The sequence below is a fragment of the Leucopleurus acutus genome, assembly GCF_964270905.1.
Source record: "Leucopleurus acutus genome assembly, chromosome: 5".
In the NCBI taxonomy this organism is placed as follows: domain Eukaryota; kingdom Metazoa; phylum Chordata; class Mammalia; order Artiodactyla; family Delphinidae; genus Leucopleurus; species Leucopleurus acutus.
In genome coordinates, this window is record NC_139147.1 from 121,116,228 (window position 1) to 121,223,090 (window position 106,863).

General features: G+C 41.2%; 1 protein-coding gene across 1 annotated transcript; it reads left to right on the forward strand.

Annotated features, from left to right (window-relative positions):
• The first annotated feature begins 18,189 nt into the window (after positions 1-18,189).
• PCOLCE2 (procollagen C-endopeptidase enhancer 2) lies at positions 18,190-89,556 on the forward strand. Its single transcript, XM_082839328.1, has 9 exons — positions 18,190-18,537; positions 19,472-19,580; positions 63,629-63,884; positions 70,524-70,648; positions 73,439-73,575; positions 78,747-78,901; positions 83,805-83,888; positions 86,638-86,805; positions 89,019-89,556. Exons 1-9 carry the CDS (start codon positions 18,455-18,457, stop codon positions 89,147-89,149), a joined length of 1,248 nt encoding a protein of 415 aa, XP_082695454.1. The 5' UTR covers positions 18,190-18,454; the 3' UTR covers positions 89,150-89,556.
• Positions 89,557-106,863: the final 17,307 nt, after the last annotated feature.

The following is a 106,863-nucleotide window of genomic DNA, read 5'->3' on the forward strand; positions in this document are numbered from 1 at the left end:
AGAAACAGCCAGTAATAGTTCCTCCTTTGGCCAGATTCCCAGGAATGTCACTGTGTCTTTTCCCCAAATAATCCATTAGAATGCTGGTTCCTCATCTTTTAAAGATGTGCAGTCCATCCTTGTTTGATGTGAAAGATTTCTCTTTCGGTCTAGCTCCCTTTCTTCTTTCTGACCACCTGTCCTCCATCAAAAAGTGCTTCAGGAAACACTTCTAAAAATAAAAGTGAAATTAAAATAGCTGTGTTTCGAGAATTTTTTCCCCCACAAAATTCTAGGTCAGGCTTAGAGAATCAATTTCGGTCAAGATAATTTTATAACCCTTAGTGAATCCTTTTAGATTCACTAGCATCTAAAATTTTTATAACTGATTTACTATTTATCCCTGTTCACTTAATGAGAAATTTAGAAGTTGGTCAAAATAATTTTTTTTAAATACAGAATTTTAGCGAGGCACTCAATGTCCCGTGTTTAGCCACGCAGCAGCTGGGTTTTATTCTCAGTTCCAAGCCCCAGGGTAGTGGGTGGAGTACATCCCATCACGCAACTGGGTGAGGCCAAGGCAGGGATGAAAATCTGAGGGTGACCTGGAGTGGGTGCAACGTGGCTTACTTTAGCTGTGTCATATCATGTAGAACATGCCACTGCAGTGCCGGCCAAAGGCAGACCAGGATTCAAACCCCAAAGAACCACTCTGTGACCTTGGGAAATTCCTTAACCAACACGAACCCCTGTTTTCTCATTCATAAAATGGAAAAGCTGCTATATCCATCACGGTCCAGTCAGGAGACAAGAAACCGTACCAGTTATCTGAACAGTGAGAATTTAATATATACACACATATAAAAAAGCTGTTAAGTAGGTATAATGTTGTTAACTAGGAGACTGAAAAGGTAGAAAGAAGACACTAAGAAATCACAGCAGAAGCAACTATGGGAAACATCCACCTCCCCTAGAGGTGGGGAAGAGAGGAGGAGGGTGCAGGTGGGACCTAGGACCTCTGAGGATAGTGCACGAGGATGGGGCTGGTGTCTCCAAGGGGGTGTGATGAGGCTGCTTCTGCAAGTAAGGGGGGAAGTGCAACCTGGATTCAGACTGCCTCTGGAAGGGATGAATAAGCATTGCTGATGTGAGCCGCACAGGAACAAGAAGTAGATCCCAGCCCCCAGGAGAGGAGCACGTTCCTTCTCCCTCCTGCAGCCTTGTAGTCTCCCTCTGGTTTCCCCATGGGCGGAGCCCAACAAGGAATAGCGGGTAAACAGAACTGTGGTTTGCAGAGTCCCAGACCCTCAAAGCAGAGCAGACAGCGGTAGGTTTAGAACTGAGAGACAAAAGCCAAGTAACTGGCACAAATATCATGTATGCAGCACACACTTCTTGCCACGCACAATGCCAAGTGCTTTACACGCATTACCTTAGTTATCTCAACAACTTAGTGAAGTATCCCCATTTTACAGATGGGATGTTAGGAAGCTGGGTTTATCTGACTTCGTAACTCCTCTGCTGTACACAACAAGGTATTGTGTGGATCGTATCTCAGTAAGCAGACGTCCCTCCCACGTTACCCTCCCTCCCTGTCCTAATATATTCAGTTTTCTCAGAGCTTGCTGGTTCCTGGGGAGAGGCAAGGGGTATGGACAGTCAGAACTTACAGAGGAGCCAGGGGGAGGAAGTGGACCCATTTCCATTTCGTGCTTCAGGTGTGCATAATGTGGCCCTGACAATAGGCAGATGGAAAAAGGAAGAGCAAGAGACTCCAAGGAAATTCACCTGGCAGGAAGGAGCAGACCGAACTCATGGGGAACAGTGGTGCTAGTAAGGGATGCCTTGGCGGCTGGTCTGACCCAAGAGGGTTGCCAGGGTGGAGGGTTCATAGGAAGGTCTGTGAAGCTGGGGTGGAGCTCCTGAGAGAATCTCCAAGGGTAGAAGCTTTCTTCCTTGTGTCTTGAGCTATCACTGTGGCCTGGGGCACTGAGACAAGAGAGCCATCTCTGGGCTCATCAGGGCTGAACAAAGAGTTCCAGCTTCAGTGAGAGCAGCTGTGATGAGAGGTGGCATCTTCCTGAACTGTGACAGTTTCAGGGAGGAAGGCAGAGGCTTTTGCAGCGCCCATGGCCATGTCACCTCAAACAGCTCTAGAAAAAGAGCCAGTCTCTAGAGAGGATTGTTGAGGTGAGAGCCACAAGGCTGAGCGAAGGACACATTCCATCCGCCTTGGATCAAGCTGCCTGGAGAAAAACTCAGAGATTTGCATGCAGGTGGTTCACTGAGGGGTGTAGTCGACAATAACAGCCATAAAGAAGTGAGGAAAGCGAGCAATTATACTCCAATAAAGGTGTTTAAAAAAAAAAAAAGAAGTGAGGAAAGCGAGACTGGGTAGAGAGAGAGACTGAACTGCAATGGAGATGCAGCAGAGGCCTAACTGATTCCATCTGCAGTGGGGCCTGGGACGGCCCTTCAAATCGGGACTGATCTTTTAACTCCCACATAGACCAGCCACTGGGTGCCATCCTTGGGGGAGGGACTGTAAATCTTGTCCTGTGGGAAATTCCTAGACATGTGCCAATTGGAAGGTGTTAGCAGCTGACAGCCAGCAACTGGGGGAATGAACGCCTTGGTCCTAAATGAGAGATCAAGGAGGCCCACCACAGCATCCCCTGCATATCCATCAATTTTAAAAGTATTTGTTGAATAACTCCTCTAAGTCAGGCACTGTGCTGAGCACCAGAAACACAACAGTGACCAAGACAGACAGATATCCAGTTCAAGGTATAGGTACATCTACTAAAGCTTTCTTTGCCTTGATGCCCTCATCTATAAACTGTGGATTATAATAGTTCCTAACTCAGGGGATTGTTGTTACGAGCGAGGAAGGTAGCACACACAGAGCCCTGCCTGGTACATAGCAAGCTCTCAATTAGTATTAGATGTTGTTATCATTATGTATAATGCCCACTCTACAGTGTTTGAGGACTGCCGGGAGGACCAGCAGGGCCATCAACTCCACTGCTACCATCCTTTGCAGGCATGGATTTGCATGAAGAAAAGGACATACCTTAAGGGAGAAAGAGTTGGAACCCTGGGATTGGTCCAAGTGCAATAGTAAGCAACTCCTGCAGAAAAAGTATGGTTCTCAGTAATCTACCCTGTCGACTGATGGCCAGCCCAGCCCCCAGGGACTCACAGTGGGAGAGGACTGCAGGGAAGAGTAAGTGATAACCTACAGGGTGGTTTGACTAATCTCTGTGGCCGAATAAGCACAGTCTAGCCCAGCCAGCAGCTCTGGGAGAGGGGATACTCCTCAGGCAATCAACTCAAGCTCAAGTCCATTTCTCCACGTCGGTGCTCCTCAGCTATCTGCCCACCTGTGTCCCTGGACTTGGGCTCTGAACTGGGACTTGAACAGGGCACTGCATCCAGGAATTTCCCTGGGCTCCATTCCCTTGGCTTTATAACCACAAATAGTTGTGTTCCAGCTCCATCCTCTGGCTTACCTGTTGGCTGGGCACGCACCACCTGAGCCCTGTCTGCCAGGTAAGAGGGGCTGAATGGCAAAAATGGGAGTGAAGGGTATTGTCTTCACATGGCGTCCCTGTTGGAGAAGTGAGAAGAGGCACCAGTTTTTAAAGGGTTTGATCCTTTCAGCAACATGCGCACCATTTCTGCTGCCCCTGGAGGGCATTGTGCACTGTAGAAGCGACACCGTGCTTTGCATACCTTGGCCTTGGCAGCCACAGAAAACATCACAAGAGGCCACAGCAAAGGGGGAAGAGGTTACAGGTCCTGAGCAATACCCAGAAAAACTCTTTCACAAGTGTACATGGGACTCCTTGCTAAAGTCTCCAGGGACTCCCTAAATAATAGGGGAGGAAGCTGAGGGTCTGGAGTTCTCACAGAGCAGGTGGGGATAAAACCAGAGAAATTCTAGTTTGTATGCTCTTGTGACCCCCTTTGTCCCTCCCATCTGTCTCAAGCTGCTATCACCACTCTTGTGTGGCCTGAGGTCTTAAGAGTTACGTATGGGTAATTGACATCTGTTGTCTCGTCACTTAACCTCCGTGCTCCCTACTGGTAACCACAGCACAATTTCCCTTGGGGGATCACCAACTCTTCCTCTCTCAGTTCATGAAATAAGGGTGGGGTTGATTGTAGCCTTGGCTCAAGGTATGGGCATGTGACTCAGCCTCACCAATCAGAAAAAATATGATATTTCTTTAGGTCACAATGATCGGTTTGGGGATGGGCACATGATCCAAACAGTCACTAAAACTCAATGACATTTTTACTGGGACTCTTAAGGAAAGGATAATTACTCCTTTCCAACAGACTTGAATGAGGTCTGCTGCTACTGGAAGCATCTTGTGACCACAAGGGACAGTAATATTTGGAAACTGAGCCAACACTGAGGAGAACAGAGGTGAGAGAGATTGGTTGGGTTCCAGTGATGCCATTGGAGCCCAGATCTCTCTGGGGATCTTTCAGTTATGAGTGTCAGTGTCTCTTGTTTTCGCTTAAGGCTGTTTGGCTTGTTTTTCTCTGTCGCTTGTCACCAAGAAAATCAAGACAGATGCAGTCTGTAATACGTGCAGTATAGGATAGGGAACTTCAAAGGCGTCCAATCTCACTTCAGTTTCCCTTTCTCCCTTCGTTTAATCCTCATTTCAACTATGAGAGGTAGGTAGGGGTGATGGTTTTATTGTCCCACTGAAAAGGTGATAAAATTATACCCTTGATATGCTGAATGACTGGCCCAAGGTTTTCTAGCTAGTAGATTACAGAGCTTGGGGTTGGTGACCTTCTGATTCGGGAAACAGGAAATGTCAACAAGATCAGTACACCAAACGAGTGGTGATCGGACCTACTTACTGATAGTAATGTCTTGAGGATACGTTTGGTGCTTTAAATGATGCTTCAAACATTTTCTGTTTACATTCACTAATGTCATTTTTTTATTTTGCCATTGGTCATATTTGCACCTCCAAGTGGCTTCTCATATTAATGGGGACAAAAGAAGTTCCTATAGTAAACGAATTCAATGGAGCAATAAGAACTTATTAAATGCTTCAAAACTGTTCTATCACCTTCCACCTCATTCCCTCAGCTTTTGTGCCCTTGGTTCTCCAGAGCTGCTCACCAAGAGGCCCACCTGAGAGAGAGAGAGCAGAGTTGGGCAAGGATTGTCACAAAAATCAGTGCTGGGCATAGGTGACATTTAAACAGCCCTGAATTTCCTATTCCCAAGCATGAGTCACTGCCGTAGCCTGGGAACCCCAGTTGTGAGTGATGCCTAAGGAGATTCAGATAGATAGACAGACTGACTGAATGACTGACCAATGGACAGATTGGTTCCTTCCATTGTGTATCCCAAATTCTCCATGGCCTTACTCTGTCCACCTGCTGAGACGTGAATATCACTTATAGGAAAACTTGGGTGCAGACCCTTGTGCTATTCACTCATTCATTCATTCACGTAACAAATGCTAGTTATGTACCTACTATGTGTCCAACACTGGGCTAGACTCTGAGGATACAAAGCCCACAAATAGACAGTTCCTGCCCTCGACAGCTTTACAGCCTCATCGAGAGAGAGCCACAATGGTAAGAATAAGTGTTCTAAGGCAATTTAGGTGCGATGATACAAATGTGTACAGTGTACAGTGGAGGAAAATAAAGGAAGGGTCAGTTCCCCCTGAGGCAGGAGAGCCAGAAGAGGCTCACAGATGATTGGTGTATAAACTGAGTCTTGAAAGAGAAGGAGATAGCTGCCAGTCGATGGGGGTGGGTGGAGGTATTCCTGGCAGGGGAAGCAGCAGGAGTTTGCCATTCCAGTTGCATGAGACAGAAAACCTGAGCCCATCTGGTTTAAAGAAGGAGGGCATTTACTAGGGAACTGAGTGAGCAAACAAAAAGGCCAAGGATGGACTCCTCAGGCATGGCCGGATTCTGGGCCCAACCACTGCCTCCAGGACTTGTTCTCTATTTGTAGCTCATCTGATTTGCTCGGAGCTGGCTCCGGAAGTATCAAGATGGTGACAGCAGATCCGACCCTACATCCTCTCGGGTTTCAGCCTCAAAGCAAAAAGACTGCACATCCCACGCTTCTCAGAAATGTCTCCTTCTCCAAAAATGTTTCATGGCAACCCATGGGCTCTGGGGAGGAAGCGATCCTAGGCCCATCCCTGAAGTGAGCGCTGCGGCCAGGGGAGCGTGAAGCTCTGATTTACTGCGGTCTGAGTCACTGCCTTCCCCAGAGAGTCAGGGTGGAGCCGTCCTCATCAGGACAACTTGGACTAAGAGTGGGGAAGGGGCTTCCCTGGTGGCGCAGTGGTTGAGAGTCCGCCTGCAGATGCAGGGGACACGGGTTCGTGCCCCGGTCCGGGAAGATCCCACATGCCGCAAAGCAGCTGGGCCCGTGAGCCATGGCCGCTGAGCCTGCGTGTCCGTGCTCTGCAACGGGAGAGGCTACAGCAGCGAGAGGCCCGTGTACCTCAAAAAAATAAATAAATAAAAAGAAAGAAAGAAGAGTGGGGAAGGACAATCCAGGCACTATGATCACAGGAATGGGGAGCTGACCACGAGCGTCCGTTTCAGCTCTAGTCCTGCCGACCTCCACGGCTCCATTCATTCTGACCAGGAACCTGGAACCAAGCAATTCAACACCACAGAGTCCCAGGTGACTAGCACCAAGTCAGAGTCTCCAAAAGGACCAATTTCTGGTCACCTCTTTTGTAAGCATTGTCTTCTCTGGAGCCCACACTTTGGGAAAGGTTTTTATTTCCTTCCCACCAGAGACCCCCAGCCCCTGGGGGGAGCCAGAGAGCAGCCGCAGTCTGGAGAGGCCCCTGGAGTGTCAGGGGAGCCCTGGCTGCCCGCCAGGACCTACCAAGTCCAGGCCACAGGTGGTGCTATGTCAGTTTTCTACTTTATTTTTTTTTTAGTTTTAAAAAAACTAAAGTGAATGAATGTTTTTACTCATGTAAAGATTACTCTATTCAAAGTTAGTGTCTGATTTGATGGGCAAGATTTTATTTGATAGGCAAGACTTTTACTAGTTGACACTAGTAAAATAAATAAATAAACTTAAATAGCCGTATGTGGCTAGTGGCTGTCTCACTGAACAGCACAGATCTAGATACTTAGCTAAATTATACCGTGTTTTCATTTACTGTTTCTTAGAATAACATTAAAGACATCATAGTTATGTTTCAAAATTAGCTAATGTAAGGAGCTAGTATCTTGGATAAGTGGAGATCCAACCACAAAAATGTCGAGGAGCAGCAATAATTAGAGACGATGTCCCAATCACCTTCTCATTGTGTCTAATGTTCTCATATTTCCTTTTTTGGAAGCCAAGAAACAAGTCTCTCCTGTTTCTCTAGTGCTTTTTGCAGAGATTAAAAAAAAAAAAAAAGTCCAACCACCAGATATTCATCTGAAATACTACCCATCTGGACACTTACTATTCGGCTGTTCGTTTTTGCCCTGAAGAGTCCAGATGACTGCTGATTTTGGTATTTCAAATTTTCCTTGGTGCTAATCTTTTTGAAGGCGGAGAGTTGTTGGCCTGGTATGTTGTTGGTTAAAATCCTTTGGGCTGCCTAAGTTTTCAGACCCACTAGAGCTATCTGATGAGAGGGCAAGCTGGAGGAGGGTTCAACTGAAATGTAGTTGGGTATAATTATTCTGGATATAGTCATGTCATTTTGTAGCTTTTCTTTCTTTCTTTCTTTCTTTCTTTTTTTTTTTTTTTTTGCGGTACGCAGGCCTCTCACTGCTGCGGCCTCTCCCGTTGCGGAGCACAGGCTCCGGACGCGCAGGCTCAGCGGCCATGGCTCACGAGCCCAGCCGCTCCGCGGCATGTGGGATCTTCCTGGACCAGGGCACGAACCCGCGTCCCCTGCATCGGCAGGCGGACTCTCAACCACTGCGCCACCAGGGAAGCCCTGTAGCTTTTCTTTTTTCATCGATTTTTCTTGTTTGGTCTTTCTTTTCCTCAGTTACAAGTGTTTTGGTGGTGGTGATGGTATGGGATGGTGTGGTTTGGGCATTAAGGCAATCCAAGATGTCCTAGATTTGTAGGTGACACAAGCAATCTAGAAGAGATAGGTGTTACAGGATGCCTTCCGTGTATCTAATTCTGCACCTTACTGCTGGTAGGTGTCTGTTGTGGGACAAGAGTGAAATACAGGATTTGGAGCCCTAGGCATCTGAAGAAATGCACCTTTACAAAATAGCCCTATATGTATTTTCAATGGAGTTGGACCATATAATGACCTCTCTGCTAAAACTGGGAAGGACACAGGTATGTCCTTGTTTGGGTGTCACAAAGTTAAATTCTTTCTTTTTTTCACACAAAACTATTTTTATTAAATTTCACCTTTTAAATTTTGTACCATCATTGCCAATTCATAATCTGAACTTTTAATTCATATTATTTCTTCTTTTTAAAAAAATTTTATTGAAGTATAGTTGATTTACAATGTGTTAATTTCTACTGTACAGTAAAGTGACTCAGTTATACATATATAGATTCTTTTTCATATTCTTTTCCATTGTGGTTTATCACAGGATATTGAATATAGGTCCCTGTGCTATACAGTAGGACCTTGTTGCTAGAAAGTTAAATTCTTGATATCACAATCTTTACATGGAGGCAGCAGTGAAATGTTTCTTCTGCTCTCACTCCCACCTCTTCCAAGAACTTGAAAATAAAGTTGCCTCTGCATATAAAACCTTAAAATGCACCCATGTGGTAGCCATGGAGTACACCATATAGATGTCCCTTCAGGAGAGAACCTGGCGTAAGGACTGTCATTAGTTGTCAGCCTCCAGCTCCTGTACTTTAGAGATCTACTACAGGATACCTGCCAAGGCCACCCAGGCTGTTCCCAGCCAATGGCAGAAGTACTAGAGCCAACACAGGTCTCCTCTAACAGGCTCCTTGCTAGAGGTCCTTGTTGCCCTGGCCCAGCTTTTACTCAGGGCTGCACTGTCACCTAAAGTTCTTCCAACCCAATCCCACTTCTTTCCCTAACTCCTTTCACAGGTGCCAGACCTGCATTGCAGTCTGACGTTCCCTACCTACTCATGCCTCCTTATCCCTTTATCCTCCACAGGTGTTTCCCTCAATATATCTGTGGACATCTAAGTCTGTACTAGTGACTGTCTCTCAGAGGACCTGAACCAACACAATACAAAATGAATGAGATTAATTAATTAATTAATAACTAAACTTGAAGGACATTCTCAACGGTGAGGATACAAACTGGGTCGTTCTATTCAACACTATATCTGCAGGGCCTAGTGAAGCAGTTGGCATAAAGCATAAAGTAACCTCTCAAAAACTTATGAAAGGAAGAGAGGGAGAGAAGAAGGGAAGATTTTGGATGAGCTGAGATTAAAAATCTAACTAAGCTTTAGTGAATGTTAAAAAAAAAAAACCCGCAGCATTAGAAGGAAAAGCATGTAGACAGGAGAGGATGGTCAGTTTTGAATTTAGAAAAGGGAACGTCAAAGAGTAAAAATTTGTTATTACTTCCTCAGCACTGTCTGGAGAAGATACACACACACACAGATGCATACACACATTCCAACCTGCATCCATATCTATATATGCATGAATAATAATGTTTAGGAAATAATGGATATATTATACATCTATTCATATACCTATTACCTTGCTCAGAATTCTCAATATATACCAAGAATATACCACAAGGGTCAAAGGAAAATGGAACAAACAAAAAAATCTCCTCGAGATACTGCCAATGGAAATATTACCAATTGAGAAAACGGACGATCGCCAGCTGCAGGCACAGTCACAGCACTTCTGTTGCTACAACTTCCCATTTGTGCAATTAGTTCTACACAGCAGGCCAGAGTGCTCCTGTCATTAGCGTCTGGCAAACATCGCTCAGTTAAGATGTGGAAATAGCAGTGTCCCTGAGAAAAGGCTCTGGACTCCATCAAGAGCTGTAATCCTATTAAATTCCATCAAACAAGTCTCAGGCTAATTTTTAAAATTAATAACCGTTTAATGTCCACAATAAATATATGTTGATGTTCAAGCATTTTGGCTTTATTTAAATTTACCGAAAGTGATGTTTTCCCACATATATCTTCTTTTGCAATTATCTTAGTGGAAAAATGTGTATGCAGAGTTTGACTTGTTTCTTAGGAAAAATGAAGTTTTTGTTTGGATTATTCAAAAGTGTTTACAAGACAATAAAGTGTTTTTAGAACTCTGAGGGCAAAGGACTCAGGACACATACTTGAAACAGTTTTATTAATATCATGGATTTAGGACTGTGTTCATAGCCATAATTTCATGTTTATTTATATATAAACATATATTCATATACTACAGTATATATAAATCCTTGACATATAATTTTTTATATTTATAAATTCTTATATATAAAGCTTTTAGAGAAATTCTTAAATTTTAATTTCATTTAATTTTAGTTAATTCTTAAATTGCAAATTCTCTACAGAAACACTTAAAAGAAAACCAACTGCAAAATTCACAGAACTCTGAAGAATCTCGTAATGATTCAGTCTCATAGTTTTAATGTCTTTGTTCGCATATAATATTTATTTGGATAATGCCTTTTAGGTAGTTATCTTACCTTTTCAAAAGCAATAACCTTTAGCAATCTTGAAACTCATAACAAACCAGACTCAAATTGGAAATACAAATTCTTTTATTCCAGATGTTTAATGAGCAATGAATGTGAATCTTTTCCTTGAGGAACAAATAAAAGGCAATTGAATTGAGGTAGATTTGTTGGTTCTGCCTGTGTTTAGAATCGGTTTCTCCAGACCGTAGTTTAGAAGACCAATGAGTGCAGGAAGTGACTTGTGAATGGAGAACATAGAAAAAGATCCACTACCATTCCTCTCAGGAAATCATGTTCGGTCTGTCACTGCAGTAATGTTGGCACTATAAGATCATTATCATTGATTTTCTTTATTGGTAACTTTCCCAAAATCGAAGAAGGACTTGGAATGAAAACAAACTCTTTAAATCCCTAGATATAATTTCATAGTAGAAGAGGCACATCAGAAAGGACGGGAAACTAAAGGGACACTAGTGTCATCTTTGGTGGCAAAGTTAATGGTGATTTTCTTCTTTCTCTTTTTAAATATTTTCCAGAGTTTATACAATGAGCATGTATTTCCTTTCTACTCAGGGAAATTTTTTCTTAAAAAATAAAAAGAACAAGAGATGGTGACCAAAGATGGAAACCCACGCAGCTCAAGAGAGAGCTTCAGTTTTCATTCCTTGGTGTTGGTTAGGGTTGGGTGTTGACACCAAATGCTTGCCTCGAGCTTTGAGAATCAGTGAGGAGGACACAGGAAACGCAGGGTCGTCTGGGGCAAAGGGATCTGGGCTAATATGCTCTGGTGCTCTGGCATTTCTTGTTCCAGACTCCTGGTTCCTTGTTAGTGGGCAGTCATGGTGGCATTCCTCTCACCGTTGGGGTCCCAGCACTTTCCTCCAAGTAACCCCATCTTCCTTGAAGACAACTACCATCTTGGCATGACTCGTGATTATGAGTAATATTGAGTCTTGGTGAGAGAACCAGATGGGTTAATTGCAAACATATCTGGATCAATTTATTGAGGTTATTTAATTATGGGAAGTATACCTAACAAACAAAATTAAGATATTTCTTACCTACAGTTAATACTAATCTATCTTATAGACAAAGACTTAGCCCCCAAAGTCAACATAATAAAGTAATTCCAAGGCGTTTCGGTTTGATTTGGTGGTGTTAATTATACTCTTCACTTCATGGCCCCCATTATCATCAATGGTCCACACACTGAGGATATTTTAGGATCAAGTTCGTTTTTTTGTTAACACTGGTACTTACATCTTTTCTCATGGCCAGGTCTCCATATTATGTGGTAGAATCCTGTGTTCTCAACAGAATCTTTTTCGAATTCTCGGAGGGCCATCTTCATGTGGAAGTTGGGTGTCCAGTTGTTCTGAATCATTCACCTCAGGCTCGCTCTTCCTTTCCCGTAATGTTTGCTTACACGCTGCTTCCAGAGGAAGAAACAGGGTAGCAGAACCTTTTCCTCAATACCAACGATAGAGAAGTCCTGGGAGAGCTCTCTGATTGGACAGTCCTAGGTCACATGCCCCACAGGGCAGGGGAGGCGGGGGCCGGTAGGAGCAGTGAATGGAATCGGTGATCCTTGGTGCACACACAGCGTAAATCCGTCCACTCCAGGCACCATCTCCATCTACACTGAACTCATGGGTCCCAAATGAGGCTCTGCTGGATTGGCGTGCAGTATTGATGAAGAGCTTGGGTATTCCAGTCAACCAGGGTTCAAATCCCAGCATTTCATTTACGTATGGCAGGTTTGGGATTAGCGGTTAACCTCTATAAATCTCAGAATCTTCACCTGTAAAATAGTGATTATCACTCTTACCTTATAGGGTTTTTGGCAGCGTTAAATGAAATATTATTGTAAAGCATTTATATCACAGTTCCTGGTGTATAATAAGTGCTCAGTAAAAGTTAGGGATGATGATGAGGAGGAGGATGATGATTTATCGCAAAGTGCTTCCATTGGACAAAGTTTCATCCCAAACCAGCAAAGGGCTGCCGACTTTTGTCCCGCGTTGGCAGATGAGTGGAGTTGGTTTCATTCAACACACATTACGTTGCCTTGGGACCCTTATACATAAAGACTACCTTGGAGCCGTTTTCCTCAACAGAGACAGGCTAATTGAACTTTGTATATCCCTGTCATGGACATTAATCATACTTGTGCCTGCCATTATTTTTTGAGTAACTCTTTAATATTTGGGGAAATTTCTACAGCATGCAGACCTTATTCCCCACAAAGAGTTGTGTTCCTAGCCTCTCTTGCAGCTGAGATGCCGGCATGTGACACAGACATTACCATATGCACTTGCATGAGACTGATTCAAGAGATCCATCTGAGCAAAGAGGGTCAATGATGAGCTTTCATTCTGTAGGTGGCAGCAGAGCTGTCTGGCCTTTGGGGTACTGGTATTGAGAGATTGAATTTCTCGGGGCAGAAATGCATCTGCTGTGCTCACAGGTGTCACAGTGTCGGCAAGTTGAAGTACCTGTGTTTAGTACTTAGCCTTGGTGGCAGTAGTGGCAACAAATTTCTCACGGGGACATTTCTGAAGCAAGGTTTTGGCCACTATTCTGGGAAAAATAGCCTTGGAATAAGTTTCTCCAGTTCTTGTAACGGTAATGTGAACTACCTTGTTTTAAAATACATCCCTCATACTGCTTGAATCAGCCAGTGTGGACTCAATTGCTTGTAGCTAAGAAGCCTAACCAGTACAATTCCCCTCCAATGTTCTATTCTCAGGAGGAATAGTATGCTTCCAAACATCAAAAAAATTGAACTAGGGCTTCCCTGGTGGCACAGTGGTTAAGAATCTGCCTGCCAATGCAGGGGACATGGGTTCGAGCCCTGGTCCAGGAAGATCCCACATGCCACAGGGCAACTAAGCCCGTGCGCCACAACTACTGAGCCTGCGCTCTAGAGTCAGTGAGCCACAACTACTGAGTCCACGTGCCACAACTACTGAAGCCCGCATGCCTAGAGCCCGTGCTTCACAGCAAGAGAAGCCACCGCAATGAGAAGCCCGTGCACCGCAACGAACAGTAGCCCCAGCCCGCCGCAAATAGAGAAAGGCCGCGCGCAGCAACGAAGACCCAACTCAGCCAAAAATAAATAAATAAAATAAATAAAGTTATAAAAAAAATTGAACTTTTTTTTTTCGAACTAACTTCTATTTCTAAAAATCCTTGTTCACAAGAGTATCTACTGATAGACCTGTGCACAAGAATTCAAAGATTACAGAGTTCCTAAAAGTTGATAGTATCTGAAAAGCTGAATTCAGAAAAGACACTTCATCAGTAAAGTATTAATATCATAACTCTACACTATTATATTTTCCTAGGTAAAAGAATATGGGGATATTCCAGTTTGATAGTTTTGCAGAATGACAGATGTTATGGAAATGTCACGAACAGTATTGTCACTAAGTTGGGCTGCATAAAAGAATTTCCACACTATTTGCTTTCCAGATACTTTTCATTCCTTTTATACATTTGGAGCACTTATAAATCTAGAGACACATGTGGTGCAGCTGGAGCAGTGTCACGTTCAAGGAAGCACAGACCACACCTGAGTTCCAGATATGGCTCATGCCTCTAAAAGAACAATGGGAGGGATCCAGGGGTAGAGCCCAGCCCACCATTATGTCCTCTCCCGGCCTCTCCCCCTCAACCTGATGCAGTCCCCTGGATTGTTGCTCAGGTACTTTTCAAGATAGTTGGAAAAATTATCTGAGATTTTGAATGAATCCATACCTGAGATTTACTGTACTGGAAAAGGCCACTTACTTAAAACAGGTTCCAAAGTTTCATAGCAGATATTAAAAAAGTGTTTAGGGTTTTACCTTCAAAAATGAAGCTGAAATTTTTTAAGTTAAATTTATTTTGTAGTTAACAAAATTTCATCTATATTTGCAGCTATGTGCCAATTCTCATAATAAACAAAGAATGAATCAAATCTGGAATTTTTAGCACAATTTTCCCTACGAAATTACAGTCGAGCAAAATATAAGCATTCTTCCCTTCACCTTTGATTTTCACAACATCATAAAGTAGAATGTTACTTTTGAAAAAGTAGCATAGGGAATCAATTGTTCGCATGGGCATGTCTTTAATATTTTTGGCATTAAAAATCATTCTTTTTTGGTCAGCGACCTTTAGTTTTTTTCCTTCAGTTGTTCACTGGAGTAATTCATCCAGGTGTTCATTTGTCAAAGAAGTCCATCATTCCTCCACTTCTTTCAATATCACTTGCATCCATCTTACGAGATTCTGCATCTTTTACAAGATCAGTACTGCACCATGGATTAAATGTGCATTGTATTTCTGTTGCACTTTCAGATGTTTACAAGGTTGATGAATTGACCAGTGACTAACCAACAAAGATGTTGACATACTGGGTCCAGCTAGGTGCTAATATTATGCAACAAAGTACTATGAGCGGGGTCTAATTTTATAAGTGGTCAGTTCATTGGTGAGTATTCTCGTATTCCCATGATTTTGAGTCTCTGTGCAACTTGGTTAACTGCAGAGACTGGGTAATATATACTTTGGACAACAAGGATCACTTCACCAACCACTCTGCACCCGCAGGGGTTTGGTTCTCTCCACCTCTCTCCTTTCCTAGTGCCTGGAGTTTTAGCGGCTCCCTACCATTATACCAACGCTGCATCTCTGAAGTCCAGAAATCGGTCTCACAGAAATGGACCTTACACAAACCTTCAGAGTCCACTTGGGTGTGTCTCAATTTTGACACATTAAGCTTCTCAGGACATTTAAGCTTTATAATTTTGGTCAAAACTGTACCAAAATGTTCAATGCAGCTCTATTTACAATAGTCAGGACATGGAAGCAACCTAAGTGTCCATCAACAGATGAATGGATAAAGAAGATGTGGCACATATATACAATGGAATATTACTCAGCCAGAAAAAGAAACGAAATTGAGTTATTCGTAGTGAGGTGGATGGACCTGGAGTCTGTCATACACAGTGAAGTAAGTCAGAAATAGAAAGACAAATACCGTATGCTAACACATATATATGGAATCTAAGAAAAAAAAATGTCATGAAGAGCCTAGGGGTAGGATGGGAATAAAGACACAGACCTACTAGAGCATGGACTTGAGGATATGGGGAGGGGGAAGGGTAAGCTGTGACGAAGTGAGAGAGTGGCATGAACATATATACACTACCAAACGTAAGGTAGATAGCTAGTGGGAAGCAGCCGCATAGCACAGGGAGATCAGCTCCGTGCTTTGTGACCACCTAGAGGGGTGGGATAGGGAGGGTGGGAGGGAGGGAGACGCAAGAGGGAAGAGATATGGGAACATATGTATATGTATAACTGATTCACTTTGTTGTAAAGCAGAAACTAACACACCATTGTAAAGCAATTATACTCTAATAAAGATGTTAAAAAAAAAGAACTGTAGTTCCAAGTTAAATATGCGTTTCTAAGAGCAAATAATAATGTCTTAGTAAATTTTTAAAATCACATGGTAACATCAGTGTCTTTCTACATGTCTCAACAACAGAACTATCAGTGTTGGAACCCTAACTTTTTAGTGAGGATATAAACGCAGTTATCAGTCTGTAAATTAAGAAAAGAGTTGTTGCATATTTATGTCCAAATAGTTTTCTATCCATTTAGTCATATTTCACACTTTGTTTTTTAATTTTAAATTTTGAAAACTTAGTTTTGAAGAATGAAGTATTTTCTGGCTATGATCACTTCAAATCATTACCAGAAAGTGAATTAAGCAATATTTTCACTTCATAATTTAAAACTATGACTTTTTAATAAAATATCATCTAAAATACGTATGCTGTTGGACAGCATATTCTTGAAATGTGTGCAAAATAAACAATCATTTATTTTCCTATTTGCTCTTTTAAAACAATTTTATTGGGTTGAGGGTGTAGGTTTCAGCACATAATGTAGTTTGCCAAGTTCTGTAATCCTTTTTTTTTTTTTTTAAGTCATACAGGGTGTGGTGCCTTCAGAAAATTTTTAACAAGTTGTAATTCTTGGTGTTTTTTTCCTTTGCATTTTCAAAAATAGTAAGAAAATCTAAACCCCACAGGGAAATTCTGGTTCCTACTATTGACTCCTGGATTCCCCTCCTCTAAAAAGTGAGATTATTCTCTGCCGCCATTCTCTGTTGCTTATTTCCTTGCCTGGAGTATTTATGTTCTTAACACTGTAGGCTCATTATTAGAAATGAAATCTTAGGACTTCTCTGGTGGCACAGCGGTTAAGAATCTGCCGGCCAATGCAGGGGACACGGTTTCGAGCCCTGGCCCAAGAAGATACTACATGCCGTGGAGTAACTAAGCCTGTGTGCCACAACTACTGAAGCCCACGTGCCTAGAGCCCGTGCTCCGCAACAAGAGAAGGCACCGCAATGAGAAGCCCCCGCTCCCCAACGAAGAGTAGCCCCCGCTGGCCGCAACTAGAGAAAGTCTGCATGCGCCCAGCAATGAAGACCCAATGCAGCCAAGAATAAAAGAATTAATTAATTAATTTAAAAAAAGAAAAAAATGAAGTCTTGATAAGGATTATTTTAAGGCTTAATTTTTTTGCTTAGAATGGTGAAAATACTTTAGGAGGAACAACACCAATGAGGCATCTGAATTCAGCTATATCCCCTTGTGGTGATGTGGTCATTGAAAAATCCAATGACTCCATTCCATTCTTGTTTTTCTTTTATTAATCCCTGGTTATTGGGAAGCACTTAGCAAAATAAATATTTTAAATTATTTTTAATTAAAATTAATTAAAAGTAATAAAGAAAGCCTTGATTCCATAAGACTGCAATTGTTCTTAGAAAAACAAATTCTCTGTACATCTCAACTAATCAATACTACAGAAAAAGGCATCGTTGGAAAAGATCTTTGAAGAAGAAAGAGGCGCCAGCAAAGAAGCGCTATTCTCAGGACGTAACATGGGGTGGTGAGAGCTGAAGATCCGGAGTTTGTCTCCGTTATTTGTCACGGTAATGACAAGTCACTCACTAATCACACGGCTGAAAACTCACTTCTACACCGCCCCCCGCCTCCCGGACAGAACCTATCTCCCTGTTCTCACACACCAGTAAAAGCAAAAAGAATCTACTGAGATTCTGTGTGTGTAAAGTAAGAGAATTAGAGGAGGAGTTTAAAATATAGTAGAATCTCTCTTCTATTTTCTCTTTTCTTTCTTTGGATCTAGATGTCGGAAGGAGGAACCCTCTTTTGCAGCAATCAGCAAGCGCGAATACTTTTTATTTGAAAGCAACTAGAGAAAAACACTCCCCAAAGCAAACCAAACCAAGGCTACCCCCCTCCAACACCCCTCCCACCCCATCATCTGTGGATCAGGGCGCCAGGTCCCATTTGGGTACCACGCGGCAGGGGATTCCCTTTCATCCTTCTCTCCACAGCCCCTGCCCGAGGGATGTGAGCGGGGTGCGGGTCCCGGGGTGCCAGCGAGGAGCCGCCCGCCACCCCGCCCGCCCCTAGAGAGGAGGCGGCTCCCGCCTGGGAGCCGCCCCCTCTCGCCGCCAGAGAACAAACGGGATATTCAGCAGTGGCCTGTGGCTGCCAGAGCAACTCCTCAGGGGAAATTAAGCGGCGAGGCAGACTGCACCGTAATCGCCTCTAGAAAAGCGCCCGGCCCCGCCTGCCGTGCACGCCCGGCTACCTGGGCTGCCCCGCGGCGGCGCGTGCGAGAGAGCGGGAGAGGGCTCGCCGTGTTGCGGGGCGCGCCGGGGCGAGAGTCCGGGCCGGTGCAGAGCGCGCGGTGCTCCGGGGTGCGCGCCGGGGTGGGGCGAGCCCCGAGCGTCTCCACCGGCCATGAGGGGCGCGGGCGCCTGGGCCCCGCTCTGCCTGCTGCTGGCCGCCGCCGCCCAGCACTCGCGGCCGCAGCCCCCGGAGAGGTAACGCGACCCCCGCCCGCGCTCCCTCCCTTCCGCCCTCTCTTTCCCTCGCCCACGGCTTGGCTTTACCCACTCCGCTTCGGGGCGCCGGGGGACCCACACGCCACCAGGACCCCGGGATGGCGCCCGTCCTCGGGGCTCCTTCCGGCGCCCCCCAGCTCCGCCCGCCCCACGGCCCCGCAGCTGGCCGGCCACCACCTCTCCTCTCCCCGAAAGTTCAGGCGGGCGCTGGGAAGCACTGGGACCCAAATGTGTGGACTTTGCTTTACTCCTGTTTTCTTCCCCGGAGAGGCTTTGCCCAGAGACAGAAGCCTAGGGAAAAACGCGAGTTGCCCGGCGCCCGGGGAGCGGCTCTTGGCAAGTTTAACTCTTCAACCTCTGAGCTGCCAGATGGCTCCAGGACCTGGGCCGGGAGACCCGCCCTATGGCCAACTTTGCCTTCTCCTTTTCAATGGAAGGTTCTGCCAATGGCCAACGATTTTCAAACAAAGAGAGAATTAGGCATCTCTCCAAATCCAGGAAATTAAAACTTTTTTAAATATTAACCAATTACTTGTCTAGCTTTAAAACCATGCACTTCACGGAGCCTAGCTCTAACTCTCTCTCCCCCCCACCCCCCCCACCCCCGCAGTTAAAATTTCCATTTACCGTTTTCCTGTAAGATCTTACCACTTGCGTGGAGGACTTGACTGCATACGGATGGATGGATAGATTGATCTTGTTACTATGGTGGAGACAGATGGCAGCTGGACTGAATGTTTTAGCAGGCTAGAATTTATTCTAAGAGCTAACAAGTATTTCAAATCCCGTCTATGATGCAGGCAGTCAATTGTCAGTATTCACTTGATCCATATTAATAGACTGCATCTTTCTGAAATTGACATTAAATTGTTAGACAGTGTTTCAAATTTCTTGTCTTCTTTTATTTTCCCAGACCTGTTTTCACATGTGGCGGCATTCTTACTGGAGAGTCTGGCTTTATTGGCAGCGAAGGTTTTCCTGGAGTGTACCCTCCAAATAGCAAATGTACCTGGAAAATCACAGTAAGCATTTTTTAAGAGGGTATTCTCCAAAAGTGAATACCGGAAACAGTGGAAGAGCTGCTGCTTTTTTCCTCTGCTGTCAGAATTTCGGTTGGGGGCAAATGTCTATAATAGTGAAATGTTGGATTTATCTCTACTATCTGGGAGATTTTTAACAGAACTAGTGGTGCCCTGCATTAACAGTTAGAAAGGCTCGAGATAATGCTTGCAGGGATAAATTCTTAAAGCAGATGTGTGTCTGAAAACCCAGTCTGACTCAGCTGAGTTTCATGGATTCAAAATTAAGGCTATCTTCAGGCAAAGGCCCATCATAGAGACTTCTAGAAGCTATTTGGTGCCTGTGCCTTTCATAAATGTCTCCCAGTGGCGGATAGAAGATCAAAGGTAGTACTCACCTCTGACTACTTTATAACCATTAGGGGGAAAAAAAGGGGAAAGAAAAAAAACAATCCCACTTAATGTCTCTGACTTAAAACCACCACTAAAGGCAATCTAAGAATAGATAATAACAATAACTTAGGGGAGAAAAAGCCTAAAAACAAAAACTAACAAAATGCCCAGGTTGGTTACTAATGGCATAGATTATGCTGAGTCAAGGTAAGAAATCAGATTTAGAGACAGCCAGCCTTAAAAAAAAAAGTCTGGATTTAGTCAGCTAGAGTGAGTCATCTTTCCAAGTGAGCATAGTAGTGACCATTATCTTCTTCATTTTTTTCAATTTTGGGAAGTTGTTTGGTACTTGAACACATTAGTTCACTGAAAGCTTCATTCAGTCAGATTGTACCACCCATGAATTAATGATTTTTAAAAGTAGGTACCTCTTATTGAGCACTTACTGGGTGCCAGGCACTGTGCCAAGTAGGTAACAAGCATAATCTCACTGAATCTTTGAAATCACTGTGAGGAAGTATTATTATCCCCATTTTATAGATGAGGAAGCTGAGGTCTAGAACAATCATATAAACTGACTTGATCAAGCATTGGGTAAGTCCAACTTTCTATGAAGTAAAGCCTATTTTGCAGTGAGGCCTTCCCACCAAGAAGGTCATTTGACAGGCAGATATGAGGGGGTCTCCTTCCTTAAATAAAAGTCAGTTCCTATATGCATTGATGCTCTCCTGTAAAATATCGGCTATCTAATGAATTGGTACAGATTTCATTATGTTATTGCAACACATGGGGCCAGGAGAGGATGGTCATGAAAACTAGCTCTGCAATATTGATATTAGCATAAATGTGAAATAAGGCTCCGAAACAAACATGTAACTTGGTTTTTATGTTATAGTTGTGTTTCAGTTATGATTAAATGGCTGTAAGTTAAAAATGACCCAAGGAAATTAGTGACTGAGAGGCACCATGTGCCTAGCAAGTAGACTCCATGGTTAGCCCAGTGTTTTGGGTCTTCGGGGCAATGTTAGTTCTGGAGGTGGGGAAGGGTGTCCAGTGAAAGCTGTCCTTGGTAAAGGAGGGGTGTGCCCTCGCAGAGGCCTGACTACCTTATTTTTATGTGTGGGAAAGAGGAAGTATAACGGATGCTCCTTATGGGTACAATGTCAAGGTGAGGCATGCTGGCTCTCATGCCATCACTCAGAAGCCGTGTTATGGACTGTTGTGAAGATAACATGAGATGGTATGTATAAAGCTTTTTGGCTGAGTGTCTGCGTTACAAGAAGTGCTCACTAAACGTTAGCTACCACCGTTACCGTTGTTGCTAGTATTGACTCATCCTTTCTTCTGACTGGTAGGCAATATGGCAGATCACTGCCACCCCCTTAGTATATTGGCTAAGCTGGGCTTGGCATCAGCTTTAAAGCAGCTCAGACTTTGATGGAACAATAGACTTTGTTATGTGTATCCAGGAAGCACTTATTTCTGTGCTTGGGTTCTCCTGTAATCTTACAGGAAAGATTCTGTGTGCGTGAGGACTAGGTTGGCTCCTAGTAACAGAGATGCAAAGTAACAGTCGCTCAACCAGAAGCTTGGTTCTCTCCCATGTAAAGGAATCTGGAGGAAGGCAATCCAAGATGGGTGTGGCAGCCTCAAATCATTAGGCACTCAGTATCTGCTTAGATGTGTGCTCAAGTTCCAGCCATCAGGTTCATGGTTTAGCCAACAAAAAGGAAGAGAGGAAGGGCACAGATCCTCCCTTTAAGGACATTGTGCAGAATTACCTGCACCTTGCTGTTTACATTGCACTGGTTAGTTATTAGTTACATGGCCACTTCTAGCTGCAGGGAAGCCCTGAAATGAAGTCTTCATGTCAGGAATCCATGTGCTCCGCTAAAATTCAAGAGTCTTCTTTTGAATAAAAGTCTTCTATCAACTGTGGAAAGAAGGGAAAACAAGCAAACAACAAGCAGTCTCTGTGACATATTTATTTGTGGTTTGCCCAGGCTGCCTGAGCTAATGCTCAAAAGTTGAGTAAAAAAGTTGAGCAAATGCCAGCCTTTTTGAAAAATATATATTTTTAGAAAGGATAGGTAATGCACAAGAAAGGACTGCACAATTTGCTTTTCTAGTGAAAAGCTTTATAGTTTTCACTCTTAGCCATTTGATTCTGTTTCAAGGGACTGCCTCTTTTATGTTTGCATATGAGTAGCACGAAGAACTTCCAGAGGAGCCCAGTACATTCTCCTGGTTATAATTACAGCCTCAGCAGAATGTTCCCAAAGGCCTTGGATGCTCTCAAGATCTCAGTTTCAAAATATCTTCATTTCTTTGTATTTCACAAGGAAAAGCACTGAATCGTTGGAAAAAATATTCCCGGTTCTTCTTCATGATCCTCTGGTGTGTCAGAGTAGAAGAAGGGAGCTCCCTAGCTTCTGTATATCCTTGGGTTGATAAAAGAAGGAGGACTGTGGTAGCACTAAAGCTTGTAGAAGCTGGTAGCCCTAAGGTCTGTCATTCATTCAGCAAATGTGTGTTGGGTCTTGGGTACTACTGGAGTTTTGGTGGACAAGGCAGCCAAGCTCCTTGCCCTCATGCAGCTAGCATCTTAGTTTGGAGAGACAGGCAGTTAATATTTAAACAAACAAGTAAACAAGAAAATATTACATAGTGATAACTGAATTATAAAAATAAAATAGATACCACTTCATATCCATCAGAATGGCTGCTATTGAAGAAACAGAAAATAATAAGTGTTGGCAAAGATGTGAAGACACTGGAACCCTTGTGCATTGCTGGTAGGAGTGTAATATGGTGCAGCTGCTGTGGAAAACAATAGGATACTTTCTCAAGGAATTAAACTTAGAATTACCATATTACCCAGAAATCCCACTTCGGGGTATATACCCCAAAGAAGTTAAAGCTGGGATTTGAACAGATATTTATACGTCCATATTCATGGCAGCATTATTCACAATAGCCAAAAGGTGGAAGCAACCCAAGTATCTATCCATAGATGAATGGACAAACACAATATGGTATACAAAAGAACATTACTCAGCCTTAAAAAGTAAGGAAATTCTGACACATGCCACAACATGGGTGGACCTTGAAGACATTATGCTAAGTGAAATAAGCCAGTGACAAAAGAACAACTATTGTGTGCTTCTGCTTACATGAGGCACCTACAGTAATCAAAATCATAGAGACAGGAAGTAGAATGGTAGTTTCCACGGGCTGGGGGAGTAGAGGAATGAGAGTTAGTATTTAATGGATACAGAGTTTCAGTTGGGAAAGATGAGAAGGTTCTGGAGATGGGTGATGGTGATCGTTGCACAACTTAATGCCACTGACCCATACACTTCAAAATGGTGAAAATGGTACATTTTATGTTATGTATATTTTACCACAATAAAAAATTTTTTAAAATAAAATAAAACAGAGCAGTGGAATATTAGATAATAACCATATTCCAATTCCCAAAGGGCAAATCTGTAGAGACAGAGAGTAGATTAGTGGTTGCCTGGGGCAGGCGATAGGTATGGAGATGAACAGTTAATGGTCATGAGGGATCTCAAAGGTGGAAATGACCTATGGTGATGGTTGTACGACTTGGTATAGTTACTAAAAGTTATTTAATTGTGCCGTTAAAATGGGTGAGTTTTATAATATGTTAAATATACCTCAAGAAATATGTAGAAAAAACCAACAAACATAACATAGTGGTGGGATAGAAGTAACTATGGATGAGGTGGTTGGGAATGACCACTCTGAGGAAGTGACATTTGAGCTGAGGCCTGAGTGATAAGGATCCAGCCATGTGAAAGTCTGGGGAAGAGCATTTTAGGCAGAGGGACCGGTGGGTGCAAAGGCCCTGAGGTACAGACAAGCTTGATTTGTCTGAGGAACAGCCAGGAGGTCACTGTGGCTGGAACAGAATGAGTTAGCGGGACGATGGGAGAAGTAAAAAAGGTGAGCAGGGGCCTGTAGGCCATGGTGAAGAAGAGTAGGAAGCCACTGGAGAATCTTAAGCAAAGGAGTGAGATGTTCTGATTTTAAAAGATCATTCTGGCTGCTGTGTGGAAGATGAATTGTAGGGCATTAAGAGTGGAAACAGGGAGACCGATTAGGAAGCTGTGTGGCCTCCAGGAGAGAGAAGGTGGTAGAATGGACAAGAGGGATAACCAAGGAGATGAAGAAATGTGGACTCTTCTCCCTAAAGCAGTTGTCTTAGTAGTTCTGAATGCAGCTAGGGTGGAGTGGCACCAGCCAAGAGGCCCAACGCACCAGGCTCTGGACCCTTGCTTGACATCTGCTCCAGACAGGGCTGTGCTCTGGTGTGGCCTCATCCAAGGCAGTCCATTAGAGGCTTTCTGGAAACCAGTGGATCCAGTCCATTTTCCAGCTCCTGCAGTCAGTAAACCAAGAGTAGAATTCCCACTGGCTATTCAACATCATAGAGACCCCTCAAGACGGAAGAGTCTCAGAGTAGCCCCCAAACTCAAGTTCCTGTAGCCAGAAAGATCCTGCTTCTCACCGCTCATCTGCTTTGCAGTCCATTCTTCCAGACTGGAGATGTGCCCCAGCAAGGTGGCTTTCACCACCAAATCCTCTTCATCAAACTCTATCTTATCAGTGGGGGCGTGGAGGTGGGAAAAGCCTACTGTTAACGTCTGTATACTTTGAGAAAGGTGAAGGCTAGTGGCCACAAGCAAACTTTCTAGCCATTTGTATTGGACTTTCTGAGATGGAAGTACAGCTTGCAGGTTGGAAATTTAGATTTGCCCTTAAATTATAGGACTTTAAAATTTTCCTTGCTATTTCTTGGACGGCTGCACTGTCTAAATACACTATCAACATTGGCTATTTAAATTTAAACTAATTAAAATTAAGTTAAAAATTAAAACTCCAGTTCCTCTGTCACCCTGGCCATATTTCAGATGCTCAATGGCCACATGTAGATGGCAGCCACCATATTGGACAGTATATAATATGAATATTTCCATCATCACAAAAAGTTCCTTTGGACAGTGCTGTTCTGGAAAAATTTCGAGGTTTATTTTACTCATGTGAAGATATGTTGAGGAGGCACGTGCTCCGTGCTGCTTAGTTGTACTTCTGCTTTGCAAACGAGGAAGCTGATGCTTGTTCTGTGTCGTGCCAAAGCTGTGACTGGAACTCAAGCCTCTTGACTCAACTATATCTTTCTGGCCACCAACTCTTGGTGACCTCAACTACGCTTAGGTTTTACTAATTAATTTTGCTGAGTGTGTTCTAAAAAACGTATGGCTAGAGCTCAAATCAGAGAATTTGAGGGTTAAGAAATTGTTAAATATTTTGTTACTAACGATGGAGTTGAGGGTTTCTTAGTTTCTCATAAGAGTTGAGGTTCAGGACTGTAACCTAAGGGGCATCTGCATAAAATACCAAGTCTGCATACATGGGGGGTGGGTAGGACTTAAGTATGATTTGACAGCTAAGGGAAGTATAATTTTTGGAAAATGGTGGCTGGTCTTCTAAGCAGGCTTGGAAGGACAACATGACTGGGTTGAGGCAAAAGTCACCCAAAGTGATTGAACAATGAGAACTGCGCCTGTACCAAGCCTGGCAACAAGAAATGAAACTCCAAGTATTGACATACCACCACCTGGACCGCTCTATCACAGTGGTCCCCCTGCTGGGTACATGTGCCCAAAGGGGCAAGACTGTGCAGGAGACAGTAAGAGACCTCTGAGATCCCTAAAACAAGTCAGGGAGAGTTGACCAGTGTCAAAAAGAGCACAGCCAGTGGGATGTGGGACTGCTACACTGGCAAGGCACGTTTACCAAGAACCCACGAAGCACGGCTGTAGGTGCTGGAGACACACAGATGAACACCTGGGAGATACGAGCATGGGAGGCTGCCTGGGATGACGCATTCCCCAGGCTCTGGGTGGGAAGGGAAATAAAACCCAACAGGCACCTTGCTTTCTTGGGTCCACCAGCACAAAGATCACCATTCTATTAACGGTTTCCTTATAAATTCATTGCAAACTTGGCATGTCACCCAATCCTTCGGTTCCTTGATCTTTTCATCGATAACTTGTTCATTTTATAATCCCAGTAGAATTGGAGATTCATATTGATAATTTGACACAATTTAAAAAAGAAAAAGAAAAGAGGCTTTAGTAGCAAAATAATACCTTGTGAAAGCAACTCTATTCCGAGTTTGACTTGGGCTGCATATGGTATGGCCAACTAAGTGGAACCAGCTGAGACTTGGTTTATAGCAACTATGCAAATTAGAGGAAACTTGAAGCCTAGAACATTCTGGGAACTCTCCTCGAATAGGTATGTAGGAATTGTTATTTTAAATTGGTTCCCAAAGTTAACAACTAAATATTGCATCTGAATTGCTGTTGTTATCTACCAGAAGCAGCAGTTGGTATGCAGATGTCAGTGAAAATGGTTTTGTTCTTAGATTTAAAGGTGGGCATAATTTACAAAACAGTTTTTAAAAATGAGATTATTCATGTATGTGGTCTTATTGTTATAAAACATTATCAGAATTACAAGGTATTTGTTTATGATTTATATCTCTTTTTTATTTCCAAAAAAAAGTTTGAAGGTACTGAAATTAGAGAGCAGATTATTGAAGGTTTCAGTTATTATTTTGAGCAGACATCTGGCTTGGGAAAAAACCAGCAAACATTTGAGCAGTTTAAAATTTGGTGGTTCCTTTAACTCTGAAGTAAATAATGTGGGCTGATCAGAAAGTCACAGACTTATGCCAGAAATGGAAGGAGAATTATAGCAATGAATAGAGTCAGTCCTATTTAAGCCAAAAGTATGTGGCAAAGTTTTCCTTATTTAGCTAATTCATGCAGAGGAAAAAGGCATAAATTGTCATATGTAGAACATCTTCAGATTCCCCAGGTAATACACGTACTGTCATTTTGCTAACTACCTTATTTTTTCTATGCAACTGGAATTAAATATACTCGTTATTATACAGGTCGCAGATCTAAAATAATAACAAATGGTTACTTCATCTGCATCCAATTCTGTGATGTCAGTGGATACATGTTAGTATGTCCATTTCACAAATGGCAAAAGTGAGGTCTAAAGAACTTGTATCTTGCCTCATATCCCTGCAAATGGTTTGAAAAGCCTAGCACATTTTCTGACTCGGTGACACAAATGCACTGTTATGCACTTATTTAACAAATAAACATTCGCTCAATGCTTATTGTGCATCCGCTATGTACTGAGCATTGGGCTGGGCCCCAGGGCTAAAAGGTCAAGGCATAGTTTCTATGCTTACGGAGTTTATAATCTGGTAGGGAGTAGTTAGATAAGAAAATCAGTAGCAATTACGTTGTGTAAATAATTATGCTACTCACTGTAAGTAGTTTTAAGTATTGATAATGTGGAATAAGGCTGATTGACATTTTAAAAATTTTTGAAGTTCTTAGATTATTTAAATGAAAACAATTATTACCTCATGCAAAGAATAAAAGATGTTATGACCCACTTTACATCTGTGCTGCTCTAAGATTTGAGAAATGGTTATATGTCCTTTGTTTGACAGCACAGGGCTGTTTTACAACACATGCCTTGGTATTTCCAAATACACCTAATAAACAGTTGCGTAAAGGCATTCCTTACCATGGGGTGATTTTGTTACTTATGTGTGTTAAAGTCATCATACTGAATCCATCCTCCAAAAGCCTGATTAAGTTTAAATGGCATTCACATTTACTTTAGAGAAATGATAGATTGAAAATGTGATTGGGGTTTACATCTTCCCACTAACCTTCATATGGCTTCATGAAAAGCAAGTCAGCAGTGGTGGGGCATGGCATTGCATGCAAATTGAAACATATAGTGATGTTCTATTTAGATTGGGGCTAGGTATATAATTTGAGAAAACAAATAGTGAATTTAGACAGGAACTCAACATTTAAGTCGCTTAATCATACCTAAGGATATGGCAAGGGGTTCTAAAATTACTGTAACTGTTATTTGCCTGGTATAACCACAGCAGGACAGATAGCGGAATGGAATTTTGGCCTTAAACACATATTTCCTGGCTTTAAAATACATGTAGGATTTAGAATTATATAGAGATTTAAATTCCAGTCAACTATGGGGTTTGTTTTAATGTACCTATACATTTGTTAGACTAGGCTTCGTTACTTCAGCTGCCTGAATAGTAATTTAACGCAGTGCTTGACTTAATATCATTCATATCTAATTCCTTAGTAAAGATGAGTGCAATTAACAGAGAATGTCTGCATACCCAAACTTGAGCACTCTATGAATGGGAAAAGAACACGATAGCTACATGCTGTCTGTTTTTTAATTAGGAGAGAATAATTCAGAAACTTTGCGATTCTTATGACACTTAAACTGTCCCAGGTAGGTTTCAATTGATAAAATACTGGAAGCATTAAAACATTTTCCATGCTGCCTTCAGTCCTTCTGAGAAGCAGGGGGAATATAAATCCTAAATAAATAAGCAAGTAGGTGACGATTTCCCACTGGGGCCTCAGCCCAATTTTTCTAAATTTGTTTAGTTTCCTGCTTGCTTTTAAAGGCTTCTGTTGCTTGTTTTGTTTTGTTTTTCTTTGCTGTCTCACATGGAAATCAAATATGTTTTTATTGATTGAAAACATGATGTTTTATTAATGTGCTTATTTGTACTGCTTGTATTTTTAGGGCTGGTTGAAGGTAGATGCCTTAGAAAGGGCTTAATGAGTAGAGAAGAAAATGAGAGACCATGAAAATGGAGTCCTCTTTGGGTATTTCTTTTTTCTGAAAGAGATTCTCTTTACTAATATATTAATGACAAAAAGTAATTTTTACTGAAACATCACTATAGTAATAGAGCACAAAGATAACACATTTAAAACCCCTCTATTAAAGAGCTGTATAATGAGAAAGCATTTAACAGAGGTAAAACACCCAGAAATGGTTTTAAAGATTGTATTATTAAAAAGACTGATGGAATTAGTTTCACACTCCTATCCCAGAGTTCAATTTATGATATGAAATTATAGGCAAATTTGAATTGTTCCATAAAATTTGCAGATTCCTTGCAATCTATCAGGTATTGACGGAAAAAAAAGAAAAAGAGAGTGGTTCCATTGCTTGGTTGCTCTATGCTGGAGACCAGAGAAGCACTTACAGGGCTCCTAATTCTAAGGCTTTCTCTCTCTTTTTTTTTTTTTCACATTGTCCTGCTTTTAGAGTTTGGAAAGTGTTCCGGTGGTTAGCTGCTGCACAGTCCAGTTTTATCTGCATGGATCATTATTCCTTGAGCCTATGAAAAACGTAATCACTAAAACACCCCTGCACCTTATAATTTAGCAGCCTTATTGAGAGTGGCAGTGGCGCTTTGGGGGTACTCTTGAATTTCTTACTCTAGGGACTTGGGAGAATAGAAGTGTTTTCTTCAGATATAAGAGTCAAGGTGGCAAGTCTCTGTAAAACCAATATAAATATCTAAAAATAAATGGAACCACCACAGAGACGTGGGGAGTTGCAATTAAAGCTGCACAAGCCCTGCCACTAAATATCACCTCTCTTTCACCACCCCAGCCCCAAGACACTCCTGGACATGAAATATAATAAAATAGTGTTTCCCAAAGTGCAGAGGGAGGGAGAGACCTTTTCGTCACAGATGGGCTGTTCTGTGGACCAGGCTGATGAGAAGCACAGGGAAGCCAGTGGGGATTGGATTGCTGCTCACCGCTCCTAGAAGTGAATTGATAGTGTTACGGACTAGGGTTCTTGACCTTCCTTAATCGATAGAAATTGATAAGAGGCCAGACAAGAAATTCAGGCCGTGCTTTATCGGGGCCCCTGCTGTAGCAGGGGGGGAGCGAAAACAAGGAACGGGTTCCCTTGCTCATTTCTGGGGAAGGGCAGCAAGCTGGTTCCTTATATGGGGTGAGGTTAAGGGTGTGTCCAGGGGTCGGGCTGGAGGTGTGGCTTAGGTGGCTTGCCTACCCTTTTGGTGGAGTTGAGTGCAGGTGACGTGTACATTACCCCTGTTTTTGCTCCGGGCTCTTCAGAAGTGGCAGTTGGGTTTTTGATCTCTTTGTATCTTGTTGTCCATAATTTGCCCCAACTGGGCATGCACGCAGTTATTTTTAGTCCCTTATAGTTTCTTTATATTTTGTTGATTGAGGAGACATTTTCCCAGGTGCAAGCACTGCAGCAGAGGGTCCCTGGTCCCAGCCTGTCTCAGTAAGGGTCTAATAGAGGTCTGATATAGACTTTCTAAAAGCCCTGGGCTATGATTGACCTTCTGGGAAGAAATCATAATTCATTACAACTATTTTTAAAGGACCTTTCAGAGATCAGATGCTGGGTTGGGCAGGGAGACTGTAATGTTTGGAAAACCATGTCCCAGAATAGGGCTTGGTGTGGCAAGGAGGCTTTCACTAGTCTGGGAGATGTCCCGGAAAAGATCACAGTAGCACAGGGTAACAAGGTTCACGGTGGAGTGTTGTAAGTATGGCATCACTCAGTGACTAGTAGAAAGGGCACTGGCGAGTCATACTGAAATATCTTTCAGCTATTTACTAGGAATGTGATGCACTTTCTAGAACTTTCCAAAGTTGGCTCTCATGGCCAGACCTGCGTTGTAAAGGTAGCGTGAGGATTGAAGGAGGTGGTAGATGAGAGGCCCTCGGCACGGCGCCTGATGCAAGAAAGTAGTCAATAAATTTTTTTTTTCAACCTCTCTTCCAGGACTGTAATAAGCCATAAAAGGGTGGTGTTTGTGTAGAACTTGTCTGCAAGCCAACGCATTTCAAGCTGAATGGTAATCCCTTTGGGGCATGGCTAGCTCCCATGGGTATTGGAAATACCCATTCCTACTCACTGTGTCCTTTCTTCACTTAAAATATGGTCTTTCATAAGACTTTGTCCACAGAAGTGCTTCCAAACCTTCCCTGATTCTCCTCGAGCTAACCACCTCTCACCCAGCACCAACTGAGAATGCCCCGTAACTTTTAAGACTAGGGTGTTTAGGGGCAGAGAAAGGATTGTCAGTTAAGAATTGCAAATAATTTTCTGTCTTTAGAGATGGGGATTTTAATTTGCTTTTGGAGGCTCAAATCATCAGAATAGTCCCCACTAGTTAGACAAATTAAGTAATGAATTTATTCATTAATTCCTAATAGAGATACCCCATGATATATTATTGATAGTTAAGAGTGCAGTTTCTGGAGCCAGACTGCCTGGGTTCAAATACCAGCTCTTCTATTACGGTGGTGAATCCCCAAAGATGACCCCTAAATAACCTCACCTCCTGGTATTCACGCCTTTTTCTAGTACCCCCAAACATTGAATCTTGGATGGCCCTATGAAAAAATAGAATGAGACAGAAGTGATACTACATGACTTCTGGGGTTGGGGCATGAGAAATCTTAAAGCTTTTGCCTTAGTCTCTTAAAACATGAACTCTGGGGGAATCTAGCTGCCATAAAAGGACTGCCATGCTATGAGGAAGCCCAAGCTAGCCTTGTACCGAGGCTTCATGGAGAGAGAGAGAAAGATGCTCAGACAGCCCCCAGCTGTTCCAGTATTCCCAGCTGCGGTGCCAGACATATGAGTGAGAAAGTCATCTTGGAGGACCAGCCCCAGTTAAGCCTTCAGACAACTTAAGCCCTAGCTGAGAACTGATAGTAATTGCATGAGATAATTCAAGCAAGAATCACCCAGCTGAGACCAGTCAAGTCACAAAACCATAAGAAATAAGAGTACATTGTTGTTTTAAGCCACCAAATTTTGGGGTTGTTTGTTATGCAGCAGTAGATTACCAAAACAGTTACTTACTAGCTGTATGACCTTGACCTTGAGTTACATACTAGCTGTATGACCTTGAGATGAGTTTCCTCATCTATAAAATATGGCTAATAATACTCTCTACCTCATAGGATCATTTTGGGCATTAAATTAGTTATTGCATGTACAGTATTAAAAACCATGCTTAGCACATGGTAAGTACTCGAAGAAAAAGTATTATTCATCCATGAAATATTTATTGAATACTTAATATGTGTCAGGCCTTTTTTATATTCTGGAGATATAATAGTGAAGGTTCTCGTACTGATGGTGTTTACTCTCTATGGGGGGAAGAGAGACAATAAAATAGATCACAAATAGTAGGGTAGGAATAAGTACCATGAAGACAATAAAACAAGGTGATGTAATAGAGACTGAGGCTGACGATGTGACATTTGAACTGAAACCTGGATGATGCAAAGCATCTCCCCACTGATGGTTCCTGAAGAAATTGTGAGGTCATCACTGCTCTGAATGCAGATGACTAGGTATGTGGCATTAAGCAACTTCTGACATTTCTTGTCCATTACGAGTACAAAATGTCTTCTGGATGATTACGAGTGAAAAGGCCTTGCTCGTGAATTAAGGTTAACTCCTGTGGACAGGGTAGTGGATTTGGTTTGCTTCTTTGCTTCTTTATATTTGGTTTGTTTGGCTTTTACTTTTGAAAGGTGCTTTGGGATGTGGACAGGGGAAGAGCTGAAGGGTCAGTTTTTGTGCGTAATGTTGTCTTGGGTCCCAGGTGACACGGAGTGATGCAGAGTTGGGAGGAAGGTGTTGTCCTCATCCTGGCTCACAAGTCTCTGCAACTTGGGAGGGTGCAGAATCTTAGGAGCATCAGAAGATAACACCCTTGAAACAGATAGATGCTTCCTCTTCATCGGCCCGTTCAGGGGACTTGGTGGGCACATCCGTCACCAGGAACATTCTATTTATCCATTCATCTGTGAATGGACACTTGGGTTATTTCCACTTCTGGGCAATTTTAATAACGCTGCTGTGAACACTGGTGTTCATGTGTCTGTCTGAGTCCCTGCTTTCAATCCCGTTGGGCATACACCTAGGAGTGGAATTGCTGGATCATGTGGTAATTCTCTGCTTTATGAGGAGCCACCAAACTGCTTTCCAGCAGTAAGAGAGGAAAGACACGTGAACGCTATCACTAGGGAGCCAGACAGCTTTGTGGGCCTGTGTAGACATCCCTTGGAGATACTCCAAAACAACTGAGATTTTAGGGGGGATTCTGGCACAGTCATCAAGCTGATAGGAACTTGCACCATTGTTCTTTAGGGATTAAAACTAGGCATTTATTGTGTGGGGGATACATATATGTGGTAGAAAAAAAATTTTTTTTACTGCAAGGCAATTATCAAGAGCCATACATGTACCCTAGGAATTGCCCAATATACTTGTTTTAATTATTATAATTGTGATTTATAATTTTAATGAACTTGCTTTATTATTCTCCATAAGTCTTATATATATTTATCCCTATAAATCTGAGCAATGCATATATTGTTTTATTACTCTCTATAAATCTTAGCTATTTATATATCTGAAAATAATGAAACTATATTTCTTAGTAGAGAAATAAATCATAGAATTATTAAGTCAGAAAGGAATTACCAGAAAGCATTCCTGGCTGTCTATCCCCCAGCGCAGGCTGGAATCTACTTCCTCTGTGTTCCCATAGCATCCAGGGAGTATCTTTATTGCAACACTGATCACTGATCATCTGTTTACTAATCTGTCTCCTCTACTAAATTGAAAAGCTCTTGAGGACAAGGCCCTTATTTTAGTTTTCTGTTCCCCTAGTAGCTAACATAGTGCTTGACACAGGCAATAGTAGCTGATGAAAGAATGAATGTATAAATGAATGAATGTTCAAATGAATGAGTGAATGAATGAATAGATCAATGACTACACCTCCTTTTAGGCAGAACAGCACAGAAGCTATAGATCTCTGCAGAAGAGTATCAATTTATTGCCAAAGATCTCTAGGGAAGGAGACTTATTCTGAAAATGTTTGTAATCTGCAGAATGCTACCGTTAAAAGAGATGTTCCCTTCCTGCATCCTCCTTGCTTCTAGTTGTGTGCCATATGTGTGCTGTTTGCACCTCCCCCTGCGTTTGTGCATTACCAGTCACCTTATGGTTGTACTGGGTGACCACCAGTCAGTCAGCATAACATCAGTGACATGAACAGAACAACACACCCTGTGGATTTAATGTCAATTTCTGCATATTTACTTTCCAATATGGATGAACATTCTTAGATGCATCATTGTGTGAAGTTCTTCTTCTGTGCCTTCTGTTCCACTGCACAGTGTCACTATAAATACGCATTACACTTCTCATATACGCAAAAGTACAGTGCTGCAATATTAATGTTGACTTTGTAAGCTGTTAGTTTTATGTATAAAACCATTCGGGGTTGGAATTTGTAAATAGTTAAGTAGAGAAATAGGTAAAACGGTTAATATGAATTAAAAGTGTGTTCTTTTCTTTTTTTTTTGAATTTTATTTTATTAAAAACATTTTTTTATACAGCAGGTTCTTACTAGTTATCCATTTTATACATATTAGTGTATATATGTCAATCCCAATCTCCCAGTTCATCCCACCACCACCACCACCACCAAGAGTGTGTTCTGTTAGCTACTTCACTTTGGTAAAAACGTTACATTCTTTTAAAGCCAACACATCCTTATAAAAATGTAAGTGATAGAAGGCTGAATGAAAGAGATTAGATTATAACATAATTCTCACATTTGTAGAATTGCTTGGTTGAATGAGCATTTATAACATTGAATAATATCACCTTAAGTATTATATTTAAGTTTAGGTATTTCATTCCATTTAGCCAATAAATCTTTTGGAAAAAGAAAGTCATTTGGGGGCAATTCTTCACATCTTGTGAGGATGAATTAACAGTAAAATTGTCATCCTGTTGATGAGGACACTTCCCTCTGGCTGAGTAGTGATTTTCACACTTCTCCAAGATATGTATTCAGTGATCCTGGGAGCTTTTATGAGGGAAACAGACATGGTAGCTTCTGTTGCAAAGCCAGGCAACAAGAGGCAAGATTTTTCTTCCCACTTAGTGTTATTCTGTGAGCTGTGACGAAGACACAAGATGGAGCACGTATGAGGGATGCAACAAGAAAGGATGTTGGTATGGGAATCAATGAAATTATTTTATTTGATTTAGGCAAAAAGTATTTACTGAGCACCTAGCATGTTCTAGGCAGTGTTTGGGCACCAGGGATATGTCAATGAACTGGGCAGACAGAGATTCTTGCCCTCAAGGAGCTTTGCATGCCTTGCATGTGCTGGGAGCAGCGAAGAAGCCTGTGGAGTGAACAAAGGGGAAGGGAGCAGACGCTGAGGTCAGACAGGGAAGGGTGGGGTAGATCCTATAAGGCCTGGAGACCAGTGTGCGTGAGATAGAGAGCCTATCAGTCAGGGTCTCCATGGAAAACAGCATGCTTGAAACAGCATGTTGGGGATGGGGTGTTGTTTACAGAGAAGCTGTTTAAAAAGGGTAGGGAAGCCTAGAGGAGAGAGATATTACTAGAACCCAGGAGTCAACCCAAGGGGACCTCACAGAGAAGGAGCCAGGGAAGTTAATATCCTGACCTAATTCTCTTCCGTGTTTTCCGTTTCCTGTTGGGGCTTCCCACGGCCACAGCACCCGAAGACAGTGGTTGATGCATTGATCCAGGTTAACCACCCAGTAAGGGGAGTAGGATGGAGATGGGAGGAGAATGGATCCAGAGGGACAAATGGAAGACATTGGGCACAGGAAGCCTGTATCAGCAGTCTCCAGAGAAACAGGACCAGTAAGACATGGATATACATATACACACATGCATATATACATACAAACATATACACATGTGCATATAATGTACATATATGTATACATATAAACACACATATACATATGTATATAAAACATACACACATATATATACATACATATATAAAGAGATTTGTTTCAAGGAATTGGCTTATGCAATTATGGAGGCTGGCCAGTCGGAAATCTGTAGGTCAGGTCAATTGGCTGGATTCTGTCAGTCGGGAGCTGAGATGCTACAGTCTTGAGGCAGAATCCCTTCTTCCTCAGGGAAAGGTTTTGCTCTTAAGGCCATTCAGCTGATTGGATGACGCCTACCCACATTATCAAGACAGCCTTCTTAGTGAGCTGATTGTAGATGTGAACACATCTATGAAGTACCTTCATGGCCACACCTAGGTTAGTGGTCGATTGAATCATGAGGTGCTACAGCCCAGCCAAGTTGACACGTGAAACTCACCATCCAGCACCACATCAGGGTTCTGGGCCAGGAGTGACATCATGTGACTTGTGCTTGTAAAGGATCACCTGGATGCTGTGTTGAGAATAGAGCATAGGCTGCTGGGGTGGAAGAGGGGAGCCTAGGTAGGAGGGTCTTTCTGTAATTTAGGTGAGAGGAGATGATGGCTTGGACCAGCCATGGAGGAGGTGAGGGCTGGTCAGTGTCTGGAGATACTTTAAAGTAGAGCCAATAAGAATTGTCGATGGACAAAATGTGGGGTGGAAGAGAAACAGAGGAGCCAAGGATGGCTTCAGAATTCTTGGCCTGAGCAAACTGGAAGGAGGAGATCAAGGTGGCACAGAAGCTGGGGTGGAGTGGATTTGCCGGGGTAAGCAGGGGTTCCGTTATGACATGTTAAGCTGGGGTGTACATCAGACCCCACAGCAAAATGTCCTTCCAGATACCGCTTAACCAGCAGAGAGGACAGGCGGCAGGTAACAGATTGCTTCCTATTCTTGATCCAGTGCCTCGGAAAAAGTAATGAAAATGTTACAAACTTGATCAAATGGCAGCAGTGAGCCCCGTCTTTAAAGCGTGAGGTTCAAGGAGCTGCTGCAGTATAGGACTGTGCTTAGGTGTGCCGGCGGCTGAAGATAAAGGTGCTCATGAAGCTTTTGAAATGAAGAAGGTATATAGTAAAAAACAAAAAAATCACTTCACTTCACTGTTAATGTCTAGAAAGACATTTCTTCTGCTTCAAATGACCTGGTATATTATAGCAATAAATCCTATTTCTTGCCTACCCTAAACCTATTATTCAGAGCCATAACGTCACTGTTTTACATTGAAAATTAGGAATTGGAATCTTTTGAGTTTGAACTGGGGTACAAAGTGTTTGGTTGCTGAGACTTTGGCATATTCCCAACACCGGATGTTTTCCTTCACCTTTCAGAGAAATAAATCAATAACTTAACATTGGGCATATTTTCAAGCTACACCCAAATGCTGCAGCAGAAAGTGAAAAAATACTTTCTAGAGCTAAGTATTATCAAGACAGAATCAGGAACCCATTCATTGCTCTTGCCCAAATTGAAACAGTCAGCTTTCTAGGCCTTGAGTGTGATAAATCCATCAGTCTTAACATTTTACAGAATGCTGCCATGTGTAATGAGAAATCACTGTTATTCCGGGTCCTAATTTGATTTGACTCTCCACAACTTTCTGACAAAGCCAGCAAACACTTGCTGCCATTCTTGACATCCTATGATGCTTAGGATTTTCTAACTTTTAGAGACAAGAATAAAAAATAAAACTGACTGCCTCTGGTACTATTACCAAATGTATTGGCACACTCTAGAATCATCCCTCTTGTTATTGTGAAAATACTATTAATTGCAAGATAGTAAATGAATTTAATTTTAGACTTTTAAAAACAGGCCTAGAGTTGACAGACTGTGTACATTGCCTGTATCTGTTAAATGGTCCTTGGAGGCCAAAAGTTTGAGAAACACTATTCAAGACAGTGCTCTCCTTAAGAGCAGAAGCCACAGTTATGTTTGTCCTTTCCTTAGAGCCCAGCAGGTGACCTGACACATAGTAGGTCCTTGATAAATATTTGATTAATTTATTGAAAAAAATTGGATAGCCTTCCTAGAAGAAACAAAAGAATTATCATTGTTCCCTTGTGTTTTTTGTCCTGCCTAAAAGGAGCTTGCATTCGTTTGGGAAGAGTTTACAGCCATCGCATTCCTGTGTTTTACTGATGAGTTATCGTCAACACATTCTGCTGCACTTTCCTCACACGTTTCAGTTACTTTTCTGAGCAGAGACAAAGAACCACAAGTCACAACCCTCTACAACAATTCAGCTTTAGCTCCCTTGGGAAACTGTCAAATTAACCACTAATATTTTCTGTTTTTACTCACTTATGAAATGGCTGTTACTTCAGATTAAGAATACAGTTGATATTAATGCTACTGAACTGAACTTGGGTCCACTTGCCTGCCCACTGTGCAGCAAAGCCAATCTGATGACACTGGTTTGTAGTGAAGGAAAGTACAGTGTTTATTTGTGGGGCACCAAGCAAGGAGAATGGGCAGCTCATGTTCAAAAGACCCAAACTCCCTGATGGCTTTCAGGGAAGGGTTTTTAAAGGCAACATTTGGGATGAGGGTTGCAGATCATGGACTTTCTTCTGATTGGTTGGTGGTGTGGTAACAGGGTGATGTTTTTGGAATCTTAACCATCAACCTTGTGGTTCCAGCCATTCTGGGGTCTACAAGCTTGTGGTCAGCATGTAGTCACTATTTTCCCCTTTAGTGTGGGTTTTAGTTTCTGCAGAACAACTGGAAGATATGCATCACAATGTTATGTCTATCCCTTGAGGAGGAACTAGGACTCTGTTTTATCACTGAACTATTGTTTAGGCTATCGCTACTTTTCTTGCTTAACTGCTTTTCCTTTGTTTCTGAATTCCACCACTTCTCTAATTAGTAACTGGCTGAGTCTGTGCTTTGGAACTAAAGGAAGACCCAAGAGACTAAAGCCTTTCTCTGCACACAAGAAACAGGGGACACGGAGGGGGGTGGCTTTTGTACCTCTGTGGGCTCCACGGGGTCCTGATCGTTTTCACTCCCCCCATTTCTTTGATACTCTTCAATCCTGAGGGGATCAGGGGCGGAACAAGAACGGAAGTAAAGTTTTGGATAGAGAGGTTAATCGTAAACTTGGCAGGGTAACTCAGTTTTAGGAAGACTGGGTTTCATTAACAGGACAGCATAAATTAGATATGGCTTGTAGTAGGTTGTGAGATTTTTATACTGGATCACGGGGCAATGGACTATGACTAGACTTTATAGCAATTTGTTGTTCAGGTTCATATCAATTTCAAAATTCCTCAGTAGCAGGTTTCAAGTTTGCACAGTGTTGTGGATGGCACTTAACTAGTGGCTGTGTTATGATACATAATACTCGTAATTTTAGCCAACATTTACTGAGCCTTAAGTGAGCAGCAAGCACTGTTCTAAACTCAGTAGATTGAAAGATATATGTTCATACCATCTGCATGACATTGTGTATTTCTGCTTATTTTAGTTTTGGAGGGTTTTTTTTTTTAGGTATACTTTACATAGAGTGAAAGGCACAAATTTAATATTTATAATATTTATAATTCAATGTATTTGACAAATGCATCCACCTGTGTAACTGACACCTCCTCCATTTCCAGTACTCAGAACCTTCGCTGTCACTCCTTCCCAGACAATTCAACATCCCTCCACGGTACAAGCACCATAGATTAGTTTTTCTTGTCCTAGAACTTCATAAAAATGGAATAATTTGGAAAGCACTCTTTTTTCTTCTTCAGAATTTACTCGGCATAATGTTCTTGGATTTATCAATACTGTTGTGTCAGTAGTTTGTTTCTTTTATTGCTAAATATTATTCCATTGTATGAGTACACCACGGTTTGTTTACCCATTCTCCTGCTGATGGACATTTGGGCTATTATGAATAAAGCTGCTGTGAACTTTTTGTGAAGGGCTTTTCAATGCATATGTGTTTTCTTTTCTCTCGTGTAGCTACCTAGCAGTAGAATTCATGAGTCATGGGATAGGTACACATGTAACTTCATAGGAAACTGCCAGATCAGTTTCCAAAGTGGTGACCCTTTTACACTCCCACCAGCAATGGCAGAAAGTTCTGTGTGCGTCACATTCTAGCATTTGATATCATCATCAATCTTTCATTTTATTTATTTATTATTTTTTTTAAACAACTTTATTGGAGTATAATTGCTTTAAAATGGTGTGTTAGTTTCTGCTGTATAACAAAGTGAATCAGCTATACATAAACATATATTCCCATATCTCCTCCCTCTTGCATCTCCCTCCCACCCTCCCTATCCCACCCCTCTAGGTGGACACAAAGCACTGAGCTGATCTCCCTGTGCCATGCAGCTGCTTTGCACTAGCTATCTGTTTTACATTTGGTAGTGTATATATGTCCATACCACTCTGTCACTTTGTCCCAGCTTACCCTTCCCCTTCCCCATGTCCTCAAGTCCATTCTCTACGTCTGCATCTTTATTCCTGTCCTGCCCCTATGTTCATCAGAACCTTTTTTTTTTTTTTAGATTCCACATATATGTGTTAGCATGCAGTATTTGTTTTTCTCTTTCTGACTTACTTCACTCTGTATGACGGACTCTAGGTCCATCCACCTCACTACAAATAACTCAATTTCGTTTCTTTTTATGGCTGACTAATATTCTGTATATATGTGCCACAACTTCTTTATCCATTCATCTGTTGGTGGACACATAGGTTGCTTCCATGTCTTGGCTATTATAAATAGAACTGCAATGAACACTGTGAAACATAACTCTTTTTGAATTATGGTTTTCTCAGGGTATATGCCCAGTAGTGGGATTGCTGGGTCGTATGGTAGTTCTATTTTTAGTTTTTTAAGGAACCTCCATACTGTTCTCCATAGTGGCTGTAACAATTAACATTCCCACCAACAGTGCAAGAGGGTTCCCTTTTCTCCACACCCTCTCCAGCATTTATTGTTTGTAGATTTTTTGATGATGGCCATTCTGACTGGTGTGAGGTGATACCTCATTGTAGTTTTGATTTGCATTATTCTAATGATTAGTGATGTTGAGCATCCTTTCATGTGCTTGTTGGCAATCTGTATATCTTCTTTGGAGAAATGTCTATTTAGGTCTTCTGCCCATTTTTGGATTGGGTTGTTTATTTTTTGATATTAAGCTACATGAGCTGCTATATATTTTGGAGATTAATCCTCTGTCAGCTGCTTCATTTGAAAATAATTTCTCCCATTCTGAGGGTTGTCTTTTTGACTTGTTTATAGTTTCCTTTGCTGTGAAAAAGCTTTTAAGTTTCATTAGATCCCATTTGTTTATTTTTGTTTCCATTTCCATTTCTCTGGGAGGTGGGTCAAAAAGAATCTTGCTGTGATTTATGTAACAGAGTGTTCTGCCTGTGTTTTCCTCTAAGAGTTTTATAGTGTCTGGCCTTACAATTAGGTCTTTAATCCATTTTGAGTTTCTTTTTATGTATGGTGTTAGGGAGTGTTCTAATTTCATTCTTTTACATGTAGCTGTCCAGTTTCCCCAGCACCACTAATTGAAGAGACTGTCTTTTCTCCATTGTATATTCTTGCCTCCTTTATCAAAAATAAGGTGACCATATGTGTGTGGGTTTATCTATGGGCTTTCTATCCTGTTCCATTGATCTATATTTCTGTTTTTGTGCCAGTATCATACTGTCTTGATTACTGTAGCTTTGTAGTATAGTCTGAAGTCAGGGAGCCTGATTCTTCCAGCTCTGTTTTTCTTTCTCAAGATTGCTTTGGCTATTCGGGGTCTTTTGTGTTTCCATACAAATTGTGAAAATTTTTGTTCTAGTTCTGTGAAATATGCCATTGGTAGTTTGATAGGGATTGCATTGAATCTGTAGATTGCTTTGGGTAGTATGGTCATTTTCACAATGTTGATTCTTCCAATCCAAGAACATGGTATATCTCTGCATCTTTTTGTATATCCTCTTTGATTTCTTTCATCAGTGTCTTATAGTTTTCTGCGTACAGGTCTTTAATCTCCTTAGGTAAGTTTATTCCTAGGTATTTTATTCTTTTTGTTGCAATGGTAAGTGGAAGTTTCCTTAATTTCTCTTTCAGATTTTTCATCATTAGTGTATAGGAATGCAAGAGATTTCTGTGCATTAACTTTGTATCCTGCAACTTTACCAAATTCATTGATTAGCTCTAGTAGTTTTCTGGTGGCATCTTTAGGATTCTCTCTGTATAGTATCATGTCATCTGCAAACAGTGACAATTTTACTTCTTCTTTTCCAATTTGTATTTCTTTTATTTCTTTTTCTTCTCTGATTGCTGTGGCTAGGACTTCTAAAACTATTTTGAATAATAGTGGTGAGAGTGGACATCCTTGTCTTTTTCCTGATCTTAGAGGAAATGCTTTCAGTTTTTCACCATTGAGAATGATGTTTGCTGTGGGTTTGTCTTATATGGCCTTTATTATGTTGAGGTAGGTTCCCTCTATGCCCACTTTTGGGAGAGTTTTTATCATAAATGGCTGTTGAATATTGTCAAAAGCTTTTCTGCATGTATTGTGATGATCATATGGTTTTTATTCTTCAATTTGTTAATGTGGTGTATCACATTGATTGATTTGCGTATATTGAAGAATCCTTGCATCCCTGGGATAAACCCCACTTGATCATGGTTTATGATCCTTTTAATGTGTTGTTGGATTCTGTTTGCTAGTATTTTGTTGAGGATTTTTGCATCTATATTCATCAGTGATATTGGTGTGTAATTTTCTTTTTTTGTAGTATCTTTGTGTGGCTTGGGTATCTGGGTGATGGTAGCCTCGTAGAATGAGTGTGGGAGTGTTCCTCCCTCTGCTATATTTTGGAAGAGTTTGAGAAGGATAGGTGTTAGCTCTTCTCTAAGTGTTTGCTAGAATTCGCCTGTGAATCCATCTGGTCCTGGGCTTTTGTTTGTTGGAAGATTTTTAATCACATTTTCAATTTCAGTGCTTGAGATTGGTCTGTTTATGTTTTCTATTTCTTCCTGGTTCAGTCTTGGGAGGTTGTGGTTTTCTAAGAATTTGTCCATTTCTTCCAGGTTGTCAATTTTACTGGCAAATAGTTGTTTGTAGTGATCTCTCATGATACTTTGTATTTCTACAGTGTCAGTTGTTACTTCTCCTTTTTCATTTCTAATTCTATTGATTTGAGTCTTCTCCTTTTTTTTCTTGATGAGTCTGGCTAATGGTTTATCAATTTTGTTTATCTTCTCAAAGAACCAGCTTTTAGTTTTATTGGTCTTAGCTATCATTTCCTTCATTTCTTTTTCATTTATTTCTGATCTGATCTTTATGATTTCTTTCCTTCTGCTAACCTTGGGGTTTTTTTCTTCTTCTTTCTCTAATTGCTTTAGGTGTAAGGTTAGGTTGTTTATTTGAGATGTTTCTTGAGGTAGGATTGTATTGCTATAGACTTCCCCCTTAGCACTGCTTTTGCTGCATCCCATAGGTTTTGGGTCGTCCTGTTTTCATTGTCATTTGTTTCTATGTATTTTTTTATTTCCTCTTTGATTTCTTCAGTGATCTCTTGGTTATTTAGTAGGGTATTGTTTAGCCTCCATGTGTTTGTAATTTTTACATATTTTCTCCTGTAATTGTTATCTAGTCTCATAGCATTGTGGTCAGAAAAGATACTTGATACAACTTCAATTTTCTTAAATTTACCAAGGCTTGATTTGTGACCCAAGATATGATCTATCCTGCAGAATGTTCCATGAGCATTGGAGAAGAAAGTGTATTCTTTTGCTTTTGGATGGAATGTCCTATAAATATCAATTAAGGCCATCTTGTTTAATGTGTGATTTAAAGCATCTGTTTCCTTATTTATTTTCATTTTGGATGATCTGTCCATTGGTTAAAGTGAGGCATTAAAGTCCCCTACTATGATTTTCTTACTGTCTATTTCCCCTTTTATGGCTCTTAGCATTTGCCTTAAGTATTGGGGTGCTCCTATATTGAGTGCATACATATTTACAATTGTTATATCTTCTTCTTGGATTGATCCTTTGATCGTTATGTAGTGTCCTTCTTTGTCTCTTGTAATAGTCTTTATTTTAAAGTCTATTTTGTCTGATATGAGAATTGCTACTTCAGCTTTCTTTTGATTTCCATTTGCATGGAATATCTTTTTCCATCCCCTCACTTTCAGTCTGTATGTGTCCCTAGGTGTGAAGTGGGTCTCTTGTAGACAGCATATATATGGGTCTTGTTTTTGTATCCATTCAGCCAGTCTGTCTCTTTTGGTAGGCACATTTAATCCATTTACATTTAAGGTAGTTATCGATATGTGTGTTCCTTTTACCACTTTCTTAATTGTTTTAGGTTTGTTATTGTAGGTCTTTTCCTTCTCTTGTGTTTCCTGCCCAGAGAAGTTCCTTTAGCATTTGTTGTAAAGCTGGTTTGGTGGTGCTGAATTCTCTTATCGTTTGTTTATCTGTAAAGGTTTTAATTTCTTCATCAAATCTGAATGAGATCCTCCCTGGGTAGAGTAATCTTGGTTGTAGGTTTTCTCTTTCATCACTTTAAATATGTCCTGCCACTCCCTTCTGGCTTGCAGAGTTTCTGCTAAAAGATCAGCTGTTAACCTTATGGGGATTCCCTTGTGTGTGATTTGTTACTCTTCCCTTGCTGCTTTTAATATTTTTTCTTTGTATTTAATTTTTGATAGTTTGATTAATATGTGTCTTGGCATGTTTCTCCTTGGATTTATCCTGTATGGGACTCTCTGCGCTTCCTGGACTTGATTGACTGTTTCCTTTCCCATATTAGGGAAGTTTTCAACTATAATCTCTTCAAATATTTTCTCCCCTTTCTTTTTCTCTTCTTCTTCTGGGACACCTATAAATTGAATGTTGGTGTGTTTAATGTTGTCCCAGAGGTCTCTAAGACTGTCCTCAGTTCTTTTCATTCTTTTTTCCTTATTCTGCTCTGCGGTAGTTATTTCCTCTATTTTATCTTCCACGTCACTTATGCGTTCTTCTGCCTCAGTTATTGTGCTATTGATTCCTTCTAGAGAAATTTTAATTTCGTTTATTGTGTTGTTCATCATTGTTTTTTGCTCTTTAGTTCTCTTCGTCCTTGTTAAATGTTTGTTGTATTTTTTCCATTCCATTTCCAAGATTTTGGATCATCTTCACCATCATTACTCTGAATTCTTTTTCAGGTAGACTGCCTATTTCTTCTTCATTTGTTTGGTCTGGTGGGTTTTTACCTTGCTCCTTCCTCTGCTGTGTATTTCTCTGTCTTCTCATTTTGCTTAACTCACTGTGTTTGAGGTCTCCTTTTCACAGGGTGCAGGTTCGTAGTTCCTGTTGTTTTTGGTGTCTGCCCCCAGTGGGTAAGGTTGGCTCAGCAGGTTGTGTAGGCTTCCCAGTGGAGGGAACTCGTGCCTGTGTTCTGATGGATGAGGCTGGATCTTGTCTTTCTGGTGGCAGGACTGCGTCTGGTGGTGTGTTTTGGGGTGTCTGTGAACTTATTATGATTTTAGGCAGCCTCTCTGCTAATGGGTGGGGTTGTGTTCCTGTCTTGCTTGTTGTTTGACATAGGGTGTCCAGAACTGTAGCTTGCTCGTCATTGTGTGGAACTGGGTCTTAGCATTGAGATGGAGATCTCTGACAGGGCTTTCACCGCTTTATATTACATGAGGCCAGGAGGTCTCTGGTGGACCCATTTCCTGAACTCGACTCTCCCACCTCAGAGGCTGAGGCCTGACACCTGGCTGGAGCACCAAGACTCTGTCAGCCACACAGCATTGGAACCCGTATTGAATCTCTAGTCCAGGATCTTTTGGAGTGAAAACGTGATGAGCTCTGGAGCAGCACCAACACACCACTGAGGTGCACACCATAGATAAACCTTAGATGATCATCAATCTTTCTAATCTTAGTTATTCTGGAGGATGTATAGTAATGTCTCATTGTGATTTTACTTTGCATTTCCCTGATGACTAATGAGGTTGAAAGCTTTTCATGTGCATATTGGTCTTTCTTTATGAAATGCCTGTTCAAGTCTTGTGCCCATGTTTCTTATTGGATTATTTGTATTTTATCATTAAGTTATAGGAGTTCTCTGTTTATTCTGAATATAAGTTATTTGTTAGATATACGTATTGCAAGTATTTTCTTACCATCTGTGGTTTATCTACTCATTTTATGAGTTTCTTTGGATGCCCAGAAATTTAAAATTTTTTGAAGTCCATTTATCAGTTTTTACTCTTGTAGTTAGTGCTTTCTTGCTACCCAGGGTTGTAAAGATACTCTTCTATATTTTCTTCTAGAAGTTTGTAGGTTTAGCTTTTGCACTTATGTCTATGATCCATCTCAAATTAATTTGTGTATGGTGTGAGGTGGGAGTCAAGCTTCATATTTTTCTGTGTGGGTTTCCAGTTTTCCCAACATGTTTTGTAGAAGTTGTTGCGGTTTGAGAAATTAAGGTGAGAAACGAGTGTTCTTAACAATGCATTCTTTGAAGGATACTGTTGTCAACTCACAGTTCTTTTGTGGAGAGTAACTTCATCAAACAAACTTGTTAGGGGTGCCTTGCCCCTCCCTCTTGGCACGAAATGGATGTGTGAAACCAGATTTTGCGGTGTGACTCAGATGCTCATCTTTATTACAAGTTAAGTTTTGATGCTTTTCTTTCTATTTGTAATTTGAAATTAGGGTTGACAATTCAAAAAAAAATGGGCAAAAGATCTGAATGGACATTTCACCAGAGAAGATATATGAATAGCCAATAAGCACATGAAGAGATGTTCAGCATCATTAGTCATTAGGGAAATGCAGCCCCAAACCACAATGAGATACCACTTCACCTCCACTAGGATGACTATCATCAAAAAACAGAATAATAAGTGTTGTTGAAGATGTGGAGAAATTGTAACTTTTGTACAATGATGGTAAGAATGTAAAATAGTGCAGCCACTTTAGAAAACAGATTCTATTGAAGTTAGACATTTACTATATGATCCAGCAATTGCACTCTCAGGTGCAAGAAAAATGAAAACACACATCCACATAAAATTTTGCACAAATATGTTCATAAAAACATTGTTAACAATAGCCAAAAAGTAAGTACATCTCAAATATCCATCAACCAATGAGTGGATAAATAATATGTGTTATGTCATACAATGGAATATTACTTACCCATAAAAAGGAATGAAGTACTAATTTATGCTACAACATGGATGAACTTCAAAGACGCTATGCTAAGTGAGAGAAGCCAGATGCAGAAGACCACAAGTTATATAATTCCATTGATATGAAATATCTGGAAAAAAGCAAATCTGTAGAGATTAGTGGTTGTCTGAGGCTGGGCATGAGAATGAGGAATGACTGAATGGGCTTGAGGAGTGATGGAAGTGTTCAAAAATCGGATTGTGAGGGAGTTTCCTGGTGGTCCAGTTGTTAGGATTTGGTGCTTTCACTGCTGTGGCCCGGGTTCAATCCCTGGTCTGGGAACTGAGATCCCACAAGCCATGTGGCACGGCCAAAAAATTTTTTTAAATTAAAAATGAAATTAAATTAAAAAGTAAAATAAGATTTATATATAAAAAAATTGGATTGTGATGACAGCTGCCCAACTGTAAAAATTTACTAAAAATCATTGAAATGTACACTTAAAATGAATGAGTTGTATGGTTTGTAATTTTGACCTCAGTGAATTTTTTTTTTTTTTTAAGTGTTTTAGGATTGGAACATTTTGGCCTGAATGGGGTCTGAGATATTAAGGAAACACCAAGACCCTACCTGACACTTGTGGCCAAGTGGGGAATGATACAAGCAGAACTGCCGTGTCTGGCATTATAGGACTTTGGTTTTAAGAATCACTTTCTTGGACTTCCCTGGCAGTCCAGTGGCTAGGAGTCCACGCTTCCACTGCAGGGGGCGCAGGTTTGATCCCTGGTCAGGGAACTAAGATCCAGCATGCCACACGGCCAAAAAAAAGAATCATTTTCTTGAATTGGAAACCCACAAGATAACACCTCCCCTCAACATCAGCCCACACTCTAGGGCAGCCTAGAGGAAAGGGTGCTTGGTGAAACTTGGGTCTTCTCATTTTATGAATAAGCCTAAGGTTTGCAGTTGAAGAAACAAGAACAGACAGGCGACAGTATGGAGGTGGAGGAGAATACCATGCCAGGCCACGTTTGAACGTAATGACCCCTGCCCTGCTGTGACTTTTCAAGCCATCTGTGCCAGTTACAAGCAGTCTGATCTAGTGCGTTTGTTCTGAGCCTCTCTCCAATGTTGTTCTTCCCATCCACGAGTGTCTTCTTTTTATGATTTTTCCTAAATGTGTTGTCACAGAACATTTAATTTAAATGTCACACCATGTGAGCAGAAGGGTTCAGTGTCTTTTCTCCTGCTGACTAAACTCTCCTTTGGGAATCCTGAGGTTTTTCTTAAATAGCACGTTAGTTTATCCATTTTTCTTTTGTTTTTAATTTCATTTACGTTTTTTGAAAAGTTTCCTTGTGGGGTGGGGATCTGAGGGGAGGAGAATTTATAAGCAGAGTTAGCTAGGTTGTTGGTCTTGGGAAGACAGTTGTGGAAATAATGGAGGTGCCGCCTTTGTTTACACTGCTCACCACCGTCCCCAGGATGTGCCCTTTGGGTTGTGGCTTCTGGCATCTCTGAGCCCCCCACACACCCTCTTTCTCTCTTACCCTCTCCTTATGGCTCCGCATTTGGGAGGCATCTGGCTACAGTAAGAGTCATCTCTGGCCTCAGATTGTGTTTTCTCTTGTAAAAGTTTTCCACGTCCTCTTTCCTGACAGAACTATACCTTTTTTTTTTTTAATTGGAGTATAGTTACTTTACACTGCTGTGTCAGTTTCTGCTGTACAGCAAAGTGAATCAGCCGTACATATACATATAACCCCTCTTTTTTGGACTTCCTTCCCATGTGGGTCACTACAGAGCACTGAGTAGAGTTCCCTGTGCTATACAGTAGTTTCTCATTAGTTATCTATTTTACACATAGTATCCATCGTGTGTATATGTCATCTCAATCTCCCAGTTCATCCCATCCCCTTTCCCCCTTGTACCCATACATTTGTTCTCTATGTCTAGAACTACACCTTTTAAACTCGTTCCCCTCCCTCCAGCCATCGTTCCAGCTGCCTTTTGATACTGAAACATATACCTCTAATATCTTAAACTTGCCAAAAGCAAGCTTATTACACCCTCTGTCCCTCCACCCTGCTTTCCTCTAAAACAAAACAACACAAAACCTTTCTCTCCTTCTCACGGTCCTTCTAATGTGGATGGTGCCTGCGGGGATTGAAGCCTCGAGGTCATCTTTAGGGAAGCTTCTCCTCCCTGCCATCCCCCCTCTCGTCCCCACCACCTTAAGTGAACCCAGCTTTCCGCTGCAGATGCTCACTGTGAAATTAAAACAACAACAAAATGTCATTTTTTTGCCTACCAGATTGACATGTCTTGACAGCATCTGTGTAGTTGAGGGTGTGAAACGTGGGACTGTGAATTAATTCAGCGTTTCCTGGGTCTAGTCTGTAATCATCTAAAATGCCCATACTCCTTGACTTAGCAAATCCATTTCTAGGAATTCATCCTACAGAAATATTCCCTTCGCACAAGAAGCCTTATATTATTGTGATTATAATAGCATTATTTACAGTAATGAAAAATTAGAAACATACTGAAAGCAGAAAAATATGTAATTGTTTCTGTAAATTATGGTACAGGCATACATTAGAATAAAGCCATTAAAAAATGGTAACGTAGCTGTCTTTTAGTTCTTTTGAGTCCTCCATAGCAAGGGTCCCCAAACCCTGGGCCATGGACAGGTACCGGTCCGCGGCCTGTTAGGACCCGGGCCGCACAGCAGGAGGTGAGCTGCGGGCGAGCGAGTGAAGCTCCATCTGCCGCTCCCCATCGCTCGCGTCACCGCCTGAACCATCCCCCACCTCCTCCCCTCCCCGGTCCGTGGAAGAACTGTCTTCCATGAAACCGGTCCCTGGTGCCAAAAAGATTGGGAACCACTACTCCGTAGCATCTAGCATAATTCTTGGTATTTGATAAGTGCTTAATAGAATCTGGCTTTTCTTTTTTAAATGTACTCTTGTACATAATTTTATAATGTTATACCTAACATACTCTTACAAGTAACCTAAGACTATAGTGTCGTATCATTCTTATTACTTCTTAATAAAAATCACCTTAGTGACCTCTGGTTAAGCATGGTAGATTAAACACATGTGCTTATATCTGCCCCCTCTCAAGATCCCACCAAAATGACAGTAAGGAAATTTAAAAATTTAAACCCACAAAGACAAAGGGAACTGGAATGGTACTAACAGTACGTGAGAGATACCAACAAAATTTTGGAGGATAAGAAAGCAGATGGCCAACGGTAACTGAATTAGCAAAGGAGAGAGAATGAAATCGTGACTTTCAGAGGGGAGGGGGCGCTGCCACCGAGGAGCAAGCTGATTTGTGCCACGGAATCCCTGCCACGGAACTGGAGGCACCAGGTTTCCTGGAAGGCAGTGGAGCAGGGGAGGTTAAATTGGAGTTATGTTTGAAAGCCTTTTAAGAGCAGTTAACCTCTCAGGTTCCCTCCCCGACTCCCAGCAGCAGGGCGGCTGCCTCCCTTCCCTGTTGCCCTCCATCATGGCAGGGCTTCTTCTCTGGGAACCAGAGAGGTTCTGGACTTGGGAACTGCAGGTCCAGCAGAAGGGGCCAGGCTGTTGGGGAGGTCCTCCCCATCCCCTTTCCTTCTGCTTCTCTCATGAAAGCTGCAGCAAAGCCTTTACCCCTCGGACAAGACATTGAAGGATCTCAGCGAAAATGAACAGCCCCAAGGGAAGGACCTCCAGACACTGACTTTTGGGAGACCCCGGGAAAAAGCCAGTCTGTCCCCAGTCACGCTGTGGTGACTAGCCCTGCCACAGAGCTTCCCATCTGCCTCACCTCAGTGGAGGGTTCCTAGACATTTGAGGAAAGGCTCTTACCTGAAAGAGTGGAGCCCAAACAGACAGAAACCAAAAAACTCCAAGGAAACAGAGACAATGCAGAGAGCAGAAGAAAATTTCAAAATGAATATTGTTCTCCTCAGAGAGATCAAAAAGGATATTGTTCACGTAAAATAAAAGCAGGATGCTTAAAAAAAAAAAAAGAAAAAATAAGTTAAACACTCTCAGAAATTAATAATTCAGTAGAAATGAAAAATTAATTTCAATTAATTTTTAAATTGATAGAGGGCTGGAAGATAAACTTGAAGAAGACACTCAGAAAGCAAAATATTAGAGAGAAAAGGTAAGAAAATTAGAGGATCCAGGAAGCCCCGTCTGACTATGGAGAGTTCTAGAAAAATAGAACAGAGAATACGAAAGGGAGGGAATTATCAAAGAAATAATACTCAGCACAATGAATTAAAAAGATAAACACCAAGGCACATCTTTATTAAACTTAGATGAGAAAATCCTGCAAGCTTCTGGAGGGGGCGGAAATCACGTAGAAAGGGAAAGGAACATTAGTTTATTGGAAGCTAGAAGTCAGTGGAACAATGCCTTTAAAATTCTAATGAAAATTGTTTTTAGGCTATAATGCTATACCCTGCCAAACTGTCAGACAAATGTGAGCACAGAATTAAGGCGTTATTTTTTTTGTTTCTTTGTTTATTTTGTTTTGTTTTGTTTTTTCGGCCACACCATGCGGCTTGTGGAATTTTAGTTCCTTGACCAGGGATCAAACCCAGGCCCTCGGCAGTGAGAGCGCTGAGCCCTAACCACTGGACCGCCAGGGAATTCCCAACACGTTTTTAGAAATGGAAGATCTGAAACTCTTTATCTCTGTATACCCTTTGTAAGAAAACTACAAGAGGATGAGCTCCAGAAAAATGAAGGAATAAAGCAAGCAAGAAAGAAGACATAGGAGCCCCGTGGGGATTTCCTGAGTTAATGGCTAAGCAAAATCCCAGCCTAACAGCTGTGCAGCAGGACTTGAGAGTAACCAGACCAGACCAGAGAGATAGAGGGCTGGAGGGTGGAAGGCTCCAGAATCAATATTTCAAAGAGGAAAATGGAACTGATAAAACACCTGTGGCTGACAATTACTGAGAGGGGTTTGAGTGACAAGCACGTGGAAAACAAAGGAAGCTTAAAGAACAAGGCAATAAATTAGCCCTAAGAAAAACAAAAAAATTGTGCAAGAAATGTAACAACTTAGTTCAACAGTGAATAATATTTATGTGGTCGTAGTACTGGAAATCCTAAATATTGATTTAACCAGAATTTTCATGAGGGAAGAGGGAAAATAGTAGTAAGTTAAGAGATAGAGATTTAAAAGCATAAATCAAGAAATAAGCAATTATACCCCAGTAAAGATGTTAAAAAAAAAAAGAAAAAAGAAATAGAAGCACAAGCATTTTATTAAGAAGCAAGGAGGTAAATGCCAGATAAAACAGTCGAAAGAGTTAAATTGGTTATCCCTGAGGAATCAGGGATGGGAAGAGGGGCAGGGCTGTTATTTTCCGTGAAAGCCTTGTAGTGCTATTTTAAGTTATAAACTATGATTTTTTTGGATAAACGAATTAGGTTTAAAACAATTTGAGTTCCTTCTTGTAACAACCTAATGCGGCCACACGAACCCTGTTTCTTACTCCTTCAAGAGAACATTGGATGCTCACATTCGCATCTGTTCTGCTTGGAATGTGTTTATTACCTTCCTGTGACTTCTCTTATCCCAGAAGGGAAAGGCTTTCTCTTTCATTCCTAGTAAAATAGTAGAATTTTGTGTTCCAGGGCCATTACAGATTTTTCAGATGATATTACAGATTACAAAAGGATTTTCTTGAAAATATCATTTCAGATTTTTTTCTTAAGTCATCACATAGAAATCAGTGCTATCCTATAAAAGCTTTCAAAAAAAATTACACCCACGTGTCATTAAGGAGAAAACACGGGTTCTGTATGACCCAAAGGCCCCTGGCTAGCAAAAGACCTGGCTTCTATGTCTGTTACCCTGAAGCCTAGCTGTCAGACGACACAGACCAGTGGCTTAGGGTAGGGATGCTTTTTCTCTATGAATCTCCACCAATCATGTTTATCCCATTCTGGATTAACTCATGCTGACAGCTTCTGGGGAATTGAAAATATATCCTAAAATGACTTAAGTACTTTGTTCTATTTTTTGAAGGTGTGAAGAAATTGGCTAGATTTAATTCTATGACCTATCTGCAGTCTTTTATCATGAAACACAGCTAAGAAGAAGCAATGACTATCCTTTCTTTAAAAAAGTTATAATCCATCATATGCAGATTGAGAGATTATAGCAAACCAGACTGCTTGGGATGGGTGGTGTTTTTACAGTCTTCTTCTCTCACATGTCTTAATGGAGCCCTAACTTGATCCAGGGAGGCACTGCCAGGTTCTGTGTCACGGGGACCCTGGGAGTTTATGTTTTCCCCACCTGGATATGTGTCACTGTGCCAGCTGCTATTATTTATGGCATAGATGGCATATGGCATAGATGGCATATGGCATGATAAATGGCATAGAAAGTCCCCAAACTGTTCGCAGATCTGAGACTAAAGTGAAGATAGGAAACTCTTCCCCAACTCCATCCTCACCTTCCCTGCATTTTTTTGATGCCTGGACTCCAGCTGCCTGTGGGTTCAGACTCAGATGAATCAGAATGGAGCAGTCCTGCCCCTGAAAGGTTCACAGCCCACCTGGAGACAGAGCACACACCCCAGACCCTGTGGGCCCCTGTGGGCCCCGTAGATGCTCAGGGATCTACCGAAAGAGAGGGGAGAACGGTAGAACAGTGGGCTCTGGGAGCGGAAAGAGGGAAGATAACACCCCCCTGAGTGTGGACATTGGTCAAGCAGTGGGAGGCTGGTTGTTTCCTAGAGAAGGTGCATTTGGCCCAGACTTTGAAATCGGGGTGGCAGTCGACAGACTGAGATGGGGAGAGAAGATTCCAGGCAGGCATGTGATCTCATAGAGGTGGGAATGGAAAGGGGCTGACTGTTTTCGAGGATGGGGAGATTCGAACCCAAGATACAAAGGGCTGGGTAAAGCTGAGACCAGAATGTCAGAGGGGTGGGCCTCACACAGCATTACTGTAAGGAGTTTGGACTTCATTCTGCAGGTTACAGGAAGCTATTCTTTCATTCTTTTATCCATTCAGCAGCTCTTCATTTACTCAACCTATGGTTTTTACTGGGGCAGCTTCTAATTTTAGAGGAGGGACCCAGATGCCCTGCGGCCAGGATAGCCAGGCATCCTCATTTGTCCTGGACAGTTCCGATGTGTACCTGTCATTCAGGGCATGTCATGTGATTTAACATTTGTCATGGATTTTTTATTATTTTAAAAGAAATATTACTCCTGAGAGTTGCTTTAAAATAATGCAAGATGGGTTTGGTAGAGCTTCCCATTGTGCTTCCATCTTCTGCCGTGGTCTTGTCTAGAAGGGCATCGTACAGTAGGCAGAGTTCTCTCTTCAGCATGTGGTTAAATGTGAAAGACAACCAGTGCAAACTTGTCTCTTTTTTCCCAACACAGCTAAGACCTTTCAAGGACAGCATTCAAGACACCCACTAATCACGTGAAATAGCTTGGGCTTTAGCCACTAGGTTCAGCCACTCCTTCCACTCTTGGGTGGTAGAGGGATGAGTGTTTGATGCTTCTGGTCCCAGAAGCCAGGTGGCACCAGTGCTGGTTGGTGCTGTGACCAGTGAGACACACAAAGCCACCAGGCTACCAGTTGGCTGGTTCAATGGACAACATGGGAAGTATAGGTTCATTGTACGTGAAATATATGGTGGGGAAACGAGGCTGAGCTGTCCTGCTGTAAAACAGTCTGAGTGTTCTTGCTAGAGTGGTTTTGTTATTTATGGCTTGGTATAAATCTACAGCTCTTTATTTTATAAATCAATATTTTATTGTATGGTAGTGCTTTTTTATTTTATTGTTGGGTAATGCCTTTTTATTTTGCAGTAAACCCTTTCAAGAACAAATAGCTAAAAAGACAGCTCACATGTAGTGAAAAATTAAGTAGTGAATTTCCAGTTCTCAGGAAAAGTGATGACGAATGCATAACTCGCCCAGAAGATTTGTCATCACTAACATCTACAGTAGGGTCCTAGTGATACCATGAGCCACAGGAAAAGCAGAAGAGGCACATCTGTGAAAAGATGTGAGCAGTATGGAGGTTCCTTAAAAAACTGAAAATAGAGCTACCATATGATCCTGCAATCCCATTCCTGGGCGTATATCCGGAGAAAACCATAATTTGAAAAGATGCATGCACCCCAATGTTCATTGCAGCACTGTTGACAATAGCCAAGCCATGGAAGCCACCTAAGTGTCTGTCCACAGAGGAGTGGATAAAGAAGATGTGGTACATACATACAATGGGATAATACTCGGCCATAAAAAAGGATGATGTATATAGCCATTTTCAGCAACATGGATGGGCCTAGAGATTATCCTAAGTGAAGTAAGTCAGACAGAGAAAGGCAAATACCACATGATATCACTTATATGTAGAATCTTAAAAAAAAAAGATACAAATGAACTTATAAACAAAACAGAAATAGATCCACAGACACAGAAAACAAACTAATGGTTACCAAAGGGGAAGGGGGCGAGGGATAAATTAGGGGTTTGGGATTAACATACACACACTACTATATATAAAATAGGTAAACAACAAGAACCTACTGTATAGCACAGGGAACTATAGTCAATATTTTGTAATAACTTATAATGGAAAAGAATCTGAAAAAGAATGGATATATGTATATGTATAACTGAATCACTTTGCTGTACACCTGAAACTAACACAACATTGTAAATCAGTTATACTTCAATAAAAAGTAAAAATAAAATTACTTCATTCAGAGTTAAAAAAAAAGGAATACTCTACATTTTAAAAAATTTCTATATATGTTATTTATATATATATATTTTTAACATCTTTATTGGAGTATAATTGCTTTACAATGGTGTGTTAGTTTCTGCTTTGTAACAAAGTGAATCAGCTCTACAGAATGCTCTACATTTAAACCTGACTTTTTCTCCTCCCCCAGGCAAAACCTAAATGAGTAGCTTTTTGCCCAACTGCCTGTCTCCCCATCCTGGCTGGACTTTCCTCAGAGTTCCTGTTGCCCTGGGTGCTGCTTTGTTGTGCCTTCACATTTTTCCCATCTGCATTTTCCCGTGGCAGACTTGAGTGGCCCTGCGGGAGCCACCTTCTCCTCTCTGGTTTTGCCATCTTCACCCTCAGGCTTAGGATGCATGACCAGCTTCTTGTTCATTTCACAGCCAGGTCTTCCATCAGAAGACCCATTTCTTTTCCCATCTCGAGCAGTACCCATGGCTGCTGACTGTCTTCTCACCTTCGCTGCCCAGCCACAGATAAAGGCGTCAGGGGTCATGACGGTGGTGCCGGAAGAGCCAGTTAGACTTTGCAGGAGCCAATGAATTTACAGCACGTACCTCGGTGATGCCTCTGAATTCACTCTTTTCTGACTGCTTCAAATCGTCTGTCACCTCCCCTCCTATTCACACAGCCTGAGACCGTGTCCGCTTCTTGGTGGCCATATTTCAATGCTGATTCATATGGAACTGATAAGCACCAAAAAACAACAAAGATATCTCCACAGTTGCCTGTCACCGAGCTGCTGGGTCAGGACAACTGGCACGTGTCATTATCCATGTGTCAATCAGGATAATTAACCCAAAGTGTAAAGCTGTACCACACAACCCCCCAAATCTCAATGGCCTGACACAACAAACAGTTATTTCTTTTATAAATTTATTCATTTTATTTATTTTTGGCTGCATTGGGCCTTCGTTGCTGCACACGGGCTTTCTCTAGTTGCGGCGAGCGGGGTCGACTCTTCATTGCAGTGTATGGGCTTCTCATTGCGGTGGCTTCTCTCGTTGCGGAGCACGGGCTCTAGGTGCGTGGGCTTCAGTAGTTGTGACACGTGGGCTCAGTAGTTGTAGTTCTTGAGCTCTAGAGCCCAGGCTCAGTAGTTACGGCACACAGGCTTAGTTGCTCTGCGGCATGTAGGATCTTCCCAGACCAGGGCTCGAACCCGTGTCCTCTGCATTTGCTGGCGGATTCTTAACCACTGCGTCACCAGGGAAGCCCCAAACGGTTCTTTCTTTCTTTTTTTTTTTCTTTATTTTATTCAGGTGTAGTTGATTTACAATGTTGTGTTAATTTCTGCCGTATAGCAAAGTGATTCAGTTATACATATATATATACGTTCTCTTTCGTATTCTTTTCCAGTATGGTTTATCACAGGCTATTGAATGTAGTTCCCTGTGCTATACAGTCCATCGTTCCCCCACCCCACCTCCCCCTTGGCAACCACAAGTCTGTTCTCTATGTTTGTGAGTCTGAACGAAGGGTAATTTCTTGCTAATGTCACAGTCCAGTGCAGCTGGATGGCTGTCCCGGGCAACTCTCCTTTGAGCATTAGCTCCTGTGTGCCTGTGCCTTCTCCTAGAACCTTCCTGTTTCCTCCCTCGAGTCCCCTCCTTAGAGCAAACAGAGAACTCTGAAAGGATTGCACAGAGGACTTTTATGGCTCGGCCTGGACATGGGTACCTCACTTCACCTGCATCCCACTGACCAGGACCCAGGCACCTGGCCCCAACCTAAGTGCAGTGCAGGCTGGAGCATGTCAACTTCCTGTGTGCCTGGGGAAAGGAACCGAGATCAGTGAGCATCTCCTCAGCTTCTGCCACGGTCAGGCCATGGGAAACACAGTCGGGTAGAAGTCAGGGCACCTGGGCTCTGCCGCTGACTTGCTGGGTGGCTGTAAGTCATCATAACCACTCTGAGCTGTTTCTTCCTTTTCAGAAGGGTGCCACTACTGCTTGCCTCATACCTGTTAGTTAGTTTACATTGTTACATAAACTTATGTGCTAGTAATAGGAGTTGTGGTCTGCACTGTTTTTTTAAAATTAAGATTATAAGGATTCCAGTCATTTGTTCAATAACTACCTTTTGAACTCCTGTAATAGCTAAGCATTGAACTAGCTGTGGGCAACCTCTGGTCTCTGGATGGTACATTCTGGTGAAGAGACAGATGATACATAATCTGTAAAGAAATAACACGGTTATATGGTCAACATGATCTAAAGCAACTGAAGGGCTCGGGAGAGACCCCTCTGGAAAGGTGACACTTGAGCTGACAGTTAAATAATGAGGTAGGTAGAGGCAGACTTGGGAATATCAGGGAGGAGAGTGTGCCGAGCAGAGGGGCCAGACTGTGCAAAGGCCCTGAGGTGGAGAACCAGCTTGGAGACTTCCTTGAACAGCCAGATCGTTGCGTGACAAGGAAAGATGAGGTCAGAGAGATAGTCAGGGGCCATATCATACAGGACCTTAAACCTCTCATTGCTTCAGTTTCCTTACCTGTAAATTGCAAAACTGGGCTAATATCAACTTCATAGGGTTGCTGTAATTAAGTGGAATAATATATGTCAAGGGCTTAGAAAAATACCGACACCTTTTATACACTACTTAAGTGTGTGATTATAGGTACAGTGAGGATTTTGTTCCTGCCATGCTGGGAAAGCCTTGGACAGTTTTCAGCAGAGGAGTGTAACCTCATCTCCACTGGTTCTCATGGGCTGGGCTTGAGGTAGTTGGGGGTTTCCACACTCCTTCCAGACATAAGGGTGTAACAGGTTTTTTTTTGGTAAAAACCCTAACCAAAAAAAATATATATATTTTTTCAAAACATCACGTTATTTCCATGAATCAAAATGTATGTCTTATTTTCCTAATGTTTATAAGATTCCATCTTTAAAAAGAGGAGTATTTAAATAGACACAGATGATGGGAATTCCCTGGTGGTCCAGTGGTTAGGATGCCTCACTTCCATTGCAGGGGCCACAGGTTCAATCCCTAGTTGGGGAACTAAGATCCAAGCAACATGGCACTGCCAAGAAAAATAAAATAAATAAATAGAAGAGACACATGAATACGATCTTGAAGCTTCTGATTTATCCCCCTCTTGAAGCCTAGCCAAATATTTGTGTGTAATTTGTACATACATTTCTCTGGATTACATTTGGAGATGTAAGTGAGTTGACACAGAGCTGCTGTGCCTCTTGAACTTGCTGTAAATAAAATGTGGCCTGCATTTTAGAACATGCTTTCTGAAAGGTCTGTTTGTGGAAGAAAATCCAAGAACATTAAAACGAGGGCTTTTTAAAAAAAATCAGACAGGCTGCAGAAACATCTTTTTGCTCAAATTAGTAAATGCTGTGTTGGGGGAAGAAAAGATACAGACACACAGGAGCGTTCCCTCTTCTACCGAAATCTATCCTCCACACAAAAGCAGCTGGCTTCTATTTGCATTTTTTTTTTTTGCAACTGATAGAAATAGATTTACTTTAATAATTTCAAGTTGAATATACACATTGATAGCCAATAACACAATTTTAAGTCCTCTGTCATCCGCTCGGTTATTTATTTATTTTTACATTAATTTAATTTATTTATTTATTTTGGGCTACGGTGGGTCTTCACTGCTGCGTGCAGGCTTTCTGCAGCTGTGGCAAGCGGGGGCTACTTTTTAGTTGTGGTGCACGGGCTCCTCACTGCTGTGGCTTCTCTTTCTTGCATTTGCTCATAGTATCCTGAAAATGCAAATGACCAGCTCAGAATGCAACTCCCCATTCATTCTCTGGCAGCAACCCTGGCATTGGCATCCAGCGACTTGGCATACTTGCCTGTGACCATAAGGACACCCTGCGGGCTGTGGGGTGAGCTGAGGTCACTGTTGCAGTGCTGGGCTTTGGCCTACACAGGACTCGACTACTGACAGGGAAAATCACAAGCCAAGAATGATTTTTCTACAGGCAGATAATGAATCCCTTGGTCAACAGAATCTCAACAACTTGGTAGCCTTGTCTAATTTGCTACCCCCAAAAAGTACCTTACTTGAGTTTCTGCATTGTTAGCATTTCCGGGAGATTTGAGATATAAAGTTTCCCCAAAGATATGTCTTCTATTTTTGGTAAAGAATGACGTAGAAAGGAGAGGGGCCTTCTGGAGTTTTGCTGCTTGGTGGGATATGAAATTAAAACCCAAGAGGCAGAGCCACCCAGAAGGTGCCTCATCCAGGATTTGTGCAAAGAAGCCGGTGGCCATTTAGCTCTTGATGAATTCATTCATTTAATAAATCTTTATTATGCACCTCTACTTGGGGCCATGTGCTGTCCAGAAGATGGGGATGCAACAGTGAACAAGGCAGGGGGGGGATCCTTACCTTCTAGAGCTCCAGCTTTCAGGGAAAACGGACGCAAAAACATAACTATGTATTTTGCATGGATACATATATATAAAAGTATTTTGCATGGCACAGAAGAAAACTCACTCAATTTGTGACAGTGGTTGCTTCTGAGAAAGGAGGGAGAATGAGGCTATGAATGAGGACAAAGGAAAACTCATTTTATCTGAAATTATGTATTTACTTTTTAAAGGAGACGTTAAAAAATGTGTTGACAGAACGTTAACAATAATCGATTCTGGCTGGTGGTACCCAGGTGTGTATTATATTACTCTCTGTTTCGTTCTATATTTTCTTACATCCCTAACAAAGAAAAATCAAGGGTACAGACCATAGGTTCTTCAAGTGGAAGGTCATCTTCAGAGAATATGCTTTCCAAAGTCCTTTAGAATCATAATCCAGGAACTCTTAGCAAAGTTCACCTCACAGAGCATCAGACAGTCTTGGTTCCTTATACAAATATGAAGAACAGCTGTTGTGTTACAGCGAAAGGGTTTGATGCAGTGTGCATCTCACTTGCAGTAGAATTTCTCTTTGGCCTTCAGTGTGAGATGGCATTTGTCTGTGGTTCCAACAGACCCACAATGGGTACAGATCTCCCCTGAAACCTTCCTTCCAAAGAGTTTTTGTCCGGGTTGTTGGGTTTTGTGTTGAAAGTTATACAAGGTAACCCATTTTCTGCTTCTGATATATTTGTGTCTCATTCTCAGAGAAATTTCAACTTTTCATTGCATCGAGACCAAATAAAGAATGTTGGAGAAGGAAAGATTTATCCCATTGGGAATGAGTATCCAAGGCTTGGATTCCATTTCAACAGCCTGACCACAGTCACCCAGTTTTCTCAGTGTCACAGAACTATGATGAATGAAATGAAACAAGGCTATGATGCCCCATGTCCCTCCTTGTTGCAGTCGTCCAAAGACTCTAGGACAGCCTCCCTCCTTTCTTGTGAATTTTAGCCCCTGGCTCATGGTCACTGTCTTCAGCACCTTCCTTGTCATCATTCGCAGTAATTTCAATATCTACGCGGATGATCCCCTTGGGTCCTTAGCTTCGTCTCCTCCATCGCTCCTCAGCCACCCACTTCCACTGTCATTGTCCTTGCCTCTACCATGATCTAGGTTGTTACTGCCCTCACCCTACTGAGTCCTGATTTCTATCCTTATAACCCAACTTGGATTCCACGGTCCACCGTTATGGTCATTCTCCTGCCTACGTCCTCTCCCCCACCATAGTCCTCACTTGACAAACACCCCTCCACCTCGCAACCTCCCCACCCAGCACTGCTTAAATCCAGCTCCAGCCGCTCTGCACCTCCACCCAGGGAGCTGAACGTGGCTGGGGAGAAAAAGAACGCAACCATGCAGAGAGGACTCACTTTTTCTTTCCTTTTTAATGAAGTATAGTTGATGTACAAGATTATATAAGTTACAGGAGTACAACATAGTGATTCACAATTTTTAAAGGTTACACTCCATTTATAGTTATTATAAATTATTAGCTACATTCTCTGTGTTGTACACTCTATCCTGTGGCTTGTTTATTTTGCACATAATAGTTTGTACCTCTTACTCCCCTACCCCTATCTTGCCCTTCCTCCCTGCCCTCTCCCCACTGTGGTTTACTCTCTATATCTGTGAGCCTGTTTCATTTTGTTCACTACTTTGTTGTACTTTTTAGATTCCACATATAAGTGATATCATACAGTATCTGTCTTTCTCTGTCTGACTTACTTCACTTAGCCTATTACCCTCCACGTCCATCCATGTTGTTGCAAATAGCAACATTTCATTCTTTTTTTATGGCTGAGTAGTATTCCACTGTATTTATATATACCACATCTTCTTTATCCATTCATCTGTTGATGGACACTTAGGTTGCTTCCATATCTTGGCAATTGTAGATAATGCTGTTAAGAGCATTGGGGTGCATGTATCTTTGAATTAGTGTTTAGTTTTTTCAGATATACACCCAGGAGTGGAATTGCTGGGTCATACAGTAGAAAGGACTCACTTTTTTTTTTTTTTTTTGCGGTACGCGGGCCTCTCACTGTTGTGGCCTCTCCCGTTGCGGAGCACAGGCTCCGGACGTGCAGGCTCAGCGGCCATGGCTCACGGGCCCAGCCGCTCGGCATGTGGGATCTTCCCGGACCGGGGCACGAACCCGCGTCCCCTGCGTCGGCAGGCGGACTCTCAACCACTGCGCCACCAGGGAAGCCCATGGCATCACATTTTGATCATTTTCTGATCATGGGATAAATAGAGATTGTATGCAACAAAGCAGAACAAAAAACCAAGGCATTCTACAACAGCTATCTCCGTGAACATGCTTAAAAATTTAATTGCATTTTTTGCTATCAGCTTCTTAGACTGTGGCTTTAGAGCGTCTGATATTCACACTTAAAATAAGCTTCCAGCAATTAGAATGCAACCATGTCAAAGCCAAAATATCCCTCTTCTTGTGACTACTCTGTTACAGCTTCTACATTGGGTGTGTATGTGGCAAAAAAGGCAAATAACACTGAAACACTTCTTCTTATTATAAGAAAAAAATTCATGGCATTTACCAGCATGGGGAAGCCATATTTATAAGAAAGCATCTGTTGATCTTTGAGTCTAAGATAGTCTAAGCTGAAGCAGTCAGTGTTGCTTGTGTTTTTTTTTTTTCTTTAATCACTGACCTTTGTCATCTGTAAGCTTTTATGGAATGAAATTCTTATTCTATTGAGTATGAAACAAAGCTGATCAAGACTTTAAACAGCTTGGATGAAGAAATAAAAATAGTGTGAACTGGGAAAGAAATGGGGCTTTTGTAAGAATCCTGCCAAATGCTTTTGTAGCCATTTTCTCTACCTATTCAGGGAACAAGGAGGGAGGAGGAGATTATGGTGAGGAAAGTCTTATGAGAAAGTGAAAACACATCTTTTTCATCAGTGTATTGTGTTTCAAGGCTGCCTGTTATACAAAGTTTTCACCTGGAAAACAAATAAAAACTCAGCGACTTTGAAAAGAGATGATTCACCAATTACTCAATTAATATAATCATTGTAGATATTTGATCTGGATTCTTCAGGACCCAAAGTGGATTATCTGTAAATTAACTGCACAATTGCCAAGTCACCCCTTCAGTTTGAACTTCATAGAAACATTCTGTATATTGAGATCGTCCTATTGTATTATTTGTGAAAAATGACATTTCAAATGTTGCTTTGCCAAGCACTGTCTCTGAGTGCCATGGTGCTTTGAAATATGCAGATGTGCGCTAAGGTCCAATCAGGACTGGTATTCTTTGTCAGCAATGACTTATCAATTAATAAGACTGATGCAGTATTTTGCAGCTTTGTTGAGACAGACTCCCTAGGAATAAGCTCCTGTACCCCAGAGAATTGTGGAATTTGTCAAAAGAGAACAAATGCTTATCTTTCACTAGGAATGCATTATGGTAGAAAATCTTTTCTGGCCTAGTTCAGAGTTGAGGGAAGAAAAAGCACCATTTTGGGTATTAAACTTTTATCTGCTTATTTTAGTAATTGGCTAGATGTGAAAATTTCAGATGTTTTCATGACACGGCTTTCCACTTGGCCCTTTTCTTGGCAGGTCCCCGAGGGAAAAGTAGTAGTTCTTAATTTCCGATTCATAGACCTGGAGAGTGACAACCTGTGTCGCTATGACTTTGTGGACGTGTACAACGGCCACTCCAACGGCCAACGCATTGGGCGCTTCTGCGGCACGTTCCGGCCCGGAGCTCTTGTGTCCAGTGGCAACAAGATGATGGTGCAGATGATTTCCGATGCCAACACAGCTGGGAATGGCTTCATGGCCATGTTCTCTGCCGCTGAACCAAATGAAAGAGGTATCGTTTCCACATAACAGCAATAATAAGGGCTCACAGTTGTTGAATGCCTCCTGTGTGTCAGGCACTGTTCTAGGCACTTTATATGGATTTACTCATTTAATCTAAAGTTTAAGAGCAATTCTTCTCAAACAGAGAGCTAATAAATACCACCAAATTATCAAGAGACCATTAAAAAATCAGTCTTGGGTCTTCCTTGGTGGTCTCCTGGTTAAGACTTCGCCTTCCAATGCAGGCAGTGCAGGTTCAATCCCTGGTTGGGGAGCTAAGATCCCACATGCATTGCGGCCAAGAAACCAAAACATAAAACAGATGCAGTGTGGTAACAAATTTAATAAAGACTTTAAAAATGGTCCACATCAAAAAAAAAAATCAGTCTTGCCAAGGGGGAGGGAGGGTGGGGGAGGGATGGACTGGGAGTTTGGGGTTAGTAGTTGCAAACTATTACATATAGAATGGATAAACAACAAGGTCCTACTGTATAGCACAGGGAACTATATTCAATATTCTGAGATAAACCATAAAAAAAATCAGTCTTTTTTAAAGCCATATATATTCTTATAGAAATTCAAATGTAGACATTCATGGAGTAAAAATGTGAAGCCTGCATACAGATATACACATACAGCTATAGAAACATTTCACCCCATTGTAGTCCCCTCTTAGAAATAGCCGTGGCTGGTAGTTCCCATACCGTCTATATGCACTTACTTATATGCATGTACTTTTGCAATAGTTTTTAAAATATATAAGTAGTGTCACACATTCATATTGTTTCACAACTTTTTCTTTACACTTCATACTACGAGTTGGGATCGTTCCGTGTCAGTACATGTGCGCTCCCAAGGGTAGAAACCTCTACCCTTGGAAGACAACCACAGTGGTCAACATCTGTTAAACTTGCAGCCTTCCGCCTGCAGGCACTCCTAATCTTTTCTTGATTTGGGCTACAGTGCAACATCGCTGGTTTGAGAGAGCAGCCAGAACCTTTGGGAGGAAATCCCAAAGAAGAATTGAGGCACAAAAAATATAGGTGTAATCCAGCTAAATCTTTGGCTAATGGCTAAACTCTGCATATATGAGGGAGAACTCAATTGGCCTGGTACAAAAGCATCATCTGGAGGTTGAAAAAAACAGAGATTACAACTGCTGCCCACTACCAGGGCAACAGACTTTGAGCTTGGGTCTAGCCAAGTTGAATGCCTGCTAGAACAAAAGTCACTTTTTATAGGAACACAACAGAATCTAGAGACTTTATAATGTATCACTCATAATGTCCAGTATCCAATCATGTGATGAAACCAGGAAAGTGTGTCCATATTCAAGAAAAAAAGCAGTCCATAAAAACTGACCCCAAAATAACCCAGAAGTTACAGTTAGCGGACAAGCACTTTAAAGCAGCTATTATAAATGTTTAAGGATTTAAAGGGAAATATATGTGTAAAAAATAAACAGATTGAGAATCTCAGAAAAGAAACTATATAAAAAAAGAAAATGGTAATACTAGAGCTGAAAGATACAGAACATGTAATTTTTTTTTTTTTTTTGCGGTACGCGGGCCTCTCACTGTTGTGGCCTCTCGTGTTGCGGAGCACAGGCTCCGGACGCGCAGGCTCAGCGGCCATGGCTCACGGGCCCAGCCGCTCCGTGGCATGTGGGATCTTCCCGGACTGGGGTACAAACCTGTGTCCCCTGCATCGGCAGGTGGACTCTCAACCACTGCGCCACCAGGGAAGCCCCGAACATGTAATTTTTTAATTTACCTGACGGGCTTACAAGCAGATTGGAGGTGATAGAAGAAAAAGGCAGTGGATTTGAATAGAAATGATCCAAGCTGAAGAACCAGGAGGAAAAAGATGAAAGAAAGAGCCTCGGAGACCAGTGAGACAATGTCAAGTGGTCTGACACATGTGTAATTTGTGTCCCAAAAGAAAAAGAGAGTGATAATAATGCAGAAAAAATATCTCAAGAAATGATGGCTTGAGGCCACCCAAATTTCGTGAAGAACATCAATTTATAGAGCCAAGAAGATCAGCAAATCCCAAATAAGATAAATAAAAATGAAGCCACACCTAGGCACATCATAATTAAATTACAGAAGTTGAAAGATAAAGAGAAAATCTTAAAATCAATTAGATAAAACCCAAATTACATACAGAAGAACAATGGTATGAAGGATGGCTTTCTTTTAATCAGAAACAATGGAGGCCAGAAGGCAGTGGAACAGCATTTTTAAAGTGCTGGAATAAAAGTATCAACCCAGCATTCTACAGCTAGTCTTCAAAAATGAAAGTAAGTCAGAAAGAGGAAAACAAATACCGTATGCTAACACATATATATGGAATCTAAAAAAAAAAAAAAGGTTCTGAAGAACCTAGGGTCAGGACAGGAATAAAGACGCAGATGTAGAGAATGGACTTGAGGACACAGGGATGGGGAAGGGTGAGCTGGGACGAAGTGAGAGAGTGGCATGGACATGTATACATTACCAAATGTAAAATAGGTAGCTAGTGGGAAGCAGCTGCATAGCACAGGCAGATCAGCTCGGTGCTCTGTGACAACCTAGAGGGGTGGGGTAGGGAGGGAGGGAGGGAGGGAGATGCAAGAGGGAGGAGATATGGGGATGTATGTATATGTATAGCTGATTCACTTTGTTATACAGCAGAAACTAATGCACCACTGTAATTATACTCCAATAAAGATGTTTAAAAAAACAGAATAATAGTAATGGTAAAAAAAATGAAAATGAAATAAAGACATTTTCAGATAAACACCTGCATCACAAGAAGTATTTAAGGAAGTTTCTCAAGTTGAAGGGAAGTGGCCCCACAGGGTAACTCAAAGGTAATGGAAGGATTGAAGGCCACTGGAAATGGTAAATATAGAAGGCTATATTTTATTTTCTTCTCTAATTTCTTTACATGTGTCTGTTCAAAACAAAGCAAACAAAAAACTTTACCACTCTATTGTGGCAAGCGTAATGTATGACATAATATATATGACAACAATTGAACAAAGGATGGAGGAGCAAATGGAAATATACAGTACGTGAAGAAATACACTGTTAACTCTAAATACGCTGTCCTTGGAGAACCCATTAAAACTTCAGTCCTTGGAGAACCCATTAAAAATGCACATATTTTAGCTAAAAGCCAGAAGATTAAAATAGAATACCAGAATTATTGAACAGCCCAAAGAAGGCAGGAAAGGAAGAGCAGATGGAACAAGAGAAAGGTGTGACAAATAGAACAAAATAGTAATTGGCACACTGTCTAAACATGTCAATAAATACATTAAAGGTAGAGGATTAAATACTCTAATTAGAAGACAGTAATTATTAGAATGGGTTCAAAAGCAGAGCCCAACCATAATTGTCTAAAAGAAAGCACTAGAAATACAAAGACAAAATAGGTTCAACATAAAAGGATGGAAAAATACGTACCATGCAAACTTCATTAAAATCAAAACTAATGCTTATAAAAGGCAATGTTACAAAGATGAATAGGCAACCTACAGAACAGGAGCAAATATTTGCAAAACTACCTCATAAAGGATTTGTATTCAAAATATATAAAGAACTCAACAGTACAAAGATAAAGATCCCCGTGAATATAAAAATGGGCAAATACTTGAACAGATACTTTCCAGAAGAAGATATATGAATGACTCATAAGTGCATGAACAACTGTTCAGTGTCATTAGTTAACAGGGAAATGCAAATTAAAACCACAATGAGATACCACTGTGGTTTTACATACCAACCGGGTTGGCTAAAATAACTGACCGCACTAAATGGTGGCAAGGATGTGATGCAACCAAAGTGCTCATCCCTTGAGATGTAAAAAATGCTACAACCGCTTGGGGAAAAAATTTTGGTAGTTTCTTATGAAGTTAAACATCTACATCTACTCTTGGCCCAGCAATTGCATTCCTGGATATTTATGCAAGAGAAATGAAAATACATGTCCCCAAAGAGATTTATACAAAAATGTTCATAGCAGCGTTATTCGCAGAAGCCCAGACTGGAAGCAAGCCAAATGAATATCAGCAGGAGAATACGTGAATAAACTCTGGTTTCCACACCCCAGAATACTACTTAGCAACGTCAGGGAACAAACTACTAATCCACACAGCAACATGAATGTATCTCGGAAATTGTACTAAGAGAAGTCAGACGCAGAAGAGGACACACCGTATAATTCCATGTATATGAAGCTCTAGAATAAAACTAATATAAGGTGAAATTTTTTAGAAAAATGGCGCGAAGAGCCAGCAGACTGACTGACAAGGGATACAGGAATTTTGTGGGAAATGATTCTATTATAATCATAGGAGTGTGGCTCACACGGGCAGATTCATTTTTCAAATTTTAACAGCTAAGGCTTGTGCATTTCAGAGTATTGAATTTACCTCCCCCAAACCTGTAAAATGATAATAATAATAATAATAATGCAGGTGGTGAGCATTGGGTAGTGATGTTGATAGAATAGTAAAATGATTATAATTGTTGAAATTGGATGATGCATACATAGAGATTCATTACATTGTTCTGTTTACTTTGTATATGCTTGAAATTTTCCATGAATTAAAAGTTACAGATGGACTTCCCTGGTGGCGCAGTGGTTAAGAATCCACCTGCCAATGCAGGGGACATGGGTTCGAGCCCTGGTCCGGGAAGATCCCACATGCTGCGGAGCAACTAAGCCCGTGCACCACAACTACTGAGCCTGAGCTCTAGAGCCCGTGCGCCACAACTACTGAGCCCTTGTACCACAACTACTGAAGCCCTCATGCCTAGAGCCTGTGCTCCGCAACAAGAGTAGTGCAATGAGAAGCCTGCGCACCACAACGAAGAGTAGCCCCCATTCGCCACAACTAGAGAAAGCCCCTGTGCACCAACGAGGACCCAACACAGCCAAAAATAAATAAATAAATATATATTTTTAAAAAGTTACAGAAATTACTCCAGGCTCAATTTTTATAACACATTGTCTTAAATTTAGAGACTTCTTTTAATAATGATTAGCTTCTGTGTCACAGAAATATTTTTAGTAAAGTATATTAATTCCTTTCAGTGTTTCTTTGTTCGTTAAGTCCCAGTAAAATTAAATGTAAAACTTGTATTAAAATGTCTTTCTAAAATTATTTCTGTGAACCTTTTTGTATTCGGTTGACCAAAAAGTTCATTTGGTTTTTTCCGTAAGATGCTACAGGAAAAACCCAAACGAACTTTTTGGCCAACCCAATACATATGCATAGAGATTGGTCTGAAATGATGTTTGTCACATGTTCATTGTGGTTAGTGGGATTTGAGGTAATCTTACCCCGAATTTAATTTTAATTTTTTTCCCCCCACCAGTGAAGAAACAGCTTTACTAGGAGTCTAGGCGTATTTGGGAAACCCAGTTCAGTCCCAGAGAAGTGAGGCTAATATCGGCACAGAGCAGGAATCTAACACTGCAGAATTTTCTCTTGAAGACCAAGTGTGAAACTAAACCTCCATCTTCATATCCTAACAATCAGAAGTGCTGCTGAGTTTAGCTGTGGGGAAACTTCTGGAAGCTCCTAGTGAACTAATGAGACTTGTGCATAAAGGGAGAACCTCCAGCACTGCTGAGTCTGAGCTCTGCATGAGGTTATGGGTCTGGGGTGGGAGGAATAGAGGAAAAGGCAAGGGGATGGTCTCATCCCCACACAAGGCCATCTCAGTGTGCAGGTAAGGGAGGAACCAGGGGTCTGGGGACAGAGGGCAGCAGAGGGACACTGGCTGACGAAGCACAGTCCCTGCCATAATGCACAGGGCCTGTGCTGTCTGGTGTAAGGGCACCTCCAGCAGGTCCCGGCAACACCCGGTGGCACCCCTTCCTGAGGCCCCTGGGAGAGAGCCTTCCTGGTTCTGTTCTGAGTTCATTCAGAGCAGAACTGCTCATGCCTGGCGGCAAGTCCAGGGTCATGGTTAGCTGCGCGGGATGGAGTGGCCCCCCTGTGACACCTATACCTGTTAGTCCGGGAGACTTTTCTGGAGCAGTCACTTTCTCAGACCAAGAGGGAGCTCGCCCAACACAGGCCCAATCTAGAGATCACTCCCACCTTCTTTAATGCTTTTCTGTATTGCTGAAAATTTATAAACATGTATTGTTTTTACAAACAAAATTATTCTTAAAAATTGTGAGATGTATAGTATAAAAAGTTTTCTAGGAATGAGAGTTGTCTATAACAGCTAATTCAGATTTTGTCCGTGGACATGGACAAAAATATTATTAGTAAATAATACCCCTGCCTTGAGAGTTCTAATGAGCCTGCATGATTTCTGAATAAGTGCATGCCCAAATGTTTCGTCTCGTCCAAAAAAATGGGAAAAAGGAAGGAAGCTATGGCCCTGATTTCACTCCTTCTCTCTCTTGTGCTGATATGATATGTCATGTAACCTAGAGATCATTGTGTGTGTGTGTGTGTGTGTGTGTGTGTGTGTGTTAGGGAGGGGGGTGGGTTTAGAGGAGACTAACCATTTTTTTAAGAGAAAATTCAAAAGCATCTGTCATTGTCTTTATTATAGTATCAATATTCCAAATTCCTAATTTCCCCATGGTTGCATTGCCATAAACTTGGATTTTCTTTTTTCATTTTTAATAACTTCAGGGGATCAGTATTGTGGAGGACTCCTTGAAAGACCTTCCGGCTCTTTTAAAACCCCCAACTGGCCAGACCGTGATTACCCTGCAGGAGTTACTTGTGTGTGGCACATTGTAGCCCCAAAGAATCAGGTAAGATTCCCTGAAAACATGAAGAAAGTATGCATGTGTGAATTAGTGTGAACTGTTAAAGATACAGGGTGAGGAAGACCCCCTGGACACAGTATTTCTTCATGCAAAGGCCCAGGTTAAAATTGCCTTTGTGCCATTTGACTTGCAAAGTCACAGATTTAATTTCCTATTATAGAATTGTAATTTTCAAAACAGGTTTTGAAATACAGATGGTCTGCAAATTCCACATGAGATTGTTTAACCCTATGGAAGATGTTGTAAGCATGGGGTTATAAGCAGCAGTGACTAACCATGGGAGCATAACAAATCCCCAAGTACATGTGCACTTCAGGTTACCATTTGCTCACAGAGCATTATGTCCTGATAATGGCCCTCTTAGAGACCAAATCAGAAACAGCCTGAATGCTTCACTTCAACAAAGCCAATGCAAGCATACCACATCATCTTTTCTAAGAACATCTTTTCTAAGAATGGTCTGATGAGAAAACTGGTGGTGTTTTTTTTTTTTTTTTTGGTTGCTGTTTAAAATAAAATCTGTGTAGGTTCCCCACAAATAACTTTATTCATTGCTCTAAAACAATCAACAGAGAAGTTTTCCATTGTTTATTAGTATGTGGTTATATGAATTTTTACCCTTTTTGGGGACCACTTTCAGATATTAATCGCAGGGTTGAACTTAGCATGAGAATAGACCAAGCTTACATTGTGGAAGTCTGAAAATAACTTTAAAAAAAATTGTTATTATTACAAAACATTATAGACTTAAATCAAAACACTGTATGGTGAGCATTATAATACTGTTAAAAAAACTTTTCTAAATTGATCTTTTGTATTGCTTACACAAATATTATTTGACATATATTCATTTCTTTAGTGGAAAATTATTCAGGTAAATATACCCTGCAAGTTAGTGATTTGAGTACACACACACATACACACACACACACACACACACACACACACACACACACTTCACACACTTTGATCATAATCCTAAAATTCAGTTTTATTTTTAAGATGAAAAATATGTTCATTTATTTGATAATGAAAGATTCTATAGATCTATTAAACATTTTATAGTTTAAAATAAATTTAAAAATTAAATTTCTCAAACGTTTAAGCCATTATGTAATTCTTGAGATAGTATTGATCATTTTTCTCTCTGTGTCATTTGTAAATATGTTAGATTAAATAATTTGAATTTAATTATACTCACAGATTAGAATTTAGCATCTTTTTCCCATTGTTTTTCTCTTGGATTATTTAAATTTAAATTTGGGTTTTATCTTTTTATACGACTTTTGGCTTCAGCCAGCTGAGTTTTTAATCATGGTGTAGTGTCTGAAATCACTGGAAACTGTCCAAATGAGAAAAATAATATGAGAAAGTTAAGTCCTAAGTAATTTCTACGTAAATCTATGGGCATTTTCTTCTATTAAAGACTTACTTTTTTAAAAATTATCACTTTCTCCTTTACCCTCCTATTTATTTACTTATTTTTATTTTCTCTTCAAAAGTTCTGTGACTATCTTCTAAGTAGAAAAAGTTCAGCCAATTTTTTAATAACCTAGAACACATTTTATTACTAACCGCTAAGGAGTTACAGGACCCAAAGAGGAAATATTTTAATATAATTTAAAGCAGTGTTGAGTATGAATAAGCAATTATTCACCCATCACTGGTGCTGACTTTTTAAAAGTGGATAAATATGTAGATAAGTGGCAATGATGTTCAAAGCCACATTTTACCTCTGTGTCTCTCTGTGGTACCATTGCTGTTATCACCTTCACCCACATTACTGTGTCTAAGTCTTTGCTAGCTAACAACTAGTAACAGTGTGCCTGTCCTAACAGGAGTTAATGCCTATTATATTCCATAAGCAGCAAGGAGGGTTGCCTGCCCACCTGCCATCCAGCAAGAGTGGGGACCAGCTCTCTGGGTGCCATGGGTATTTATGAACCCAGTGAGACTTCCTCTAACTCACAGGTTGGAGGGAGTCTTGAAAAATCTGCTTATGAGGGGAATGATTGCTCTTACATCAAAACTTCTTATTGATTTGAATAATTTAGGACACTATTACTGGTACCAGTGCAAAAAAAAATTAAGAAATACTTCAGAAATCTAACACTGACTTTGTGTATCCATGCTTCTATGCAACCTCTTCAAAAATCAACCAGATCACCAAGTAGACTGTGTCTGGCAGGCACAGTTTTCAAACATACTTCCAGAAGACATCATAGTCAGAACCTCTGGTCCTAAAGAATCTGACTTCTTTACATGTGGTGGGAATGTGAGTCTCCTTTTCTTGAAAGGGGAACTGTTGTGTCTACCCATCTCACACACCCCAACACACACTACTGTAGGGGACATTGTAGATAATATTTTCATTTCTATTAGTTTTCCTCTAGAGAAGAATGAAGCTGGTGTATAGCCCCGCTTCCCACTCCAACACAAGCCCAATTTAAGTCTTAACATAGGTTTCTGGGGTTATATAGTGTTTTTATACTTTCTTAGCTGTACGTGAACAGAGTTCCCACGTTTAAGATCCTAATTAGGATTGATTTGGGCTTGAGATGGTCTTTTGGAATGATTAAAAATGAAAGCAAAAGAATACCACAATTTTGATAACTAATAAGTATGTAAACACTGAGAAAAAATTCAAACACGGTGAATACATTTTTTGAAGAAGGAAAATCGTGGTACCCTACAAATCTGGGGAGAGGAAGAATTCTGTTTGAGGTTGTTCTGCACTGCTCCTCTGACACTTCTAACGTTGTGCTTTCACTAAAGCTTATAGAATTAAAGTTTGAGAAGTTTGATGTTGAGCGTGATAACTACTGCCGGTACGATTATGTGGCCGTGTTTAACGGCGGAGAGATCAATGACGCTGAAAGAATTGGGAAGTATTGTGGCGACAGCCCCCCTGCGTGAGTAGCACCTGTTTTATTTCATTAATATTTTAGGAGCTCTAAACTCGTTTCTTATTAAATTGCCCAATTATATTGTATTTGCTGGAAGATTTTGTGGTGGTGTTTTGTTCTCAAATTCTTGGGTTCCATGGCAGTGGAGTCCCGTACCTCATCAACACAAAGAGTAGCCAACCCAGAGAGCGAGGCAACATTAGCAAGAGTGTAGAGAGGGCTCGGCAGCCAAACAGATAAACCGAAGTAGAGCTGGTGATGCCCCTGGGGCAGATGCTGAGCCAGAGACCTGACCTGGATACCTCACTGCCCTGCAAGCGGGGAGCTGAAGCACCAGAGTGGAATGAGGAAAATTCTGAGCAAAAACTAGGGAGCTGATTATCGGGAATCCAGACGAGGAAACCTGGAAGCTTATGACAGATCCAGGTGATTTTACCTGTCCTGGACTTTGGGGGCTTTATGCCGCCTCGCATTGTTGCTCAAATTCTTGCTGAGTGAGCCTGCAAGGTACTGTGTATTTATCACCAAATGTTTATGGAGCTAAGAGCTCTGCCACTTACTAGATGCATGACACTGGGCAAGTTACTTAACTCCTCTGTGCTGTATTTTGGTGCAACACATGACTGTTTTGGTGCAAGATATTTCACACCGTCACATACAGTACTAGGAAAAGTGGCAATGACATTACTATAGCTTGCCGGCCAAGTCACCACTGTGCCAATTTAAATAGCCTTTCTTGTTCTGTTGCTTCAACATAATTAGAATATCTGCATCACTTGATCTTACACGCATGTCTATGATTTCCCATAGACACATCTGAGTTAAAGCAAGGTACTTTCCGGTTTAAATTCATTTATATTTATTATGTTTGATAATAGGAAGCATTTTTGATGTGGATTTTACAGTCCAGCTGTAAAATGTACATGGCATTGCTAGGGGAGGGGACAAAACTAAGACAGTTTTGAAGGAAAAGGAACCGGCAGGAGGATTTGACCAACCATGGTGGAGCCAGGTCAGAAAGCTGTTGTAATTAAGACAGTGTGGTTTTAACAGAGAGGTAGAAAAATTGACTAATGAAAACACCAAAGAGAGGCCAGAAACATACCCACATGTCTCTGCAGATGAGACATATCCCAGAGACGCACAGATCAGCAGGTAAAGGATGACCCTATTGAAGAACGAGGCAGGGACAACTTCTGCTTCTATGGTAAAAATGAATTGTATTCATATCTAACAGCACACAAACGTCAATTACAGATGGACTGGGAACTGAAATGAGAATTTCTGCTCATCAAAATACACCTTAAAGAGAGGGAAAAGGGAAGGCACAAAACGGAAACAGATATTTGTAAAATACTTGATATATTTGACAAAGACCTAGGTCTAGGTTCCAAAACATATCAAGAAATCCTTAAAAATTATTAAGGAAAAGATAACAACTCAGAAAAAATGGACAAAAGACATGAAAAGGCGTTCCCCAAAGAAGAAAGTTGCACAGTGAATAAATCTTTGACAAGAATGTAAATTGGTACAATCACTTTGGAAATCAGTTTGGCAGTATCTAATAAAATTGAAAATAAGGACTTCCCTAGTAGCACAGTGGTTAAGAATCCACCTGCCAATGCAGGGGACACGGGTTTGATCCCTGGTCCGGGAAGATTCCACATGCCGCGAGCAACTAAGCCCATGAGCCACAACTACTGAGCCGGTGAGCCACAACTACTGAAGGCCGCGTGCCTAGTGCCCGTGCTCCGCAACAAGAGAAGCCGCCAGAGTGAGAAGCCCGCGCACCGCAACAAAGAGTAGCCCCCACTGGACACAACTAGAGAAAGCCTGTGTACAGCAACAAAGACCCAACACAGCCAAAAATAAATAAACAATTTTTTTTTAAATTTTTATTTATTTTATTTTTGGCTGCGTTGGGTCTTCATTTCTGTGCGAGGGCTTTTCTCTAGTTGGGGCAAGCGGGGGCCACTCTTCATTGCAGAGCGCGGGCCTCTCACTATCGCAGCCTCTCTTGTTGTGGAGCACAGGCTCCTGACGCGCAGGCTCAGTAGCTGTGGTTCACGGGCCTAGTTGCTCCGCGGCATGTGGGATCTTCCCAGACCAGGGCTTGAACCCGTGTCCCCTGCATTGGCAGGCAGATGCTCAACCGCTGTACCACCAGGGAAGCCCAATAAACAATTTTTTAAAAAAATTTGAAAATGAGCTTGTATCCTCTGACCTGCTATAGAGCATATACCCTACTCTTCTCGTGGACAGTTTTGTCCCTGTGCATCACAAGACATATACAAGAATGTTCTCATTAATATTATTTGTACTGGGGGGAGAGTAAACAGCACAATGTTTATCAACAAGAGAATAGTTCGATTCTGTTATAGTTCACACTATACAGCCCTGAGCACAGTGGATGAATCTCACAGTTATAATGTTGAGGGTGAAAAAAATAACAGAAAAAGACACACTATACTCTTTCATTTATATCAAGTTTAAAAAAAATGCAAACCTATAGAATATATGGTTTCACGATGCACATGTATGAGTAAATCTGTGGACAAAAGGAAAGGAGAAGCACAAAACTCAGGGCGGGTGGGGGCAATGGGGATATCACTTCAGCATCCCTGTGCCTGGTTCAAATCAGTATCGATACCACTGGATTCAGTTCAGAAACATTTACTATATATACCCCAGCCGTGTGGCAGACACGATGCTAGGGACCTCGAAAACAAAGATAAAATAAAAGATACAGAGGTAAGTAGTGGGAAGGACCAAAACAAGGCAGATAGGCAAATTGGCAACGGAATGTCCTGGTGGATTTCTGACAAGGAGTCCTTTGGTCCAGTCGGGACAAGTGGTGGGAGGTCAGGGGAGGTTTGGGAAAAGAGATTATGCCTGTTGAAGCTGAGTCTTGACGCAAGAGTGAGAGTTAGAGGCAGAACTTAGGACAGACTCATTCCAAGCAGAGGGGACTCCGTTATTGAAGATCCACAGGGGAGATACATGCTATTCTGGAGCCTGAACCTTGAGTGGGCGCCCAGAGAGCAAGGAGGCGGAGAGTGGAGCTGGGTTCCACGTCCTGCAGACATGGGGACTCTCGAAGTGCAGTTAGGGGAAGTGACAGGACCGGTGCTTCTAGAACGCCCGCCGTAGACAAGAGGAGCAGGGAGCTGGCAAGGAGGCTGTAGCAGTGGTCCCGGTAAAGCTGAGGTGATAGGGAAGGGTGGTAGAGATGAAGAGGAGGTGGATCAAGGAATATTTACAAGGCAAAATTGGCAGGACTTGGTGGTTGGTTGGCTGTAGTGATTGATGAAGAGGTAGGCTGTGGGTGACAAAGCAGAGACAGCTCCCATAGCCGGCTCTATAAGACACCGGTCAGCATCCTCAGTCCATCCTGGGATTTGCCAGTGGGAAGTGGGTCCAAGTGAGATGCCCCCTTGCCTTCCTAGCGATTTGTAACGTTAATGTGCAGATGCAGCACTCTGCCCTCAGTACATTTATGGCACTGTGACTCTGTCGCAGTCACACTAACGCTCAGTAGCAGCGTAACTCAGTAGTGGCGTATCTTTGTTACTAAAATACTCGTCCTTGAGAAAATTCAGCTTCCAATATCGTGCTTCCAAGATGAGTTCATAGAAAAGGCAGTGAATGATCACTATGATTGTAACATCATGCCTAGAAGGCTGACCTGGTTGGATCTTAAGGTTTTCTTTGCTGCTTATGTAATTCTATCATCTAAACAAGATTAACGTGTCTTATTTGTACTTGTAGTTGAGAACTGTGTTTCCTGCACACTGTATTTATTCAATGGAATGTGTTTTCAAAAGCAAGATAAAATATTTCCGTTCCAGGCTTGATTCTTAGAAGCATTATTTAAATGACCTTGGTCACTTTTGTGACTGGAACTCTAAATGTGGGTCACAGAGCTTGCTCTTAGGTTTGTCTCGTCCCTTGGCTAAGAAGGCAATAACCTTCAGGACAGAAAAGAACCCTGCAGTTTTTCTAACTGGTTGGGTCAAGTCCAGATCTACCTTCCCCTCCACCCACTCCACTCAAAATAGCTGACACGTTGCCTCATTACTTACTATCCGTGAGGGCTAAGAAGTGATTCAGCTGAGAAGACGACTCAAAAAAAGGAGTTTAGTCAAACCACCAATTAACTCAATTAAATAAATTTTCCACTTCTGAATTAAATAGTTTTAAAATAGAATTAGCCAAACAGCATTTTTAAACCATTGTTTAAATAACAATAGCAAAATTAAATGAAACTACCGTCTTGTATAATATAGTTATCCCCTAAGATTTAACAGAGCTTCTGAGCCTCAGTTATTATCGCCACTAAAACTTTAGTACCAGCAGGCCCCTAAAATTGCTTTAAAATTAGAATTCTTAATGATGTCTTTCATGACCACCAAAACAAAGTAATCACTTTCTCTTTCTCCTTCACAGCATTTTGCTACCCAGATTATAAACAGAAAGGTTTCCATTTCAGGCACGCATAAGAACTCTCATTAACAATGAAATGAAAGTCCCATTAAACCCTGCATGGCTTTCTTATCCCTAGGTGACCAACCCACTGAGGTGATCCCTTTGGTGGTGTCTTCACAGGGTGTGGGAATTTGTTCACCGAAGTTCTCCATCTGATTCCCCAGGGCCAGCATCCCTAGCTCCCCAGGCCAGCTGGAACCCAGAGTCTTAGTTCAAAGAAGCTGTGTGGTTGCCAAGTCAGGCCAAACCCTGCGGTGCTTGTGAGGAACCAGCTGCAGCTTCAGTGTTTACCTTGGTCCCAACGTCTACCAGCGTCTCTAAAGGCACCTGGTCCTTTCAAATGCTGACTCTCCCACATACTAACCGAGGGCCTTGGGCAAATCACTTGAACTCTCCGATCTTCACTTGCCTATTCCATGAAGAGGGGATAATAACAGGGTTGTTGTGAAGACAGAATTCAACAGTTTTCATAAAGCACGTGCCTAACTGAGCAAACGTTCAGTAAATGTTAGCTATTCGCGTTAATACTGAGCAGATTAAGACCATCATCTTTTCAAGTATTTCAGCTTTTCAGTTTAAACAAAGAATAACCTATCGTCAGAAATTGATGGAAAGTTAGAAAATTCTACATTTCAGAGAGGTGTCACCTAAATTTGTAAATATATATATAATTACATCTTTTTTTCTTTTAGGCCAATTGTATCTGAGAGAAATGAACTTCTCATTCAGTTTTTATCAGACTTAAGTTTAACTGCAGATGGATTTATCGGTCACTACAAATTCAGGCCAAAGAAATTGCCGGCAACTACAGCACCACCTGTTACCACCACCTTTCCTGTGACTACAAGTAAGTTTTTCTCGTTTGAAGTTTGTACACAAACTTGAGGAGTATAAGAAAAATTCTTCTGAAATAGAAAAAAAAAAATTAAATAAGAGGAAAATACTTGAGACTAAAATAAGTTAAATAAGATGAAAACTTATGGAAGAGAATAATATGATTCCATGAATTAAAGAAAAGTGTAAGGTGTAAGAATGCTTCTAAGCTAATAATTTTAAAATGTTACCTAAGAAAATTATGGTCACTTAAAAATGCTAGGAATCCTGTTTTGGCACAGATCACATGACAAGCCTACTTTTTATTTCTTGGCACTTATAAAATTATGTGTTTTTTTTTTTTATTACATAGAACTGTAGTGTTTTAGGTTAAAGTTTCAGGGCCCTGATACCTGCCTGTTTTCACATCTGCCAGTATTTGGACTTTTTTGGGATGGGGTATGCTCCAAAATGTGTCATACAAAATGTATTATTTTTTTCAAATTGGAGTAAATCAAACAAAAATATTTGAGGTATTAGAGAAGCCAGTCGGGAAACTCTGGTATTATCTAAGAAATGGAGGGGCAAGTGTGGGTCCCTGTATCTTGTCTCTGTACCCTGTCAGCTCCACCCACCAGGATTTCAGGCCTGAGATTTCAAAATCTAAATACAGGGAGGAGAAAAAAGGGGGGTAGGAAGGATCTAAGGTTAATATATGAAATAGGCTGAGATAAACCCAGCTTTACTGCCCACGATTTTCTGCAGGTACCCTGAGCAGGGCTGTCCTGAGTACAGGCACTTCTACAAGGGCTGATTTTTCTGAGCACTCCACAGTGTGCCACCTTGTGGCCTGCAGGTGTATTGCCGCACGTTACAGCAATATTTCTCCAGCCCATCTCAGTGGACCCTGGTGTCCTATTCTTTCCAGTGAATTATCTGTCTGCATTCATGTGGTTCCCCAGCTTTTATCTTGTGGTTCCCCAGCTTTTATCTCCAGTCCTAAACTTTCTCTGAAATTGCAAACATGAATTTGTAATTTTCTCCTAGAGTTTTGCAACTGCTAGACATTTAAATTAAAACATATCAAATGTAACTCATTTCTATCACATTATTTTCTGTCTCAATTCTGCTTCTCCACCTGTTTTCCCAAGCATGGTCCACAGAAACTGTAGCCACACTCTTAGGGTCCCCTTCCTCTGTCTTAATTCCCCACTGAATGCCCCATACACACACACACACACACACACACACAGAGCAGACTGTGTCCTTCTCCCACTTAAATTGTCTACACCTGTGCCATCCAATACAGTGGCCACTGTTGAACACTTGACATGTGACAAGTGCTACTAAAGATCTGAATTTTAATTTAATTACAATTTAAAAGCCTCCGTGGCCAGTGGCTACCATATTGGACGGACAAGGGCCAAACCCCTTCGCACTTTGTACCTAGCCTCTCTTGCCAGGTTCATCTTTAGGCCCTACCACCTCACTCCTGATGCTCTGAGTAGTTGGGGTTTTATCCTAAGTGCAGGGGAAGCTGTTGGTGGATTTAAGGAAAGTTCAGGATTAGATTCACACTTTACGAAGATCACTCTGTGAGGCCCCAGTGAGGTGAATGGACTGTAGGGGTCAGGAGGGTCAGCATGTTCTTGGGGTTGTCCAGGGGAACTGCACCAGACAGAAATACAGAGACAGTCAAGAGACACTGACAGTTCTGCAGGCCAGAGACCTTGGGAGATACTGACAGGGCTCAGCGGTTAATTGGACTAGGGCAATCCAGAAGCATGCCTCCCGGGTCCCTGGCTTGCACAACTCAGAGGAACCATGTTACCATTCACAGAAGTAGAGTCATAGGTGGAGGGGTAGATTCATAAGTTAAGCTGTGCCCTTGTGGGGTTAGAGGTGTCTGTGAGACAAGCAAATGGAGCCGTTATGGAGACAGTAAGATCTACGGGCCTCCAGGCTGGAAGAGAGATTTAAGCAAGAGATTTAAATTGGAGTCTTCAACATGGTTGACCCCATGGGGGAGAGGTTACAGGGGAAAGGAGAAGGGCTGGCATTAAATCTCTAGAAACTCCAGGTCTTTAAAGAGGGAGGATCTGCTGGCAGAGAAGAATGAAAAAAGCAGCTAAGGGGCAGCGGCGGACGTGGGGGGAACCCAGGTGTCTTGGGGGCCGGGGAAGAGAGTGTTTTGAGAAGGGGGTAGTCAGAAGAGCCAAGTGTTGATGAGGCTTCAAACAACGTCAGGACTAAAATGTCACCATGTGATTTCACGACGTGGAGGCTACTGGACACCCTGGCAAGGGTTATGAGTGGAGCTGTGCAGGCAGAAGCCAGATGGGGGTGCGGGGCGTGTGGAGCAAGGCGAGGAAACTAAGTCCAGCAACTCAGTGCACAGGTTCAAGCCTAAGGGAGGGTGTGAACGTGGTAAAGCCAATGGGAAGTAGCCGGCAGAGCAGGAGAACAGAAGGGCAGAGTGAAGGGATAAACTGTAGAGGAAATTTCCACAAAGATGAGCGGGTCTGGCCTTCGGAGGACGCACAGAAGGACAGACCTTAGACCAGACGTGGGCAGCCTCCTCTCTCAGGGGAGGAAAGAAGAGAGGGGGGCAGATAAAGACCGCTCGGAGGTCTGGTGGGGCTTCGAGGACATTTTCTTCTATGATCTCTGTTTTCCCCAGAAAATAGGCAAGGTCACCTGCTGAGAATGAGACGGAAGGGAGGTGGGAGCCCCGGGGGGTTGGGAGAATCCGAAAAACAGCTGTGGAAATTGGAGACAGCTTGTCACTTGGACGAGGGTCCATTTGTGGTCCTCAGCTGTCTACGTGCAGGCACAGAAGGAGAAGCAGAGGCTCCTTCAGGCTTCCTAAGGGTTGGAGGGCAGAGGGGAAAGGGAGTTTAACATATTGTCAAGAAAGTGGGATAACAGACCATGGAAATTAAGTGGAGTAGCTAAGGAAGTAGAGACGGGCCAGGATGGAGCAGTGGGAAGAATGCGAGGGGTCAATGTGTTGAACCTCTAAAGACAGAAAGCAAGTACTTGTGAGAGTCTGAGAGTAACTAAATAAGCTTGAAGGAGAGGAGGCTACACTGGCTGACAGGGTGTCCACACTTGGGAGATTGGTGATGAGACTTCAGCAGGACCTGGAAGCCTGGGACTGAGGGGCGGGGGCGGAGACGGAGCAGAGAACGTCTCTGGGAAGGATGGGGCCGTGGCGGCGCCGAGAGGGATCGTCCCCGAGGAGGGAGGACCCACCGGCACGCCGCGGGAGCACATGGAGAGGAGGGCTGAGAACCAGGTGCCGTGGTGGGGAGTGCAGGGCAGCAGAGAGGACGGGAGCATGGCGAGGGTCAGGGTGGGACAGCTGATGGCTGAAAGGCAAGAGAGCGGGGATGTCCCGAAGGGAGAGAAGGGGCCGTGTGGGACACCCACCCAACCTCCAGACTAGCATTCCGAGGCCGAGAAGGAGCTGGTTTCCAGTGGCCCACGTGAAAAGATGCTCTTTCATCAGACAGGGAGAACCACTAACGCCACTACCTTTTGACTCAGTGAATGAGGTAAATTCAGGTCCCCAACTCCTAGAACAATAGTCCCTCTAAATGCTTTCTGAGCTCTTTCTCCATATATATGCTATTGTGTTTATTTTACCATTAAACTGTGTGTATTTTAACATTAAATTGTATATATTTTAATACTATAATCCACTTTGGATCCTTTTTGGAGTTGAGTAGGGGTACACATTAAGAGTAAACTCACAAGGAGGAGATATGGGGATATATGTATACGTATAACTGATTCACTTTGTTATAAAGCAGAAACTAACACACCATTGTAAAGCAATTATACTCCAGTAAAGATGTAAAAAAAAAAGAGTAACTTCACAGAAAAGTTAGCAGAACATATCAGCAGGGCAATATCACAGTTGTAAATTCTTACCCACCAAGTAGTGTTCTGTGACAGCTTTGTTTAGTTCTTCCTAGCATGTTGCCACATATAAGTGAATCATTAGGAAATATTTTGGAAACATTTTTAATGAGGATTATTTTCATTTCATTTCGTTTCGTTTCATCATAGTACAGTTTCTCAACCTTGGCACTATTTACATTTTTGGCCAGATCATTCTTTGCTGTTGGGGGCAGTCCTGTTCACTGTAGGAAGCCTAGCAGCATCTCTGGTTATATACCCGCTAGATGCCAGTGGCATCCCCTAGCTGTGACCACCAAAAATATTTCCAGGCATTACCAAATGTCACCTAGTGGGCAAAATCACCCCTGCCTGAGAACCACTGGGGTTACCTGTTTAGTTGTACTTTCAAATTTGTCTACTTCTCAGTTCTTAAGATCCTTCTAGGCAATGAATAATCCTTACTAATAAGCCTTACAGGCTCAAAATAAATGTTTAGTGATTGGTTGCATCTAATTACGGCTATAACACACCTTACCACAGGAGCAGTGTTCCCAGAAACCTGTACTGCTCCCATTTGGGCGACTGTGTATTTCAGGTGCACCAAGAAAGTACCCTCCACCCTCAGGGGGAGACCCATTGGATTCCTTTCAGAAAATGAGGAGTTAACCTACATCTCCTGTGTTCATATTTGTTGTACTGGGTTTTTCTAAGCAGGGCACATGAGACTGTATCTATTTTTAGTTACAGCATTAGTTATATATAAAGGAAGAAGAGAATAGGGCTAAATTTGGGTTATCTTTGATCTCAGGTTTAAAACTCCGCAGAGGGTATTGAGTTACCCTGAAGAAATTAGAGCAGGAGTCGGTAGCATGAAGAGTTGCCTTTGCATGCTTTTTAATTATTTCATTGCAATGACAGATTGGTGGCTCAGGGAAATATATGGGAATTTTAAATTGGTAGATTCAGATCTAAACACCAATTATACTTGAATTCATTTTCCTGAATCTTATGTCTTTCTTCTCTGAATGAAGGTTTAAAACCCACCGTGGCCCTGTGTCAGCAGAAGTGTAGACGGTCGGGGACTCTGGAAAGCAATTATTGCTTGAGTAACTTTGGTAAGAAATAAAACCCAGCCTTTCCTCTTTAATCAGAAACCTGAAACCGCATGCTTAATCTCAAAGGAACTGCCGTGAATGTGATGGTAAAGGGTCAGTTACACTCTTCATTTACCCAAGAAAATATTTTCTTACACACTAGGGTATGTTGACTTGTGCCTTTTGAAGTGTTAGATTTCACACCTGAGAAAAATTCATGTACAGAAAATATACATTTTCCACGTAAACTTAATAATTTGACTCCTGGTACGTGATACTACTGCTCTGTGTCTTCTGGCTGGCTCCGTATTCCTGAAAAAACCTGTATCCCTTTTTTCTCACATAGTTTTCACGCACTGAGTATTTTTTCACACATCTGTAATTCAACTGAAGTTAATTAGAAACATGTCCAAGCTGGCCTCTCTCCAAAGAAATTCAAATATTTCCTCTGTAGTGTCCTTCCAAAGTACTAAATTCAAACTTGGAAATCTGAAATCCATTTGGAAACTCTTATAAACTGGAACCTGAGGAGATATTACCTAATGACTTAGAATTTCTAAGAGTTTTTTCCAATTAAACAAAAATTGCACTTTCTGTGAAAACCACTTAAGAGCAAAAGATCCCAAGTTTAATTATGTTGGTTATGTTTAAAAGGAACATCGAAGAGAAGTCTTATCAGGAAAAGAAAGTTGGTACAGCCTTTAAATAGGTTACCCAGAACAAAGGGCCTCCCAGATGAGGCTTTGCTTGCTTTTTCTTATGCCTTCAAGTGGTAACTGCAGCCCAGACGGACTATGTTGCAGAGAAGGTACGAAGGCACTGAAGAATCTAGGGCCCTAAATCTAACTGGAGTTTGCAGCCGAAATTCAAATAATGGCATGAAAATGAAAACCAGTAGCACGAGGTGTCATTGCTCCCACACCCAGTGTCGTCTTCTGTAGGAGGTGCTTAAGGAAATCTCCCTTCCTGTCCTCAGAGCCGCCTGATTTCACTCGGCTACTGACTGACGTTTTGCAGTAAGCACTCATGACCGAAAGTCAAAGTAAGGCATGAGAAGAATTCTGATGTTATGAGCTTTGCACACCACATAAGCAGTGTGTTCTCACTTTATCCTGAAAGGGTCATATCAGCCAAGTCCAAAGCTCGATCTATTCCACTGTGACTCACTTCCATGGCAAAATGACCCAATACTATCACCAGTGGCCCATTGGTTTCCTACCAGCATTGGTAACACTCCTTTAGGGGCAGGGTTTTTTTTTTTTTTTTTTTTTTTTTTTGTGGTACACGGGCCTCTCACTGTTGTGGCCTCTCCCGCCGTGGAGCACAGGCTCCGGACACGCAGGCCCAGCGGCCATGGCTCACGGGCCTAGCCGCTCCACGGCATGTGGGATCTTCCAGGACCGGGGCACGAACCAGTGTCCCCCGCATCGGCAGGCGGACTCTCAACCACTGCGCCACCAGGGAAGCCCTAGGGACAGGTTTTGATTGTCACAATAACTGCCGGGTGCTGCTGGTTTTCTGGGTAGAGACAGGATTCATCAGAAAGTCATTCAATGCAAGTCCTGCCTCACCTGGAATGTCCACTGCCCCCACCTCCCAGAATGCCCAAAGCACGCCTTTGAGAAACACAGCATCTTTCTTTCTGTGGGTCAGAAGTAGGACTCTTCTCTGAGTGTCACATAGTAAAAAGTGTCACATAGTAAAAAGAGAGAGTGACATAATGAAAAGCAACTGCTAGAGTTTTTTTTTTTTTTAAGCAAGAAAATGTCTTAAGCTATACCTCAGTTCTATACTTTGACTTGTTAAATGCGTTAAACAGGATGGATAAAAAAGAGAATGTGAAAGACCCAGAAAAACACAGATATTTAGTGATCATTAGAGGGAGATGGGGATCTATGGATGAATCAGAGTTCAAGGAGAGAGCACCTGATATCCACTGAGAGAAGACAAATAAGGGATGAAGTGGGGGGTTGGTCTAAGGAACAAAAATAATTCTGGTTTTTGCTAACCCTGATTACCTTCACTGCTTTTATGATACTCTTTCTTGAAAGGGGCTTTTATTTTCTGACCCCCATCTTCCCTCTTCCTTCCCCCCACCTCCATCCCAACCTGCTGCTTCTAATTCTCTTTAGTTTCCTCCAGCACCTGCAATTGGTCATTTGCTGTAGAAGCCTGGGAGAAGGCTTAAGGGAGTGGATATTTGTACGACCGATTCTTCATTTAATAAATACGTGTTTTATAAAAAAAAAAAGTTCAAGGAGAGAGGCCAGCTAAAGAGAGGAACCAGGGGGAGACACAGAAAGGTAGGCGCTCACCCACACAGACACAAGGACTCAGATCTTCGTGGCTCAGACCCCCATCGTGCAGCCTCTTAGTATGGTGTTACCTCTAAAGGTACAAGGTCCTGTTGAGTGTTCACAGGTAGAGGCGCAGGAGCCCATCCCTTATTTGGTAACTGATCCACACGTTGGATAAAACATTGGAACGAGCCCTCATCTCAGCAACTGACTGCAATTCGGCAGATATTTTGGTTTTGCTACTCAGTGTCAACACCTAACAGCTGCGGTAACATAACAGCTCCACGACTCCTTTTGTTCAACCTGAATTTTGGTGACAACTGTACAGAATCAAATTCAATGGCTCTATTAGGACCTTCTTTCTTACGTTAAAATGTTTCCCATCTGACACTTAGAGAAATGTACAATTACGTTCAGTTCTGCTAACACTTGCCTTCACTGTCCCATTATTTCAAAAACGTTTTCTTTTGCAGTCTTGGCCGGGACTGTTATCACCACCATCCCTCGAGGTGGGAGTCTGCACGCCACGGTCTCAATCATCAACATCTATAAAGAAGGAAATCTGGCAATTCAGCAGGCCGGCAAGAACATGAGTGCCAAGGTCGTCGTGGTCTGTAAGCAGTGCCCGCTCCTCAGGAGAGGTGAGTCAGAGAAAAACCTCAGTCTTTCTTCCAGGGGAGCTCAGGAGCAGAGAAGGGGACGGGAGAGCCTCTCTGAGAAAATCATGGATCTTTCCATGCCATGGCTGGTCTAGGGAAGTAAAGTCAGGGCGAATGTATTGCCCACTTGTGGTTTCGAAGGAGGGCCTTTGGAGTCCGCCAGAATTGGGCTCCAATCCCAGTTCCGGTCACTTGTGGAAGAAGACGAGATAATGGAAATGATCAATGATTCCAAGAAACGTCTGAAGTTGGATCAGTAGGGAACAGACAGAGAAGGAGCACATCAGGAGAAAGAGATTTTGAAGTATTGCACTTAAGGTGCCACTACTGTGTGTAGAGGAAGATATCCATCAAGGAACAGGAAATTCAGAGCTGGAGTTCAGAAGAGAGGTATCTATGGGCTAGAATGAAAGATTTGGGATTCATTTGTAGATACAGGATTATTAAATCCATAGATGGAGATGAGTTTATTAAGAAATTTTGGAAAAAGAAAAGCTACTTCAGAGCCAAAGGTACATGATTTTTTTTTTTTAAACAGGTTCTTTAACTTATAAAAGTAATGTATGCTCTATGGGTTTTTTTGTTTTTGCGGTACGCGGGCCTCTCACTGTTGTGGCCTCTCCCGTTGCGGAGCAGAGGCTCCGGACGCGCAGGCTCAGCGGCCATGGCTCACGGGCCCAGCCGCTCCGCAGCATGTGGGATCCTCCCGGACCAGGGCACGAACCCGTGTCCCCTGCATCGGCAGGCGGACTCCCAACCACTGCGCCACCAGGGAAGCCCCTGCTCTATGGTTTTTAAAAAGTTTAAATAAGTAGAGAAGGATATAAAATAAAAAGTGAAGCCCTTGCCCTTTCACCAGAGGCACAATGAACAGCTCCTTCCACAAAGTTCTATCCATATAAAGCCTGCACATACACACGTAGAGAGAGGGATCATGCTACATATGTTCTACTGACACTTTTCCCCCACGTGATGTATATGTGGACAGCTTTCCATCAACAGCACGTATAGATCTCTTTTTCGGCATGGCAATAATGCCTGGCATTCCACTGTGTGCTGTGCCATGATTTCTCTATCCAATATCAGCTCATTCCTTTCCTCAGTCTTGTTACACACCTCTACTACAAGTGAAACAAACCAAACCTCTGCCACACACACACAGAAATATAGCATATCCACTTCAAGAAAGCTTTACTATGAATTCAGACTGTTGAGAAGAGTCGGAAGGTGAGCAGCCTCACATTGACTCTTTAGAGGGAATAGCAAAGACTCTGCAGAAGGTAACACTTCTTTCCAGAACTGCCCGGAACAGCAAATAATGCACATCTAGACACAGTCAAATCTCGATGCTAGCAGTCCAGGCTTTCGGTGGCATCTACCTGCTCATCCTACCAAGCCTTCACAGGCTCAAGACCACTATGATGCCAGTGTAGGCCAACAGAGGAAGGCCTATGCAAGAGAAAAAGAAACACGTATTTCTCTTATGACACACGGGGGAGAGGGAGAATAAAGGGGGTGGTAAGACACACTTCCTTTATGACATTTTTCTGAAGCAGTATAGATCTTCAGAGTTGAATCCTACATAGCTCAGCTTGGGCCTCAGTCTAGGCCTACCTTAGCCAGAAACACTGATATATAAACAACAGTATAACAGAATAAAGTACTTTTTAGGACTTATCTTTTTGCAAGGGACTATAAGAATGGAAAGAAGTATATGATCCAACCATGCCCTCAAAAAACTTACATAGTATAAATGTTGGAGATGTTAATAAAAAGTCCAAGACAACAACCACAGAAGACGATGGATCATTAGCTGACAAATGCCTGGGGAGATCCAGAAGCCTTGTGACACCAGGAGAGGCCATCTGAAGCCCCTTGAGGAAGGAGAGCCTTTCACAGAAACAGTGTATTGTTCATAGCAGACACTCAGTAAATACGTCAGACCTTCCGCAGAGCTGGACGTGACCGGATCGAATCATTCCATCCACATTCCTACTGTTAGCAGAGCTGGAAGATGCTATTCAGTTACATTTAGATTTTTTTCCCAATGAGAGTCTTAAACCAGATTTTATCCTAGATAGGATAAATGTCTAATTATACCATTTACAGAGCATTTACCTAGAGGTGAGTTATAGTCGAAGTTGTTTCAAACCAACACACAGAGAGAAAAAAATTAATCTTATATTCTCTTTTAGGTCTAAACTACATTATTATGGGCCAAGTGGGTGAAGATGGGAGAGGCAAAATCGTGCCCAACAGCTTTATCATGATGTTCAAGACCAAGAATCAGAAGCTCCTGGACGCCTTGAAGAACAAGCAATGTTAACAGTGAACTGTGTCCATTTAAGCTGCGTTCTGTCACTGCCTTTGAAGGATCTATTTTTTTCTCAGTAGGAAAAGAAAATTTATAACCTGAAATATTGAGCATTCAGAGAGATTTACTCTTCACATGATGTAGGTCGGAGAGCTCCCGTGTCACTGATGGAAGTTCTGTTGCCTGCACAGAAGAGAGCCGATTGGAAACCTGCAGACTTAGTGAGGTGATAAGAAACTAAATGTATCAAGCGTTGACAGTTTGGAAGCAGTTTATTTATACATCTCTGTAAAAGGATATTTTAGAAATGAGTTGTGTGAAGATGTAAAAAAGAGATTTTATACGTGCAATATTTATAGTGATATTTGTTTTTCCTTCAAGCATTTGCTCTGAGTTGTTATATTCTTCTCTTGCATTTTTAAAATCAGTGCTTAATAAAATATTTTTAAATGATTATATAACAGCCATTAGACTTGCTTTTATAGAAAGTGGGACACTGTAAAAAGAATATTCCCTGCTATTTACACATAAGGTTGTCCTTGTATTAGTTTATACTTTGCTAAAAGAACATTCCAAGAACCGCAGGGACTAGATGGACTCAGTAATGTAAACAGACTATAATTCTTCTCTGCAGAACCAGAGAATGTTAGAGCTAGAATCGTGTCCCTCAGGAATCTCATTCAGGTCCTTCATTTTGTGATAGAAATGGAAGCTCAGGTATATTTAGTGACTTGTGCAGAGCACACATCTCCCAAGAGACAGAACAGGCAATCCAGCTCAATTTATATAACTAGACTAAAAAGTTAAAAGCCAAAGATTATCAGACTGGATTAGAAAAACAAAATACAACAATATACTATTTGAAAGAGATACCTAAAGCATAAGGACACAAAGAAGTTGAAAAGAAAAGGATAGAAGAACATAAATATATCAGGCAAATATTAACCAAAACAAGACTGAAGTGGCTTTATTCATATTAGGGAAAAAAATAGACTTTAAGGTATTTCTCAGGATGAAGAGGGTTACAAGGAGATAAAACAATTCTAAAATTTGCATGCAGCTAATAACATGCAAAGATATATCACTAAAATATTTTATCCTTCAATATAATATAGGCTTCAAAATATATAACTAAGTCTGGCATAGTAGAAATGGAAATTGACAAGTTCACCATCATAGTGGGAGATTTTAACACACTTCTCACAGTAATTGGCAGATTTAAAAGAAACAAAAAAAGATATAATTTTTTTAATAACATCTTTATTGGAGTATAATTGCTTTACAATTATTAGTGTGTTAGTTTCTGCTTTATAACAAAGTGAATCAGCTATGCATATACATATATCCCCATATCTCTTCCCTCTTGCATCTCTCTCCCTCCCACCCTCCCTATCCCACCATTCTATATGGTCACAAAGCACCGAGCTGAAAAGATATAGATTTGAACCACACAGTTAGCTAGATTTACCTGATGGACATAAACAAAGCCAAAAGCTCTTTTTTTTTTTTTCGGCCATACCACGTGGCTTGTGGGATCTTAATTCCCGACCAGGGATCAAACCTGGGCCCTTGTCAGTGAGAGCACAGAGTCCTAACCACTGGACCGCCAGGGAATTCCCCAAAAGCTCATTTTTAATCTCAGTATGGAACAACTTCACAACTTGACCACTTACTGCACCATGAAACAAATCCCATTTAAAGAACTAGTGTCGCACAGACATCCTTCTCCAGCAACAATGAATAATTAGAAATTAATAGCACAAAGTACACAATAATTTAAAAAATAAGAAAAAAAACCCCTGATGTTGGAAATTGAGAAATGTACTTTTAAGTAACTCGTGATCAAAAGGAAACTGTCATGGAAAATAGAAAATATTAAAAACTGAATAATAGAAACACTGAATTTTAAAATGTGTGGAATGCAATTTATAACTTTAAATGTTTATATTCTAAAAGAAAGGGTGAAAAATATTTTGTGACTGATACAAATTATGGAGGTTAGTAAAAGAACAACAGAATACACTTCTAAAAATTGGAGGAAATAAACATACAAGCAGAAATTGAGTAAAATAGAATCATAAATAGAGACAATTAACAAAATAAAAAATTGGTTCTCTCAAATGACTCATATAATTGACAAAACTGACAAGATTAAGCAAGAAAAAACGTTAAAAAGGACAAGAAAATGATTTAGGCATGAAAAGGGACCTTACAACAGATGTTAACACACTCTCAAAAAGCAGTTACGAGGATATTATGAGCCATTTATGTCAGAAGATTTGGAAACTTAGACAAAGTGGACAAATTCATGGCCAGGGGGTGAGGACTTATCACTTGGACTCAAATGGAAATAGAATACCTAAATAGTCTTATAATCATTAAAGAAATTCAATCCTTTTTTCTTTTGGCGGTACGCGGGCCTTTCATTGTCGTGGCCTCTCCCGTTGTGGAGCACAGGCTCCGGACGCACAGGCTCAGTGGCCATGGCTCACGGGCCCAGCCGCTCTGCGGCATGTGGGATCTTCCCAGACCGGGGCACGAACCCGTGTCCCCTGCATCGGCAGGCGGACTCTCAACGACTGCGCCACCAGGGAAGCCCAGAAATTCAATCCTAATTTTAAAACTTTCTTCAGATAAAACCCCAGGTCCAGACAGTTTTACTTAGAAGGTCTACCAACATCTAAGGGACAAACACCGCCAATCTAACATATACTATTCCAGAGTATAAACAAAGAAGTAACACTCAGCAATTCTTTTTATGAGAGTAATATAATCTTAACATCAAAACTTCAGCAGACAACAGGATCTAAAACCACTAGTCTGAGTTTACTTCTGAACATAGGTGCAAAAACCCTAAACTAAATATTATCCCAAAAAATCCAGCAAACCAACCAAATAGGTGACAATCAAGTTGGGTTTATCCCAGGAATACTTGATTAATTGAACATTAGAAAATCAATGATCACACTTCACTGCATTAATAGAACTGCAATGCCAACTAGGGAGTCTTAGGGGCAGCTAAACATCCAGACTTAACAGTATCACAGGCCTCCCTTGGTACCAACATCCTCAGAAAGATACTGTATAGCACAGGGACCAGAGCTTAATGGCACAATGTCACACTTTCTTCTCCGGGAGTCTTTGCAGCCATCTGGCAGCAGTTCATACCAGCTATCCATGAGCTGTTTTCTTTGCCTCCCTAGATAAAGTCTCAGATGCCAGGAGACAAGATTCATGCCAGATGGATGTAGACACCCCAGTTTAAAGGTCGCATCTCCACAGAAGCCAGTTATCTCTTGTAACAACTCCATAAGCCCAGCTCCCAGACGCCTCATAGATGACACACCTGTTTATGAGTTACACACTCAGAAAAGCCCAGAGCTCTGGCTCCCCTATCGGGTATTTATAGTTTGCTTATACTGGATTGGATTCCTCCCAATCCAAAGCAATTTACCAATCAGGGATCATTTTTACCAGAAACAAGTTTGTCTAGCAACATAGTTGACATACTGTATTATCAGATTACTAGGTAAACTAAGCTAGAGTTAAGCAAAGATCATCTTTTAATGGGGAAAGGTTCTGTTAAGCCCTATTCACAGTAGATTAAAGAAGAAAAATAATTTGATCTTAGTAATGCAGAAGTACTTGATATAATTCAACATTTACTCATGACAAAAATAAACCCTGAGCAAACTATGAATAGAAGGGAACTTCCTTAAGTTGAGAAGAAAACTTGCAGCAAATCTTATATTTAATGGTAAAGTATTAAAAGCATTTCCTTTAAGATCAGTGATAAGACAGGAATGCTTGAAATCACATTTCTATTAAAAATTGTACTGGAGGGTCTGGTCAGTGTAGTAAGTTAAGAAAAAGAAAAAATGATATTGGAAAGGAAGAAACAAGACTATTATGCAAAGATGATATGATTATCCAAATAGAAAACCTGAAGCAACATGCAGGTGATTAGAATTAATAGTTTCACAAGTTTGTCTCTTAGCCCTAGCCCAAAACAAGATATAAATATCATTTTATAATTTATAATTAAGCATCTTGAGTTAAGTACATGAGGCTCATTATTCACACGCTAACAGCCTCTTTTTAACATAGAAACTATGGGGGTATACATGGAAGTACAGAATTAGGGATTCAGATGGGGCAGCTCTGGGACATACATAGAAGTTTTTCTGAGGGATTTTAAAGTTATTATGTAAAATTCTGACTTTGTTTTTTTTTTTTGACTTTGTTTTTGTAATTTGCTTCTTCCCTAAGTCAACAATTAGGTTTAAAAAGGCTAAAATTTAATTAGATATAAATTTGAAACAGTATCTTTTGCTTGAAGGATGTCCCTGTGGCATTCTGATACCAACATTAAATTAGATTTAAACAGTGAGGGTTTTTTTTTTAACATCCGTATTGGAGTATAATTGCTTTACAATGGTGTGTTAGTTTCTGCTTTAAACAGTGAGTTTTGAAGTATAGAAACCTATAAAGAAAAATTACAAGCTTAATATACACTTTATAAAGCTGATTAGAATCACATCAGATTGGAAGAGTGAGGGGGAAGAGGGTGGAAGAGTAAGACGCGGAGATCACCTTCCTCCCCACAGATACACCAGAAATACATCTACACGTGGAACAATTCCTACAGAACACCTACTGAACGCTGGCAGAAGACCTCAGACCTCCCAAAAGGCAAGAAACTCCCCACGTACCTGGGTAGGGCAAAAGAAAAAAGAATAAACAGAGACAAAAGAATAGGGACGGGACCTGCACCACTGGGAGGGAGCCGTGAAGGAGGAAGGGTTTCCACACACTAGAAGCCCCTTCGCGGGCGGAGACTGCGGGTGGCGGAGCGGGGAAGCTTCGGAGCCGCGGAGGAGAGCACAGCAACGGGTGCGGAGGGCAAAGTGGGGAGATTCCCGCACAGAGGATCAGGGCCAACCAGCACTCACCAGTCCGAGAGGCTTGTCTGCTCACCCACCGGGGCGGGCGGGGCTGGGAGCTGAGGCTCTGGCTTCGGTCGGAGCGCAGGGGGAGGACTGGCGGCGTGAACACAGTCTGAAGGGGTTAGTGCACCACGGCTAGCCAGGAGGGAGTCCGGGAAAAAGTGTGGACCTACCGAAGAGGCAAGAGACTTTTTCTTCCTTCTTTGTTTCCTGGTGCGCGAGGAGAGGGGATTAAGAGCGCTGCTTAAAGGAGCTCCAGAGACGGGAGCAAGCCGCGGCTAACAGCGCGGACCCCAGAGACGGGCATGAGACGCTAAGGCTGCTGCTGCCGCCTCCAAGAAGCCTGTGTGCGAGCACAGGTCACTCTCCACACCTCCCTTCCGGGGAGCCTGTGCAGCCTGCCACTGCCAGGGTCCCAGGATCCAGGGACAACTTCCCCGGGAGAACGCACGGCACGCCTCAGGCTAATGCAACGTCAGGCTGTCCTCTGCCGCTGCAGGCCCGCCCCGCACTCCGTGCCCCCCCCCAACCCCCGCCTGAGTGAGCCAGAGCTGACGAATCAGCGGCTCCTTTAACCCCGTCCTGTCTGAGCAAAGAACACACACCCTCCGGCAACCTACACGCAGAGGCGGGGCCAAATCCAAAGCTGAACCCCGGGAGCTGTGCGAACAAAGAAGAGAAAGTGAAATCTCTCCCAGCAGCCTCAGAAGCAGCGGATTAAATCTCCACAATCAACTTGATGTACCCTGCATCTGTGGAATACCTGAATATACAACGAATCATCCCAAATTGAGGAGGTGGACTTTGAGAGCAAGATTTATTATTTTTTCCACTTTTCCTCTTTTTGTGAGTGTGCATGTGTATGCTTCTGTGTGAGATTTTGTCTGTATAGTTTTGCTTTCACCATTTGTCCTAGGGTTCTATCTGTCCGTTTTTTGTTTTTTTTTTTTTACTTTTTAAAAAAATTTTTTTCTTAATAATTATTTTTTATTTTAATAACTTTATTTTATTTTACCTTACTTTATTTTCTTTTCTTTTATCCTTTTTCTGTCTTTCTTTCTTTCTCCTTTTTCTCACTTTTATTCTGAGCCATGTGGATGAAAGGCTCTTGGTGCTGCAGCCAGAAGTCAGTGCTGTGCCTCTGAGGTGGGAGAGCCAACTTCAGGACACTGGTCCACAAGAGACCTCCCAGCTCCAAGTAATATCAAACTGCGAAAATCTCCGAGAGAACTCCATCTCAACACCAACACCCAGTTTCACTCAACGACCAACAAGCTACAGTGCTGGACACCCTATGCCAAACAACTAGCAAGACAGGAACACAACCCCATGATTAGCAGAGAGGCTGCCTAAAATCATAATAAGTCCACAGACACCCCAAAACACACCACCAGACATGGACCTGCCCACCAGAAAGACAAGATCCAGCCTCATCCACCAGAACACAGGCACTAGTCCCCTCCACCAGGAAGCCTACACAGTCCACTGAACCAACTTTAGCCACTGGGGACAGACACCAAAAACAATGGGAACTACGAACCTGCGGCCTGCAAAAAGGAGACCCCAAACACAGTAAGATAAGCAAAATGAGAAGACAGAAAAACACACAGCAGGTGAAGGAGCAAGATAAAAACCCACCAGACCTAACAAATGAAGAAGAAATAGGCAGTCTACCTGAAAAAGAATTCAGAATAATGATAGTAAACATGATCCAAAATCTTGGAAATAGAATAGAGAAAATGCAAGAAACATTTAACAAGCACCTAGAAGAACTAAAGGTGAAACAAGCAATGATGAACAACACAATAAATGAAATTAAAAATACTCTAGAAGGGATCAATAGCAGAATAACTGAGGCAGAAGAACGGATAAGTGACCTGGAAGATAAAGTAGTGGAAATAACTACTGCAGAGCAGAATAAAGAAAAAAGAATGAAAAGAACTGAGGACAGTCTCAGAGACCTCTGGGACAACATTAAACGCACCAACATTTGAATTATAGGGGTTCCAGAAGAAGAAGAGAAAAAGAAAGGGACTGAGAAAATATTTGAAGAGATTATAGTTGAAAACTTCCCTAATATGGGAAAGGAAATAGTTAATCAAGTACAGGAAGCACAGAGAGTCCCATACATGATAAATCCAAGGAGAAACACACCAAGACACATTAATCAAACTGTCAAAAATTAAATACAAAGAAAAAATATTAAAATCAGCAAGGGGAAATCAACAAATAACACACAAAGGAATCCCCATAAGGTTAACAGCTGATCTTTCAGCAGAAAATCTGCAAGCCAGAAGGGACTGGCAGGACATATTTAAAGTGATGAAGGAGAAAAACCTACAACCAAGATTACTCTACCCAGCAAGGATCTCATTCAGATTTGATGGAGAAATTAAAACCTTTACAGACAAGCAAAAGCTGACAGAGTTCAGCACCACCAAACCAACTTTACAACAAATGCTAAAGGATCTTCTCTAGGCAAGAAACACAAGAGAAGGAAAAGACCTATAATAACAAACCCAAAACAATTAAGAAAATGGGAATAGGAATATACATATCGATAATTACCTTAAATGTAAATGGATTCAATGCTCCCACCAAAAGACACAGATTGGCTGAATGGATACAAAAGCAAGACCCATATATATGCTACCTACAAGAGACGCACTTCAGACCTAGAGACACATACAGACTGAAAGTGAGGGGATGGAAAAAGATATTCCATGCAAATGGAAACCAAAAGAAAGCTGGAGTAGCAATTCTCAAATCAGACAAAATAGATTTTAAAATACAGACTATTAGAAGAGACAAAGAAGGACACTACATAATGATGAAGGGATTGATCCAAGAAGAAGACAAAACAATTGTAAATATTTATGCACCCAACATAGGAGCATCTCAATATTTAAGGCAAATACTAACAGCCATAAAAGGGGAAATCGACAGTAACATATTCATAGTAGGGGACTTTAACACCCCACTTTCACCAATGGACAGATCATCCAAAATGAAAATAAATAAGGAAACCCAAGCTTTAAATGATACATGAAACAAGATGGACTTAATTGATATTTATAGGACATTCCATCCAAAAACAACAGAATACACATTTTTCTCTAGTGCTCATGGAACACTCTCCAGGATAGATCATATCTTGGGTCACAAATCAAGCCTTGGTAAATTTAAGAAAATTGAAATTGTATCAAGTATCTTTTCTGACCACAACGCTATGAGACTAGATATCAATAACAGGAAAAGATCTGTAAACAAATAGAAACACATGGAGGCTGAACAATACACTACTTAATAATGAAGTGATCACTGAAGAAAAAATACCTAGAAACAAATGACAGTGGAGACACGATGACCCCAAACCTATGGGATGCCACAAAAGTAGTTCTAAAAGGGAAGTTTATAGCAATACAATCCTACCCTAAGAAACAGGAAACATCTCGAATAAACAACCTAACCTTACACCTAAAACAATTAGAGAAAGAAGAACAAAAAAACCCCAAAGTTAGCAGAAGGAAAGAAATCATGAAGATCAGATCAGAAATAAATGAAAAAGAAATGAAGGAAACGATAGCTAAGATCAATAAAACTAAAAGCTGGTTCTGTAAGAAGATAAACAAAATTGATAAACCATTAGCCAGACTCATCAAGAAAAAAAGGGAGAAGACTCAAATCAATAGAATTAGAAATGAAAAAGGAGAAGTAACAACTGACACTGCAGAAATACAAAGGATCATGAGAGATTACTACAAGCAACTCTATGCCAATAAAATGGACAACCTGGAAGAAATGGACAAATTCTTAGAAATGCACAACCTGCCAAGACTGAATCAGGAAGAAATAGAAAATATGAACAGACCAATCACAAGCACTGAAATTGAAACTGTGATTAAAAATCTCCCAACAGGGGCTTCCCTGGTGGCGCAGTGGTTGAGAGTCCGCCTGCCAATGCAGGGGACACGGGTTTGTGCCCTGGTCCGGGAGGATCCCACATGCCACGGAGCGGCTGGGCCCGTGAGCCATGGCCGCTGAGCCTGTGCATCCGGAGCCTGTGCTCTGCAACGGGAGAGGCCACAGCAGTGAGAGGCCCGCATACCGCAAAAAAAAAAAAAAAAAAAAAAAAAAATCTCCCAACAAACAAAAGCCCAGGACCAGATGGCTTCACAGGTGAATTCTTTCAAACATTTAGATAAGAGCTAACACCTATCCTTCTCAAACTCTTCCAAAATATAGCAGAGGGAGGAACACTCCCAAACTCATTCTACGAGGCCACCATCACCCTGATACCAAAACCAGACCAAGATGTCACAAAGAAAGAAAACTACAAACATCACTGATGAACATAGATGCAAAACTCCTCAACAGAATACTAGCAAACAGAATCCAACAGCACATTAAAAGGATCATACACCATGATCAAGTGGGGGTTTATTCCAGGAATGCAAGGATTCTTTAATATATGCAAATCAATCAATGTGATACACCATATTAACCAACTGAAGGATAAAAACCATATGGTCGTCTCAATAGATGCAGAGAAAGCTTTCGTCAAAATTCAACACCCATATATGATAAAAACCCTCCAGAAAGTAGGCATAGAGGAAACTTTCCTCAACATAATAAAGGCCATATATGACAAACCCACAGCAAACATCGTCCTCAATGGTGAAAAACTGAAAGCATTTCCACTAAGATCAGGAACAAGACAAGATTGCCCACTCTCACCACGCTTATTCAACATAGTTTTGGAAGTTTTAGCCATAGCAACCAGAGAAGAAAAGGAAATAAAAGGAATCCAAATTGGAAAAGAAGAAGTAAAGCTGTCACTGTTCACAGATGACATGATACTATACATAGAGAATCCTAAAGATGCTACCAGAAAACTACTAGAGCTAATCAATGAATTTGGTAAAGTAGCAGGGTACAAAATTAATGCACAGAAATCTCTTGCATTCCTATACACTAATGATGAAAAATCTGAAAGTGAAATCAAGAAAACACTCCCATTTACCATTGCAACAAAAAGAATAAAGTATCTAGGAATAAACCTACCTAAGGAGACAGAAGACCTGTATGCAGAAAATTATAAGACACTGATGAAAGAAATTAAATTAATGATACAAATAGATGGAGAGATATACCATGTTCTTGGATTGGAAGAATCAACATTGTGAAAATGACCATACTACCCAAAGCAATCTACAGATTCAATGCAATCCCTATCAAACTACCACTGGCATTTTTCACAGAACTAGAACAAAAAATTTCACAATTTGTATGGAAACACAAAAGACCCCGAATAGCCAAAGCAATCTTGAGAATGAAAAACGGAGCTGGAGGAATCAGGCTCCCTGACTTCAGACTATACTACAAAGCTACAGTAATCAAGACAGTATGGTACTGGCACAAAAACAGAAATATAGATCAATGGAACAGGATAGAAAGCCCAGAAATAAACCCAGGCACATATGGTCACCTTATCTTTGATAAAGGAGGCAGGAATGTACAGTGCAGAAAGGCAGGAATGTACAGTGCAATAAGTGGTGGTTGGAAAACTGGACAGGTACATGTAAAAGTATGAGATTAGATCACTTCCTAACACCATACACAAAAATAAGCTCAAAATGGATTAAAGACCTAAACGTAAGGCCAGAAACTATCAAACTCTTAGAGGAAAACATAGGCAGAACACTCTATGACATAAATCACAGCAAGATCCTTTTTGACCCACCTCCTAGAGAAATGCAAATAAAAACAAAAATAAACAAAAGGGACCTAATGAAACTTCAAAGCTTTTGCACAGCAAAAGAAACCATAAACAAGACCAAAAGACAGCCCTCAAAATGGGAGAAAATATTTGGAAATGAAGCAACTGACAAAGGATTAATCTGCAAAATTTACAAGCAGCTCATGCAGCTCAATAACAAAAAAACAAACAACCCGATCCAAAAATGGGCAGAAGACCTAAATAGACATTTCTCCAAAGAAGATATACAGACTGCCAACAAACACATGAAAGAGTGCTCAACATCATTAATCATTAGAGAAATTCAAATTAAAACTACAATGAGATATCATCTAACACCAGTCAGAATGGCCATCATCAAAAAATCTAGAAACAATGAATGCTGGAGAGGGTGTGGAGAAAACGGAACACTCTTGCACTGCTGGTGAGAATGTGAATTGGTACAGCCACTATGGAGAACAGTATGGAGGTTCCTTAAAAAACTACAAATAGAACTGCCATATGACCCAGCAATACCACTACTGGGTATACACCCTGAGAAAACCATAATTCAAAAAGAGTCATGGGGCTTCCCTGGTGGCGCAGTGGTTGAGAGTCCGCCTGCTGATGCAGGGGATGTGGATTCGTGCCCCGGTCCGGGAGGATCCCACGTGCCGCAGAGCGGCTGGGCCCGTGGGCCATAGCCGCTGAACCTGCGCGTCCGGAGCCTGTGCTCCGCAGTGGGAGAGGCCACAACAATGAGAGGCCCGCGTACCACAAATAGGATCATGTACCACAATGTTCATTGCAGCTCCATTTACAATAGCCAGGACATGGAAACAACCTAAGTGTCCACCATCGAATGAATGGATAAAGAAGATGTGGCACATATACACAATGGAATATTACTCAGCCATAAAAAGAAACGAAATTCAGCTATTTATAATGAGGTGGATGGACCTAGAGTCTGTCATACAGAGTGAAGTAAGTCAGAAAGAGAAAGACAAATACTGTATGCTAACACATATATATGGAATTTAAGAAAAAAAATATCATGAAGAACCTAGGGGTAAGACAGGAATAAAGACACAGACCTACTAGAGAATGGACTTGAGGATTTGGGGCGGGGGAAGTGTAAGCTGTGACAAAGTGAGAGAGTGGCATGGACATATATACACTACCAAAAGTAAAATAGATAGCTAGTGGGAAGCAGCCGCATAGCACAGGGAGATCAGCTTGGTGGTTTGTGACCACCTAGAGGGGTGGGATAGAGAGGGTGGGAGGGAGGGAGACGTAAGAGGGAAGAGATATGGGAACATATGTATATGTATAACTGATTCACTTTGTTATAAAGCAGAAACTAACACACCATTGTAAAGCAATTATACTCCAATAAAGATGTAAAAAAATTTTTTAAAATATAAAGCTGATTAATTTATCTCATGAACAGGAAATTTATATTAATAGTAACATAATACAATGAAGAGCCTCCTGGATGATGAGAAGAAAGACTTGGATTCTCCTTCACAGTGCAGCATTGGGGAACCTTAGTTTCCTTATCTATAAAATGATAAAGTTGAATTGGATTCTTTCTGAGATCCTGTATAGGTCTTCAACTGTTTCCAGATTCTTGAATAACCAAACTGATTAAAATATAAAGTAGCACAGAAATAAAATTAACCACTTTCTCCATTCTAAACCCTTGGTCCCTCCATGGCCTGGCTTGTTTATTTTCTAAGACTGACTCTTGATTTTTTATTTATGTTTAATACCCCACTGTGCATCCTTTCCCTCTGTCTCTTGCTCATCTCACTGGTCTCTGCTTCTGACCTTGGTCATAAACTTAAAGTCTTTAATAAACTAGTCATTTAGAAAATAGGGACTGGACATCTTAAGTTTTATTCTCTGACCAAGATGAAACTATAGTGAGAAATTCATTCAAAAAACCAAAGTGTTTGGATCTATCTTTCCCAACACAAATAATAAATGGAGCTCAAGATCCCAAGTCAGTCATTGTACAACCTGGACAAATTATTTAATATGTCAGTTTTCTTTCCTATGAAATAAGAAAGCTGAAGTAGGTGATGTAAGTTTTCTTCCAATCCAATTTGATGGAATAAGACTTAGAGATTGCAGCTGTTAGAAGGGTATCTGACTGGATATCATTTCCAGGATATTTACACAAATAGATAATGGCGAAATTTTCATTTAACAAATTTGTGTCACTTAATATCAACAACATACTTAAGCTGAGGATACAGAGAATAAAAGAACTGTCCCTTCCTATGCTTTGTTTAGTTTTGTACCTTAAAAAAAAAGAAAAAACCCTCTGTGTTAAAATAAGCAATGTGCTTGCTATTTCTACTGAAATATAAAATGGGGGAAATGAGTTTTAAAATATGGAGTTGAATCATCTCCCAAATTAATTTAATTTCTGAATGAGTTAATGAGCTGGCTAGTACATTTTCTTCCTCAAAACCCTTTTCAAATGGCACCTAATAGTTTTACTATCTTAGAATAATTTTATCTAAAACTGAAGGAATTGATCAAATAGTCTTACTAATGGAGACAGACAGAGAGAAACGTCTAGATTGCTGGTAGCAGAATGAAGAAACCTGTCATTATCTGGCTGAAACAGTTCTTTTTTGAAACATACATTTACCTCCTACCCAAACATGCTGCTTTGCCTCTTGTACTACTGTAATTTAATTTACATCAGAAACCATGTCTCTTAGAGATGGTTATTTTAAACCATGTAACTAACACATAAAATTTTTCCTACTTTTGAGTTCTATATTTGAAGCACGTATTTCAAACTGGAGGCAGGGGGAGTAGGAAAAGAAAAAAGTAGTGTGAAATGACCAAATGAAGAGAAACACTGTCACTGGCAATTCTTCTAAATATCTCTTCAAGAAACACAACATATTTACCCACAGGGCAGTGATGCCAGAAAGCTAACAAATTTACTTACAAATGTGAAATCCACAGCAGCCATTGCCCTTCGTACTATTAATATTTTCTTAGTGTAATTTTGAATAATTAGATTCCCTACAGTCTATAACCTCGGCCTATTTGTTATTTTATAAATGTATTTTCCGAGGAAAAGAAAAATTTCAATATCAATGCAATTCCAATCAAAATCACCACAAGGTTTTTTTGGTAGAAATTGACGGGCAGATTCCAAAATTTATATGAAATAGCAAAGAATCTAGAATTGCTAACATAAATTTTGAAAAATACAAAATTCTTCACCCTGGCATTTACTACCATAATTCACGTGACTGTGTTATGTTACTAGTGGGCTACTGACTTGCATATTCAAGCACTGTTTTCTTCTGGAGTGGTAATAAATCATAAAATTCAACTGTTATTTTCTTCTTTCTTTCTTTCTTTCTTTCTTTCTTTCTTTCTTTCCTTCTTTTCATTGAGGTATTGTTTATTTACAATATTGTGTTAGCCTCAGGTGTACAACATAGTGATTCAGTATTTTTTTTTATTATATTCCATTATAGATTATTAAGAGATATTGAATACAATTCCCTGTTCTATACAGTAAATCCTTGTTGCTTATTTTATGCATAGTAGTCTTTATCTGTTAATCCCATACTCCTAATTTGTCCTTCCCTCATCCATCTCCCCTTTGGCAACCATAAGTTTGTTTTCTATGTCTATGAGTTTTGTATATAGATATTTTTTTCTAGATTCCACATATAAGTGATATCATATAGTGTTTGTCTTTCTCTGACTTATTTCATTAAGAATAACATTCTCTAGGTCCATCCATGATGCTGCAAATGGTGGTATTTCATTCTTTTTTATGGCTGAGTAATATTCCAATATATTTGTATATATGTGTATATATACAGATATATGTATATATACACACACGTGGTATATATATACATCTTTTTTTTTAAACTTCTTTATTGCAGTATAATTGCTTTACATTGGTGTGTTACTTTCTACTGTATAACAAAGTGAATAAGCTATACATATACATATAACCCCATATCCCCTCCCTCTTGTGTCTCCCTCCCACCCTCCCTATCCCATCCCTCTAGGTGATCACAAAGCACAGAGCTGATCTCCCCATGCGATGCAGCTGCTTCTCAGTAGCTATCTATTTTACATTTAGTAGTGTATATATGTCAATGCTACTCTCTCACTTCCCCCAGCTTACCCTTCCCCCTCCCCGTGTCCTCAAGTCCATTCTCTATGTCTCCATCTTTATTCCTGTCCTGCCCCTAGGTTCATCAGAACTTTTTTTTTCTTTCAATCATATATATATATATGTATGTTAGCATATGGCATTTGTTTTTCTCTTTCTGACTTACTTCACTCTGTATGACAGACTCTAGGTCCATCCACTACAAATAACTCAATTTCATTTCTTTTTATGGCTGAGTAATATTCCATTGTATATATGTGTCACGTCTTCTTTACCCATTCATCTGTCGATGGACACTTAGGTTGCTTCCATGTCCTGGCTTTTGTAAATAGAGCTGCAATGAACATTGTGGGATTGCTGGGTCATATGGTAGTTCTATTTTTAGTTTTTAAAGGAAGCTCCATACTGTTCTCCATAGTGGCTGTATCAGTTTACATTCCCCCCAACAATGCAAGAGGGTTCCCTTTTCTCCACACCTTCTCCAGCATTTATTGTTTCTAGATTTTTTGATGATGGCCATTCTGACTGGTATGAGGTGATAGCTCATTGTAGTTTTGCTTTGCATTTCTCTAATGATTAGTGATGTTGAGCATTCTTTCATGTGTTTGTTGGCAATCTGTATATCTTCTTTGGAGAAATGTCTATTTAGGTCTTCTGCCGATTTTTAGATTGGGTTGTTTCTTTCTGATATTGAGCTTCATGAGCTGCTTGTAAATTATGGAGATTAATCCTTTGTCCATTGATTCATTTGCAAATATTTTCTCCCATTCTGAGGGTTGTCTTTTCATCTTGTTTATGGTTTCCTTTGCTGTGCAAAAGCTTTGAAGTTTCATTAGGTCCCATTTGTTTATTTTTGTTTTTAGTTCCATTACTCTAGGAGGTGGATCAAAACTGATCTTGCTGTGATTTATGTCAAAGACTGTTCTTCCTATGTTTTCCTCTAAGAGTTTCAGAGTGTCTGGCCTTACATTTAGGTCTTTAATCCATTTTGAGTTTATTTTTGTGTCTGGTGTCAGGAAGTGTTCTAATTTCATTCTTTTACATGTAGCAGTCCAGTTTTCCCAGCACCACTTATTGAAGAGGCTGTCTTTTTCTCCATTGTATATTCTTGCCTCCTTTAGCAAAGATAAGGTGACCACATGTGTGTGGGTTTATCTCTGGGCTTTCTATCCTGTTCCATTGATCTATATTTCTGTTTTTGTGCCAGTACCATACTGTCTTGATTACTGTAGCTTTGTAGTATAGTCTGAAGTCAGGGAGCCTGATTCCTCCAGCTCCGTTTTTCATTCTCAAGATTGCTTTGGCTATTCGGGGTCTTTTGTGTTTCCATACAAATTGTGAAATTTTTTGTTCTAGTTCTGTGAAAAATGCCAGTGGTAGTTTGATAGGGATTGCATTGAATCTGTAGATTGCTTTGGGTAGTATGGTCATTTTCACAATGTTGATTCTTCCAATCCAAGAACATGGTATTATCTTCCCATCTGTTTGTATCATCATTAATTTCTTTCATCAGTGTCTTATAGTTTTCTGCATACAGGTCTTTTGTCTGCTAAGGTAAGTTTATTCCTAGGTATTTTATTCTTTTTGTTGCAGTGGTAAATGGGAGTGCTTCCTTAATTTCTCTTTCAGATTTTTCATCATTAGTGTATAGGAATGCAAGAGATTTCTGTGCATTAATTTTGTATCCTGCTACTTTACCTAATTCATTGATTAGCTCTAGTAGTTTTCTGGTAGCATCTTTAGGAGTCTCTATGTATAGTATCATGTCATCTGTGAACAGTGACAGTTTTACTTCTTCTTCTCTGATTTGGATTCCTTTTATTTCTTTTTCCTCTCTGATTGCTGTGGCTAAAACTTCCAAAACTATGTTGAATAATAGTGGTGCGAGTGGGCAACCTTGTCTTGTTCTTGATTTTAGAGGAAATGGTTTCGGTTTTTCACCATTGAGAATGATGTTGGCTGTGGGTTTGTCAGCTATGGTCTTTATTATGTTGAGGTGAGTTCCCTCTATGCATGCTTTCTGGAGGGGTTTTATCATAAATTGGTGTTGAATTTTGACGAAAGCTTTCTCTGCATCTATTGAGACGACCATATGGTTTTTATCCTTCAGTTGGTTAATATGGTGTATCACATTGATTGACTTGCATATATTAAAGAATCCTTGCATTCCTAGAATAAATCCCACTTGATCATGGTGTATGATCCTTTTAATGTGCTGTTGGATTCTGTTTGCTAGTATTCTGTTGAGGATTTTCGCATCTATGTTCATCAGTGATGTTTGTAGTTTTCTTTCTTTGTGACATCTTGGTCTGGTTTTGGTATCAGGGTGATGGTGGCCTCGTAGAATGAGTTTGGGAGTGTTCCTCCCTCTGCTATATTTTGGAAGAGTTTGAGAAGGATAGGTGTTAGCTCTTCTCTAAATGTTGGATAGAATTTGCCTGGTCCTGGGCTTTTATTTGTTGGAAGCTTTTTATCACAGTTTCAATTTCAGTGCTTGTGATTGGTCTGTTTATATTTTGTTTGTTCCTGGTTCAGTCTCGGAAGGTTGTGCTTTTCCAAGAATTTGTCCATTTCTTCCAGGTTGTCCATTTTATTGGCATAGAGTTGCTTGTAGTAATCTCTCATGATCCTTTGCATTTCTGCAGTGTCAGTTACTTCTTTTTCATTTCTAATTCTGTTGATTTGGGTCTTCTCCCTTCTTTTCTTGATGAGTCTGGCTAGTGGTTTATCAGTTTTGTTTATCTTCTCAAAGAACCAGCTTTTAGTTTTATTGATCTTAGCTATCGTTTCCTTCATTTTTTTTCATTTATTTCTGATCTGATCTTTATGATTTCTTTCCTTCTGCTAACTTTGGGGTTTTTTTGTTCTTCTAATC

Bases quoted from the DNA above. Each gene is read 5' to 3' on its own strand.
- PCOLCE2 (XM_082839328.1), top strand. From the start codon at position 18,455: ATGAGGGGCGCGGGCGCCTGGGCCCCGCTCTGCCTGCTGCTGGCCGCC. The intron at 70,649-73,438 runs GTAAGATTCCCT...CTTTCACTAAAG, and splicing joins TTGTAGCCCCAAAGAATCAG to CTTATAGAATTAAAGTTTGA. The intron at 86,806-89,018 runs GTGAGTCAGAGA...ATTCTCTTTTAG, and splicing joins GTGCCCGCTCCTCAGGAGAG to GTCTAAACTACATTATTATG.